General features: G+C 33.3%; 23 protein-coding genes across 23 annotated transcripts; 13 read left to right on the top strand and 10 right to left on the bottom strand.

The window, feature by feature from the left end:
- Positions 1-2,809: 2,809 nt before the first annotated feature.
- On the top strand, positions 2,810-3,519 carry EAF01_012078 (uncharacterized protein; the record flags this gene model as incomplete). The annotated part of the gene is made up of 3 exons (XM_038920336.1): positions 2,810-3,016; positions 3,087-3,230; positions 3,319-3,519. 3 exons carry the CDS (start codon positions 2,810-2,812, stop codon positions 3,517-3,519), a joined length of 552 nt encoding a protein of 183 aa, XP_038764201.1.
- A 1,451-nt stretch (positions 3,520-4,970) lies between these two features.
- On the top strand, positions 4,971-6,682 carry EAF01_012077 (uncharacterized protein; the record flags this gene model as incomplete). Its single annotated transcript, XM_038920335.1, has 4 exons — positions 4,971-5,575; positions 5,628-5,791; positions 5,854-6,228; positions 6,285-6,682. The coding sequence occupies 4 exons, from the start codon at positions 4,971-4,973 to the stop codon at positions 6,680-6,682; spliced, it is 1,542 nt and encodes a 513-aa protein (XP_038764200.1).
- A 1,136-nt stretch (positions 6,683-7,818) lies between these two features.
- Positions 7,819-8,760, top strand: EAF01_012076 (uncharacterized protein; the record flags this gene model as incomplete). The annotated part of the gene is made up of 2 exons (XM_038920334.1): positions 7,819-8,255; positions 8,319-8,760. The coding sequence occupies 2 exons, from the start codon at positions 7,819-7,821 to the stop codon at positions 8,758-8,760; spliced, it is 879 nt and encodes a 292-aa protein (XP_038764199.1).
- Positions 8,761-38,641: 29,881 nt separating this feature from the next.
- On the bottom strand, positions 38,642-40,414 carry EAF01_012075 (uncharacterized protein; the record flags this gene model as incomplete). The annotated part of the gene is made up of 3 exons (XM_038920333.1): positions 38,642-39,841; positions 39,897-40,063; positions 40,117-40,414. The coding sequence occupies 3 exons, from the start codon at positions 40,412-40,414 to the stop codon at positions 38,642-38,644; spliced, it is 1,665 nt and encodes a 554-aa protein (XP_038764198.1).
- A 4,578-nt stretch (positions 40,415-44,992) lies between these two features.
- Positions 44,993-48,722, top strand: EAF01_012074 (uncharacterized protein). The gene is made up of 3 exons (XM_038920332.1): positions 44,993-45,722; positions 45,826-47,423; positions 47,481-48,722. The coding sequence occupies exons 2-3, from the start codon at positions 45,900-45,902 to the stop codon at positions 47,886-47,888; spliced, it is 1,932 nt and encodes a 643-aa protein (XP_038764197.1). The 5' UTR covers positions 44,993-45,722; positions 45,826-45,899; the 3' UTR covers positions 47,889-48,722.
- A 1,110-nt stretch (positions 48,723-49,832) lies between these two features.
- Positions 49,833-50,252, top strand: EAF01_012073 (uncharacterized protein; the record flags this gene model as incomplete). Its single annotated transcript, XM_038920331.1, has 3 exons — positions 49,833-49,901; positions 50,002-50,055; positions 50,127-50,252. 3 exons carry the CDS (start codon positions 49,833-49,835, stop codon positions 50,250-50,252), a joined length of 249 nt encoding a protein of 82 aa, XP_038764196.1.
- An 829-nt stretch (positions 50,253-51,081) lies between these two features.
- On the bottom strand, positions 51,082-52,499 carry EAF01_012072 (uncharacterized protein; the record flags this gene model as incomplete). Its single annotated transcript, XM_038920330.1, has 2 exons — positions 51,082-52,444; positions 52,495-52,499. The coding sequence occupies 2 exons, from the start codon at positions 52,497-52,499 to the stop codon at positions 51,082-51,084; spliced, it is 1,368 nt and encodes a 455-aa protein (XP_038764195.1).
- Positions 52,500-52,793: 294 nt separating this feature from the next.
- EAF01_012071 (uncharacterized protein) lies at positions 52,794-53,273 on the top strand (the record flags this gene model as incomplete). Its single annotated transcript, XM_038920329.1, has 3 exons — positions 52,794-52,796; positions 52,926-53,132; positions 53,229-53,273. The coding sequence occupies 3 exons, from the start codon at positions 52,794-52,796 to the stop codon at positions 53,271-53,273; spliced, it is 255 nt and encodes an 84-aa protein (XP_038764194.1).
- A 723-nt stretch (positions 53,274-53,996) lies between these two features.
- On the bottom strand, positions 53,997-55,147 carry EAF01_012070 (uncharacterized protein; the record flags this gene model as incomplete). Its single annotated transcript, XM_038920328.1, has 3 exons — positions 53,997-54,610; positions 54,668-55,043; positions 55,112-55,147. The coding sequence occupies 3 exons, from the start codon at positions 55,145-55,147 to the stop codon at positions 53,997-53,999; spliced, it is 1,026 nt and encodes a 341-aa protein (XP_038764193.1).
- Positions 55,148-55,404: 257 nt separating this feature from the next.
- On the top strand, positions 55,405-58,324 carry EAF01_012069 (uncharacterized protein; the record flags this gene model as incomplete). Its single annotated transcript, XM_038920327.1, has 3 exons — positions 55,405-56,422; positions 56,482-56,783; positions 56,834-58,324. 3 exons carry the CDS (start codon positions 55,405-55,407, stop codon positions 58,322-58,324), a joined length of 2,811 nt encoding a protein of 936 aa, XP_038764192.1.
- Positions 58,325-59,197: 873 nt separating this feature from the next.
- On the bottom strand, positions 59,198-60,043 carry EAF01_012068 (uncharacterized protein; the record flags this gene model as incomplete). Its single annotated transcript, XM_038920326.1, has 1 exon — positions 59,198-60,043. One exon carries the CDS (start codon positions 60,041-60,043, stop codon positions 59,198-59,200), a length of 846 nt encoding a protein of 281 aa, XP_038764191.1.
- Positions 60,044-61,034: 991 nt separating this feature from the next.
- Positions 61,035-62,282, bottom strand: EAF01_012067 (uncharacterized protein; the record flags this gene model as incomplete). Its single annotated transcript, XM_038920325.1, has 3 exons — positions 61,035-61,112; positions 61,193-61,543; positions 61,680-62,282. The coding sequence occupies 3 exons, from the start codon at positions 62,280-62,282 to the stop codon at positions 61,035-61,037; spliced, it is 1,032 nt and encodes a 343-aa protein (XP_038764190.1).
- A 1,826-nt stretch (positions 62,283-64,108) lies between these two features.
- Positions 64,109-66,728, top strand: EAF01_012066 (uncharacterized protein; the record flags this gene model as incomplete). Its single annotated transcript, XM_038920324.1, has 9 exons — positions 64,109-64,250; positions 64,322-64,564; positions 64,599-64,784; positions 64,815-65,034; positions 65,137-65,449; positions 65,483-65,654; positions 65,719-65,814; positions 65,862-65,960; positions 66,019-66,728. The coding sequence occupies 9 exons, from the start codon at positions 64,109-64,111 to the stop codon at positions 66,249-66,251; spliced, it is 1,704 nt and encodes a 567-aa protein (XP_038764189.1). The 3' UTR covers positions 66,252-66,728.
- A 1,818-nt stretch (positions 66,729-68,546) lies between these two features.
- EAF01_012065 (uncharacterized protein) lies at positions 68,547-70,169 on the top strand (the record flags this gene model as incomplete). The annotated part of the gene is made up of 5 exons (XM_038920323.1): positions 68,547-68,601; positions 68,696-68,766; positions 68,818-68,853; positions 68,916-69,287; positions 69,342-70,169. 5 exons carry the CDS (start codon positions 68,547-68,549, stop codon positions 70,167-70,169), a joined length of 1,362 nt encoding a protein of 453 aa, XP_038764188.1.
- Positions 70,170-71,409: 1,240 nt separating this feature from the next.
- Positions 71,410-73,269, top strand: EAF01_012064 (uncharacterized protein; the record flags this gene model as incomplete). Its single annotated transcript, XM_038920322.1, has 3 exons — positions 71,410-71,604; positions 71,665-72,736; positions 72,797-73,269. 3 exons carry the CDS (start codon positions 71,410-71,412, stop codon positions 73,267-73,269), a joined length of 1,740 nt encoding a protein of 579 aa, XP_038764187.1.
- Positions 73,270-74,107: 838 nt separating this feature from the next.
- EAF01_012063 (uncharacterized protein) lies at positions 74,108-76,945 on the bottom strand. The gene is made up of 3 exons (XM_038920321.1): positions 76,360-76,945; positions 75,122-76,251; positions 74,108-75,017 (listed from the first exon to the last, which is right to left on the bottom strand). The coding sequence occupies exons 1-3, from the start codon at positions 76,589-76,591 to the stop codon at positions 74,805-74,807; spliced, it is 1,575 nt and encodes a 524-aa protein (XP_038764186.1). The 5' UTR covers positions 76,592-76,945; the 3' UTR covers positions 74,108-74,804.
- Positions 76,946-78,765: 1,820 nt separating this feature from the next.
- EAF01_012062 (uncharacterized protein) lies at positions 78,766-79,368 on the top strand (the record flags this gene model as incomplete). The annotated part of the gene is made up of 2 exons (XM_038920320.1): positions 78,766-79,079; positions 79,143-79,368. The coding sequence occupies 2 exons, from the start codon at positions 78,766-78,768 to the stop codon at positions 79,366-79,368; spliced, it is 540 nt and encodes a 179-aa protein (XP_038764185.1).
- Positions 79,369-79,604: 236 nt separating this feature from the next.
- Positions 79,605-80,546, bottom strand: EAF01_012061 (uncharacterized protein; the record flags this gene model as incomplete). Its single annotated transcript, XM_038920319.1, has 1 exon — positions 79,605-80,546. One exon carries the CDS (start codon positions 80,544-80,546, stop codon positions 79,605-79,607), a length of 942 nt encoding a protein of 313 aa, XP_038764184.1.
- Positions 80,547-81,939: 1,393 nt separating this feature from the next.
- Positions 81,940-82,472, bottom strand: EAF01_012060 (uncharacterized protein; the record flags this gene model as incomplete). The annotated part of the gene is made up of 3 exons (XM_038920318.1): positions 81,940-82,067; positions 82,122-82,193; positions 82,250-82,472. The coding sequence occupies 3 exons, from the start codon at positions 82,470-82,472 to the stop codon at positions 81,940-81,942; spliced, it is 423 nt and encodes a 140-aa protein (XP_038764183.1).
- An 830-nt stretch (positions 82,473-83,302) lies between these two features.
- EAF01_012059 (uncharacterized protein) lies at positions 83,303-86,851 on the top strand (the record flags this gene model as incomplete). Its single annotated transcript, XM_038920317.1, has 1 exon — positions 83,303-86,851. The coding sequence occupies one exon, from the start codon at positions 83,303-83,305 to the stop codon at positions 86,849-86,851; it is 3,549 nt and encodes a 1,182-aa protein (XP_038764182.1).
- Positions 86,852-87,276: 425 nt separating this feature from the next.
- EAF01_012058 (uncharacterized protein) lies at positions 87,277-88,874 on the top strand (the record flags this gene model as incomplete). Its single annotated transcript, XM_038920316.1, has 4 exons — positions 87,277-87,387; positions 87,447-87,936; positions 87,982-88,070; positions 88,112-88,874. Exons 2-4 carry the CDS (start codon positions 87,727-87,729, stop codon positions 88,872-88,874), a joined length of 1,062 nt encoding a protein of 353 aa, XP_038764181.1. The 5' UTR covers positions 87,277-87,387; positions 87,447-87,726.
- A 9,457-nt stretch (positions 88,875-98,331) lies between these two features.
- On the bottom strand, positions 98,332-99,815 carry EAF01_012057 (uncharacterized protein; the record flags this gene model as incomplete). Its single annotated transcript, XM_038920315.1, has 3 exons — positions 98,332-99,123; positions 99,194-99,258; positions 99,296-99,815. 3 exons carry the CDS (start codon positions 99,813-99,815, stop codon positions 98,332-98,334), a joined length of 1,377 nt encoding a protein of 458 aa, XP_038764180.1.
- Positions 99,816-121,226: 21,411 nt separating this feature from the next.
- On the bottom strand, positions 121,227-122,540 carry EAF01_012056 (uncharacterized protein; the record flags this gene model as incomplete). The annotated part of the gene is made up of 1 exon (XM_038920314.1): positions 121,227-122,540. One exon carries the CDS (start codon positions 122,538-122,540, stop codon positions 121,227-121,229), a length of 1,314 nt encoding a protein of 437 aa, XP_038764179.1.
- Positions 122,541-123,810: the final 1,270 nt, after the last annotated feature.

The following is a 123,810-nucleotide window of genomic DNA, read 5'->3' as shown; positions in this document are numbered from 1 at the left end:
TTTTTGACGTTGTTTCTCTATTGGGCAAATTCTCAGCCTGAGCCTCGTTCTCTCTGGATTCCCTTTTGCTTGCTTTTCGGGAAGTTCTCTTCGCCTTCTCTGAGTGAAGCCATTCTGCAACTTGAGAAAGAAGTTTATCGCGGTGATGATGATGCTTTGATTCATCATTGGATTTTGAGACTTCTGGGGAAGGAACATCTCGACTTGGTTCTTCTAGGCTGTTCTGACTTCGGAGAGATAGTTTGGAGGAACTGGCAGAAGGCATGTTTGGTCGGCCTGTCATTCTTTTTGCAACACCGGCACTGAAATGTTTTATTCTTGAAGATTCGTCGGTAGGAGGAAGTTCGAATTCTTGTATGTCTTCTGGTTCTGGCTCCGCAATTGAGACGACTGAGAAGTTAAAAAGATAAGAGGTTAGCGAAAGGCTAGGGTCAATGAAAGTATTGAATAATTGTGAGAAATAATTGCAATTGCTAACCTTTAGTTGGTCCACTCTTGGGGCTATGAATGTCATCTGTATCTGCTCTCAATGCTGGTCTGCGAGGCACCGTCGGACTATTGACATCTGGGGGTGAATTCATCTTGCTGGATGATGATGCTGATACGAGTAATTATGAAATCAATGGAATATTCGATTTGTGTAAGGGAGGATTATTTGAAGTTTGGCGCTTTGAATCGCTCGTCGATCATATCTCCAAATCCCAAGCTCTCGCTTTTCTCTCACATGTATTGTGGGATAAAGCACTACCCCACCTTCGAGGAGCTGAATGCCACTTTTATTAGCTATTGTGGATGTGGATCGCAGAAGATTCTTGATTGTCTCCTAGCCGTATTAGTCTTCTCTTGCTTCTTCTTTACGAACCTTGGAAGTAGATGTGATGTGGGTTGGTGGATGCAAAGAAATAGATAGAAGTAAGTGAATTGTGCGAATTATTAGAGGATCGGGTCTGAGTGCTAGGAAATTCAATCTACGAAGTGTCGAGGGAGTATAAGCACCACTCGCAGTTAGTAACATAAAAATAGGTCAACAATGGAAAGGATCAAATCCGTCACTCAAAACAGGTATCCAGGGAATTGGCAGATACATACGATGTTTGTTTTCAAGGGTCCTATCCCCCGCCACCACATGTGATACTCAATTAACCAATGAAATATCAAGCGCAACAAAATAAACTGGGTATGCACGTGCACGTGCGTTCGATCTCTCTTTCATGCGTCATTCTTACATGCATTTGCATCTGTTTCGTCCCCTTTTATATCACAATCAAAAAACATACAACATATACAGCATGTTGGAATGGAGCAGATAGATAAACCTCCCGATGCATCAATCCTTGTGGTATTGTTGAAATATGACGGGAAAATGCGCTCCTAATACTTGCCAACGTGAGCGTTTATCGTAGATGGAAAACCCATCTAAAGAAAATGCCATGTGGCTCAGAAATGTTCATCAGAAAGATAATCCTACCGAGTACTCGGCAACCTTGCCATGGTCTGGGATGGCGTATCACCAACCTTTTGGCTGGAAATAGTCGCTATTTGGTGTTTCAATAATCATCTGCTCCCCGAAAGCATTTGGTATTCGCAGGGTTTCACACCAAGCAAGTCATCCGTCGTCTCTACAGAACACTACAATACATCCCACGTTTCAAAATCGTCCTCCCAGCTCTCTCCAGGTCTATTCATGATATGAGCATTATACGCAAACGACCAAGAACGGATTTAAAGTTGCAGGCAGAATACCAAGTACAACAGAACAATCAGCGATAATGGTGAAAAGTCAACCGTGACACCAAAGAATGTACGTGCTGCTGTTCGAAGAGACGAGTATCCCACAGGCGCAAGACTGGCTCTTATTCTCGACTCGCTATGCTTGGCAATCTTCTTGATGTTGTTGGCGATAGAATGCAAAGCCAGGCACTGAATTTCACGTCAAGTATCGAAGTTGTTGGTTGAAATGCCTTGATCTATTACGATAGAATTCCTTTGCGCTCTAGATATTACACTGGGTATATTAACATTCCTATATTCGCGGAACGCCACATCACAAGCTATAGGTACCCAACATGATAATTTTCATGGCACCTGGGTCGTCGGATAGTATTGAAGTGGCTTTCTCCTCGCCTTGTCCAACTTTCAGTCCGCCTGGGGCGAGGCGTACAAATGTTTTCTGTTGAAATGAACATACCTTGGTATCAATTGTTATTTTTAAGTGCGGCAGTTTCATTTGCGGTATGCTCCCTCTCCGTACACTTTATGACATCCAGGTCCTTAACGACCAGATTTGACAAATGGAGCGTTAAGTATCGTGTTTAGGTGTTCCTCGAGACACTACCATATTTATCGCTCGTCATCCACGGGCTGGTCTAGCAGTTGGCGATTTTATTCCCGGCTCATTCACCGTAATTGTATCTATTGCAATTCCTGAGAGAGGAGCTGCATATACTGGACTTGCTGGTTCTGCGTGGGGTGTTGCTAGTGTGATTGGCCTTTTGGTAGAAGGCCAACACATATCACATGTATTGTGACGATGGTGTATGTTAGATATTTCTGAATTTCAAAAGCCAAGGATAACCGATCTTGTCTAGGCTTAGTTATAAATCTTTCTTTTGGTGGAGCCTCGGTGGTAATAAATGCACTTGTCTTTATTGCTCCCGATACAGCAAAAGCAGTGAAAAGCAAACATTTCGCGAAAAGACCCCCAATACGAATATGATCGAATTTATCGCGATCATCTGTTCCGTCATATAATATCTACTTACTCTTCAGAAAACCAAAATTACATACCCCTGGTAGTCACCCGTGGTAAATGGACTTCTCGTGGCTCGATCCTTCTCTTCATTATCTTCATGATTGGTCCGGATCTGCTGGGGGGACTGCGACTGTTAGGCAATGGTTTGTTGAAAGACAGGACGGTTTGCGGTGGCATTGCTTTCATGCTCTTAGTAGTGCTCTGAGCCCTATCACCGCCGCCGCTCTCTTTACAACCCAAGGCATCGGTACCCACAGCTCGAAAGTAGATCTAATATCAAACCTCTTGCGGGCGTAGCATATGGCTTTGGGTATTCAAGTGTCCACAATTGCAGTGCAGGGCATTGACGTCTTCAAATGAAATATTATCCGGCAATAGCAATGATTCTTTTCTCATGGACCCCAGGAAGACCTTGCCGCTGAACCTGCTTTTGCTGAGAATTCCTGATCAAAAGCGTCACAGTCATATGATTCAATGGGTGTCACCAATGAAGGGTTGTCTCCACTGGTGCCAGGGGAATGGAGAAATGTTGTTCACTGCTGAACAATTACCAGCCCATTTTCAAGTCTTACATGGACGGTTCGAAGAAGGCCTGTATTATTGCGAGTGCAATGGTAGGTATGATTTTCCTTGTGGTATTTGGTGATAAACGCCACTACTTGAAGAAATGCAACGCCTCTAAGGCTGCAAAAGATAAAGAAAGAAGTGTGAATCGGCATGAAGATTTGGGGACACAAATGAGATATAGAAGTGACTGGTATCATTAGCAGTATTGCGCTGCTTTAAATGCACACACCGATAACATTCTTTGTTCAAGTTCAAAATTGATCCCCGACTTTTGAACGTAGGGTAGGTTAGGACTTCGTTGAAGCTCGGCATTTCCGTTATACCGAAGTTGATCCATATTTGTCCACTTTAAGCAAACGAAGATTAGTATCTTTGGACTTCAACGAACTGAACAATTTTCGGGTTATAACTGCCGGCGTGTTTTATTTGCTCGTTTTTTTTTTTCGTGATACTTGATTTGAAAGCCCTCGCATGCTGGGCTTCATTCCTCCAAGAATCTGCCGAGAACTAGCGACTGCTGGGCTGAAGTTCTTATCATTTTCCTTGGAGCTCTCAAACCAAAATTGAGATAGTCACGTTGTAGGCATCTACAAGGCATTTCTCGGGACAAAATCCTCATTAAGCAAAGTTGCCAAGATCACACGGAAAAATAATTTCTACATTCATGGTACGAAGGTACCACCCACTACTCACATAATCCACTCCTTATACGCATAAGCAAGGAATAATTAATTATTGAAGGATTTCTTGATTGTAAGATCCTTCTGTGTTGATGCGGGGAACCTTGTACTTGTATTTGGCCTCGGTTGATGACCGTTTTGGTAAACAATTGCTTGGCGATTTCCTGTATTACACGACCTGAATGAGATCAAAGGCCATTAAATTTATTTTGGTCCTCAGACATGTGAAATATACAATGTAGGGTCTCGCATAAGTTCGTACTTACGCTCTATTCGGACTTTGCTGGATGGGATTTGAGTTATTAGAACGGTATGTTCAATTTAGCCTCACCCCCGCATCCCCACACTTCCATACCTTTCAATCACACTTGCTCCCAGTAATGGGAATATATTCGGTCGTACACGCATATAGGTACCAGGGGTTCATTTTCATAACAGGAAATGATCTCTCACACGACCTCAGGACCCGACTAATCCAGAGACCACTATTTAAACTTTCCCCATCCACTCTAAAGTTCAATTTTAGAACATTGACCAATCTATTCGGATTTGGCCAGCTTATCTCTTTGGCGCCGGCAAATGCAAAAAGGTTGTGTGCCATCAAGTAAGGCACCATTCTTATGGGCCATTCGGCGATGGATTCGAGTATGTCAAGCTATGAAGAGATCAAGTTAAAAGAAAAGAAAGTGGTCAGGTGGGATGATCCTGTAGTCACTGACCGAGGAAGCACATGTTGAAGAGATAAAAAATTTACTAGATTTCCTTCTGAAAATGAGAAATAATGGAACTCTGATGTTTTGTTATAATTCGAGGGAGGATCGCAGTGGTGGCCTTCATTCTCGGTTGTTCTTCACTCATTATCCTATTTTCTTTCCGGTAGAGCCATATTCCAATTCATCAATCATCATGAAGCTCTCGCTGGTATCAATTTATGTCTCTTATGTCAACCGCATTTGCTCTTCCAGTCGAAAATGTCGAGCGGGATGTACCAATTGGAAGAAAGAGCTGCAGCTCCAACAGTAACAATTGCATCACCAGCAGCTACAATCATTGGAGGTGCTGGCGTAACTGTCGAAACCTTTGCTGGTATTCCATTTGCCAAACCTCCCATTGGTGCACTTCGACTTAAACCACCTCAACCCATCACCTCTGCGTTGGGCACAGTCAAAGCAACAGCCCAAGCAGCTTCTTGTCCTCAATTCTTCTTTAGTACTACTATTAACGATGCAATTCCTACATCAGCACTAGGCCTTCTCCTTAATACACCAGTCTTCCAAGAAGTTCTCAATGCTGGAGAAGATTGTCTGTATCTGAATATTCAAAGAACCAGTTGGTACAACCGCTTCATCTCAATTACCAGTCTTGTTTTGGATTTTTGGAGGAGGATTCGAATTGGGAGGAACAGGGATGTACGATGGATCTTCATGGGTAGCCGAAGTATTGCGGAGGGCAAACCGATTATTTTCGTCCAAGTGGCATATAGGGTCGGTGGATTTGGATTTTTGCCTGGAGCGGAGATTTTGGCGGATGGTAGTGCGAATTTGGGATTGTTGGATCAGAGATTGGGATTGCAATGGTATGTTGTTCTGTTGAAGAGTCTTAGATTCATACTAACGAAGACTCTAAAGGGTGGCTGATAATATTGCTTCATTCGGTGGTGATCCATCTAAGGTAACTATCTGGGGAGAATCAGCTGGTGCAATCTCAGTCTTTGATCAAATGGCTTTATATGGAGGTGACAACACATACAAGGGCAAATCATTATTCCGCGGAGCAATTATGAATTCAGGAAGTATCGTCCCAGCAGACCCAGTCGATTGTCCAAAGGGACAAATCATCTACGATATGTCGTAGCCTCAGCAGGATGTTCAGCTGCAGCCGATACTCTAACTTGCTTACGAGGCGTGCCCTATTCCACACTTCTCAATGCTACAAACTCTGTTCCTGGCCTCCTTAGTTACTCGTCTATCGCACTATCATATCTTCCTCGTCCAGACGGTACCGCTCTCACCAAATCCCCCGACCTTCTCCTCGCGTCAGGAAACTGGGCAAAGGTCCCTTTTATAATTGGCGACCAAGAGGATGAAGGAACAATCTTTGCTCTTTTCCAGAGTAACATCTCCACAACCGCTCAACTTACAACCTATTTCTCCGATTTCTTTTTCCATAACGCACCTACCTCCGTTATCACCGGGCTTCTCAACACATACCCCAATGACTTGATTTCTGGTTCCCCTTTCGAACCTTCCTGTTGAACAATTGGTATCCCCAATTCAAACGTCTAGCCGCCATCCTCGGAGATCTCACGTTCACTCTCACTCGTCGTGTATTTCTTCAAACCGCACTGAAAGTCGCACCAACTGTTCCCTCCTGGTCTTATCTCTCATCCTATGATTACGGAACCCCTGTTCTCGGCACCTTCCACGGCTCAGATATTTTACAGGTCTACAACGGTATCAACCCAAATTATGCGGCTAGTGCTAGTAAAGCATATTATTTGAGTTTTGTAAATACTTTGAACCCAAACAATGGGACGAGTAGTGCATATGCGAATTGGCCGCAATATAGCAATGGAGCAAAGTTGCTAAATTTGTATGCGACTTTCGGGGGATTCATAAGTGATAATTTCAGGAGTACGAGCTTTGATTATATAGTGGCTAATTTGCCGAGCTTTTATATTTGAGCGGGTGATGAATGGATTGATGAGGAGGAATTAGTAAAGGATTTTTGGGCGAGGTTGGAGTTTGAGGGGAAGAAATGAGAGAGATATGAGTGACGAATAAGAAAAGCAGAGTTCGATTTTGTTTAATAATATTAAACCATCTAACTCCATATAATGTTAGAATGTTTTTTCGGGGTCGTGGAATCTTATAGAAAGTGAACTATTCGTTGCAAAACCACTCACCGAATATGCAAGGAGAAATGCTCTAAGGGAATACAAGTGAAGCTTAAGAATAATAAGGCACCAATGAGTTACGTTGTCAGCTAGAAAGTAGTTGTTCTTGATTTCACCAATCATTAAGCTCAGTCACTTATACTTTGTATCGTGCGAAATGAGAAGCTCTAGATCTTATATATAATCACGGATTAACCTTTAAATAAACCGAAATTCCTACATGTGAGATCACGTACATCGTCTGTTAAGGATCAGAGCTAAGGGGCGTTGGTACTACCATGACGTAACTCGCTTGTGAAAAACAGAGAAAGCTTTGCCCTTGAATTTCGTCTTGGATTTTGTAGCATGAGTTTGAAAGATTGAAGTGACTTTTGGCACAGCAAAATGGGACGATTACGTTTGAATATTAGGGTTCGTAGCAGAAATGCAGTATTCTCGTCCCGAAAATGATCACCACATACATTTCACGTGATAGCTAAGCGTATAGCATATACTCATTTATTGATCAAGTTTGCCTTGCGACACTCTTACAATTTCCTTCTCAAAAAAAAGTTCGAACTTTGTCAGATCCCATCATGACTATCGTAACACTCCTCACTCATCCTCTTCCCCTCTTCTTTGCTAACATTCTTCTCGCCAACCTGACCGCAGTCCATACCACAACTCGCAGTGAACGCCTTCTAGCTTTCGCGCTGAGCGTATTCCTCTCTTACATCGCACTGTCAAACTGGAATGAACATGTCAATACAACAGGCTGGGCCGGTCGCTTTCTAGCCAGTGGTTCTTTTAATATGCCCAATGTTATATTCGATCGGTTTATTATTCGAAACTGGCAATATGGAAAAGACGACTTGAGACGCAAGAGCATCGGAGGAGAAAATGAAAGGGAAGAGAAGAAACAAACAAAATCGAAATGGGGATAAATGGTAGTCGGAAATACTAGATATATCGGCACTTCGCTGGAGGTTTCCAATGTCCCGTTTTTCAATGCAAAGGATACTATTCTTGGCCCGACTAGATGGAGATTTTGTTTACATCATACTACTGTAATCGTCGCCCTGTATTTTTTGAATACGGCTGCTATTGATGGACAACTAAATGTAAATCAGAAATGGATGAGCGATGAAAATATTCCATGGTTTGGAAAAATGTTTGGTGACGGTATCCACAATCTTCGAGACCAGATTATCACCAGAGTCACCATCAGTATTCTTTACTGGGTGTGCCAGTTTTGTTATCTTCAGTTTTTCTTCTCGGTCGCTGCGTTATTGGATGTTGGACTTGGTGGTGGAGAGGTAAGGCAGTGGAGACCTTTCTTTGGGGAAGCCAGACATGCTTACACGATTAGAGGATTCTGGGCGTAAGTTTTCTGATTTGTTTGATGAAGTTCCAATACTGAGAAAACAAACTAACATTCATGCAGCAAATCCTGGCACCAAAATATCCAACTCACCATCAAAGGTCCCGCCGAGTTTATCACTCACACCATCCTCCATATTCCTCGATCAACCCTCATCGCTCGCTACCTCAAGATATTCCTTACATTTGCAGTCTCAGGCGCAACACATGTAGCCGCAGATTATGGAAGTGGTATCTGCCCAGCACAATCCGGTGCAATGTCATTTTTCTGTGCACAGTCCCTAGGTATCATGATTGAAGATGAGGTTCAGGAAATTTGGAGACTTATGGGCGGAAAGAAGAATACTTTGTTGGGGAAGATAATTGGTTTTATTTGGGTATTGGTGTTCATTTGTTGGTCTAGTCCCGTTTGGGTTTTTCAATTTGCAAGAACTATGCGGAGGGAAGATATGTTGCTGACGTTTGGAGCCTTGAAGCCGTTGTTGGTGGGTCTTAAATTCTGGTGATGGGTTAAAGTATTAGGTGGTAGATACACCTAAGTTAGAATTAAGAATGGCATCTATAGTGGCCAGTGAGGCATATAATTCGTGGATTGCCATTGAGAAGATCATAAATTGATCGTCAAGAACAATTAGAGAGATGTTTAGAACTTCACCTCAAGAAATAACAAAAATGGGCAGGATACTGTCAATTTACGTATCGCAGTTTTGGGCTCATGACACGCCACGATTGGATGGAATGATTATCAAGGATAAGATCAGATGTTTTATAATAACATGATATAATAGAATGATATTTCCGAACTTTCTATGCCTCTTTCACTGTCATTGGCGTACTCATTGTCTATACTTCATTTCTACTTGTTGATCTCGTCTACCGATTCTGTCAACAACGGTCACTAAGGTTTTCAAGCTTTGTTATTATACTATAAATATTAAATATATTAATAAATAGGAATTCAGTTTGTTTTTAATCTATACATAAATAAATTCAAATAAGAATTCGAATTCAAATTTAATAAAGGATTTAAGATAGAAATATAATAAAAAGATTAGTTAGTAATTTTTAATAGATTCTAATTAAAGAACTTAACTTAGTTCATTAGTATATAGACTATATTACTATATGAGTCATTTTATTTTATATATAGAATTCGTCTATGTATAACCATACACTTTCTTTATTAGTTAATATAATTCTTCAAAAACTTTTTATATAATATCACAATATAAGAGATAGGTACTAGATAAAATATATAATATTCTATAAAGAGTAAAGAAAAAGATAAAGAGATGCCGATTATATAAAGAATAAATATCTTAGATATTTATATAATTATATATTAATTCTATAATAGTACCTTCTTTTAAGGACTTATTTATTCTAAGCAAATTAAATCATTATATAGTTTACTATTATATATAAATTAAATAAATAATTAAATTTGTTAAATTAATAGCTTAAATATTTTATATTAATTTAACTTTTCTTTTATAAATTGATCTTTAAGCTTTCTATACCTTCTCTAAGTATTTTAATATAGATAATAAAATTACCTTAATTTTAGAATTATTCAATATTTATTTTAATAAATCAGACTTTTTAGGGTATATATAATAATATTTTACTAATAATTTTTATTTTCTTTCAAATTTACTATTAATTATTAAATAAAAGTATAATAATTTTATTTGATTAAATAATAATGATCATTTTTATTATAATTATCTATAACTTCTTTAAAGATCTATTTTTATACTAATTTATTTTCGTTATTATTTTTTTTTAAATTTTTTTTTTTAATAATAATTGATTTTAATTTATTGATTATAATTTATATTAAAAAATATATTTTGTTAATTATAAAAATAAATAATGAATAATGAAAAGCAAGAAATATTTAAATATTGTTTAATAATTGAATAAGATAAAAATGAGGATAAACTTTTATAATCTTATATGGTTTTATTTATTAATTATTTAATTTCTTTGCTTTTCAAAAGGTTTTTATATTCTTAATATTTATAAACATTTTTTGGTTTATATAATAATATGATGAGTTAATATAATGCTGATTTACATTTTCTTTATATATTATAATTATTTGCCTAGCAAAAGCTTATAGTTATAATAGAATTCTTTTTATTCTATTCATTATTTTATTATCCTTAAAAAACTCTCATTTTTATATTATAGTTATATTTGATGAGTAAGATTTATTAGGTTTTATACTAATATATGAATTAAATTTATAATTAATAAAGAATAACAAATAGTTAATAATCTTCAAAATTATATTATTCAATGTGAATTTAATAAAAGATAACCACTATATTTAATTATTCTAATAAAAATTTAAAAATACTTATAAATATTACTTAAAAACAAAATTTATTTATTCGATTTATCTATCTATTTATAAATAAAATATTAAAAAGTGTTAAAAAGTTATAATTAATTGTTTAATTAATTAAAACCAAAAATCAAATATAAACTATATATTATAATTAAAAATAATATTATCTAATAGATTATATAAAATATAAATATAATTAATAAAAATATCAATAAGTTTTTTTATTATAAACACTCTAATTTTTATAAAGTGTTTTATTTTAGTTAATTGATAAAAAATAATTAAAATATACTTATATATAAAATTATAATAAATATAATCTAAAAGTAATATAATATAATTTATTAATATATTACATTAGGTTTGAAAGAGAATTAATAATAAATATAGGAATTTAATTGGAATTAATTTTAATAATTTTATATATATATAAAATCATATATTTATATATATAAAATAATCTTCTAATATATTTATAATTATTAATATATATGAAAAATAAAATCGATTGTTTTAATTCAACCTAAATGCCCAGCTGAATTAAATAAATATATTCTATAAATGATTTGTATTTTTAATTTATTATTTAATAAAATCCATAATCTCTCTCAATAATATATTTTATTATTTATTACATAACAATCTTACATAATAATTCAAAGTATTTTCCTAAATTCTACTAATTATTTACATATATACTAATCCTCAATTACTATAATAAATTAATGAATTATATTTAATCTTTTATAAACATTATTAATTAATTCATTAATTAATTTATTCTCTATAAATATTATAAGGTCTATTAAAATTAAGTAAATATTAGCTTTTAATTTATTATAAAGATTAATATTGAATTTGTTTACTAATAAAATTATATATTTTTTATTTTTTAAATATTTATTATCTTTAATTATAAAGTTTGATTTATTCTTATTTTTTCAACTTAAAATATCTAATTGAATAATTTTAAACCCTGATTAATAAACTATATAAAAATTATAATAAAAGAGGAATTTAAATTAATAGATTTATTGTTAATTTAAACTTTTTATTATAATAAAATACTTTAGGTTTTTATAATTAATAAGAATCTTAAATTTCTATTACAAACTTTAAAGTTTTAATTATTATTTCTCCATAAACTTAATAATTATAAAAAGCTTTTTATTATAAATCCTATAATTATATTCTATTATAAAATATTTTATTAAGAAATAAGTTATTAATTATAAAAAACTATTAGAATTATATTAAAAAAGTATTTCCCCCAATACTTAATTTAAAGTATTTATTTTCAAGATCGTTTGCTTATTATAATTAAAATATATAAAAATTAATACTATTATGAATACATTCTTAAATATAATGAAAGTATTTTTATACAATATATTTCAAGATTAACTAATATTCTTTTATAATAAATTATAAAAAGGCTGATAAATCTTTAAAAAGTCCTTTATAAATTATTAATAGAAATTAACAAATCTTAAAAAGTATTATAGATTTTTCATTAAAAATAATTATTCCTAGAATATAATTACAATAACTTTTTCAGAATCTATTTATATACCTTTAATTATAATTATTAATTCTAAATAATAAATAAAAACAATTTTAAGTTTGTACTTGTTTATATCAATTTATAATTTAATATCTATTAATTTTTATATTCCAATTTATCTATTAAATATATAAAAATATTATTTAAATATACTATGTAATATTTATTCAATTTATTAAATAGAGTATAATTGTAGCACGCTACCCGGTAGCGTCGCTTACCTAAGCAAGTGTGTATATAATAGCGTAGCCTTGATAAGAAGAATAGAACAGCTTTACCATAATCATTAAGATGCCCGCCACAATAATTAATATAATGTTAAAAGAATATTAATATATTATAAAGATTAAAGAGTATAACAAATAACTCTAAAAGACTAAAATGAATAATAAAAATTATTTTTTATTCATTACTTTTTATAATATAAAGTTTATTAAAAGTAATAATAATATTTAATTTTATATATATTATAGTATTATAAAGAATATTTAGAATTTCGTGAATAATATAAAGTAAATAATGATTTTTTATTATAATATTATTTAATTCTTAATAATCTTAATATATACGTATACCGCCCTTTAACTTAATAGCTAAAAGTAAGAGTATAGTATTATATATGTTATGAGAGCTGCCTCTAGAGTTATGTGGAAGTGTCTAGAGTTCTCTCTAGATAATTTAATCTAAACTTCAAATAGGAATTCAATAAGATTATAATTAATTATAATTCTTGTAACTATAGTAATAAAACTAATAATTATTCTTAAGTATAAAGCTTTATATATAAAGAAACCCTATTCCTTATATAGACCTTCATTCTCTACAAAACCATAAGACTTTATTCTACTTGAATCCTTTAGATCTTATAGATCTAAACATTTATTCTTCGATCCCCTAGATCCTCTAGGTCCATCACGTGACCGTTTGGCCATGTGACGCGGTATGTTGAATACCGTCGTAACAATATAATCTTGATTCCTAAATGAAATCTTTATTAAGATTATTATTAATTTATTTATATATAACTTTAAGCTTTAATAATAATAACGGGTGGTTTTTAAAGTATAATGACTTCTTTTTAGGTATCAGCTTAATCTTATGATTTTATATTTAATATAATAGTAAAGTATTTATATAATATGAAAAGAATGTAAGTAACTTATTTTATAATTAGAGAGAAAGTTTTTATTGAATCTCCATATTATTAAGTTCAGATTTTTTAATTAAAAACTTAGAGATATTTATTTTTAAGATCTTATATAAATAAATTAGCTTATAACAATTATAAACAAAATTTTATAAGTATAATAATAATTAAAATAGAGTTTTAATTAGATTTTTTTTATTGAATAGAATATTTTTATATTTTTCTTTATTAAAATGAATTGTTTATAATAAAATAATTATATTAAGAAATTTCCTATTATTTATGATTTAATATTCTACTATCTAATTAAGTTTATTCTAAGTAATTCTTATTATACAAATATTATTCTATTAATAAAAAGAAATAAAATTTAAGGTTTATAATTAATAAATATTCTTTATGTTTAAGCTTAATAAAGATAATTACATTTTAAATTAATTTGTTATTTATATTAATTGGTCATTTTTTTTATTAAAACTATATATATATTTAAAAGGTTGTTTATTATCTAAGCTTATATATAAAAACTTTTGTTATAACTTTTTATATAATAATAATTTATATTCGATATAAATATTACTTTAATATCTAATTTGTTTTTATTAGTAAAAAACTTATATTCTTTATCCTTTTTAAACTAATCTTTTATATATAATAATTAATAAGCTTTCTCAAGAAATTCCTTGATTGATAGTAATATGTTTAAAACTTTTTTATTTAAATCTATTCTTAAATTATTAATAAATTTAACGTGTTTTATCAGTGAGTGGGTTATATCAATAAATAAATCACTTTCATCTCAATTCATTCTCTTTTCTTTCAACATACGTTTTATCAACAACTTATAATAAATTCGAATACTCAAAAAGCCTATATACTCCTTATTATTGAAGCTATTCAAAAAGACAAAAAAATAAGTATTCGAAAAGCTACAAAGATGTATAATATCCTGAATATAATACTACAGTATAAAATCAATAATTCTATTCCTCATTTCAAATATCGATCTAAATCTAATAATCTTTTAGAATTAGAAAAGAATATCATTTCTGAATATATAATCAATATAGATATAAAAGGATTTTCATTTTCATTTAAATTAAAAAATATAAAAGATATAGCAAATCATATTCTCGAATCGAAAAGTGCAAAGCATATTGGAAAGCTCTAAGCACATCGATTTGTAAAGTATCGAATCAAATTAAAAACATGTTTTAATCGTATTTATAACTTTCAAAAAGCTCTCTACAAATGTTACGGGAGCTGCCTCTAGGGTCACGTGGAAGTGTCTAGAGTTCTCTCGAGGTGGTTTAGACTAAACTTCAAGTAGGAATTCAATAAGGTTGGTAACTGGTTGCAATTCTCGTAACTATAGTAATGAAACTAATGATTGTTCTTGAGCACGAAGCTCTACATTGTAATGAAATCCCATTCCCTTATATAGACCTTCGTACTGTACTGGAGCGTTCAGGACCTAGAGAGGTCCTGGACCTTTGGTCTGTATGGACCTACATTCCGTTATGCCTGTCATGCAGGGTCCATCACGTGCTAAGAGTCATGTGACGCGGTACCGAGGATGGACCGGCGTAACACTATCCCCTTCCTATCCTAGCGCTTGCCCCCAAGCGTTATATAGTACTAATTTACCCCACTTGGGATTATAGCCTCCTATATGGCTTTTGTTCCTTTTCCTTCTCATTATGCCACCTATTCGATCCCGAAAGTATAAAGAACGTGTTGAATTAGCTTTACTGATTGAAGCTTGTGGCATCACTATGCCTTCGTGTACTTATTGCGACAAACATTCTCGTCGTTGTATAATTTCCAAGGAAAATTCTATTCGCTGTAGCGAATGTATTCGTCGTGGGCAGAAGTGCGACATAGCTGGTCCCTCTGCTGGCGATATGATGAGTATTATTCGTGAGCAAGAACGATTAGATCAAGAGCGCGAGGCTACTTTATCTAAACTCCTTCGTTTGGACAAACAACAGCGCTTCCTTCGCAATCGCGCCTCTGAAATAATTCGCCGAGGTCTGAAAACAATGGATGAGTTGGAAGAAGTAGAGGGAAGAGAAAAGTTGGAGAATGAGCGTGTGGAAAAAGAAAAGGAAATGGCGTCTGCCTCTGTCGCTGGTCTCAGTGATAATTCCTTCGTTTTCGACCCTTCTTCTTTGGATCCTTCGATCCTTGCTTCAATGGATTCTCCCTCCTTCTGGGCAGACCCGGGTATTGCTGGTGGAACGCCTCCAACTTCTCAGGGCAGTTGAGGTTTGTTCTTGGTTCCCATGAATTTTCGGTGTGTGGATAATCTAACCATTTGATTAAATATTTGATTGTGCCTCTGACGTATTTACAATCTAGTATTGTTTCGACATCGTATATGGCGTTCGGGTTAACTGGTTCGATTTCCGTTAATGGCGCATTCGGCGCTCCTGGTGGTGCTGGTTCGAGCAAGGATATATGGAATACTGGGTGAATATTCATTGTGTCTGGTAATTTCAATCGATAGTTAACCGTTCCTATTACTTTATCAATCTTGAATGGTCCTAGTTTCCTGTGGTCGAGTTTATTGCTTGGTCTTTTGGTTTCAATGTTTCGTCGTAGCAAGTAAACTTTATCCCCCTCTTTAAGCGTAGGTTCCATACTACGTTTCGTATTGTAGTACGCTGCTGTTCTGGATGATATGAATCTTAGATCAAGAGCAAGCTGTTCTTGTAAATCTTTTAACTGTTCGACTTGTATTATTGCTGATTCGGCATTGACTTCTTGTGGTATCGGTGTTTGATATGCTTTAGGATTAAACCCAAAGTTAGCGCGTGCTGGTGTTATCTTTGTGGTTTCCGTTTCCGATGTGTTATATGCGAACTGTGCCATAGGTAATAGTTCTACCCAATTGTCTTGTCGATAATTTACATAGCATCTAAGATATGCTTCCATTGTCTGATTGGTCCTTTCTGTTTGACCGTCTGTCTGTGGGTGGAAAGCTGTCGACAGCTTTCTTTTAATACCCATAAGTGCTAATAAGGTAGTCCAGAATTTCGAGGTAAAGAGCTTGTCTCTATCCGAGATTATCTCATCTGGTACTCCATGTATGCTTACTATGACCCTGAAGAATACATATGCTAGTTGTTCAGCAGTCCATGTTTCTTTGAATGGTATCATATATGCAAATTTGGTTAGCCTGTCTACTACATTGAGTATCGCGTCGTATTCGACTCCTGTAGTAGGATCTTTCGAGAGTGGTAGTTTGACCACAAAGTCCCATGTAATGGACTTCCATGGCTGAGAAGGCATGTCTGGGGTCTGGAGCTGACCATACGGAGCGTGTCTAGAGGACTTATTCCGTATGCAGGTATCGCAATTTCCAACAACTTCTTCAACTATCGTTCTCATTCGCGGGAAATAACTGATTTCCCGGATTCTTGCAAACGTCCTTGCAATTCCTTGATGTCCATGTGCCGGCAACCCATGTTGTTCCGTCACAAATTCCTTGGTCATTTGACTCGGAATGTATACTTTCCCATGAAAGTATATGGTTTCGTTTTCTATTGTGAATCCTGGTTCTATTGCCTTGCGTATGCGTATAGCTGTAGCATCCTTGTCGTAATGTGATTGGATTTGGTTTCTGAGATGGTTGTCTTCCAATATATGAGTAGCTGCAAGCTGTGGTGCATTGTAAACCAGTGATTCGCCTTCTTTCTTGAATATTGCGTATGATTCGTACGACTTATTTTCTTGGTATTCTGGTTTTCGGCTAAGAGCGTCGGCTCTAGCGTTTTCTGATCCTTTAACATATGAAATCTTGAAATTGTAATTGGCCATGGTCTCCGACCATCTGACCTGTCGTCTGTTTAACTGCTTCGTTGTGGTGAAGTAAACCAAGTTCTTGTGATCCGTATATACCTGTACTGTGTATTTTGATCCTTCCAAATAAACCCGCCATTCTCTAAATGCATCGACTATCGCCAGTAATTCTTTGTCATATATTTCGTAGTTCAATTCGGCTGGTGATAGCGTTCGAGAGTAGAATGCGATTGGTTGCTATTTCTCATTTTGACCTGGTTGGCTCAGAACTGCCCCTATAACGAAATCTGAGGAATCCGTTTCCACTATGATTTGCTTTTCTGGATCAAATGTTAACAGTATTAGCTCTCCGGCTACTGCCTGTTTGAGTGCTTCGAAGGACTCCTGCGCCTTGGCGGTCCATTCGAACGTTCCTTGCTCTTTTCTGGTTAAATTGGTTAAGGGCACTATAATCCCTGAATAACCTTTAATAAATCTTCAATAGAAGTTAAAGAATCCTAAAAAAGACTATACTTCTTTAATCGTGGTAGGCTGCCTCCATTCAAGCACTACCTTGACCTTATCCTTGCTCATCTTGAGCCCTTGGCTTGATACGATGAATCCTAGGAACTTTGTTTCCGTAACATGGAATTCACATTTGCTTGGTTTACATAGCAAATCGACTTTGGCTAAACTTTCAAGAATGTTGCTGACATCTTTGATGTGTTGGACCTTGTTATTTGAATATACTAGGATGTCGTTCAAGTAGCATATACAACAGGTGTTTAGATATTGCGACAGCATATTGTTCATAAGTCTCATGAAAGTAGCTGGTGCGTTCGTTAGCCCGAATGGCATAACTTGATATTCGTATAGCCCGTATCTTGTCTTAAAAGCGGTTTTCTATTCCTCGCCTTCTTTCATTCTAATCAAGTGGTACCCGTTTCGTAGGTCCATCTTGGTAATATTGTTGCTCCGCCTAATCGATCTCTTAATTCCGTAGCTAATGGAAGTGGATATCGATCTTTCTTTGTAAGCGTGTTGAGCTTTCTGTAGTCCACAACTAGTCTCTTAGTACCATCTTTCTTGGGTACCCACATAGTTGGACTTGCCACTTGGGATGTGGATTCTCTGATCCATCCCTTGGCCAAGTTGTCGTCGATATATTCCTTGAGCGTCTTTAGCTCATCGGCTGACATTGAATAAATTGGGGTGTGCACCGGCATCTTGCCTTCCTCCAATATTATTTCATGATCCCATGGCTTGTGTTCTGGTAAAGCCTTATGAATCCCTGATTCTTTGAAAACATATTTGTATTTCTTGTACTGTTCTGGTATCATAGGCTCCTTTGCCTTGATTGCGATTTCGTGCCGTGTCGTTGGCTTCTGCATTTGTAGAGGAGGTGTACTGTCCTTCGCTCTTAATGGAGGACCCTGGACTGGGTGTCCTACGTCGCCGGTGTTGTTCGCGTTCAACTCTCCTTGGCGCGTGTTACGTCTCGCGGACGCCTTGAACGTGTCATCGTGACCGTTCTTGCACTGATCAAATGTCACTGTTTCTTGTGACCAATCTATTCTTGGGTTGTGTGCCTTCAACCATGGCATCCCTAAGATGATCTGTTGTTGGCCCAATGGCACAACGTCAAGCTGTATAACCTCCGAATGTTGGGTTATGCTCATTCGTACTGGTCGTGTCTCTTGTGAAACGTTCCCGTCAGATCCTGCTAGCTGTCCGTCAACTAACTGCAATTGGTAGGGGTTTTGTTTCTTCTGGAGTGGGACTCCCAAGTACTTTGCAGCCTCTGGTGCAATAAAATTTCCTGTAGCCCCTGAATCTATCATGGCTTGTTGTATTTGTCCGTTTATCTTGACTCTGCAGTATATTTGTCCTGCTTGTCCTGTAGCATTCAGCTGTGGTGTAATTTGCTTATTCTCGCTATTCTGGATGATCTCATCGGCAAATGTTACACGTCGAGGTTCTTCCTCTTCTAGATAGGCAGCGCTTGTCCCTGATCTAGCTCTGTCATCAAGTAAATCCCTCCATAGGGTGTACCGGTAGTTCCCTTGAGTGACTTTCATTATCGTACCCACAACTGGTGGTGGTAATATGGCTTGAGCCTGGACCCGGTGTTCTTTTCCTACTCTTCTGCATAAAAATAGAACCTGATTCTCATTTCTTTCAGATGTGTGGTGATAAAACACTTCCCATAGCTCTCCTCTGTCTGGCCACTGGAGGTGATCGGTACTGATCCTTTCTATGAATGATGTGTTCGTAGTGATTCCAAACCATAGAATTCGATGCTGATCGACGTACCGAACCTCATACGATTCGCCCTCTTCAGCGTCTGTTACGCTGAGGTCCTCGTTCATAGTTCCTTCGTCTGTATCTCCAAATTTCCAGATACGACGGTTCCATTGGTCAATTTCCCGAATAGACCATGATTCTCCTAACTGCGGGTCTTTGTTTACCCATGAGAGGCCTTCGACCTCTTCTTCTTCTTCGTAAGCTGGTGGTGGCGTGGCTAGCCCTGTCATGCTAACAGCACACAATTGTGGCGTGAAGGTGGCATTAAGTTGGCCCTTGCCGAACTTATTCTTAAAGTTGCCCTTCTTGCCCCCTGTTCTCTTGCTTCGACATTCTGCTGCCCGATGCCCTGCTTTCCCACATTCAAAGCATAAGTTATTTTCTCGTCTTCGTTTCTTTTCCGGATCATCATTCCCACCTTTGTGGTGCGTAGCGTCGAGTTCCATAGGGTCTCCATATCTCTGTGGATTGTAACGTGGTCTTCCCTCATTCTTGCGGTAACGCTCTTGCTTTTGATTTCCCTGGGGTTTGTATGATCTTTGACTTTGTCGATATCGGTAAAGACGATCATCTGATTCGATGGAGTCCTGGATTAGGTCGTTCAAGTCTACACTCTCGGCAGATCTTTCTAACTCCAGTCTGACTTCTGGTTTGAGTCCTTTACGATAGTGACTCATAATGGCGGTTTCGTCCCACTTGGTTGTTCCAGCATATCTTCGAAATTCCGTAGCATACTTCAATGCTGATCCTGTCTGCTTGAGGTTGAAGATCTTATCTTCCGCTACCTCTAGCTCATTGGAGTTCCCGAAGATTCTACGAATCTCTGTCTTAAATCCTTCAAAACTGTTGAAGATTGTTCGAGTGGGTTGCATGCGATCCTGGTCGTCATGCTCGAAATAGTCTCGTAAATATGGTTGAATCCACTTGCTTGCTTCTCCTCTGAGATATGATACAGCCCATACACTCTTGGATTCCTTTTCGGTGAACTTGTCTTCGTTAAATCTGAAGTAGATTTCAAGTTGTAAGAGGAAGGTGTCGAGTTCCTGTCGACTTCCTTGGTATTTGTCTGGTAAGGCAATCTTGAGTGTTTCGTTGATGGTAATTTCCTTGGGAGCGTCGGTCATCTCGACATCGTCGGTGTCGGGTGCTTGTGCCTGACTGCTCGCGGATGCACTGGTGGGTGCCATATCGTCGGTTGGTATTGAATTGGTACTTGAAGCAGAAATGGTGCTCAAAGTGTTACGGGAGCTGCCTCTAGGGTCACGTGGAAGTGTCTAGAGTTCTCTCGAGGTGGTTTAGACTAAACTTCAAGTAGGAATTCAATAAGGTTGGTAACTGGTTGCAATTCTCGTAACTATAGTAATGAAACTAATGATTGTTCTTGAGCACGAAGCTCTACATTGTAATGAAATCCCATTCCCTTATATAGACCTTCGTACTGTACTGGAGCGTTCAGGACCTAGAGAGGTCCTGGACCTTTGGTCTGTATGGACCTACATTCCGTTATGCCTGTCATGCAGGGTCCATCACGTGCTAAGAGTCATGTGACGCGGTACCGAGGATGGACCGGCGTAACAACAAAGAACCTAAGCTTATTGAAGAATGGTTTCAATTGGTTGCAAATATACAAGCAAAATACAACATTTTGAATAGCGATTTCTACAATTTCAATGAAACAGGCTTTATAATGAGTATAATATACCCCAGAATAGTAATAACTAATACTGAACGAAATAGCAGAAGCAAGACAATACAACCAGGCAATAGAGAATGAGCTACAACAATCATATATAGCAATAAAGAGGGTAAAACTATATCTTTATTTCTAGTGATTCAAGGATAGGTTTATCTTTCCAATTGATATACCGAAACCAATTTTCTTGTGGATTGAATTATTAAACCTACATCTAATAGATAAACAAATAATAAAACAGGTTTAAAATAGTTAAAATACTTCAACAAGTATACTAAGAATCGAAGAAAGAATAGGTATCGAATATTAATATTAAACAAATATAAAAGCTATAAATCAAAAGTTTTTCAAGTATATTGTAAAGAAAACGATATTATATATTTAAATTTACTATTACATTCAAATTATTTAATTTAATTATTTAATGTAAACTGTTTTAACAATCTGAAACATTCATATAGTAATCAAATTAATAGATTTATTAAAGTATATATCAATCATATTTCAAAGGTTGAATTCTTTATAGCTTTTAAAGTTGCATATAAAGAATCAATTATCTCTCAGAATATGAAATCAGAGTTTCAAGGAACAGGTTTAATTCCATTTAATTCTACAACTATATTCTCGAAATTAAATATTCGAATTTGTACACCTACCCCCCCCCTCCTCTTTCGATTTAAATCAATAAATCTCTCAAACCCCTTACAATCTAATTAAAACTTTTTCTCAATCAATATTAATTAAATCTCAAATAACTTGTTATCATTTAAGTTCCCCTACACCTATATTTGAAACTATACTAGCTTTAATTAAAGATACAGAAAAATTAGCTTATAAGAATACACTTTTAAATGTAAAGATTTGTACACTTCGAATAGCAAATAAAACATTAAGCAAATGTTAATGTACAAAAAAACCCCAATTAAATCAAGGAGGAATACTCATTAAACAAAAAGCTCTTAATATATTATCTCAATAAAAGATTGATATTCAAATTCAACACAACAAGTATTAAAAAGAAAGGAATCCTAATAGAAAATCATTTTTTAATTGATACTATAGTAAATATGAAAAGATAGGTTATAATACAAGAACTTATCAAAATGATATAATAAATCTTAGATTATTAGAATCTTTATAGTTTCAATCAATTGATTTTGTTATTATTGAATAATATAGTTTTGAATAACGTGATTCATCACCGAGTAGATCACTTTCACCTCAAATATTCATGTTTCAATTCAATACACGTTTTATCAATTAATTATTATATAATTAAATAATAATGAAGCTTGAATACTCTTAGCTATTAAGACTATTCGAAAAGACAAAAAACTTAGTATTCAACAATCTGCTAAATTATATAATATATTATATATAATATTATATTATAGAATGAATAGTTTTACTTTTTGTACCGAATCTCTATCAAATAATAATAATCTTTTGAAATTAAAAGAGGAGATTATTATTCAATATATAATTGATATGAATATAAAAGGTTTTATATTTAAATATAAGGAGGTGAAAGATATAACGAATTATATTCTTAAATCAAAAGGAATAAAGAGAGTTGGAAAGTAATGAGTGTATTAATTTGTAAAATGTAATAAAGAGTTAAGAACATATTTTACTTGTATTTATAACTTTCAAAAAGCTTTTTATGAAGATTCTAAGCTTATTAGAGATTGGTTTCGACTTATATCGAATATATAAGACAAATTTGATATTCTTGATTATAATTTATAGAATTTCGATGAAACAGGTTTTATAATGGGAATTATAAATGCTGGTATGGTTATTACTAACTTTAAAAGATTCGGTAGGAGTAAAGCTATATAGCTAGGTAATCGAGAATGGGCGATAGCGATTATATATGGCAATAGTGAGGGGGACATTATATCTTCATTTCTGATAATTCAAGGACAAATGCATTTTTCCAATTGATATATGGAAATCGATTTTCCTGTAGATTAGGCTATTAAACCTATTTCTAATAGATGGATGAATAATGAGATAGGGTTAAAATAATTGAAATACTTCAATAAACATATAAGAAATCGAACTAAGAGTAAATATAGAATGTTAATATTGGATAGGTATAAGAGTTACAAATCAATATTATTTCAGAATTATTGTAAAGAGAATGATATTAAATGTATATGTTTATTATTGTATTTAAGTTATTTAATTTAGCCTTTTGATATTGAATGTTTTAGTACTTTAAAACGAGAATATGATACTCAAATTGAAGGGTTTATAAGAGTACATATCAATCATATCTCAAAGGTCGAATTCTTTATAGCTTTCAAAACTATATATTAATGATCAATCATAAATCAGAATATGAAAGCTGGGTTTCGAAGAGTAGGATTAGTTTCATTTGATTCTGAAATAGTGCTTTCCAAATTAGATATTCGAATCTATATGCCTACTCCCCCCCCTTTCAATTTAGATCTCTGAGTCTCTCAAACTCCTTATAATCCTATAAAAGTTCTTTCTCAATCAATATTAATTAAATCTCGAATAACTTGTTATTAATCAAGCTCTTCTATATCTTTATTTGAAACTATACTAGCTTTAGTTAAAGGTATAGAGAAACTAACACATAAGAATACACTTTTAAGTATAGAAAACCATATACTTTGAAAAGCTAATGAAACATTAAGCCAACATCGACATACAAAAAAGATACAAATACATCAAGAAGAAGTACTTACTAAACAAAAGACTATAAATATATTATCTCAACAAAAAGTTGATATTCAGATTCGATATAATAAGCATTAAAATAAGGGGAATTCTAATAAGGAAATATTTTCTAATCGATATTGTAGTAATTGTAAAAAGACAGATTATAATATAAGAACTTGCCAAATTGATATAATAGATCCTAGATTATTAAATTCTTAATAGCTTTAATCAATTGAATCAATGATTGTTGAATAATATGAATTTGAATATATCAATTGAGATGAAAGTAATCCACTCGGTGATATGATCCACTCGGTGATGAATCACGTTAAATGAATTGAGGTAAAAGTAATCCACTCACTGATATAACCCACTCACTAATAAAACACGTTATAGTTAGTTGTAATAAATGAATTATTAATATCTAAATAGTATAACATAAAGGAAAAAGTTATATTTGATTAGTTTATATATAAGTTATAATATTGAAGTTATAGTAAATTAAAGATAATTAGTATATCAAGAGATAATTTGGTAATAAAAAATAGCTAGATTTTATAATATAGTTTTATAATTATATTTATAATAAAATATTTAATAATAATATTTATAATTTTATTATCTATTAAATAAAATTCTCTTTAATAAAATAGAGTTTGAATATATATTTTATAATTAATAACAAAAGATTAATCTACAAATATTTTTCCAGAATATTTATTATTAATTAAATTAGTTATATTAAAAGAAGATTTATATGCTAGAAATATAATAATTTTAATAAATAAAGATTTGTTATTTATAATATTAAATTATAAAGACTTCTTATTAACTATAACTTATCTTATTCATTTAATATTCCTTAACAATCTTTATAAGCGATTTAATATGAAGATTAAACTTTTCCTATATAATTATTAATTAGAGATATTAATATATTATAGAATGAAGTATTAGATATACTTTTTGAAGATATTAAAAATTTAATTTCAATAAATTTCTAAAATATATTTAATTATTGTTTAGAATAGAATATAATATGGGTATTATTATTATTATTATAACTATTTTGAGAATTATATTTCTAGAAATCATTTTAATTATAAGATTCATTTCAATATTAATTAAAATATTAATTACTTTAATTGGCGGGAATATCTTAATATAACCCACAGTTATTAAAACCTCCTTAAGAATCTACGAATCCTAAGTCTTTTTTAACTATTCGTTATATATCTATTTGTTTTTTAGTATTATAATTTTATATTAAATAATTAGATTTCTTATAATAATAATAAAGATTAAGTTGATATTCATTTTCTTACTATTAATCTTATATTTTAAAAATATTAAGATTTATAGAATTAAATAATATTAATATAGTGAATAATATATTAATTAGGGATATATAATATTATATAAAACTTGAGTTCATTTTTAATCTCAAAAAATGTTTATTTTTATATAGATTTTAATTTCAAATTTCAAACTTTTATTTTTAATTATTAATGTTAATAAGAAAATAAGAATTAAAATTTTATATAAATAATTATTGAAGATTATAAAAGATTTTCGTTTTTATTATTATAACTATTTTATATGATTACTTATAGTATACTATATTAAAGTGTTTTAATTAAATATAAAAAGTCGAAAAAGATATTTTATTAATTATTTTGAATTTATTAAATCGAATTAAGGCTTTATATATTATATTAACTAAAATATAAAGCCCATCAAATTTACTAAAAAAGGAATTATTAATAATATAAATTAAAATTCTATTAATAATATTATTTATATTAATTAATCTCTTTTAATATATATAATCATTAATAAAAAAGGTTAGATATAAAAGCTTCTTTTTATCTATATCGAAAATAATTGGATTAATTATTTAGTAGATTTGTAAGTCTTATTTCTAAATAATATATTTCTTTTATTAAAATATTAATTTTGTTTTCTTCTTTCAAAAAAGCTTAGGGTTTTTTAAAGTTTGTTATTAGTTAATTTTATTTTAAGTAGAAATATTTGATATATTTTATATAATTTAAGATTATATTGGAATACGTGACCAACAACGTGACATTACATGTCACGCTTTACCCCACATATGCATGAAGTGTATAAGTGGGGGGAGTACATATATATAAATATAGTAATTCCCTTTTTATATAAAAAGGATAAATAGAAATAAACAACCCTTTTAATTATATATATTATATATACATATCTTACTAAGTTTGTTTAATATTAATTAGTGATTGATTAGATTTAATTATAAAATGATAAGATTAAATTTAATAAGAAAAATTATCTTTTGAAAAATTAAACAAAATTATATTAGATTAAGTTTATATATAATTTGTATAAAAGAATTAGAATATTATATTCTTTATATTATTTTTTCGAATTATATATTAAAAAGAAATCTTTAATTATAATTATAATTTTTTTAAAATAGTTTGATTTATATTGATTTTATTTGTATTCATTATGTTTTTATATATATTATATAAAACATATTTAATATAATATAATATTGAATATTATTATTCAATATGGTTTTTTCAATTTCTGAAATATTTTTATATAAAGTAGATCTTACATTTTAGAGAAAACAATTAAACCTGAGTAATTTCAATCTTATAAAATCCTAAATAAATGTTAATATTATTATGTAGATTATTAATTTATAATTTAGATAATATAAAGAGTAATAATTATAAAACGAATTTTAAAAATAATATAAAGATTAAATTAAAGTTATTTTTAAAGTTATATATTATAAAATACTTAAACTTTTATAAATTAAATTTTTTATTTACAATTTTTAAATTTAATAATTAAAGGGTAATTTAAATTATATTAAAGTTCTTATTGAATTTATCTTGAAAGAAATATCAAATGAATGTATAAAAAAGATTAAAAAAGAGATAAAGGATTTAAAATTAAATTATCTAAATATATACAAAATAATTAGGCTGAAAAGATCAATATATATATTAATACTTATTTCAAATTTATTTAATCAAACACTTGTATTATGTTTACAAGATTAAAATCAATCTTATTTCAAATCTTATATAATATTAGATTATATAATATTAAGAGAAGATATACTATATATATATAATCTTCTTTTAAATTTAATAAAAATATATATTAATAAAGATTATAAATATAATAATAAAGAATATAATTTTTTTGATTAAAAGTTTTAAATATTTTATAAATTCTATAGGAATATTGATATCAGATTAAATCAATATAATAATGCTTTTTCGATAATACTTAAGGATAATATTTTAATATTTTATTTTAATAAGATTATTAGTAGAAACCTTAATTTTGAGAATATATTAATATTAATATAAATACATTTTGAAATTAAAAAAAGATAATAGAAATATCTTATTAAATAATGTAATATAATATTTCTATAAATTATATAAAACAATCCTGAAAAAATATTTCCTTAATAACTAGAAATCCTGTTTGAGAATCTTTAGAATTTATAGTATAATTTAATTGATTTATATTAATTAAAATTAATACTTTGAGATCAAATTATAAATATTTAATATAATATTTCTGAGTATAACCCTATATTATTACAACTAGTTTTAATATATAATTTTTTTTATATCAATTTATGAAACATTATTGAATAAATTAATTATATAAAAATAATAAGTTCCTTTATATCAATCTTTATTATTAATAATTTATTCGGCATGGAAATATACTGGATTGGTTATATATATAAAAATTAAGGATTATATCAAAAACAAGATTAATCCTAAGGAATTTGAAATAAAGGGAAGTTTTCATTTCTTTCTTAAGATAATTCTTCTTATTTATAATTTATATAATCTCAAAATAATCTTTATATATTATTATTAAAATATTATATATATAAGAAACTAGGTTGTTGATTTATAAATCACTTTGTATAAGAATAAAAACCTTAATATAATTAATTTATAATAAAATATAATATAGACAAAAATCAATTCCATTAATTTCTTTTTATATACAAGGGTGATTCAAATGATATAGAAATTGAATTCAATGAAATTACAGATAAACAAGATATTATTGAATACCAATAAAATAATTTATTAAATAATCAATTGGTAAAATATAAAATATATTTTACTGAAATAGTATCCATTAATAAAATATATATAATTGAACTTCTTAATAGACAATCTCTTATATACGCTTTTTTATAATAAAATCAATTCGAATAATTATATAAAAAGATAATTAATAGAAATGAGATTTTTCAGTTCGAAGATTGATATTTGGTTAATGTTTTTCAAGATATTATTTCTGATATTAGTATATTAAAAGTATTAATAGTAAAAGAACTTCAAATATAAGTATTAGAAAAAGAAAAGAATATAAAATATATAAAAAATACTTAATATAATATCAAATTTGGAAAAGGCTTTATACAATCATAAAATAATATTTTGATTAAAATATTTCTTAATAATATTATCTTTTCAATTATATTAATAAACACTCCATTTCTTATATATATATAAAATATAAATTATCTATATATATTATTTAATAACCTTACGAATATTTTAAGATAAGATAATAAGATAATTCCTATTATACAAAAATAGAAACACTCTTTTATACTTTTGAATTAAAAAGAGGAATCGATTATATACAACTACTTAATAAAGGTAGAATTTAAGTAAATTTATTAAAGATTTGATTATTTATCTATATAAAAACTTACAACCCTCTTAAATCAAGCAGAATATAATATTGATACTTATACAATCAAGAAACTCAATAAATTCTACAAATATTATCAATTTTATATAAAATCCTCTGGATAATTTAAGTTTATAATTAAAAATGATATTGAATTCAATTATTTTATTATTCTTAATAATTTTTATATTAATAGAAATCTAGTTTTATATATTATTGATAAAGTAATTACATATAATATTGTAGTATTTGTATAAGATATATCTATCAAAACAATATAGAATACTATTCGAAAATGTTAAATCGATATATATCTAGGATTATTGAATTATATATCATATGATATAAATATAAATTTTGTATTCAAAAAATTCAAATAAAATATAAAATCCCTTTAAATTGATATTCGAGAAATCTCTATTGAAGTTTATAATTTAATTAAAAAAGTTGAAAGATATCATTCTCTTATATAATATATATATAATATATTTAAAACTGAATTAAAAGATGATAATCTCGATAAAAAATTAATATTATAAATAGTAATAAAGGTAATAAACGATATTGCTAGTTTAAATAAACTTGTATTAATATTATTTATATATGGAGTTTACCCTTAAATAACATTATACGATTTATTATCTTTATCAATTTTAAAACAAACAAATATATATTGTTTTGTAATAAAAAAAATGCATAAAATTTATACGAAACGAGTGATTCAAGATACACTTACTATTCGAAATGATTTAATTATATATAAAACATTCAACTTACCCCTTAATTTATTAATATGAGTATGGAGAGAAAGAAAAGGTTGGATAGGATTATATAGATTATTTATAATTATTAATCAAAACTATACAATCAATCTCTTTCATGATCCAATTGTTACGACGACATCCAACATACCGAGTCACCTGATCAGAAAGTCACGGGATTAGAGATTCCCACTGGATCCCACTGCTCCCACCTGGTGGGACACGATGGGATCAATGGGACAACAAGGAACGAAGGTCTATATAAGGGAATGGGTTTCATTACAATGTAGAGCTTCGTGCTCAAGAACAATCATTAGTTTCATTACTATAGTTACGAGAATTGCAACCAGTTACAACCTTATTGAATTCCTACTTGAAGTCTAGTCTAAACCACCTCGAGAGATCTCTAGACACTTCCACGTGACCCTAGAGGCAGCTCCCGTAACACCAATAGAATTTCGTACAATAATAGTAAAATCGTTTTATAAAGAAAAAGCACTCGAAGAAAACTAATCACCACTTATTTCGAAAATATTTTTAATAATACTTTCAAATATCGAAAATTCAATATTTCAAATTTACAAATTATAAAGTTCTATATAAATAATTAGATAAGTATTTATATAAGCTTTCATTCAATATTCAATTTCTAAAATAAAAATTCTTAGAATTTCACCATCTTATATAATCAATATTAATAACAAATACAATCAACTTTTTATAGTCATACAAGATAATTAAGATCTAATAAAGGTATTCATTATAAAGAAAGAGTCAAAGGTTTTAAATCTTATAATAAAGCTTTGTATAAAAGGGATTATTATTATAAAAGACTTATCATTTGAAGCTTTATAAATATAAGAAATTAATAATTTAATTGTAAAAGATATATTTGGATTCATTAAATATAATCTCTTTATATATATTAAAAGATTGTTCAATTTATATCTTATAAATAAAATAAAAGGATATATAATAGATTTCGTATATAAGAAGTGTTACGACGAGTAACATTGGATCACGTGATAAGTGTCATGTGATAGGACGTTGAAGCCTTTAAAGTTTAGAATCCAAGGAGCCAGAAGCTTTTGGAGCTTAGGATTCAAGGGATTCAAATAGGATAGAATTATAGGTTCTATAGAACAGAAAGATTTATATAAAGAAAACAGATCTTATTATAATACAAAGCTTTATATTTAAAAACAATTATTAGTTTTATTATTATAGTTATGAGAATTGTAATTAATTATAATCTTATTGAATTTCTATTTGAAGTTTAGTTTAAATTATCTCGAGAGATCTCTAGACACTTTCACATGATCCTAGAGGCAGCTCCCGTAACAAGAAGTTATATTTGGTTATATAAATGTATAATGATTTAGATAAAAAATCAATTCTAATTTAAGTATTTATAATATAAAGATTAAATCAAAGAATTATTATAACTTTAGCTTTTATATTAATAAGAATGAATATCAAATTAATGGTACAAGATGTTATATAAATATATATATAATTGAAAATACTATTGAATTGAATTGTATTAGTAAAACTCTTAAAAGAACTTCAGGATAAATACTTAGATGGTACAATTATAATAACTAAAAAACTATTATATAATATTATGGAAATAGAGATTTATTAATAAATAATATATTAGAAATATTATTAAGAAAAACTTAATATAATAATATCTTTATATAATTCTTATTTGCTTATTATTAATATAAAAGATGTATAATTTAAAATTGTAAAAATGTAAATAGATAATATACTTATTTTAATAAATCAAGAATTTATAAATTTTAAAGATTTAGAATTTAAGAATGTAAATATTAAAATAAAACCAGATAAATATTTAATATACAATTTATTTCTAATCTTTAATGATTATATTATATAATAGAATAAAAACCATTTAATTTTTATACAAAAAGGTTAGGGAAAGAAACTTACAAAAGTTATTAATTCCGAATAATATTATAAATAAAAAGCTCGAAATATATATATTGTAATAATTTGTTAATTAGAAATATTATACAATCTATCTATCATTATATAATATTAAAATCTATTAAATAATAATATTAAAGTATTCAATAAAAGACTTAAATAACAAATAAAAAATCTTAATTAAGGACTTTTATTTATTCCTTTTATATAAAATTATATAAAACTATTTATTTTTATTAATAAATCTTTTATAAATAATAAAGATTTAAGTAGTCAAATAGGTTTTATTATTATATTAGTAAATAAGAATATATCAAATGAGAATATATTTAAATTAACTAAGAATATTATATATTATAATAATACGAAAAGCAAAAGAGTTATATGTAGTATATTAGTTTCTGAAATATATAATATAATAGAAAATATAAATATTAGTCTTATAATAAGATCAATCCTACAAATCATTACCTTTCAATTGAATTTACCTAATGTTCTAGTTATTGTTTATATAAATTCGTATTCATTATATAAATATCTTATTAAATTAAATATAGCAAAAGAGAAGAGATTTATAATTGATATAATAATATTATAACAATTATATGAAAGAAGAGAGCTTACTAAAGTTCGATGGATTAATAAACTTGATAATATTGCCGATATAATAACAAAAGAAAATCCTAATAAAACGTTGGAAAGATTTATTAATATAAATATTTTTGTTATATATATTAAAGAATAAATGAAATAAGAGATATGTATAAAGATTAATTAAATCTTTATATAAATACAAATTATAATTGGAAATAGAATTAATAATATTTAGTTTTTTGATTTTATTTTATAATTTTTTTTTTCTTTTTTAAAAAGTTTTTAATAAATAATTTAATTTCAAATTAGAAAAATATAAAGAAAATCTAAGGATTGTATAACAACAAAAGGAATGTACAAATTAATTAATAATAAATAGTTTTTTAGTGAAATTAAAATTAAGTAAAAAAGAGTATTTATAAACATTAAGGGTTTTTGAATTAGTTAATGGAGGAGGAGTAGGACTTTAGTTAAAAGAAGTGTAAGAAGAAAATGGAGATTGGTATTGTCCATTAGTAATACAAGGATATAAACAATCGAATTGTATACATCGAATTCTATGATTTTTTTATTTATAATTCCTACAATTATTATCAAAATGTTCCTATATATAACGATAATCTAGAAAAAGTGTAAAACCATAATAAAAATATTTCCTATAAAAACTTTCAATAAGAATTTCATAATTCTATATTAACAAGCTATTTATATATAATATCTATATTGTATGAATTTGTGTAGACATAATTCAATTGTATATGTACGAAATAGGATTACCTAGTATTACTAAAAGAATGAGTTGAAGATTATTGTAATAATATAGTGCAAGAACTTGCCCGCTAATGGGGAGAATAGGATTTTGATTTAGACTTATCGTTACATTTACTACATTATACAATTGAAGAGTCTTATTTATATGAAAATATTAATATATTATATACAACATAAAACTAATAGTAAATGGGAAATAATTGATAATATAAATTACTTATATCTCAGTAGAAATTAACATACATTTCAAACGATTAATTAAATTCGAATTTTCTACAGTTTCAAAAGGATTAGTACAATACTGAATCTAGATATATTGTTTAATACAGCCGGAGAATATGTATACAATAGGATGATTTAGATTTTAATAATTTTAATGATTTTCTAATACAACATTTGATTGATTTAAAACGAAATCTATTACATTTGTTTAATTTATTATGGGAAATAGGGATTAGATTAAATAATAAAGTGATTGCCTGTCACGAGTTTCAAACACTAATCTAATTTGTACAAATTCTATTCATACGAAAAAGAAAGTTAAGTCTATATTAGAATATATGATCAATAATATGATATTATATGTTATGCTTTACTCTATATATATATAAAGTGTGTAAATAGGAGTAGTATATATATATAAATATAGTAATTCCCTTTTCATACAAAGAGAGTAGATAGAAATAAACAACCCTTTTAACTATACATATTGTATATATATACCTTACCAAGTCTACCCAATAGATTATAATAATTAAGTTAATTGAAATTAAATACTTAATTGATTATTTATAATAATCCTAAAAAGATATTTTATAATTAAATCTTGTTTGAGTATTTATTAAATAATAAATAATAAATTAAGTATATAATTAATAATATTATATAAATAATTAAGATAATTTTATTAATCTTATATTAATATTAATAAAGAAAGAGGATTGTAAAGTTTATAATTTTGGAGGTTAAATAGCTCTCCTATAATTTATTATTATTAATTAAAAATGTTATTGATTTCAATTTTAAATGTTTTAGGTAAAATAGGTGATAATGAATTAATACTTAAAATATTTAGTGTATTAGTTATAATAAGAAAAGAGAATAAGATAAAGATATAGATAAAAATACAAATAAAAATGAAAATAAAGATGAAAATAAAAAGGCATAAAAGATATAAAAGATTGTGAAAACTATAAAAGAATCTATTTTAAACAAATAAAAATAAAAACAAAGAATTTCTTTTCAAAATTGAATTGTTTTTGTTACAATGAGATTTTTTTATAAGTAGAATATATTATTATGATATAAGAAATAGATATTAGGTAAAATATATAATATTTTATAAAAAATGAAGAAAGCGGTGGAAAAGTGCTGATTATATAGAGGGTGGATACCTTAGGCATCCATATAACTATGTATTGAACCCGTGACATATAAGACCTAATTTTTCAACTATTTTAAAAATCTAATTCTTTGTTACAAAATTTAAATCATTATTAAAGTTATTAAAGGAAAAGAGTTTTTATAATACACAATGTAATAATTTCGAGTTAGAATGAATTATTTAAGAAAAAACCTAAATACTATAAATATTTCATTTTCATTATGATTTTTCAAAAAAATTCTTTTGAAAATAACAATTAATTATTAAAATATAAACATCAATAAAACCTTGATTGTAGTATATTTTCGAAGTGATCTACATACTGATATGGTCTATATGCTAACGAATCACGTTAAAAGATTTTTTCCATTTTTTTTTTTTTAAGAAATCTAATAGAAAATCAACTTAAAAGAAAAAAAAAGAAAAGGAGGCTGAAAAACAAATAAAATCTAGAAACTTTTTATTTATCGAATAATTATTATCTCAAATCAAAGTTTTTATTAAACTTTTAGAAGCTAAGAAATTCCTTAAAATCTTATTGATTAGAATAAGCTTTGTTATATATAATAAAACGCTTAATCAAATTAATAAAATGGAAACAATTTATTCAATATAACATTAAAGTATTGAATATTCTCTTGTAGTGATAAAGTGAATGCTTCGTTAATGACGGATGCTGCCACTACAGGGTGAGCCTCGCAATCTACCTCACTCTTCTAGTGATACACTTACTGCTGTTACTCAGGTACAGTCCTTCTCATCTCAAATTTAACTGCTAGAGGCTCCGTTCTTCCTGGAAGACTCGAAAGAATTCCCACTCATCATAACAATAGCCCAAGTCTCAAAGTCTGGCCGATGGCGCTGTTTCGTCCATTGGCATCTTTTACTTTCTTTGGTTGACTCTACGTCCGACCGCTGAATTGGTGCCCATGACGTCTACAACAGTCTTTTTATACCGACAAGCAAAGTGATGTGGAAAATGGCCGGAATCGCTGTAAATATAGTAAGAAAGGATAATCCAGCCTGGCATATCCTATACAACCAACGATATTCAACATTACACAAGAGGTTATGAGATTTGAAACATCAAATCTCTATAAGAAGCATCCCATCTCTTGGCAGGAACCTGTATACCTTGGGAGCAAATCTGCTATATGTCGTCATGTCTTCAATACTTGCTGGTCGTAGGCTGGCGCAATTCTGTTCTAGAGAAGCACAAATTTTGATAACTTGACTCGTCTAAATCCGCTCGGTAGAGAAGAACTATCAAATTCGGCGTCAGCATGTGTCATTCTGCTGTCGCTCTTCGTGAGCTTGTGTCGCAAGTCCTGTTGATATGTTGTCGATCATCATCACCATCAATTGACGATCCCATCTGAATTTCCCATCTAAAATCTATAATCCTCAACCCTTATTGGTAAATTTGGGGGTTTCTCAACAAAGACTTCTATGCAATATTGTTCGTTCAAATATTGCCATTTTGCTTGTAGATTGGTTCGTTGAACGAAATTAAGGATATAATGATTGTTCAGTTTGGATTTTATACTCCGTCTCGATATCCGGAAATTCCCGTAGATAACCTTATCTGGTTATATAATATGATATTCATTCTTCTCAATTTATCCTTGACTGTGGAAGCAATCAAAGAGCAAAGTCGAAGTTAATCCATCTTAAGTTATAAATTACTCGGCCTTATATAAAAAGTCACCGGTTTAAATTGATGTAAGAACAATTGTGAAGAAAGAGGCCATCATCCACATCGATGGGATTGAAATCGGAAGTGAACCTCAAGAGCTTGGGAATACTCTAATGCTGTGTGACAACGACAAAATACTGGGTAGATTATGATACATAGTTACCATTTGATCATATTGAATAACAACGGCAATGATAATGACAAGATGTCAATCGCAATTAGTCACTATGAGATGTTAGATAGCGCCATGAATAAATTGTATCGATGGTATGATTTGTGGTAGTGTGAGATAAGCTTTAGATCCTAACTCTGAAATAGGATCAACAGCATACCGGTTTGTTGCTCTTGTTCTTTGACTTTGTCAGATTCCAAGTTTCTCGGTTTTCGTAGGCTAAGATTTGTATACCTCTCTTTTCGATATCTAATTAAGCGCATAACTATCCCCAAGTCACTTTTTCGTGTGTAATGGTTGAATTTACACATCGGGAAATATAAAATATGGCCCAACTAACCTACCTCCTTCTCAGCCCCAATTCCTGTTCATTATCCCCGTTACCCTATCAATAAACACCCATTCACTCACTCTTTCAAAAACTCAACCACTATCTATATAACTCAGAAGCAAGATGAAAGTTAAGGGAGCATTCTCCGTAAATTAATAGATAAAAAGGGCATAAAGAGATCTTTTCTTCCACCCTCGGTGTGAACGAAATTTTGTGCACATATCAAATATCAATAGCGTTTTTGAAATTCATCTATTATTTATTTGATCAATATTATCTTTTAAAAATAAGATCAAAATATTTGAATTATACTAATTTCTACACAACTCAATTTTTATTATATTCAAACAAGAGTTTGTTAGTATTGGGAGAAAGTATTTTCAAAGAATTTTTTTGGTGTGCACATAATTTCGTCCACACCAAGCCACCATACTTTCAAGACAACACAACTAACTCAATCACTCCTTACTCACAAGTCAATGAACCTGTCTTCTACCGCACACCGAAAAACATCGAGGATTCCATAGCTCCACTTGTGATGTTTCAGTTAATGCAAAAGCCCCTCCAGTAATCCCCATATCTTCGCCATTAAAATGAGATATCATACGAATTTTCTTAATATTTCGACAGTTAAAAAATACTTGCGGCTTAGCGAGCGATGATTAAAGGGGCGTTTTTCGGCAATATAAACAGCGTCCAAATATCCTACCGACATAACTGTGATCGCGTTGCCCCGTAGGACTCGATCTCATATCTGCTACAACTTCTCTTCCCAGACCACAATCAGAATTGAAATCTACTTACGTACAAATCATATTTCATCAATGTGATGACTTTTGCTTCGGCATGGATATTTTAGATTTGGAAATTGTATATATCGGAAGACGAAGAGATTTTATACTACGACTTCTCGATAACTCCTGATGGAACTTAATACACACAACCTTCAAGGAAAATGCTTCACCACTTTCAATCTAAATTCCCAATTCCGAGATTTGTTAACCACCTTCTATTTTAGTACGTGTGATTATCAGAAGACAACCTCAGGGAATTATATAAATACCCCCTTTCGTCCAGCCAAACGATGTAAGCAAAAAAGACATCCTCGACGGTTTGATATCAGGATCGAGATACAGTTTTCAATCAGAATAAAAACATTCTCATCAACTTCCTGGCGAGATTGGATATCGAATCATGGGATATTGAAAAGCGAAAAGCTCAGGTTCTTCACTTGCTGGTGATACGTGAATAATAGTGTTTCGTTATTTCGAATAGTGAGAGTAAAGATTCAAACGACAACAAGCGGAACTAGTAACAGCGACCTGATACAATAAACATCATACTCCTATCAACCTTCCCCTCCCTCCCTCCACCTTCTCCCATTCCCACATAAAAACGATATCTCAATCTCCCAAATCTCGAGAAAAATAGCAACCAACAAATCAAAATCCACAAAGACCTTTAGGGGCTTTAGGGGGTTTTCAGCAGAATGAAATCACTGAACCACACACAGATTGCAGTATCGATATTAATACCCCCTTATGCTCCCCCCTAACCCCCTCGCCCCTTTCACTCATCACCTCAACGCAAACCCCAAGCTCCAAGCTCAATCTCGGAATACCAATCATGATAAATCACATTGATTGACAATCAGAAAGGGAATGTAGGTACCATCACCCCCTCCCTTCTTCCTTCTCCTTCCGTCCCTCTTTCACTCTTCTAGACTCCGCTCTTCTCCTCTTTGCCCCGAATCTCTTTTCTCTACCCAACCCCAAAATTCAAACTCAACATCCACCAAGCTTCTCGTCATACTTCCACCAGTCTCGATTTATCGCTGGGATGGAGAAACAATTACAATTTCAGACTCACCCTCTTTGTCTACATGGTCAGAGAGAATGCATATGTATACATCTCATCCTCATTTCAGGTCTTCACTTTGGAACATTCAATGTCACAAAGAACCGATATGCATATTTGTATGAATGTTGAAATTTATGAATGAATGATACATGGATGAATGCAAGGTATCTACGATTAACTCCTTCTCAAACGTATTTTATGGTATCATGTTCAACTTCCTCCTCTCCTCTCCCCTTGCCCCTAACTATTCCACTTCAAAATCCACAACTCACACGTGCGCATTAAAAAGTACATCATTTCCATACCCTGCATTGATCGAATTAAAATAAATGATATCCCAAAAACGCCGAGCCACACTGATGCAACCTTTCATCCACCTAATCAATATACAATTCCGTATGTTTTCCCGGCGCAAGCCTTATCCATGTATTCCTACCGTGTACAGTTTATTAATTTTCGTTTCGGATCTCCATTCACTGGACTCGTAAATGGATTCCACTTCCGTCTCCTCATCATTCAATTTTCAGTCGAAAGCCCTCTTCCCGGACACACAACTCAAAGCACTCCTCTCAACGACACTCAATTTAAGCAGCCCACTCCACAACCTCCAACGCACACATAACCAAAATCAATGTACTCGGCAAAATCCAAATAACATAACTTTGGAAAAGTAATTTACTCATCACTCCCTCATAAACCCCATTGATTTGACAAATCTGCGCCAATTGCAAAGCACTAGGTGCACCCGTCAGCAAGAAGCAGACGATAACGAAAATAGGATCATCCAATATGCTAACTGGAACATATTTTGCTGTTAAAGCTAAAAGTGGTGCCATGATCAATGTTGGAAGCAACATCCTGGAAATCAAGGAAGCGATGAGAAGTTTGGTGCCAATTTGATTCTCTTCTGAATTTTCATCGAGAACATGTTGAGGAAGTGTATTTCTAGCAAGGTTTGCACCGAGGACGACTAAGATGAGGGGAACAGCCACACCTCCTGATTGAGAGACGGCTCGTGTAACGGAGTTGGCGATGAAAGATCCCTCAGCGAAGAAAAGGTGTTGAAGTTTTGGAATAGATGCGACAATAACAGCGAGAAGCATAGCCCAGAGAGGTGGATTCATAAATTCCCAAAGACCAGTTAAAAACTTGTTGGTAGAATTTGAGACCCTTGTAACGAGTCCTTGAGCAGGAGTTGGTAAAGCATGATAGGTATTGTGAGATGCTTTAGCGACGGTTCGTTTCGTATGGAATTTTGCCTTGGGGATCCAACCTCGAATTCCATCAGGGATTTCTGATTCCGCTTCAGATGGTGGTGTTCGAATACTTGGGAATGAAGTAATATCATCATTATTACTCGGTAAGTGATTTCCATTCGTAGGCGTGGCCATGATACCAGGTAATTTTGCAGGTTCTTCTTCATCTGAATTGTCATGTAAAGCGTGGGTAACTGGTGTTCTACCACCAAAATTGGAAGAGTTTGAGGATGATTCACCATTGTCGTCATTGTCTTCACCATCTAATCCAGGGATTAGAACAGGTTCATCTCTGTATCGTCCTTCTTCCTCATCCTTATAGGTTTCAGGTGGTGCAAGTAAAACGTGATAGCCCCAACTCCAACGAACTAGTTGACCTAATTGTTGAAAGATGAGAAGGTATAGGATACCTCTTGCGCCAACCTCATCGTCGTTATCTCCAGGTATCTTATCCCAATGTAAACCTTTTAATGTTTGCGACAACGAAATTACGAGGGAAATGGGCAGAGAGTTTGAATTTCCGAATACCTATCAAGACTATTAGCATTTCCATCAATCGACAGTCGGAGTAACAATAACATACACCCATAGCAGTAACAAAGTTGGCAGGTCTTTTTCCAAATCCAAATGCTTTACCAACTCCTACCGAAACCAGATATGATACCAGTGTTTGCACGATGAAGATGACTGGGATGACCGCGAGTTCAACCAATTTATCTGCCGTCAATTGAGATGCCAATTTGGTAAAGACTGTTCGATTCATTAGCTTTTATCCATACTTCTCCGTGTCCCAAGGTACCTACTCAAACAAGGTGTGAAGAGAGCAACATTTAAATTTGCAAGAAACTTCTGTTTGTCTGCATCGAACATTCCTTGTCGTGCCACGATATAACCCGGTAAACTAACGCATACGACTTCCATGACAGCTTCGAAGACTAACAGAATAAGATGGCCAAGGGCAGGATGTGAAGAATGATCATTTGCCATAGTGCCGAACGCGACATCCGTTAGGGATCGTGTTGAGATGGAAGATGCGCCGACATCGTTATTGGTAGCTAGATTGGCCAGTCGAAAGGAAGTAGGTGATGTAAAGAATCCCATGATGATTTGGATGGGATCGAATGATCAAACCAACGTCTGCGACGGAAATTGCGTGAAGTATGTGCGGTTGTTGATATTCGAGGTACTTTCGTCCTCTTTGACGATTGAGGTCTCCAACAATCTTCCAAGATGTTTGATAATGTTTTGGTATGTTTGAATGAAGGTTGTGAGATTGTTTTGGTTTATGTGGGAGTCAATCAGATAGGTTGATGGAGTAAAGTGCAATTATCTTCGCTATTTTACTCCTTTCTCCTTCTCTTTTCTTTTTCTCCCTCGAGCTATCGAACGATAAATATTGAGCGACGGCGGCTGTGTAACGACTGGGCAAAACTGACGTGGTTTTAGCTTTTCTTGGGACGGACCTGAATTTGCAAATGCGATAAGGCCAAGGATGGTATCATTGGTATGGTGCTAAGAAGTAGCTAGACTGCGTCCTGTGCCGTACCTTGGTAGATGATTACTTAGGGAAGATGTGGATGTTGATCCGTTCTCGGCCATTCAAGTCTTTACCAAGTCGGAGCAAGTCGCCGCGTGGACAAATGAAGTGCTTGCTTATGCTCGTGCTTGTGCGTATATTGTGTTTATGATGGGACTGAGTGGTTAGGTAGGTATGGGATGATCTGACGGTTTGATATTGGGAGTTGGAGAGGATTTCTTGAGTTACATGGAGTTGATGATTTTGATATTGATATTGATATTGAGGAGGAGGTAGGTATGGTACCTATAATATGGTCTGACAACAACAAATGAGGCAGTAAACAACTTGGATGTAAGAGTCATCAGTGTGAATATCAGAGCACGAGGGTCAAACAAAGAAGTTAATTGGAATTCAAGATTATCAAAAAGTTAATTGAGGCGTCAGATATTCTTGGAATGAAAGCAAGTGATGATTGGTTGAAATATGATGTTGTGGTAGGTATGATAAAGAGATTGGTAGTAATAGTCAATTGAGTTGATATGAATTGATAAAGTGTATTGGATTGAAGATGATGGATGGATGGATGGATGGATGGATGGATGGTATATTCACATAAGTTACTCATAATTGTCGAGTCCTTCCCGACTCTACATATATACTTCACGTTCCCTCCTCACTCACGGATCACGGTACACAGTAACAAGGCTTCATGCAGACGCAGTAAGTACATTGGTCACAATAATACTCTAATAACCTCTCCTTCTCGGTCTTCGGGCCAAGACGATAATGCTACCTCAATATTGTATCTAAAGGATATATGATTATCGTCCCTCAGTATCTATTATATAAAGAAAAGCTACTCGGCATTTTCTTGTGCTTCTTATTGACATGTCCTTTGGTACATTGACCATTGAGATGTCAATGACTAGAAATACAGGTAACAAATAGTACTCAGCTATGTGATGTATAACAAAAGATGAGAAATACTTCACATCATACTTCGTGGTGTGTAACTTTGTGGTGCTTGTGATGCTTGGGTGATGCTGGAGATGATGAAATTGTTGGCTGGAATGATATCAAATCTATGGAGAAGAGAGGAGAGGAGAGGCGAGGACAGGAGAGAGGAGAGGAGAGGGGATCCTTTTTTCATTCGAACCCAATTACCATTCAAATCAAGTCAATTCAGCCCAGCTTACAGTCTCCTCACCTCTTTTCGCTCTTCTCCGTATAAGACTGCAATGAGATACCCTCTCTATCACATCCACTGTTTGTTGTTCACTGTTCATTGTTCGTTGTCCGTTGTCCATTGTCCATATCACCATCAAAATCAATCCAACTTGTCCTCCTTGTGTATGGTCGGTCGGTCGCTCATTGATAACAAGCGATACCCAGCCACTACTCACACACAGCCACCACGCAAATCACTTGGGTATGCCACAGTGCCTTAGTGCCTCAGTGCCTCAGTGCCACAACAATGACGATGGAACTTTTCCCAAGTTTCAAACCTCACCTGCACTCTCAATCTCACTCACTCCCCCAAAAACTCCACAAATTCTTGGCCCTTCCTTGTTTATAAATTAATCACTGACGTTAACTTGCATGAAGAACGGAAAGGAAATGTCAATGCAATCAATTCCATCATATCCAGTCTCGCCAGTGTTACCCACTTGAGCCACTCACTCGATAAGTTGGCATAATTCCAATCATGAAGAAGAGATCTAAACAGTGAACAAGATAAGATGCTTCAAGGGAAAGATGTTGGTAAAAGCCGCCATGCCTACCTAGTTTCCAGGGAAATAACAACGAGAAGGGAAGTGCAACAAACCGTGTGGGAATATCAATGCGGTCCTGTTTTGATGAAATCCGGATTGAATACCGATTGGCACAGTGATCTATCGAATCATCTGTCAAATCATCTATCAACATTTAACGTCGAAGTTAGAGGGAAGAGTATAAATTTTGACCACTTGTACCTACCGGACCCTTCATTTCGGCTGTACCATCTTCATGTAATGAAAGGTTAAATATAGTAGGCCGGCGCATGTTGATCGATACATTAGTACTAATAATAATAATGGAGCGTCTCCCTCAGCCCCATTCTCCTTATATTGAGACTGAGTTGAGAACTTGGGAAATGATATCAATAGTATCAAGATCCTAGTTGATATAACCTTCATATTCTTCTTCTCATTCGTACGATGTCTTATCGAGAGGAATTATGACGGGATGGGGGTTCTTTCTTTTCTTCAAACACGTCATCCAGGGTCTCAATCACCCAACGTAGCAAGGATATGGTAAGGATATGGTAAATATATGGTAAATATATGCAAAATACATGGTAAATATATCGATCCAGGAAGGGTCCAAAAGTGGTCAAGAAGAGTATGTAGATGTATATCACTTCAGTGATCGCAACGTCAAAGATTTGGTAAGTTTACGTAGATAGTCCAACGTGTCGTAAGTTGATCTACATGCACTTCATGATTCGAATCATACCAATTCTTCTCCAGACTCCACAATCTGTGCAAATGGTACAAATTTGATCCATCTCCAAAGCAATTGATCCACATTCCAAAAAGTTTGGACAATTTCTTTCGTATGTGGCGTGAACTCAAGATTGATAGTGCGTGAGTGGGTGAGTGTAGAGCTGGCTCCGGTTTGTTACAATGGAGATTGGAAGGTTGGATGGAGATTGGGGATTGGAGTTTGAAGTTTGGAGATTGGAGAAATTTGAAAAAAAAAAAGAAAAAAAAAAAATTTGAGAAAATCGAGAAAATGTCATTGATTTCCAATCCAGTGAAATACCCATCTCCTCGCTCATTTGAACCAATCAATTTGAATCTTTTCATGCAATACTACATTGGTACAAATGCCACGGTGCTAGGTATTTTTTCTACGAATTATCACTCTTCATCTCCTTCTTTAACCTTCACTCCAGCCAGATACATATCAACGATTCACTCTTGTGATTATCCCCACCCCTCATCAATGCCCCTCCACAAGATCGATTTTCCTTCCTTCGCTCTCTGATTCAACGTCATCGTGCTTCAGATGTTTCCCCTTCTATCGTTTCTATCATTTATTATCTTTTATTCGATAGATCAATTGAACAAATGAATTCCATCTATTCTATATATGATATAGGATTTACTTTTTACATTTTACAATAATATAATAAATGCCTATGAATATAGACTGACATAAATCGATATAAATATAAATATATATAAAGTATAAAGTATCAATATAAAGATAGATTAAATTTAATAACATCTAGATTTACAAAAGAATTATCGATATATCGAGTTAAAACAAACAAGATAATATAGATTATTATATGAGATCGAAGTTTAAAACTCTATTTTACTGAAATTAATTTAAAGATTAGTATCTAGATAATAATAATTAACTATCTTTTCTTTTATTCATATATTCTTATTCTTATTTTATAATACTAATATCGTCTAAACTCGATAAACCGAGATTCTACTTAATCGTATATAATCTAGTATGTTATCGATCTCCTCAGTCGAACTTATTAAAATCTAATAATTCTTTTACTTTTTTAAACGATTCACGTACTATAAGTACGAGAAGCTCTTGATATAGATTTTATATAATTAAAATTAAAAGATCTTATTAGCTTAGATATATTTCTCGTACTGAATTATGTTTGAAGTCTAATTTTTAGAGCAAAATATCAATTGTTAAATTCAATAATTATTTGTTGAAAAATATCAGAATTATCTCTTTTACTTTAGTTTGTGGGGCGAGGCTTATATGCTTGGCTAAATGCGGTTAAGAAGAATCTCAGTTTGTCAAGTTTATACGATACTACTGTATATCAATAATTGTAAGGGTGTGTGGTTACGGATCACCTACCACTTACGTTCTCTCATTGCTAACATCAAGATATTTTTGAATGCTTTTTTTGGTGGGAGAGGATAAGAGAGGATAACCAGAATCTCTTTCACCAACTTCCCACCTACTGTGATTCCGACCTACTATCCCATACCATACAATAACACCTTTACCATGTATTCCATAATCTCATCAAGAACCTAAGAAATAAATATCTTGGAATTCCATGAAAACTTCTCAATTCAATCTCTATCACTACTACCTACCATTCTGATACTCTCACTACTCTTACTACTCTTACTACTCTCACTACCCTCACTACCCTCACTACCCTCACTACTCCCACCACTCCCACCACCACTTCTACTTGTCCTAATTATCATTTCCCCTCATTATTAATCAAAGCTTCGTCCCGTCCCAAATAAAGAAACCTAGACCTCAGTCTCCAATCCATCTTTTTGCCAACTATTATAAACCACTCATTCGGCTCGACATATCGGGAGTGAAAGATTCGAAGAGAAAGGCAGAGAAAGGTAGAAAAAGGAGAAGACCAAGAAGAGAAAAAAAAGGCCAGGAAAAAAGGAAGAAAAAAAAACAAGTAGAAACGGCGTCCCCGGCATCTTAAGCTTCGACCAGCCACGACCAAAGTGCAAATCAGTCGACAGCTTCATTTCTTCGTCTCGAATTGCCCCAAATATTCTCCTCGCCAAAAATTGAGACTCGGATTCGTTCGCAGTCCAATATACCAACTTGTAGCTCAACAACTCGACTATTTCCTTAGGGATAGCATAAACTCCCAGAGACCCAAACAAAGTTCACACGAGTGGAAATCAGAAGAACTACTAGTAAATATTTGGTCTAGGTATATCTAGTATATGCTCTAGACCAGCCTTCCCTCTTCTCGATCGGAATATTTGCTGTCCAACAAAGTACCGATCATTCTGAATCTCCGTACGGCAATTGTGAAGCCTAAATCCATTTCACCAGTGTCCATTCTTGAGTCTTTGACCAGTTTGATTCTTTCAAAAGGTGAGTCCTTCAATCTCTGTTCTGCTATCCGAATTATACTTTCGCCAAGAGAGATATCAATCACTCACTCCATTTACTAACTAATTCTTTTCACACCAGAAAGATCGACAATAACATTGAATTCTTACCCACAACTCATACTTTCTCTCGAATGCGAACAACCCTCTTGTCAGAATCATGGCAGATATTCCTCAACTAGATACGATGGTTCCTCCGGGCGATTCAATCGATTTTGCTTTTAAAGATACCTCTCCTCAAGAAAAGCCTACAGATGATCAAACAAACGAAGCTCCCACATCACCTGGTTCTTCGAAACCTCCTACCATACCGTCTCTTCGACCTGCCTCAGATTCCGAGGGAATAGCCACCATGACTGCATCTTCTACACCTCTTGGTATGTTGCAGAATGCCAGAAGACCAAGACCTGGTCCATCGATACCAGGAGGAGGTAGATCCTCGCAAGCAGGCAGACAACCTGGTGGTGGTTTACCTACTTCCATGGCAGAAAAGATGAAAGCGTTTCACGCATCAAGACAAGGCGTACCTTCTCCACGACCACAGTTACCCGCGACAATTTCATCACCGGGGGTCCCAGCTTCACCTGTCGTAGATGGATTACCTGGAGGATTACAATTACCACCCAACATGCGACCACCACCACAAAACTTTATTTCCGCTCCGGTCATTCCGAAAATGAAAATGGGTGGTGGTGGATTAAGCGCAAGAAGAGGCTTGAAATTACCTGGTGGTCTACCTCCAGCTCCAGCCGCTGCGCCAGGGTCCGAATCAAACGGTGCACCGAACACTGCAAATGGAGGTTCTATGTTTAATCAATTTGCAAAGTATGTTGACACGGAGAAAGGGACATTGAAATTTGCAGGAAAAGCTGTTATTCATGGAGGTGGTATCGATTTTGCAAATGGTACAAATTTCAATATCTCTTTGGATGAGGTTGATACATTAGAAGAATTGGGTAAAGGAAATTATGGTACCGTTTACAAAGTTCGACATGCAAGACCAAGAATGCGCAAACCTGGATTGGGTCTCGCAGGTAATAAATCATCTACAACGGACACCGATGATAACGAAGTGAAACCTGGAGGAGATACAACTGGTGTGGTAATGGCAATGAAAGAACTTCGACTGGAACTTGACGAAGCTAAATTCGCGGCCATCATCATGGAATTGGACATCCTTCATAGATGTCTGAGTCCTTACATTATCGACTTTTACGGTGCATTCTTTCAAGAGGGAGCTGTTTACATCTGTATAGAGTTCATGGATGGAGGGTCGATTGACAAAATTTACGGAGATGGTATTCCCGAAAATGTCTTGAGGAAAATCACCTATGCAACAACTCAAGGTTTAAAAACTCTGAAAGACGAACACAACATCATTCATCGAGATGTCAAGCCAACGAATATTCTCGTCAACACCAAAGGGCAGGTCAAAATCTGTGATTTTGGTGTTTCTGGAAACTTGGTCGCTAGTATCGCAAAAACGAATATTGGATGTCAATCATATATGGCACCAGAAAGAATTTCAGGTGGTGGAATTTCACAAGCTGGTGCAAATCCTGGAGGTGGAACCTATAGTGTACAAAGTGATATTTGGTCCTTGGGATTAAGTGTTATTGAGTGTGCAATGGGTAGATATCCATATCCACCAGAGACATATAATAATATCTTTTCACAATTAAGTGTAAGTTTTTTGTGTTCTATTTCGTGTATCTTGAGGTTTGAATCTAATATAATGTAGGCGATTGTCGATGGTGAACCACCCGATCTTCCTGCAGAGGGTTTCTCCCCAACCGCCCGCAATTTCGTCCGAGGATGCCTTAACAAAATTCCAAATATGCGTCCTACATACAGCGATCTACTTCAACATCCGTGGTTGGCTGAGCTTTCGAAACCAAACACAATTTCGGAAGAAGATGAAGAGGAAGATGAAGACCAGGTCGATGTGGGCAGTTTAAGTCTGGAAGATGGTGTAAAACAAGATGCATCAAATGGTATCCTGACAGGAACCGAAGATTCGGAGGTTGCAGAATGGGTCAAAAATGCTATTGAGAGGAAGAAATTAGGTCTCATGGGTACACATGAACAACCCGCCCTACATAAGGCGCCTTTGGATACGGTTAGTCCGTTGCCGAGTCCGAGGGAGTAAGGCATTGAGGGATTGGTGCAAGGTAAATGAATGAGCTCATAAATGCGAAAGAGAAAGATGATTTTACATGGCATGGAATGGAGTTTCGGGTGGGCGCCATTACAATTTTTGAACGATTGACAAGCTGGCAGTATGCAGACTCTACTTTGAGATCCTAGAAGTGCATAATCTGAAAGGGCACACGATTTGTACATTTGACACTCTTACCTTTTCTTTTTCTTTGTTCTTCTCTTTCTGTCCTAGGAAACGAAAACGTATCAAATTCTTTTCTTCTTTTTTGATGATGCATAGCATGTATGATGGGTAATTAGGCAATAAATGAAACGGACTATCGTATTCTTTGAATGAAGAATGATTTGGGGTATGGGGAAATGATAGGAAATGAAATGAAATAAACGGGGGGTTGGGAGAGGAGGAGGGATAGGAGAAAGATAGATACCTTTGAGATTAATGAAATGACATGAATGGATTGAAATGACATCAAAAATTTCATGGAATGATTGAGCAGTGGTGAATTCTAAGACGTCTGGAGAAAATAAGTGGTAGGTAGGGTCAGTGATGGGTTTGGTATCGGCTTGGTATTGGATTGGATTATCGGTGAATCTATCTGAATTGGAGTCGCTTACTTGGGATTTCATATTTTGGCTTTGAGATGGATGGGTGGTTTGGTTTGGTTTGGTTTGGTTTGATACAGGATTTTCGTATTTCTGCAAGGGATTGAAACAAGAAGTAAAGAGAGATCAGAATTTGTACTTTGAGCAGGTTTTTTTGTTCTTCTGTACGGCAGCTCTCTGTGGTAATGTATCTTCATAGAATTTGCAGTGATACTAACGTTTATAGAAACAGCTTGAGAGGCGTCCAGAATATCATCAGAATTTAATATCATTCCTTGCTGTATACGATGCAAGTATGAGAACTCATTGACTCAAAGAGTCTTCACTTCTAGTTGCCGATAAATATTGGCCGGACATCTGGAGAGGTAAAGTCTGGTGGAACATGTGATGTTCTAAATCATGCATTATATATCGGGTAAAATGATACTAAAAGCATCATATTCTTTCAATAATGACCAGGTCTTCTTTCACTGCTAAGTGATTGTTTAGTTAGAGTTTGTCCCATTTATCTTCAACGAAAGCCATCTCCCATAGTTGAGGAGATCTGTGAAGGTTAACAAAATGATTTTATCTACTGGAAGTGAGAAGTCACTGCTCAGTAGTGAGCACTCTTGCTTCCAGGCTCGCTTTGAGGACCTTGAGTTGGGTATGACCAGATACATCTCCGGGGCTAGAAATCAAGTCATCGTAGCGTGGTCTTTGCTTGTATACACTGTTTTCTCGAAATACCTAACATGGAGTATTCAACACACTCTTTTATACCCGAGTTTATCTCCCTGTGGAATAACAGATTTCATGTTGTAGTTGCTACACCACTCAGTGCTAGCACGGGATGTATATTAAAAGAGGGGTAACACCCGAAATTTATAACCAAACAGTATCTTCATAACTCCAGATTATACAAACCCGGACATCCCTCTCCCTTACCGCGGAGTTCAAAGTCATGCCCTCATGCTTTAGCGTGGCATTCACGATCATATAGTCACACGACTCGTGGAGTATTTTCGTCTGATGTCTCATTTGGTGATACAAGACACGAAGATTGAGGTCGAGCCAGATTACTTGACATTGGCCCTCCCGATGTCAAATCGGCTGTATGGTTCATGAGGAATGAATGGAAGCAACGTTTCTTTTCTTGAGTACCAAGAATCGTACTAAATATCTTGAAGCTATGTTATAGAAAGACACTCCCCCAAGATTCCCGCCTTTTCTTGATCTTTGATAGTTTCTTCTTTGAACTTTTTACTGCGCATAAGAAACTTTCTCGTCGACATATATCTAAAACTCACATTCAAAAATTCGCACCAACGATCTACATCCACACTTTACAATGTACCCACTATCCATCTTCATCCTCTGGCTGCCAGCTCTTCGGGCTGCCTTTGGAACACCCATTTTAGTAAGAAATCTCGCCTCTCATTTTTCCCCCTAATGATCTAAAATTCACTCCTAACCATTCTCATAATACTCGCGCAAATTTCGTAACTAACTCCTCCAAGAGACTTCCCACATCCAGCGGAAATATCACAGCATACAGTAACAATGCCCATATTGTAAGTATACATGAAGCGCGACTCATTCCATCAAGTCCCAATGAAATCACTAACAGCTGTCACCTGGCCAGGAGTCCCATCTATCGAAAAGATCTTTAGATTCCAATAAAATTGTTGAGTGTCCCGAGGGTTTTACGCCAAGGGGGGGGAGTAGAATAGTTACGTGTGTTGCTGTTCATCTCAAATCGGAGAGGTAAAACCGAGAGGTTCATGAGCATGTTGTTTGAACATCAAAGCAAACAACAAGGGAGGAGTTTCTGTGGGTGTTCAGAATCCACTGGAAGGAAGGAATTTTCTACTATTTGGAGATTCCCGAAAACGCCAGTGTGATGGGATTTGGATACAAAAGCTTGCATAGACTGACTTGCGTGCAATATGATCTTAAAGTGTGATGTGAAAATAATGGGGTCTGTGAATTCAGGGAAAGAATTTGGGCAAAACCTTTGCGGATCTAAACATGTACAGATGTTATTTCTTGGAATGTATATCTCGTGGGCTGGAAGCCTTGACGCTCCATATTTAGTTTGACGGGGATTTAGGGAATGATTGATTTGGAAAATGGATATAATGTCACAGAGCAAGCTACATATTTGTGTTAGGAAACAAGCTCAATACAAAAACAATCCAGCACGCTCTCCCCGGGAGTGAGAGGAATATACTATTTCGGTGAACGGAGCAGAGTCACGGAAATATAGTGAAACGTATTGAATGATATTCGTGAGAGATTCCCTTCACTCTCTACCTGTGACCTTTGCTTGGTTATAATGCATCTCCCTTTATAGCACTTGCACGAGATTCGTAGAAGTGTAACGCACCTCCATGTCTTCTCATCCCTAAACAATTTCTGAATGTTAGTCGCATGCGCTGCTAATCCTCTCCGATGTCAGGATACGGTAGCCTGAAAAAGTTCTGACAATGTCTACTAAATGTTCAGAAGGCTTCAAGATTAAATGTTGTTTGGCTTTAATTGTTTGACTTCAACAACCCAATAATATATAATACACCAAAGCTGGTACGGCTCCCACTCTAAACACCATGCATCTCCGTGTCCACTATCTCACCACTCTCTATTCCCGGGTCATCAACAACATCCTCAACTATAAAATCGTCCGGGATTCTAAATATTTCCAAAGACCTTTGTGCGTTCTCGTCCGAGTGCCACTCTGTGGCATGTTGATTATAATTCTTTTCATAACATTCCTCAGAGCAGAAAAGAGCCTTATGCCCACTAACCATGCAAACTTTGCACAAACACATCCCGTCATGTGATACCTCCTCGTCTGCACTAAGTTCCGAAAGACAACAATCTTTCCAATGGGCACTCAGGCAGTAGTGATCGGATTTATCGTGATCTTCATGGTCCAGAAGCGCATGACTAGGAGAACAATAATAAGTCCTTGAATGATCTCTATCTTCTGGAACTTTGGACGCAATCCAGTCACATAAGATGCATTGTATTGCACCTTCTGGTACGGATAGATCCACATCTTCATCACAGCCATCGTACGAGCAAAGCGCTCTACTCTCCTTTTCCACTTGCTGATGATGTAGATGTTTGAGTGAATCTTTCTCCGCTTTCTTTGCCTTTGCTTTGAGATGCGCAGATTGTGCAAGGTTAAGTTCATTCAGGCGGTGCTGTAACTGTGCTATCTCGGTATCCTTCGTGCGAGCACTTTCTTTCTTCATGGCGGCAACAACCTCATCGTAGGGAATTTCATTCTCAAACATTCGGGCATATTTACTTTTATAATTTCGCACGCTGATAGAGTCCGATTCCAGAGGGCTGCAGTAATATGAGATGTAAATTGGAATTCGTTGTTTACGAGTGGTAGTGTCGTGTAAGTGAAGGATAAAGTCTATTTGGTCTGGGTTTGGACATGTCTTGATGTACTCCGTTAGGTAAGCATTCAAAACTTTTGAGATATTTCTCCCTTGATCTAATTCCATTGCGATGCGGTCCTTGAATTCAATGATATCCTCAGAATCATCCGGTCTATGTGCACAAAGATCTTTCTTTAAATGTGCCCGAAATTCGTGATCTACTCTTGTGTGAATCTCGTCGAGTCTGTGGACTTTAGGTTGTTCGAACATCGACTGTAACTCTGCTTTGTAGTCAAATAGTTTAGAGTACCAACGATCTGGATCTTCTGAGAGATACCAATCCTGATAAGCTTTGCGAGTCTGACGATCCTCTCCGATACAACTTTCGCAATCCTTATGGTCAATGGTATGTGGTGTTGCAAAGGGGCTCTCGTAAAACTTTTTGATACTTTCAAGAGTCTTTCTGAGAGCTTCATGATCAATGCGATAGTTATCTGCATGTTCAAGACGCTCGCCCAATGTCAGAGGATAAGTTTGACCTTGCGGCCTCAATTCAAACGAAGTATCTCTGTGATCTAGGTCAGGAAAACGCGCTGTCACGTGAGTGTCCCGACTTACTCCATGACCATTTAAACATGCACCTCATTGAAATTGAAGTCAACTAAGGGTCCGAATTCATCAAATCCGGTAAGATCAATAGTTCCAAGTGATTTGTCGATGGCTAACAAGTTTGTCAATTATGAAGAATTCAATCTTGTTAGTTGCTCAGATGTAATTGTATATAACGGCTTAGGGAATAATGCTCTTTAGAGCTAGCGGCCGCTGGATGAAAGACGGACCGGGTAAGGTTAAGGTTAACCTTGAACGTTCAATACACTTAGGTATTCTTTCTAGCACAACCTGTCAATCAACACAGAATGGTAAGTTTCTCTACAATTCAATCCTATCTTCGTGATCGCGTTGCATTCGCGACTCGTGTTTCTCATATATTTCCAATAATATTGCCAAGATAAACAACAAAATCATTACTGATACTTCCTTGGGTATAGGCAGACAAACTTCGCGCGCAGCAACAGCTCGAACAACTCCAGCAGCGTTATGTTGGAACGGGCCATGCTGATACAACAAGATTCGAATGGACGAGTAATATTCAAAGAGATTCGTATGCCTCGTATGTGGGCCACCCGCCTTTGTTGAGTTACATGGCAATTGGAATGGGAAGTCCCAGGGAGATTGTCAGGAAAAATATGATTGAGGTGTGTAATTTTGTACACCCCAAGTCTTTTTATTTAGACTTAGACATTGTTGGATATATAAAAGTAGGATTCAAGATGGAGACTAACATTCAACAGAAAATGATACAACCAGTTGGAAAGCCCCCCGAGGTGCAAGATTAGCGATCTTTTTTTTGGCGTGGTCACTTCCTGTGTAAAATGCAGATGTACGTTCGAGAACCTGCTAGTAATGTTTATAGATGTGATTTTAACCATGTTTATAGGACATCCTTTCAATTGAAAATAAGACGCCGCATATCGATAACACTTATGGACATGTCAAAATGGTATCGGAGTGCGGAGCTAGTGGAGGATTGATCGAATTGATATCGGAGAGGAGTCATACTATGGCGTTAATGGCGCAAACATATAATGGGAGTCAGATTGATATCGTGTAACGAAGCTTTGTAAGGAGAAGAACAATTCCACAACTTCTCACTCGCAATTGAAGAAATATTACACCGGACGGCGTATTTGCAATAGCCCAATCTCTCACATACCCCCTTCGGAATTTGATGTTTCCAATGATGATGAATTGACCATAATTCTGTATGGCGTAAGTAGAAACCACTGAATAATTTCTTCGTCTGGATTAGTTGTGAACATGGTTTAAACTCAATTTACTACGGTACTCACACACCTTACATTTCTAGATGTCTTATGAATTAAAGTTTTTCCCATCACTCAATTTAAGAGTGTTTCATAATTCGAAAAATGTCCCAAACTACTTTGCTCGAGCATCCAAAACTCCGTGACCCTGGTATGTGCACTACGTTTAGTAGCCGAATAATCAGATCTTCCCAAAATAACGCCCGCAGTTACCATTCCGTTCAATGCATCGATTGTTTATTCATCATCGTCATTATCTTCTTCTTCCGCCGTTACTCGTCGCGGCCTTCCCCTCGCGGAAACTCTCCTAGAGCTTGGTGCTCCGTTTTGTTCGAGCACTTCCGTTCCTTCTCCATTCTCTCCATGAATTGCCTTCCTCTTCCCTAGTCCCAAGCTACGCTCCAATCGCTTATCGAGGTCTTCTGGAGCATGCTCGCCATAAACCTCTTTCACAAGTCCTTGCACACCTTTCGAACCGATCTCCATCCTTCCTCGAGGCCCTACCCTCCATTCGATCAGTTCCTCTCCATCACTCCTTTCGATAGTTCGGATTATGTAGTTTTGTTGCATCATCTTCTTCAAGATAAGAGTCGTCTTATCCAGTGGCAGGTTTGTTTCCGCATTCAACTTTCTTAGAACTGACATGAGCTTGCTCTCTGTCATCGTTGAGTCAGGGCTCAGCATTATGACAGAAACCACCGTTGTATAAAATCCTATGTATGTAGCTTCATCCCACTGGCTGATAACTTTGGAAGGCTGAATTATCGAGGATGATCGGTATTCGATGGTTAGAACACTTGTGAGAATGTATGAGGAAGTTGTCGTGGATTTCGATTTTCTGCTAGCCTCCTCTGAAGGGAGGCAAATCAGTTGAGAACTTAACAAGGGTAAGGTTCAAAGTTACTCACTCAATCGTCCTTTAACAGTGACATTTTCTTTCGCAGGGAGTTCGACCATTTCCATGCCAAATATGATTCTCAGCGATTCTTGTGCCGGCTCAAATATAGATTTAAAGGATCTCGATTGTGCTCCGAGAACCTTCTCCTTGATACCAGTTCTTGTAATTGGTAAACGCTGGAATTCACATGCCAAGGCATATCTGACCAGCTTCTTCACAACTTGATCCAAGGACTCCTCCCTGTCCAAGCCCATGCCTTCACCTGTTGCATCGTGTTCATCGTCGTCGCCATCCTCTTCTTCTTCTTCTGACTCTGGATCTGGGCGGTGGCGTTGCTGAGTATGTCGAGGTGTTTCTTCTCCTGACTCTTCATCCTCTCTAATTTGCTGGGATAAGTTAGCTGTCAAGCGCGGGGTCATTGAAAATTAGAAAGAGTAAAATGGGTATAACTTACAACATGTCGCTCACCTCTGCGGGAACTGGCTGGCATATTGAGTTTTCTAGGTGTGATCGTTCGTAAAATTAATATTGTAAATTTGTTTCCATGGTAATGGCTCTTATAACTCTTTCCTAAGGAGCGGGAAAACTTCACATAATTTGGGGAGACGCGACCGACCGCGTTTGATCGGAAAAACTAATGCGGAGAAAAATCGGCCGCCTTCCCCGTTTCTCAAAAAATATGAAGATTTCCATGAATGGAAGGAAGACAATTATAACTTTCCATCGACAAATTTCCAATCCGCATACATGATTCGCCGACATATATCTGCGGCGCACATATGCTTGAGATGCCAAATCCGATTAGATCGAAGGCCTTTACCATTCTTAGCCCGAAGAGCGTATTCTACCGAATTAAATACAGATCATGAAGGCAATGGGCTACAGGCGTCAAATGTTCGATCGCAGGAGGGTCAATTGGATAGCAATGGAGACACGGAGTCACATAACAAGGAAAATGATATAGACACAGCGAGACCCAGAGATTGGCCAACAGAACAGCACAACAATATTGTTATAAGAAGACATTATGTTGCGATGAAGGCTCGAAGACCAAGTCGCGGCGTTAAACAGACCAAATCAATAAAACATACCAAACCAGTGAAAGAAATCAAAGAATCTAATCCCAAGATCTATGGACATACTGGAACAAAACAGGTTGGAAGCAGTGTGACATTATCAGGTGTGGATGCATTGGGGAAGAACGCTGAAGTTCTGGTCTTGCGAGAGTCGAAGGTGAAATTTTATAAGGCGAACAATAAGAGACCTCTTGGTGCAAATCCAACACCCGAACATATTGATATTCTAGCTAGACTGCAAAGCGAAAGAGGAATAGTCTCTGCGGAAGATATCGAAGCACATATCAATGAATGCAAACCTGCCGAGGGAACTATACAAACATGGGACGACTTCAATGGTCTCGTGCAATTATTGCAGAGAAGTTTCACAAATCCTCAAATGAAGAAGTATATCCAGTCATATCCTGAGGAAGAAAGAATGAGAAAGGTGCCATCTCTCGGTGTTGGAATTTTATATGACGAAAACGCAATTTCCCGAGCCACTCCGTGGGTACCAGAAATCTCCCCTATAAACCAGCCAGTCGATGACAATCCCTTGCGGGGATACTCCCCAGCATCCTATAATTCCAAACAAAATATGGCGGTAAGGATCTTAAGGGAATGCTGGCAAATAGAAGTTCCGGAACTTGTTGATGGGATAGGTGAAGTCGAGGTTCAAGTTCAGATACAGGATCTAGACTTTCTAAATAGTGCGTAAAAGCAGACTTTGTTTCTCTCCACAACTCAGCTGATTTAGTGTGATATCTAGGCCAAGGATACATGGAATCTTTGATCAAACGATATTATCTGAACGACCCCGAAAAGATCGAAATATATCGACCTCGTCAAGTTCTTCGCATCACCTCGACTCGAGAAAAGGCTGCCCTCATTATTGCTGAGATCCAGGATGGAATTCGAAGTATCAGTAGAGAGAAATTTCAGTTGAAAGATTTATGCTTTTCTCATTACATCAGAGGGTGGGAGAATAGGACTCTCACTCCAGAAGTATTGGCCAAACTTGGTGAATTGACTAAAACTGATATCAGAAGATTACCACATCAAGAGCCGATTGTTAGTGTTCTTAGATTTCATTCCACGTTATATGCACTAACTATCTACAGCTTCTGATTTCATCAATGGTTACCGATCAAAAGACAGATTTGTCAAAACGGGCTGACGTAGTGAGACGTCTGTTACTAGATCTAGCCCGCTTCGATGGGTCTAATCACAATTCGAGGAAAGTTGGGTTGCGAGACTTTAACGAGTCTTCTCCCACAGTGGACTTGCCTGGAGGTTTTGTTAGATATCCAGGATCGCGCGAGCTTTCTTGGCATGAAAGGCTTCGTACGTGGAGTCGATGGACTACAGCGACCCCTAAGTCCGTAGCCATCGATAGTCCAACTGAAACGACTGAATACACCTTTCCTTTCAACAATGTGGACGTAAAACTAGCTGGAAAACCTCAAAAGAACCCCGACCCTGTAGGAGCCGAATTTTTATGGTCTCATGAGTATTCACCCTCTACCACAATTAAAGCCGGAACTATTTTACACAATATAAGTGGCCATCGGATTGGAAAATATATCGATAACGACATGGAGTATTCAAGGGGGCCAGCCGCGATATCCCCCGACAAGACATTGAATATGATCAACTTGAAGACTGAGATGGATAATGGATCAATCCGAATATTTTCCTCGCAAGCGCCGAATCTGTCAGGACTCTTTCAATCAGATCATATCAAAAATGGACAGTTCAATAGTGCAAACCAGGAACTTGTTATGCAATTCAAACCTAATCCATCGGCGCTGTGTCCAAATGGCGACCCAATTGGGCCTTCCGCTTTCAATGATTTTCCTCCAATAGAGATCTCTTTCATCATCAATCGAGAATCTTTTGAAGTAGAGTTTCGGGAGCTTCATGCTATTGTCTCCACCGAGACAGCGGATTTGATGCTCCCTGAACTCAAAGCAGATCTTCAATTTCAAAGAAGGATTCGCTCAAGAATGTTATTTGATGAATCTAAATCAAATAGTGGGTTGGATGTTCTGAAATCCGCCGCCATTTCTGTGAAGAATTTCATTCAAAACTCTCAACTAGATTTAGCCAGTGAGCGACAATTGGAAACACCACCGAAATTAGTCATTCCCCTCGCTAAACATCTTTGTGCTAATGATGGCTGGAAACGCATGAATGGCCGGCCAAGATTAGGTGTCGATGTTGAGTATTTGTTTGCCAAGCTTGAATACAGAAAGAAGACAACTTACAATTTCGACAATCATGAAATATGCTGCACGAGTATCGAAGCAGGAAAAGCCGGTGGTTCACGTTTGGAATTGAGTCTTACATCTCGATCCATGCCGAATCGAGATGAATTTAACGAGACTATGAAAACAGCGTTGAAGATGGTACAGTTGATGGATATCAAGAATTTCACAAGTGTCTATGGACAGGTGAGAGAAACGTTTCCAGAACGAAAAGAACCAGTCTTGGGCCCTGATGATTTCAAATACATACCCAAGAGGCCGAGTGATTTCTTGGACGTGAAAAGGCTTTACGAAGAAGATGGTGAAAAAAGATCCAGGTTCGACAGTGAACCGGCTAAGGAGTAGGTCGATGAATCGCATATGTCGTCGAATAAAGGCCAGGAATCTCAAGATCTTGAAAGTGGAAGATGGCAACTGTTCATTGGATTTTAAGTTACATGGTTATAAACATTGTAAAATGTTGTAATATATGACAATATGAAATAGAAAGGGATCTGGAGTCAAAAAGGAGAACATAGCGGGCATTGCTGTCGGTCCTCTATACACCCATCAGAGCTCCTTTGTTAGATACTAGATGTTACTTGTAAACACTCTAACAAAATACTATACAATCAACTCAAACACCAGACATCTGACTTCCGACTTCATCAGAAGTTGACAACGTACCTTCGTCTAGCTCTATACCACTGATGTATTGCCTTACATGTGAAACTTTCATCATATTGCGATCAATCACGGGCCATGCGCAGCTCATTATCTATCGAATCAATTAAAAATCAGAAGGCGTGGACAGCGTACAAGTCTCTCCTCGATCGAAAACTACGTTTGAGAAAAATATTCACCCATTACTCCCTATCCTTGAACATGTAGAGTGACTTCTGCCGTGCATCAATCCTCCAACTTGTGTTCCGAAGTAAAAAATAAGAATAAAAATGCGTAGTCCCTGTCATCAAAGACATCTCGCTCACACACACCATCGGGGGACGCTCTCTGACACTGTGGATTCATGAGCATGCGAAAATAGGCATTGTCTTTCAAGCCTTGGTACTTGGTATATGATGGAAAGCCTGGCAAGAAGATCGCTATCCACATCATTGCGACATATGGCATCCACTATATTTTGGTCCGAATGAGGAAATAAAAGTCGGATGGAAGGAACCGGTACTGTGCTTTGAGCGAGTGCAACCCGTAACTGTGCATATCCATTGCGATTAGAAGTTACAACATGACAGGAGATTCGCGCTGGACTTCAGTAACTCTTCCACAACAAACAACATCTTCTCCAAGCGGGATCCACTTCACTCCTCTCAACCGAAATGTCTCCTTTCCTGGATTTTCCCTTTCTGGAAGGACAGTAACTCCCCCCTTCCCTAGCCATACTGGTGCTATAGTTACTATGACTCTATCAATAAATCCTTGACCTTCAGCTAGCATGTCGTTAATAATTCCAGCACCTCCTTCGATCATTAGGCTCTCGATACCTTCTTTCCAGAGCGCTTCTAGAATATCTTGCCAGGAGAATCTTCCTTCTTGGTCCGGTGATAAATATATGAGCTTCCCGCCCGCTGCTCTTAGCAATTCTCTTCCCTCAAATTCTATCTCATCTTCTTGCTTAGCAGTAATTATCCAAGGAGCTTTGCCTCTACCATCTTTCACCAATCCGAAAATCTTACTGTCCTCTCCAAATTCCCATCGGCCTTTAGGGTCAATTATAACCGGTCTTGGTTGTCCCTTCAAATTTTTTCCTCCTCCATAACCTCCAACCCCTTCTATCCTGCAATTCAGATTTGGATTATCTGCAATTGCTGTATTGACACCAATCAATATAGCATCATGTTTCGATCTCAGGTAATGCGTCATTGCTTTTGAAGCCGGGCCAGATAAGGGTGAACCAATGCCTGGACTCATAGTGATCTGAGAGTCCATAGAGGTAGCAAACGTAAGTGTTGTATACGGAATTGACTTTGAGTGAGCAGCTGCAATAGAACTCTTAGATGGTAGGTAATCATCTATTTGAGCGCGATCACTTTCTGGGAAGCGGAGAACGTCCCTGGTAGAAGACATTTTACTTTGGTGACCCGATGATCCGATTATGAAGCGTTTAAATTGTCAATTTCGTTCTGGGTGTGTTACAGATAGTACGTTGGAAAGAGTAATGTCAATACGATCATGTTCTCGGGGTTTGTGTTAAAGTTTGTGCACGTAGACAGACTAGATCGAGCTAATCTTACATTATCATGATCATGTGACCAAAATAGGTTACTGAGCTCAATGTGACTTCCACGACATATCTTTCTTCAACCCCGATTAATCCGAAACTATTTTCTGAGTTTTTCCTTGTTGTTTTTGATGTATCTTAGCTACCTTTTCCGCACTCCAGTGATGATACAGAAAATGAAGTACAGATAGAGTGATGACACAGTTCAATTGACAGTGTCGCTCTCGAGTCTCGGCTGCTCTGTTGGTCTGACGATGTATCAATATTGTGAGATATTATAATACTCTGCTGACGAACATATATTCCAATATCGTGTTCTCTAAACCAATCGCACTGATACTCTCAATACGTTTTCAGTCATCTATCATTTCTTAGTATAATCGTGAAGTCCGGCTATGGCTAGATGCGAATAACATTCTTTTGATGGAAGTACCTATACACAGGGAATTTTGATGCGGTACCTGATGTATGTAGCTCAGCGCAATTTTTTTTAATTATCAGCTGCAATTTAATTTAATAATCTAATTTCGATGTTCTGAAAATACTGTTATTGATCTCATAAATTCCTTACTTCAACAAATGTAACAATATTTCAATATATCAAGCAATTTCAATGTTCAGAAGGAACTGGATATCTTCAGATTTTCGATTGTTAGATTGCAGTCCAGACTTTGAACACTCCGACAGCGCTTGTTTTGTCACTTCATAGTCGCTTCTGATGTATCTCCCTTGTATTTCCGTAATATCGAAACCATTCCCCTGTCTTGCTGGTCTCATTCGCTTTGTGTCCTGCCTAGGCGATTTATATCCAGTGACTAGAAACGTTTTGAGCCCTACTTACTGTTCAAAAACAGCAGTCCAGTCTTCCTTCTTCATCCACTCTTCCAAAGTAGTCATGGGGCATTTCACTCCAGCCTATGAATTCAAATTAGTCACCAAGTTTCTTACTACTCGCGAATTTCATTTTCTTCCCCGGCATAGTGCGTTTAACATACCTTCTCAATATCCTCCTTCATCCACAATGTCTTATCACCTCCATCATATCCCGGGTCGCTAGAATAAGCAAACATCGCATTCAATTCCTCTCCGAAAGCTTTATCCTGTTCTCGTCCCACAAACTCATCTTCTGTGCATTGCCTATATGTCGCAACCTTTCCAGTTGTTTCGCTCCATAAAAGAATATACTCGCTCCAGGAACAGTCACTGCCGCATGCCATGTAGCTCTTACCAGGTGGAAGTTGAGAAACGGCATAAACAAAAGAACCAAGATCACTGTTTATGGCAATATGAGGAACTGCTTTATTCGGGGTTGTTGGGAAACTCATTTGGAAAGTTCCGTCGGGTTGCTATTCAGTATCAGGTTAGCTGGTGGGCTCCGCTCATATCATCATATCCAGTTATAGAGGCATCAGTAATGAAATGGCCATCCTAGGACTTTGTGTGATATATAGACGATCGAACGAAAAAAACAAATGAACAAACCTTTCCCAAATAACTTTTCACAGCCAATTTATAACTACTAGTAAAGTACCCCGTCATAACACAACTCATTTTCCCCGCCAATTCTCCTTCGCCTCCATATTTCTCCTTCACATAATAAGGAAAGACATCAGCCTTTGCATCATGATGATACACTTCTGTAAACTTCCCTTTACTAGATTTTCTAGCATGACTCAACGTACTCGTAATGAATCCATTTGCATCGAGTCCCGAAATGACACTCGAGTGAGCAGCAGCATCAGCAATATTCTTTCCTTGTCGATACTCAACATCATAGGCATATTTCCGGCATGAGATTCCAAGCTCCTGGGCATGTTGACGGCAATCGGAACGGAAGAAAGGTTCCCAGTAGTTTGTGACGCTAAAGATAAGTTGCGCACCCTGAAAAGCAGAGATCAAAGAGTTTACATCATCCAATTCCGCTTCCACGATCTCAACGCCCTGCGCGGAGAGTGATTGAGCTGTGGCGGATGAGGCATTTCGTGTTATACCACGGACTTTGTAGTTGGAGTCCTGAAGGAATCTCTGGGCCACGGAATTCCCTTGATTCCCAGTCACACCGATGATTACGATTAATTTGGTCATATTGATTGGAGTGGGGTTGGGAATGTGGATGGCTTTGTTTGAGTAACGAGATTATTTTGAATAAATTGTTTTTAGGGATGGGACCGAAAAATATAATATGTCAAAGTGAAGTGGGGCTTCACAATCTACTCGTACTGTACTCACCCCACAATCATTCAGTTTTTTTCATTCGATGTTGACGAAGTAAGCAACGTTTTGTTTACGGGCTGCTGAATAATGCAAGAAGAACCTAGGAACCCAGCTTCATATCATCTTCCTCGACTCGTTCATGTTGACATAAACTGAAACTGAATTCATTAATCTAGACACTATCAAATCTTGAGAAATTTCTAGGTCAAATAAAAATGAACAAGCAGATAGGAGAGTATCCGAGAAAATTCCATCGAATATAAGCAAGCAGACAAGACAAAGAAGAAGCTTCCAACGTGTATCTGTGGATGATTTCGATTTCTTAAACCCACTTGATCAAGGACCACATTCGTGATATCTTTTTACCACGACTGCAACTTCAAAGTCTGTAAACCGCAGTCATTTGGAAGCATGGAATCAATTCCCTCCAGTCAAATAACAAACAATCTACCAAAGACTTTGCGACAAGTATGCAGACTTGAAGATAAATGCCCTCCGGAGAATAACATCGAAGTGGCTTGGTTGTACAAACTCATTTTAGATATCATCTCCAACAAGAACAAATCATCATGGAATGTGATGGTCTCAGAAAACTTAGACCAATTTTCTAGAAAATCTATTCATACATGATTTCGTTCATGTACGTTTGATGTGAAACAACTAAATACAAGAACCTCTTTGATGTGCTTTAAATGAAGTATGCCAGCTCACGCATCATGACGATCGAGCGCGCATACACATACATTTGCCCAACCTTACATGATATAAATGCCAAGCTCATGCTAACAGGCTAAAAGCACAGCATGGAAGCAATAGAAAGGTAGATTTAATCTCCAGTAGCCTGGTTGCCGGCATGTACCCGCTGATCGAAATCGCTTCGCTTCGGTAAATACAACCAAACACGCCGAGGATAGGAGAGAGCTCTGTATACAGATCGTGATTTTCACACTGATGGAAACCAGATATGTGAACATTAATAAACTTGCTGAAATTCTTGAGCAAAAATATCGTTCACGAGGTGGACGGTAATTGAAAGTAACCCCTTGAAATACACTAAATAAACCTTGCTAGTTTCATTAAATACTAAAAGTTGAAAATAGTATTTCATGTGACTAATGGGGAATTTTAGTCTCTCTAGCTGGACTGGGAAACGGGCACGTCAAACTCGACAAATCGAAACTAGTTTCTGGTAGTGTCTGTTTTTCCGTCCAGCTGTGGAGAGTTAAATTACCGGAGATTTCAAGTGTGGGGTTATGGGATTGTGGGATTGTGGGATAGGGGGACGGGGGACGGGGATGAGATCGACATTTCTTTCACCGTATATTGTCAAAGTTCAAAGCTTTACCCCATCTTCGATCTTGAAAGTTTTGAAGAGACTACAGCTTCAATTAATCGACTTTGCTACCCGTTTCCAGAAGCTTGATGTTAAAGGTTGGTGAATTTTTCGACGACACTGTGCTGTTGTACCTGTTCGATTCCATCCAGTCACTTAAGATCTTGAGGACATTGGCTCTGGGACATTCTGGTGGACGGAATGGATAGGTTGACAAGAAGAGTGGACGTGATGAATGTCCACGTGAGTTGGAAAATTCAAATGGCATCGAGATTGCTTCACCGATTTCCAGATTCTAAGTGTTCAATAGCTAGGAGATCCCGCGTCAATCTCTGGACTCGCACTCGTATACCAGTTTCAAACAATGGAGTCCCTCAATCCAAAGAGTTTGCTTGGGGCAGCTTTCCTTTTCACTGCATTATGTGGTTCGAGTATCACAAACGCGCAGGATGTTATCACCGATGATACATATTCCTATGGACAATCTCCACCTGTGTATCCATCTCGTGAATTCCCATCTTCACACCTTCCATGAAATCCTATCTCCCTATGGACAAATGACTTATGCATGCCGCAGCCGAAATGCCAAGAAACGGATCATGGGCATCTGCCTATTCCAAAACTGTCGGTCTGGTTTCCCAGATGACCATGGCTGAAAGAGCCAACCTCACGGTTGGGAAATCAGAAGGCTTAAACAGTTGTAGTGGCCTAACAGGCTCTGTACCGCGACTCAATTTCAAAAGTATCTGTATGAACGATGCCGGAAATGGTCTTCGTGATACGGAACTGGTAAATTCCTGGCCCAGTGGTGTCCATATAGGTGCAAATTAGAATAGAAATTTAACTTACCACAGAGGATACAATATGGCAGGGGGAATTTAAGACAAAAGGCATCAACGTTGCTCTTGGTCTTGTTGTCGGTCCCTTTGAAAGAGTTCCAATTGGTGGGAGGAATTGGGAGGGAATGGGCAAGATCGTAGGTTTTCTTTCTTTCTATCACTTGATTCCCCAGACTCATCCTCTTTTTGGCAATGCCTTGAGTCAATCTCAATATCGCTAACAATTAACAGCATATCTTTCGGGAAAGCTCGCCGCTCAAACTGTTTTGGGAACCCAAGATGCTGGTATAATAGCATCAGTGAAACATTTCATTGGGAATGAACAAGAATATAAGCAAAATCCATTGGGCAACGTTTCCGCCATCTCATCTAAAATTGATGGTAAAACAATGCACGAATTATATCTTTGGCCATTTGCCGATACTGTTCACGCAGGAGCTGCTTGTGTCATGTATTCGTACAATCGACTCAACAATTCATATGTCTGCTAAAACAGCAAAGCTCAAAACTGACTCTTAAAAATCGAATTGGGCTTTGAATGATTCGTTGTGAGTGACTGGGGAGCGTTGCACGCTGGCTATGCAGCAGTAGAGGCAGGATTGGATGTTGTCATGCCAAGCTCAGACCTCTGGGGAGTGAGTGGTGAAAATTTGACAGCATCTGTTGCCAATGGGTCTCTTGCGGAGTCAAGATTGACCGACATGGCTACTAGAATTGTGGCCAGTTGGTATCAAATGGGTCAAGATGAAGATTTCCCAGAACTCAGTTTGGCATCTTCATATTTGACACCACATACCAAATTCAATGCCCGAGATCCTACATCAAAGCCAATTCTTTTGAGCGGGGCAATGGAGGGTCATGTTTTGGTTAAGAATATCAACAATGCTCTTCCCCTTTAGAAACTAGAATTGCTTTCTATTTTTGGGTATGATGCGCCCGTATCAAGTCAGAGTAATATTGGAAATACTCGATATCTGTTTAGGATGGAAGCTATCTTGGATCTCAATGTAACTGACACCCCCATCGATACCTCGTTACAAATCGCAAGCAACGGAACTCTCATAGCTGGAGGTAAGACAACTTCGATATTCTCAACAAGACAGCACAAGGCAGGACATATTAACAACATGTATAGGAGGAAGCGGCTCAAACGCCCCGCCACATATCTCTGCTCCTTTTGATGCGCTACAGGAACAAGCTTATAATGATGACACAAGTCTTTTCTGGGATTGTAAGTTCATGTCAATTTATTTTTTAAGTCTTACTGATAGATCATAGTCGTCTCCGTTGATCCAGACGTTAATGCCGGCTCAGATGCTTGCCTTGTCTTCTTGAACGCATATTCTATCGAGAATAGTGATAGACCTGGTCTTTATGGTAAGCTTAACATTCTTTATCATATCATACCTGAGAAAAATAATACTAACAGGTGTAGATGGATTTTCAGATACTTTGGTAAATAATGTTGCGTCAAAATGTAATAATACCACTGTGACCATTCATAATGTTGGAATACGTCTGGTTGACCAATGGATCGAGCATCCAAACGTTACCGCTGTGATTTTTGGTCATCTGCCCGGTCAAGATAATGGACGAGCACTTGTTAAGTTGTTGTACGGTGTTGAATCTTTCTCTGGTAAATTGTCATGTACGACAGCAAAGAACTAGTCAGATTACAGTGTGTATAATCACTCAGAGGGTGTCTATCTCGATTATCGCGATTTTGATGCTAAAAATACAACTCCAAGATTTGAATTTGGGTTCGGATTAACCTACACTACTTTTGAATATGCCGACCTCTCGAGTTCAGTTGTTTCGAATGCAAGCACAGCTTACTTACCGCCAATAACTACCATCATTCAGGGTGGAGCCCAGTCTCTCTGGGACGTTGTCGCAAAGCTTCAAGCAACTGTATCAAACAACGGTACAATGACCGCCATGGAGGTAGCATAATTATATGTCGGTATTCCGAACGGGCCAGCTAGACAATTGAGAGGTTTCGAGAAGGTCAACACACCAGTTGGAGAAAGTGCAGTTGTGGAATTTGAGTTGACGAGAAAGGATTTGAGTGAGTGGAGTGTGGAGGAACAAAATTGGGTTTTGCAACAGGGACGTTATGGATGGGATCTGGGTTGGATCGAGTAGTAGGAGTTTGCCATTGAGTGGAAATTGGATCATTCGAGGTTCGTGAGATTGGAAGAGATGATAAATGAATCGTCTAGGGTCATGAATGGTAATGATAATGATACACTTGTCAGAACCAGCGTTTTGATTCTTCATGACAACAAGAGACTGCTTGTGTTGTGCGCTTTTCATAGTGTGAGACTGACTGAAGGAATGTCTTGCACTTTGTTATCTCACGATGCTCCTTACCCAAATCCCCTGGTGCCATGTATCCCTTGTGAGTAGGAATCAATATAAAGCTTCCTTCACCGAGGAACGTCTGTTTTCGTTTATCCATAAGCTTTGCGTGTATGCTTGGTGTGAAGTGTGGGAATGAATATACAGGACGTCCCGTCATCTACTCGGGGACTTCGGAATCACATCACGATCAATCTCTCGGTAATTTTATAATCATTGAAGTGGCGACAATTGATGCAATCCGTGACATGATTTGTGTAGAATCTAGAAGGTATTCCATTCGCCAGCTAAAGCTTTGCTAGTGTATGGCTTTTTCTCCAAATGAACTGAATTCGTGGTAAACTGTCAAAGTACGTGTTCTACAAGCTCCACGTGTTCTTGACGTGTTACTAGCTTCAACCCTAGATTGGCGTCTGTTGGTGTTGGTGTTGGTGTTGGTGTTGGTGTATCAGATCTGGTCATCTCGTCGGTAAGCTTGCTAACCAGCTCCCAGCCCAGCTCAAGGATAAGCTCTCTCCACTTGGAGTTTTCTGGGTCTCTTGAGGGTGTTGAAGAATACTCGGTACTTACAAATACTTACATAGTGCCTAACAGCCTAACAGCCTAACAATACTAAAATATAGCCGCCAGCCACCATCAAATCAATCCGGCAATCCGGGGCATAAAACTTGAACACTGACTCACTCGAGAGTGATAGGATGAAGACGTTTTGGTTTCATCGATACACACATATCCTCGATTCTAAAATTCCATTCCACAGAGGATACCGGTAGTTATACATTGACCCTGAGAATAGATAGGTATACATTGATCTTGAAGGGAAGGCTGTGTTGCTTGGCGACAGCGATGATTTGTGAGTTGACTCTTGAGTGTTACGACGAGGTGACGAACTCAAACTGTATACTCATTGCCACATGATGACTGTGAGAACAAGAAGCTGGTGGGTAGGTACTCCATAAGTTATTGTTCTTGGTCCCAGTATATGTATGTATCGTACCTAGGGATGTATCAAAGTCGTTTCAGACATAATACCTACTGTTGTCAACGACAATATCCATTCACCCCACGATACTTCAAAAGTACATTCAAAGGACCATTCTCCGTCTCCGTCTCCGTCTCCGTCTCCTTCCCCTTCCCCCTCTCCCTCTCCTTCTTACCTGCCAATTGAAAAAATATATCGAATCTTTAAACCGGATTGGGGTTTCATAAAAACTACGCCGCATCGCTGCATTTTCCCAAATTGCTATCAATTTTTATCAATTGCTATCATATCAGCCTTCTTCACGGTTACCTACCGCCCTTCCCCCGAATAACCGCCCATCAAATCAAAATCATTTTTCTTTCCCCGAAAGAATTTATACAGAAAAATATATCGAAGAATACCAAAGAGACCGAAACAAACTGTGTATCGAAAATATCAGTTGAAACTTCATGCAGAACATCGACCGTCCACAGCCTATGGTGATATAATCCAAGCAACGGCTTTCGTTATCTCAGTACATAACATCTCACTATCGCATTCCGCACAAGACATCGGCATCGATTTACCAGAAGAATAGAGCGTGTCGCAGGTTATCAAAGGCAATTTTCGCAGTCACAGCCATGAAAGCCATGAAGAATATGGGCATGAATCGCATGTTGGGTTCACTGAAGCGATGTAGGTAGATCTTGGAGGAAGTTCCACTACTTATGCACCATAAAGCAAGGGCGTTGATTTGTACTTGACTGACCATGGAAATTCTTTCCTACAGCCAAAGATTCTAATGAAGAAACTGGAGATCCTCAACACGATACACCTGAAGCAAATGCAGCCAGGAATGTTGTATGTTAATCTCGGACATGAACGAAAGTTATGGTATTGATCGTAATACAGCGTTTGTTCTGCGAATCTGGTGGTCCAAATGGCTCGGTATGTACACTCACTTCACTTGGGATATCCATTCACAAAGTATTACATCTAACATCCTACAGGGTGAGGAAGTGGGTTATCTGCCTGCGATAGTTGAAGCCGCAGAATCATCCCCGGGAGCTGCGAAAGAATGCGCCCACCATATTCGAAAGTGCCTCTCCAAAGACAACCACACCAAAGCCTACGTACAATACAATGCGATAATGTTAATTCGGATTTTGGCCGATAACCCTGGAATGACCTTTACGAGGAATATCGATGCGAAATTTGTACAAACGGTCAAGGAGCTTCTGAGAACTGGAAGAGATCCAAGTGTCAAGCAGATATTGATGGAAACTTTGGTTACATTTACGAGAGACAAGGCAGACGATGAAACATTGGCTCCTCTAATTGAGATGTGGAAGAAAGAGCAAGAGAAAATGACAAAATTAGCAGCAAGTTTCCCCAAGCATTATGGTCGACGAATTTTCTCTCCTAATACATCACAGGGTCCCGCAGGTCCGCGAACCCTCGTCGCTCCACCCTTTGATCCTAATGCGCAGAATTACTTTGGACGAAATCACCATACTCATCGCCTCCCCCCGCCACATGAACTCTCGTCCCGTATCGAAGAGGCACGCACTTCTGCAAAACTCCTCTCCCAAGTCGTACAATCTACACCTCCTTCCGAACTCCTTACTAATGAACTTATCCGCGAATTCGCTGATCGTTGTCAATCTGCAAGCAGAAGTGTACAAGCGTACATGGTTTCGGAAAATCCAGCACCAGACAATGATACTATGGAAACCTTAATTGAGACCAATGAACAGTTAAGTAAAGCTATGAATCAACATCAAAGAGCAGTGCTACATGCGCGGAAACTTATGGGGCTTGGGAATGGAGATAGCACCCCTCCGGCTGGAACAAACTCGGGATTTACACCACCACCTGGTCCGCCACCCAACCATGTTTCCAAACCTGCCCCAAGTAATGGCAAGAGATCAATGCCACCAATCCCTCCACCAGGAGACATCGCGCCGATGAATGACGAGGACGATGAACGAAATCCATTCAGTGACCCAGAGCCAAACTCATCAAGGAGGCCACCGTTCCCGTCTGATGCACCACCGAGAACGACCAGCCAATTCAATGATACTCTTGGTGTCGAACCATATCACCCTGGATTCAAAGAAACCAAGAGCTATGTCGGAAGGCAAGATAGTAGTATAGGCAATGTTACAATGCATGCTGCAGTCAACGAGCAGGTATCAGATAATGAGGACGCCGAACCAAGATACACGGTAGTTCAGGGTAAACAGCCTGTCTATCGATACTAGAACAGTCGGAAGAATATATAACAAAAGGGTAGAGAGATTTCAAAGCTTGGGGTGGATATTGAAGAATTGATGCATTTACGATTTGACGGATGTATATTGGAGCAATTTTCTCGGATTGAGAGCGAGGCGGCATTTTGATACCTTGGGGTTCTAAGATTATTAAGTGAAGTTTTTAATGGGTGGTAGTAGCTGACAATTTAAGATCGAGATTATAATCTTTCGATACTTTCTTCTTTCGCATCTTGAATTAAGGGACTGGTCAAGAAATTAGACGAAATCGATCAAAAGATTAGACCAGTCGGACTCCGATGATCTTTCAGTGTATGTCAGCCCATCACACACTGCGAAAATCATCATTTGCAAGCTGATAGATTGGGATTGCATTCAACGCTCAAGGTGAGATGTCAGAAAGTCTCCATACGCCTCTGACGTTAATCCCCGCATGGTTTCGGGCTAAGACGTCCGAAGTGTAAATTGTAGATTGAAAGGGCTGGAAGTCACCGGCAACTCTGGGATTGTATCGTCAATGCTTCATCCCATTTATGAGCATTCCCGGTCCCGAATTCGAGATTATCACTATGCAGGTACATATTCAAGTACTTGCCATGGGAAAGCTATGACAAGATTCTCATATCAAAGATTGGGCGAACTTATTATCAACTGCCTATCATTCTTATAAAAGCGCCTATCAACACGCCCCACTAATATGCAGCTGATGTATGGATCTAGCTTGAGCCGAATAAACACCACCCGAGCTTCGAGCTTCCTTATTAGGAAAACCCCTGAACTTCTCCTCCGCCATCTCGGAAATGCCCAGTCAATTAGATCTTCAAGCAAGTACCTCGTACGAGACTCATTCAAGGTTTTCGTCAATCATTAGATGGGGAACCTACGCGGCTCAGCCATGATTCCTTTCACTATGTTGCGGTGTCAAGTATTCCTGCAAGTTCCTGCATTATCAATAACTCTAGATAATGACAAGCCGATCTCGGTGTCCATGATTTGAAATGATCTGTAATAAGTGTTCAGCGTTTGTTGAAAATCAACGCTTCAATACTACCCTACCCCTCTTGTCAAGAACAGTAAAGGCGATGCCAACTGTTTTTATATATCACTAGGGAAACGCAGGAATAGCTTCTAATTCAACTTTACCATTGACGTATTTCCTCGTTCTTGTAGCTTTCATTCTTTGCTCCATTGCCTTCACCTTTTCGTATCATCTCCGGCTTAAAGTATCAAGATGTTGTTCCCTCGTCGTCTTCCTCACGTTCTCAGTGTCGCCTTGGCAGCCTTACCTTCCATAAAAGCTACATCAATACCACTAAACTCGACCTCGCATGACGATGGAAAGAATGGAGCAGTTGCTAGTGAAAGTTCTATTTGCACAGACATTGGTATCGATATTTTGAAAGTTGGAGGAAATGCAGCTGATGCTGTAAGTTCAATCATCTCAAAATTAATGTTCATATTTTAGTTATTCTAACACGCCTGCTAGATCGTGGCCGTACAACTCTGTGTCGGGGTAGTTGGAATGTATCATTCCGGTATTGGAGGTGGTGGTTTTGCAACTGTACGATCAGCCAATGGAAGTTACGAGTTTATTGATTTCCGTGAAATGGCTCCCGCCGCCGCTTTCGAAACAATGTATTCACCTCCTCTGTCAAACTCCGACGCCTCCCTCTATGGTGGTTTGGCAAGTGGTGTGCCAGGAGAACTCCGTGGTCTCGAGTACATTCATACAAAATACGGAGTATTGCCATGGAAACAAGTAGTACTACCTGCAGTTAAGGTTGCTCGCTATGGTTTCAATGTCACCGCTGATTTAGTCCGCTACATGGCCTCTTCTACATCTTCTTACGATTTCTTGACGTACGACGAAACCTGGGCAATTGACTTTGCACCAAATGGTACCAGAGTCAAGTTGGGTGACCTATTTACAAGAAAAAGATATGCGAATACACTTGAATCCATTGCCGAATATGGTCCAGATGCATTTTACACAGGCGCCATCGCAAATGCTACAATTGTTGCACTTCAAAAATCGAATGGAACGATGGAACTTTCGGATTTGAAAAATTATACTATCGAATCTAGAATCCCTTCGAATATTACCTATCGAGGATTCAAAATTCATAGCGGAACTGCTCCATCGAGCGGTGCTGTAGTTTGCAGTGTCTTGAACATTGTTGAGGGATATGATATGTCAAGCCCAAGCCAGCTGAACTTCTCGACTCACTACCTAGATGAGGCAATGCGATTTGCTTATGGTCAAAGAACCTTGTTGGGAGACCCAAGTTTCTTACCAAACTTGACAAGTTATCAGCAGGAGATGTTATCAGAAGATACAGCTGTTGAAATCCGATCGCAAATCGAGAAATATTCTACTTTGAACGTGTCCGCTTATAATCCTGAGAATTATGGTATTCTTTCTGACGATGGAACATCTGCTTCCGTTGCTGCTGATAAGAGCGGTCTTACGATTGCCATGACATCTACCATTAACACTTTATTCGGAAGTAGGCTCATGGTTCCAGAAACAGGTGTCATAATGAACAATGAAATGAATGGTAAGATCTTTAGTCCAAAGTATAATTTTGTATTTCCGCAACATATTAACAATTCTCCAGATTTCTCCATCCCAAATACCACCAACGCTTTCGGTTATGCTCCCGCCCCAGCCAACTTCATTCAACCCTTCAAGCGACCCCTCTCATCTATCTCCCCAACCATTGTTGAATACCCCAATGGCACTGTCTACATTGCCCATGCCTCTGCAGGTGGCTCCCGTATCATCACAGAAGTAATCCAACATCTCTGGCACGTCCTCGACCAAAACATGACTTCAGCCGAAAGTCTTCGTCAACCAAGATTACACGATCAATTATCTCCTAATAACGTTTACTTTGAGTATGGATCCGAAACCTTCGGTATCGAAGGATACAGTAATGAAACCACTGCATTCTTTGAGAAAATCGGAGCAACGATTTCGTTTGTAGCGGTGGGAAGTACGACTGCGCAGGCATTGAGAAGATTAGGAAACGGAACGTTTGAGGCGGCAGGTGAACCCAGACAACTTAATAGTGCGGGTTATACGATTTAGATCTTGGGAGTGGCATTAAGGATACGCTGTATATGTGACATGATTATGAAAAGTTATTATTCCCCCTATTACTCCCTATTACTGGGATATGTACTTGGGAATTTTTGACAATAATAGGTATTTTAGTTAACGACTTCATAAAAATCAATCTGGAAATTCTTTCAAGCCTCGATTCCTGGCAACATTCATTCAATTCAAAGGGAGAATCGAGAATTTACACGCTATTGTTATTGCATTTTATTGCGTTTTCTGATCACTTTCGAGTTCTAGATTTTGCCTCATGCCCTACCTGATACTCACGGATTCTACCATTTCACTCCATTACCATGGGAGAAATCAATTCCATCCTCCGGAGGTATAACTTCAAGATGGATGCCCCAACCGGACTCGGTATCGGGAAAGAGACTCCATCGTAAAGCGGATTGCTGAAGATTGTCACAAAATTGGAAGTCAAGGAAACTATCCTCAGAGAGTCGAATCAAATCATTAGCCGAAAATGTTAAAGTCAAACGAAGGGGTAATATCTCTGGATATTGAAAAGATTGAATAACTTTATAATTAAAGTATCATACCATATAACAAAATGCGTCTATATATATCAAGATGGCACGGGAAATCACACAACTCACAATTTCAACTCTAATTTATTTATGCCGCAGGAATTTCTTGTAACAAATAGAAATATGAAATCAAGTATTTCTTACACAAAAGTACCGGAATCTGATTCGAATACAAATATCTTTGAATTTCGCTAGGGTTCATGGAATTGATATATAAAAATGAATAGATTAATTGAACCGCGAGTATCAATAGCAACTACAAAACCGTCAATTATCCCTAAATCAAAAGGATAAGCCTCTCAGGCTGGGAGATGCGAAAGCTGGCATATAAACTATCAACAGACTGCATAACGTGAAAAGTATGACTTGGAGACGGAAGAATTCAGATGTGCCAAAAATGGGCAAAATCATCAACAATGTAGCAACCAAGTAGATAAATAGCGAGCAGATGTTATTTGACTAAACAATAGGTGATAGATATGAGCCAATACCACACAAGAATATAAAACAATCATTAAATAATAAAATTGATCCTTTTCAGAAAGGATCCAGAGAAAGACACTAGTGTTGACCAAGGAGACGAAAACTGGTATACCAAACACACCACCATTGAACCTCGAATCATCCATAAGAACCAACCGGGCGCTTTTCTTTATGATATCTCATCGCAAATAGATCTTGAGAAACGCACCATTTTTCCATCCTGACAATGTACCTCCAATGACCTCCAATAACCAGCTGAGAACTCCCTACAAACCGCCCCGGAACGTCATAACAAGAGAATAATTATCCATATATTGCTTCCAAGAATCAGGAACACATTAATGGCGTTGGCGGACCTAACTCTAAAAGATATCCAAGATGAAGGTAGATGCTAATATGAGATGATGGTTCAATCGGTCATCCAATTCTTGCTGATGATCTGATGTGTACATATTTTAGTTCATATCATGCTATTCCCGTGATAAACTTCTGTTATTGAGTAGTAGCCGCAGCCGCAGCCGAAGCCATCTGTGCCAATAATGTATGTTCAGCAGAGACTCTTCTTTCTTGCTCTGGCTTTGATTGTGGTGATCTGACTGGAACAGTGGCGGCGATGCTAGGGACATGGTTATTGATTTTTGTGGCGTTTTGAGGACGTAATTCAGCTTCCAGACCAGAAAGCATTGACATGTGTTGTGTGTGGGCCTATAACATTAGGGATTTAGTAGGTGATTGACTTGTGAAATGAAGGGCAAAAGGAAAAGCGAGCACTCATTAAGAGTTGAATAACAATAGATGTGACAACTCACTGGAATTTGCCTACTCGATCCACTTGCTCCACCTGCTGCAATAGTAGTAACACCACCACTAGTTGCCAAGGTAGATCGTTCTGGTGTATGCTTTTTATCAACAATTAACAACCCATCTTCTGATGAACCGCAAGAATCTCGCTGTGCAGATGCAGATGCAGATGCTGTTGCTTCGAGTTCACCATCCTTGACATCCTTCCAAGAACATTTAGCATGCTTCTTTGTGCACGCAGCACAAGCAGTCATATGCTTGGTGCACGTAAATCGTAAACGTCGACATCGATCGCACGGTGGTGTAATTGGATCTCCTTTGTGAAGTTTCTCAATCCTGGCAGCCATCAAAACACGATATTGCCCTTCAATCCCATCATCAGAATTAGATGGTGGCTGTGATGCTCGTTGGTGATCAGAATTTGGAGCTGCACCATTGAAAGAATGGAAGTTGGAGTGCTCAGAATTTGAAGGGCGGGGTTGCTTTGATCTTGGCTGAGATGGTAACGATTGACGACGACTTGGGCTATGGAATTGTTCCAACAAATCTTGTTGCAACTTGGCAGTCTCACCAGTCAAGTGAGCAGGTGATCTGCTTCGATTGACGGCAGAAAACGGTTGGGATGCGAATGGAAGGGGGGATTCAGTAGGTTGTTCGGGAGATTTCTTTGCCCTGATAGCATTCTTTCTACCTTTCATATGGTAATTGAGCTGTCTTGCTTTACTAGCCACTGCATCGGCCTTTTTGATTAACATTGTAAGTCGATTCTCAAGAATTAAAAGGGTTCCAAGTTCAGAGTCCTCATCTTCTGGTAGAGGCTGACTTGGAATCATCCTTTCCGGAGCACCTGACATGATCAGTCGATAATCGTCTTCAGATATTTCGACTTGACCTCCATTGATCCAGAACCGACAAACTTTCATGCTATGTAATGCATCGCTAAGAATGAAGTCTGCTGGGTTACTACGCGCGAAAGAAACAACTTCCAACCAGGTAATTGGCGTTTGTTCGAGAGCATAGGAGCTTTGAGTGACTTTGATTGGACCGTCAAAAAGCTTTTCAAATGATTTCAATAGTAAAGGACCGACAAGTTTCGCACCAAGATTGGATGCCAGACTTTCGCGTCGTTGAAGAACACCTAGTAACGTTATTAATGTATCCCTTCAATGGTCACCACGCGCAAGTAGGACTTCCTCCCTTGCTCCCCCACCGAGCGGGAATCAACACACGTGATATATATACACACCTTCATATTCGTCCAACATGCTCAAAACATCTCCGAACGTTTCGGAATCTCCTTCGACCAGTTTAAGTTTATCACTTCTAGCTTTGACTAAATAGTTGATTTGCGCAGCAGCTGTTGGAGTTGCGCTTTCGCCCAATCGAGGAGCTTGTGTTATGCGTCCATGGCCCTGACTTCCTGAACTCTCCGGGCTACGTTTGCGTTTTTCACCTACGGACTCCGTTGTAGGCTCCATGGTTATCGCTTCAATTCAATTTATTGGAATGGCGGAGTGCAATCTATATGTAGATAATACGTAGGTGAAGAAAGATGATGAGGACGAGCGGAGGGGGAAGGTGGAGAAGTAGGAGAGGCGGAGAGTTGATAGTGAGGTAAGAATAAAGAATGGGAGGAGCAGAGGGCAATGTTAATGTTTCAGGTCGATAGTGACATTGAAGTTCGAAGTGCAGATTGATAGGAGTAAGACAATACGAGTTGTTGTTACAGGTAAACAAAGTTCTGATGGAGGATTGTGAAGGAACTGTTTTGTACAAAGCGGAAGATGGACCTCCGCCGGTCGCGCTTTCCTCGGTTGAAACTTAGGTAAACCTTAAAGAAACATACACGTGATAATACCTAGTTGTTTACTCAGTCTGCCCGTCTTGAGCCTAGGTAGATAGGTTTCCACTCGGGGAGATAAGGTTTAAATGTACCGATCTCATTCAACAACTAATAGTCAATAGAGGCAAGGAGATTATTATTTCATTATTTAGAGTCGGAATGATTAATTCATAAATATAAAATGAATAAAAACAACAAATTAACTCTAATGCTATATTTAAATAAGTCTTAAAGATCATCTTTAGAATAATTCTAAAAGAAGTATCTTAAGTCTCTCTTCGTTCTCTTCTTATTTATATAGTCTTAATATATAAGATATATATATATATATACGATGCTTAGAGAGATAAGTAATATAAAACGCATCTAAATGTATTCTTACTTTAAGTCTTTAAACGAATTAAATCATATTACTAGTTGAAAATTTATATAATAAACTTTAAATAATAAAAATATTATAAAAATTATATTTAATTTACATTTCATTCGAAATCCCTAATTTTTAATTATATTCTAGTTGGAAATCCTATTTAGAGTCTATTTAGAATCTATAAAAAGCTTCGAATACTTTAAACATGTTATAATTACATACTAGAGGATATCAGTAAAGATTAAATAATTAGAATAAGAAAGCTAAAGAAAGAAGAGATCTCTAAGAAATCTCTATATCTCTTATATAGTAATAATCGCGTAGTTCAAGCTAGCCTTAAATTAAGAGATACGTATTGAGTATTTACAATGTCATATATTATTTGTTATAAAATACTATAAAATTATTAAAGTTAGTAAATAGTAAATAAAAGCTTTAAATATCGAATCTTGAGGAGAATAGTTTATGATTTCTTTAATTCGCTTAAAACAGTTATAAATTATAAAAAAAACAGTAAGACTTTAATAAAAGTAGGGTTTATATTACTCACTCATATAATCTTTATGATTATTTCTTATTCATTCGAGTCGTTCTATTTTAGATGAGAAAAACCTCCGACATTCCGCTCCCTCCCTCTCCACTGAAAGAGGGAGGAGCACTGTTCAAGTTGAGATATAAGTATATATATGCATTACCATTCCTCTCCGACATAACATGATTAGATATTCGTCTATCTTAGGGGTTTCCAGGAAGTCTTGCATATTTATCTATTGAAATATTGTTGATAAGATATATTCGGTACATGTTTGGGTGAGATGTATTGATCTCCCCTAACTTGCCATGAGTTGGATGGACTATTAAAGAACAATACAAAGTACAGGATAGGTATTGAAATTCCCATCGATTCATCACTCATAAATTTGAGTCAATCTCAGTAATCATCCCAGTCTAAATGTACTATGTCATATCTATGTTCTCAAATTTGCAATCATGCCCAGGTAGGTAGGTACAAATTGAAACTACAATCTTTCTATGATGAATAACCTTCGACGAGGCTGATGCTTCTTCAAGCCCCGCCATTGGGAACTACGATCAATATTTACATACATTACCCTTCAGCTGCATACAAAACAGCCAGAATACTTCTCTTCCAACCAATTTCCCACACTCGTTTTTACCATCGTTCCAGTAATTTACATACCGTGAGCTTCCTCAAATAGAAAAACAATTTTTTCTTTTCCGCACTGCACTGCCACTCACTAACAATTACGAGGTAGGTAGTCTTGCAGATCTCATTCATTGGTATAAAAGGGGCAGCCGCGCGCTTTATTCTTCTTCTCGATAATACACTTCAGACCCTTGATCGACTTCACATAACTACCTGAACTATTCCAAATTCCGTTCGCACACTCTCCCTCAGAACTATACTCAAATACACAATGGTTTCAACCAACGGAGTTACAGACACCAATGGAGTCACTACAGGACTTTTCGGGCCTGAGCTCGTCTCCCCCGAAGTTGCCAAATCCCTCCCTGAATCATATACTCTCCGCGCCCTTCAAAAGTCAGATTATGCGCGCGGATTTCTAGATGTATTACGGGTTCTGACCGTTGTTGGGGATATCACCGAAGAGCAATGGAATGAGAGGTATGATTGGTACAACATTCAAGGAAAAGGTGGCTATTACCTCCTAGTCATTGAGGATCAGGGAAAGGTTGTTGCTACTGGCGCTTTAATTGTGGAAAGAAAATTGTGAGTGAATTTAGTTTATAGAGGCCAGTTTCGAGAAGTAATGAATACTGACTCAATGAAAAGCATCCACAATCTTGGTCTCGTAGGTCACATCGAAGACATTGCCGTAGCGAAAGACCAACAAGGAAAGAAACTCGGATTGAAGATGATTCAAGCATTGGATTTCATCGCGGAAAAAATTGGTTGTTATAAGAGCATATTAGACTGCAGTGAGGCTAATGAGGGATTTTATGTAAAGTGTGGGTTCAAGAGGGCGGGTTTGGAAATGGCTCATTATTATGATCATTGAAACAAGCGTCAGGATAACAAGTTTGGATCTCCAGACATAGCGAATTGGTTGGATTTTGATTTGAAATTAAGCATAGAGCGAGCGTCATAGATGGAAGACAAAAAGGATACCATGTACAAATTTGTTTTGATTGGGAATGGATTAATTACTGCCGGAAACTTTGGAGCAATGCATATTAGATTTTTTGTGGTTTTGTTTCCTCGTTCTTTTTGATACACTCGCGACCTTCTGATGCTTCACACCCATTGAGGTTTTTTGACTGTTTTTTTCCTTCTGGTATATCCAAGACCAGTCCTCAATCCAATAGGACTAGATTTCACAACGATTCGAGGTTCCTTCTTGATTGGCTTCCTTGTAACGCCAGCAGGACTCATAAGACCCAACGCCGAGTCTCTAAATTTCGTCTCTGAATCAATCTTCCTCGAAGGAAGTGAGATGACGGTCGGTTTGATCACGTCTTTCCTGTAGATCTTGATGGGCATAGAAACTCCGGATCCAAGAACCACCCCTGAAAGTTCATCGGACCCATAGCTGTCAGAATTTACGGACATTCCCCTCACTCTCCATCCTAAAACATCCTCCTCAACTTCGTCCAATAACCCACCCAAGCTCATACGTCCCTTGAAAGCATCATCCAGTCCTATCCTAATGCTCTCATTCCCATCCCCCAAGGATAAACTACCATGGTTCCCTCCCCATACATTTACTGCGTTATTCTCAGATTCCCAGCATTCCTTTCTTACTTTGTTCCCGCCATTAATTTTCAAAGGCGGTAGATCAGCAACCCACCCATCTAGCTCTGCCATCTCTAATTCTTCCACATATTCTTCCACAATATCAGCCAACTCAATCATTCCCTCGACTTCCTCTTCCATGATCAATACCATTTCTGTCAAACCGCCAAGTACATCCCCTTCCAAACCATCCAATTCCTCACCACACATCATTTTCTCCCCAGTAATTGTGTCCATTACAGAAGCGACTTCTTGAAGTAAAGATGCGAGTTTATGAGCGGTATTTTGATGACTGGGTGTAGGAGTCGTCGGCATTCGCGGGTATAGCTGTGGTAGTGGAAAAATTTCGGATTGGTATGTAGACTCTATCGGAGCTTGCGTTATGACATTTGGATGTCCCTTCGTTACCACCCCTTCATTACGCTGAACTGTATACTTTGGCATCGATGTTGGCGCTATTTCACCGGCTGAAAGGTGATGAGGATTGGAGACTTCTAATTGCTGTTGCGAAACGACTTGAGATCTCTTTAAAGTAAAGATATATCGATGAACAAAACAGGACTTAAATTTCCAAGAAGAGTTTTATTGCTTTGATCCTGGATTGTTCGGCAGGCCGTCATAAGTATTTGAATGCTGCGTTAAATATTTACCACATTCCAATACGGGGCAAAGTAAATCATAAAAATGCTGTTGGCTTGGAAATCTTAAAGCCATCCGAAATGTTTTACTGCATCCCACATCATCGGCCATGAATTGCATGAAGATGTTGAAATATTTAAAATATGCCACTTATGCTGGGAATCATTTTCATCTAATTGTGGATAATTATCATGGGAATTAACAGATGTTGATCAGGGATCGTAGGAAAAAAGGGGAACAAGTATAGCGAATCATAACCGATTCTCGTACCAGTGATTTATGCGAGATGTAAACGCATTGATGAACCCTCAAGTTGAAAGAGAACTGAGGAATGTTTACCTAGATATTATTTCGAATACCGAAATATTAGGTAACTCCATAACTCATTGCAAGTAAGGGATGAATTGAAATCCATGAGGGAAATTAGGATATCACTATGGGCCAGGCAAAGTAGATAACAGATCTTTATGGTAAATTACTGTGTTGAAGACAATGAAAAAAATTACACGAAGTAATACTTAAAAAGCTCTAAGACACAGCTTCAGAACCGCATTCGTGTAGTCGAAACCCCCCAATTGCCGGTTTGGCTGATTTATGACGTGATATTTAACGCCCTGGCATGGACTGGAATTTGCAGTGGCCAAAATTTGTTCCAACCGAATGAAATATTTAAATCTAGCAAGACATTGGAGTTTGATGATATGCTTAAGCTCAACGAAATCTTTGGCAAACATTCAAGCGATGATGAATGTCCAACGCAGAGCGCACTTGACATCACTTCAAATATCTTTGAGATAACATATGACAAGAGCATGATCATCGGAGCAGCCGCTAGGCCCCACTGCACTTGCATTGGGTACCTAAGACGACCAGAGGATCGTTGGTTGCTTGAAAGCCTACCGCGAGATCTTTTGACTCACTGCCACCCAGCCTACTTGGTAGCATCATATCACATCGTCTGATTCATAAAAGCCCAGGTGTTTAACGTCATGTTTCATTCGTTATAGTCGTATTATTCCCAAGATATCTTTCCCCTCAACGACCTTTGGATGTCATATCTGCATCCATTTAGGTGGCGCTTGTAAACAATCGGGTCTGATGTGGGTGTATCTGGTTTTCCCTTTAAGCGCATGGAGATGTTCTTGTGGATTCCATTCCCTTTCACCAGAAATTTTCTTCTACCCTCATATTTTTTCTCTCATTCTTCCGGTTGTATGAAAGGATTCGCGATTTCTTCGCTGCCATCAACTGGACTTATTCCTATGAGCAGGGTTCCTCTTGCAACCACTAAACCTAATGATCTCCAAGCTTCGGTTCCTTCATCATCTGCGAAAGGACCAAGTCAGTAAAGGAGTTTGGCAGAGTATGAATGTACTTTACCAGTCAGTTTCTCCTCCACATCATCCAATACCAAATTCATCAAAGCATCATAACCCTTCAATGTGCCTTTCACTGAGGAGGATTTATGTCAGAAACTTTCGAGTTTACCGATGCAACCGATAACGTACCATGTCTGCCACCATTGAACTTGACTGTGACCTGCTTATCCATGTACTTTCCCAAGTCCAAGATATTCTCCTTCTTTGGTTTCTCGAAATTTCCCCCGCCATGTCCACCCCTCTCCCCACCATGACCTCCTCTACCACCGCCCCTACCGCCTCTGTGTTCACCTTGTCCTCTACCACCTCCACGTCCGCCACCTCTGTGCTGACCTTGACCCCTTTCAGACATCCTGTCGCATGTAGGAGAAAATGCGGTCTGTTATCTGTTGGGTAAATTAAGTGAGGGATATTGACGTTATCAAGAAATTCTAGAACTTTTGTGATGGAAAGCTACAGCAATTGAGGCAAGTAGCCGCTAGGATAGAGCGACATAAGTGGCTTACTTGGAAGGCTGTGAAGACGAGGCTGAGATCAGAAACTGTGGCTGGGCATAAATGCCGAAGGACGGTCTCAATCCAACGGAATCAATTACCATTCCAATTTTACATGAAGGCTCACTTCGAGTGTCGGGAATACTTTTACTTCACTAATACAATTCTCACATAGTATCTTCGAAAGCACGGCAATTTTGTCCTTCTCAAAATTGACAGGAAATTGAAAGTCCTGCGCCCGGTCATCCCTAGGAATCATGTGGCAGTCGAGTGTCTAGTTCTAGGGAGGTTTCTTGAAAGTAACTTTTCAATCAAACCAGTAACTTACTGACAACTGTCTCTATTCTACGAGGCTTTGAGTGCATATCCTTAGGTAGGTACGATTTCTTAATGTCTTTGCATTCTTCAATATCATGTATGGTTGCTATCACCAACCTCATTCCCAAGCTCATTACGCATTATCACATGTCAAATGATCTTGAAGTTCCACTGTCAACACCCCGCCACGATTCAATGATCTTCATCCTACATCATGGGAAATAATATGTACCGCAAATATTCAGTCCTGTCAGGTACGACGACCTCAATTTCATTCACTTCGATCATGCATTTCTAGGACCGATGCCGAGGAAGTCTTAATTCCCGGGACTTAATTGCAACCCCCAATTTGCCACGCACAGCATAATCGATGAGTTTGAAAGAATTAGAGCCTCAAGCTCTAGGGGCTCTGGATGAAGAATTACAATATGAGGTAGAGGAGATAGGGAGCACAGAGGATAATGCAGTGATGAACCATGATCGTCTGCCGCAGGTAACTCGAGAGTCGACGCTTCTTCCATCGCCTATTGCCACTGCTGTTAGCCTGGTAACGAGATCATCCTCTCTTTATATTCGACTTGGCACATTCATAGGGGGCCTTGCTATAGATGGTGCACGAGTAACAACACTCACCGGGTTAGAAGTCAGTAGAGCTATTATCGAGGGAATACTACATCGTGCTGGAAAAGACGTTGCAAATCGAAGTACTGGAGAATTAGGAAAGTTGGAAGCAGAAGGGTTACTGGAACGAAGTATTGCGAATTTACACGCCACTATTACAGGAATATCATTTGCTGCTTCTACTACTTTTCATTTCTCTTCTGTAGCTTTGTCTTCAGCTACAGACATTTCACAACAGCTACTGGGTACACTGGATTCGATTCTTGGTTCGACAGATTCTTCGAGAGCAATAGCCAGCATCATTACATTAATTCGCCGAGAGTTTCAAAACCCCGCCACAGGAGCTGAAGGAGAAAAGGTTGGTGTCGGCGATCTCTTGTTGGGTATTTGTGGGTTGGCATTATTACAAAAATGGTGTCGCAAATTGACCGATCTAGAATGTCGAGAAAAAGAACACGAGGAGGTTCTTTGGGATGTGGTTGTGCTTGATGATGGCCGGCGAGCGGATGTCGTTGGTATGATATCAGGAGATTCCCCCAGTATTCAAGGAGATCCCACCAAATTGTCTTTCATGAATACAAGAGGTGGTGAAATGCTAGAGACGATTAAAAGAGAGGAGCCAAGTCAAGCTGACGATGGGGAGGACAAGGTGGAGAGTGTATTGAGACAGAGGCTAATCAAGTCTCTACCTTCCGATGCATCTGTTTCCATCACGACATCTACCATCACAACAACCATAAAAAAAATCACCGTGGAAGTTTCAGGATTCGAGCCTCCTGTTTTTTTGCCACCTCCCGGTGTGGAGATACTGGAAGAACATGCTATTCGTCTTGGAAATGAGGATCTAATTGAAGGGGGAAAACAACCAGAAATTACACCAGTACCGAGATACAGAGTGGTGTATGGAATAGTAGGGAACAGATTACGAAATATGAGTGTCGCAGAAAAAGAATTGCTTCAAGCTATTGAGAAAAACGTGGAAAGTGATAATACTTCGGGCGATGACCAGGACCGCGACGCTTCCAGCAGTGTCGCCTATTCAGATATACCCAAAGCGACTTATATCGACGATGGTTGGCCTATTAAAGACGAATACTCGCCCGTCAATCCTCGCCGAAGAGCTACTGGTAGCAAATCAAAAATACCCAGGCTTTCACTTCCTGGAGTTTTGGACGAGAAATGTATTGTAAGTGCGGAAATTTCTTCTTTGGTTCCAGACAACTTGGCAAATCAAAAGAGATCAAGAAAGCCTATCAGCCCAGCATCATTAGATAGTAGTTCTAAACTCAAGCCGATTTCGAACAATCAAGTATCTAAAAAATCGAAGACCGATGAAACAACGGTGGAAGGACAAGATAGGAAGACTTCTTTTCGCCAGGCCTTTAAGGGAAGATCTAGTACCAAGTTATCCAATCTTTTCAACAAAGATGGAAGTAAAGAAGACAGCAAACCCAAACTTCCACCTCGGCCTCGTCCAACATGGGGAGACCCCACTCATGCATCAACAGTTAGATCTACCTCAGCCCATCTATCAATTCTACAGAAGCGGCCAAGAAATACTGCAGGCTCCTCAACACCGTTACGTGAAAATCAGACCCCATTGACATCGGAAAATCTTGACAAAATTCAGCCTGATCTGCCACGCACTCCTTCCAGAACCGGTTATTACACGGTTCACGAACAACGAAAAGATTCAATGGTTTCTCAAACTGACACTTATTCAATCCACTCTTTTGACCAAGGCCGTCCTCATTCCCCAGTAACACCGAGGAATCGTTACGTGGGCCAGAATAATGCTATGAGATTACGATCCGAGAGGGGTATGACCCTTGAAAATTCACTCTCGACACCCAAAAGCCATCGACGCACACATTCAAATGAAGAAAGTATATTTACGTTGAATACAAACAACTCGGAGATTTGTCTCATCCCAAATTTTGGAAGAGAGAAGGGTATATTTGAAAGTGGGGAAGCATTAGATTCCCTGATGCGGACTGGTAACATTGATGGCACTTTTCCAAAGCGCCATATCATACAGAACATTACCCGTTTCGTCAAATTCGCATCCGCTTCTTACGGCTCCAACTTCCTTCGAGTGATGGGGATCTCGGATCCTAGTACAAGACAAGAGCTTGATGCTATACATCATCTTGAACATCAATCATTTTCGTCTCATACACAACTGCCTGCCGACACTATTCTTCTTTCTTCGTTTGTTGATCCTCAAGGTGGGACTGATTCTAGTGGACTCACAAATACTGGTGTTCCAATGGTTCATTATGTATCACTAGATCATCAATCACAAGCTATAGTCCTCACATGTCGTGGTACTCTAGGATTTGAAGATGTTCTCGCCGATATGACTTGTGATTATGACGAACTGGTTTGGCGTGGTAAAGCTTACAAAGTCCATAAGGGGATTCATGCATCTGCCCGAAGACTTCTTCATGGTGGTGGAGGCCGTGTTATGGCCACAATAAAGGCAGCGCTTGAGGAATTTCCGGATTATGGTTTGGTTATGTGTGGGCATTCATTAGGTGGCGGTGTAAGTACTTTATTAGCTATAATGGTTTCCGAACCTGCTGGCTACGGCACTTCATTTGTTACTTGTCACCCAGGAAATTTACCCACATCCCTTGACGCTACTGAAAATTCTTCTCAAATACTACACCTCCCACCGGGTCGACCAATCCATGTTTATGCTTATGGTCCCCCTGCTACGGTTTCTCCATCTTTAAGATCTGCAACTAGAGGTCTCATTACAACAGTCGTCAATGGTAATGATCTCGTGCCTCATCTTTCTCTCGGTTTGCTTCACGACCTTCAAGCAGTAGCTCTTGCATTCAAGAACGACAACTCGGGTGCGAAGGGTGAGGTGAAGAGAAGAGTATGGACGGGAATGAGAAATTCATTTACTGAAAGATGGTATGGTCGATCTGGACATGGAACTGATGAAGAAGAGGAAGATAAGTGGGCATATGCTGCACTCAAAGCACTCCGAGCTTGTATGTTGAGCAATAAGCTGGTACCACCTGGAGAAGTTTTTGTGGTTGAGAGCATGGCTGTCTTAAAACGAAACGCTTTCATAAGGAAAGGAGATATGAGCGATGAACAAAATGATAGAGGGGAAGATGGGTTAGGTAAACCAGCAACTAGAAGTGTATTAAAGTACGTGAGGGATGTAGAAAAGAGGTTTGGTGAAGTCAGATTCGGGGGAAGTATGCTGCTGGACCATAGTCCAGGAAGATATGAAAGTAGTTTGAGGGCATTGGGAAAGGGCGTCTTGGGTGATTCATGACTCGTTTACCACAAGGTATCATTATGTTCTAATATACAAAGTTACGATTGACAATTGCAGCCTTACAGAGGCAGCACAAACATCATAGCAATTCATCAGGAACTTTTGACAGCGAGACAAGCTCTTCAGAGGATGCATAAGTACATCATGCATAGTCGCCATCGATGTTTGCATTCATCTCAATAATTTCATTCGTATCAATATGCTAAGAATTACGGGCGAAATTTATCCATAGGAATGCTATAAAGTTCCAGCCTTCCATGCCACATAGCATTCCCGATCTACGTTGTATTCAACCACATTGTATGCTTTCATTCCAACACGTTTCAACGTCACTGTTGTTCTAAGATTATTGCTTCCCTTCAATTCACTCTGTGCTTTTGACTGAGTCACTTCTACCAAATTCATAAAACCTTCTAGCTAAGATGGCTATGTTTATCATTATCCTTGCCATCTCGGCATCTTTCGCTGCTGCAACACGAAAGTCATTACCAGTAGTTGATCTGGGACATTCTATCAATCAAGCTACTATTGAAGTATGTTGCTGAGTTCTTAATCATATCCTTCTCAAAGCTAACATTTCCACGACAACTAGCCATGGAAGCTACTATAACTTTTCAAATATTCGGTATGGAGAAGCTCCTGTTGGCCCACTGCGTTTTTCCAGACCAATCCCACCGCGAACGGCCAATCGAACTACAAATACCGGTCAAGAAGCAAGATCATGCTACCGAGCACATCCTTATTGGTTAAAGACAGCACGACAGTACATTAATAAGGTCCCGCTAGATGAGATAAAGCAAGAATGGTTCGATATCAACAATCCACCTTTACATGATGCTAGTCAATCCGAAGACTGTTTATTTTTGGATGTGATGGTACCTACTACGATTTTTGATAAAACTTCAAAGATTGAGACATGCGATGATGAACCTAGTGCCCCTGTTCTAGTTTGGATTGACGGTGGTGGTTTTACTGGTGGATACAAACATGAAACTAATCCTGCAGGATTAATCGAGAATTCCATGGTATTAAAGGAAGAATTCGTCTATGTTTCTATAAATTACAGACTGGTCTTTACATTGGTATAATCACGATTATTCTTAAAGTGAACATGCTAATTTTATTAGGGCTTCTTAGGTGGACCACTTTTGAAAGCCGATGGAGATGCAAATGCCGGTTTGCTTGATCAACGATTAGCTTTAGAATGGGTGCAGGAGTTCGTTTATTTATTTGGAGGTGACAAGAGCCGAGTGACAGTCATGGTGAATCGGCCGGAGGTGGATCTATACTACATCAAATAACTGCATATGGTGGAATGAGAGGTCCCCCGCCATTTCAACAAGCTATCCTACAAAGTCCGGGTTTTCAGCCAAATCCGGGGAGTTATCAACAAGAAAGAATCTCAAATCATGTCTTGAACGACGCAAGTAGCTTTTCAAATAGGTCGATCACGACTATAGATGGTTTACGAACTGTCGACACTCGGACATTGGCTAAAGTCAATGATTTCATCGTTGCGAATTCTCCTTATGGCCTTTATACCTTTGGTCCAACTGTCGATGGAACTTTTGTACCCGCACTCCCTGGTCAAATTCTAGCGAATAAGAATTTTCACACTTCTCTGACATTGATGATTGGAGGAAATGACCAAGAAGGTGTTCTATTCACTTCACCGTATATTTTGAACCAAGCAGATTATGTTGCCAATCTCAAATGGTTGTTTCCAAGGGCCCCCGAGCCGTTAGTGCATGACATTTTCGCCCTTTATCCCGACCAACTCGATGGGAAATATGGTTATACGGGTGAAATGCTGCGGGCAGCTGTTACTAGTGCAGAGTCCTGTTTTGCATGCAATACGAGATACCTGAATGCTAAAGTTGGAAACAAGTCATACGTTTATTCATTCGACGTACCTCTAGCATTACACGCAGATGATGTTGCTTATACATTTTATAATGGTCCAGGCAGTGTTACATGGGATGGAAGACCTGTATTTGGAGGTGCGGCACTCTCTCTTTAAGATTACATTGTGAACTTTGTAACTACTGGTACACCGAATGGAAGAAGGGTTCCAGATTTTCCTCAATCTGATGGCAAATCCAATATTTTGAGTATTAACTCATCGTTTTTGGGAACTATCTATGTTGATCCTTTAGTAAGGGGGCAATGTGAATGGTGGCAAAAAGCCCTTTATTATTGATTACATTTGTCATTTTCCTTCATGTATGACGCGCAACAGGAATCCTGAATCTCGAGACTTTCAGATTGAAAGTAGTTCATGGCTTGATGGGGATGATGTGGTCTAAGTTGAAAGCTTAAATTATGTCGAAAGACTATTAAGTTATACATTAGTAGGTTTAAAATTTGACGTCTTAATCATTTCACTTTGTAATTCTTTGAGGTCATTTTAATTCTTTATAATACTAAAATACAGCTGTTTACTAAACATTAAAATTACATGAAAACTCATATAAATCATTTGTATTTTATTAAATAAATATAATATATATATTAATCAATTTCATATTAATTTATTCAATTTCATTTGAAATTTAAGAAAAAAAAATATCATTTATTTTTAAGATTTTTATTTATTATAAAATCTGTATAGAAAGTTAATAGAAATTGAAAATATTGAAATTTACTAATGAAATAAGCAAAAATTAAGAACTTTTCTTTTGATATTAATTCAATCTTATAAATATCAATATATATTTATTTTAAAATAATAGAAATCTAAATAATAAATTCTTTATTATATAATAAAATCATATTCAAAATTTTAATCAAATTTAATGATTTTGAATAATTCTTTTTTATAATTAGAAATAGAACAAAATGCTTGTTTTTAATATGATTTTTGAAACCGACGAACAGTTGTACATGATTACTATAGTACTACATCTTTTCATTTTTTATCATCTATAGCACTCAATCGTTATATAACTCATAAACTTAAATTCCATGAGAACTCATACTTCAATTATACTAATATGAGATATATATCTATGTATATGAAACATTAAGCATTATTCCTTACGTACATACAACAAAGTATTGATTATTAAAAGACCTAAGGCCACTAGTAGGTGCGTGAATTGACGGGACACTTCCAAACTCGAAATTTTCAACAAATTTACTATTCATTTGTTTCATATTAGAATTCTCATTCGGATTGTTTTGATTCTAATAAGCAATTGTAACAACTTTTAAAATATATTCTTGAAGGTTAGTTCTAGAATAATAATAATAATATTAATATTCTAATAGTAGTAGAAGACTTAGTTATCTTTAAGCTTAAGATTAAATCGAATATATAATATAATGATAAGTTAAATTTAAATTATAAGAATAAGCTGAATCAAGCTGAATTTACTTTCTATTTCTAAGGTTTCTTTAAATAATATTTTAAATTTATATAGTTTATAATGAAATTCTAGTAGTTTTCATACTTGTAAATAAGATTAATCTAAATCGAATCTTATGAAATCATTTATATTATAAAAAGATAGTATAACTAATAAATTTAGTTCGTTTTATTAATAATCTATTAGAGGTAATCTACTTTATTACTACGTTATGTAGAAGTATAATTATTCTAGATTAAATCTAGAATAGTAGAACTACTATATAAAGTCTATCAACTCTAGATTACTACGTCCTAATATAATCTTGTATATAATTTTATTTTATTCTATTATATATTAATTTAATAAGAGATATAATAATATAATTTTATAGTATAAATTTATATTATATATATAGTAGTTATTAATATATCTTATAATTAGAAAGATATTAATAAGTAATTTAGTATATTTATTATAGAGTCTTACATCTATAACTCGATGTAATGAGAGATATTTATAAGTTAATATCTATTATATTTCGTTAGTTCATATACTTACTAGTGGCCTAGTAGTAAAGACCTAGGATTTTCTTTGAAGAAAACCTAGAAAAAGTAAGTCAATTCAGATCTGTTTAAGCTTTTTCTTATAATTTGACTTCAATTCAACTTTTATACTATAATTCGATTTATTTCTTAAGCTAAAGTAACTAAGTCTTTTACTAATACTAGAATACTAGTATTTTTATTATTGTTCTAGAGCTAACCTTTAAGAATTTTAAATATTACTAATCTCTAAAGATCGAATGAATATATGAAATTAAGAAATCAAAAGAATACTATCTATTTATCGATATATTAATGACTCTAATAGATTAGATCGATAATACTTCGAAGAGAAGATCTTTATTTAATAGATAAATAGTCTATCTAACTATAGTTAATTAAAGGTTTATCTCTTTAATAATCTTACTGTCCGCGAGGACTATAGTATTATATATGTATAAAATGTTGATTCGCTTAGCCTGAGATTCGATTCAAGCGATCTAATTGATTATATAAACTCCTTAGTATTATAACATAGCGTAATAACCTCTTTTAAGGAAATCATTTAAATCATCTAATTAGAGTTAATTAAAATTAAACAAAAGAAAAGAAAAGTAGTAATCATATAGAATAAACTAAAGACATTCAATTGATTTAATTTCTATAATATTAGCTTTAATATTAAGGTTTATATATAAGATTAAAGTTTTATTTTGAAAGTAGTAGAATAGCTTATATAATCAATCTAGTAAGGAATATATTATATATAGTAGAATTATAGTTAATAAATTTATTCTGATATTAAAGCTTTTATAGTTTAATAATATAATTATTAATTTGAAATATAAAAAATTGAAATGAGTTTAATTATATTATATAATATACGGTAATAACCTCATATAGTATTATTTCATGTATTGATACCTCAAATGTCAGGAATATAATCAAAATAATCTTAACTAGTATTTTTGACATTTCAATTTCAACTTTTTTTGATAATATTGTTATCCTAGTTTTAATTTGATTTAAATAAAAAATTGATATTTTGGTTTCAAATTAATTTAATATTCTGATTTCATATTGATTTAATATTCTAATCTTAAATTAATTTGATATTCTAATTTTAAAAATTATATATTATTTTAGTTTCAAAAACTATATATTATTCTGATTTTAAAAGTTATATTCTAATTGTAATATAATATAAAGTATATTGAACAATTATAGATTATAAATCTATAAATTTAAAATCTTTTTTTAATCTTTTAGATCTATAAATATCTTTCTTTTTCTTTTTCTCTTTATATTTTCCTTCTATACTTTTCTTACTTTTCATAATCTTTTTTTTTTTTTTTTTTTTCTTATCCTTGTTTATACTTTTGATTAAAATCGACATTATTTGTTATAAAACAGTTACAATAATTTCATCGATTTTCTCTAAGTTTGAATTGCTTTTAGAATTCTCATTATTAAAACTAGAATTTTTACTAAAGTTGTTTATATTACTAATTTCATTCTTTCGATTATACTTTTTAGAAGATTTTTTGATTATTATTCTTTTACAACAAATAGAACCATTTACTCTATCATTTCCTATAAATATTTAATTATAATCTTTTTATTTGAAAGTATCAATTACTTTTAAAATTGTATCGTAATTCTTTATAATTAATCAAACAATTAATATATACATTTTTATTATAATCTAATATTATAATACATTTAATTCAAGGTTCTTCTGATTTATTAACAAATGAATAAATATTATACAATATAAATGTAAGAATATTATACTTTTATATAAAAATAGCATTTATATTAGCGTTTAATTACTTTCTATCTTTATCAAATTATTTAATTTTTCGAATAGAATTTCGATATTCTAAGTTATATATTAAAGAGAGTTTGTATATTACTATTATTAATAATAAGGGGTTAGCTGGAAGCTAAACTGGGGATATTATTTGTTAATAAAAACCTAATAAATAATTACAATCTAAATTAAGATTGAATTAAATAAGATTAATATTTTTAAAACTGGATTTTAATTTCGAATTATTGAAATCATACATTTCCGACTCTTCTTCTTAATAAATAGTATTGATTAATATTTCAGAAACCTTAAATAGAATATAATTATCATTAAAATTAGAATTAAAACTATTATCATTATTGCTAAATGTAATTTATATATTATTGGGATTATATAATGAAGCTTGATCTAAATCCAGGGATATTTGACAACCTTGTAAAGCTAACAAAATTATTTTGAGTATAAATTAATCATTTTCTATTATTATTAGTAAATCCATATTTAATGAATATAATTTAGTATTTTATATATTAATAATTAAAGCTGCTTTTTCATTTTCTTATTTTTTATAAAAATATCTTCAAACTTTCTATATTAATTATTCAGGTTTTTGTATTTTAATATTCATAATTAGGAAAATAAATGAAATTGATATAATAAAGTTATTATATAAAGAACTAAAGATTTGTTGAACTTAGAAGATATATAATATAAAAGATTCACTATTATATTGAATTATATAATAAAAAGGATAATCGCTCTAAATATTGGTTTGAATTAATATATAATTTTTAATTTAAAGATAAATTGTATAGACTATATTAAGCATTTTTTTTATAATAATTTGTTATACTTATTATCCTATTTATTATAATTGATTTAGTATTATAATAAAAGTAATTACCCTTACAAACTTACCAATAGTGTTATACAATAGCCTTTTATTAACCATTTTATTGAATTTAAATTTACTATTTCTTGAAATAAAAGTTATTTTTAATATATTATTAATAATTTCGTAATTTAAATTCAATGGAATTGAAAATCATATAATATATCTATAAGAAAGGTTAAATATAGAACTGAAATTTATTTCGTTTGATTTATATTAAAAAAAAGTAATGTTATTAATAAATATAAATAATATTTATGGATTTTGAGTATTAAATTATAATTGATTAAAGTGAATATAGAATTTTTATTTGAAAAATAATGAATATAATTCCATTATAATACTAGCTATCATATATCGCTTAATTGGAATTTTTTCGAAATTAATTCGAAAACTACTATATAACAAATCTATATTAAAATTTGATTTGGATTCTCATTTTCAATCCAGATTTTATTATAATTACAACTATAATGACAGCAAATAATACAATCTTATAGAATAAACTAATAAATAAAACATAAATAGATAAAGATATTATATATATAAAGATTAAGTTTTAATATATAAATTAAAGATTATCTTTTCATATCAAATAAAATTTAAACAAATATTATATTTTAATATATTGTTCAATAAAGTAATATAAATATAAGTTTTATTATCATATATTAAAAAACAATAAGAAAAATATATATATTATTAATAAAGCTTTTACAAAACCTTATATCTATTCATTAATAACTCATCAATAATAAAAATAATAACAAAACTTTAAATAAATTTAATATTAATATAATCTCTTAATTCTTTTTAATTCATCAATCTCTAACAAATAATTATAGAATAATATACTAATCTTTTTCAATCAAAAGATTAATATTTGTCAAGCAAACTAAGCTAAAAAGCATACACAACTCTAACAATATAATAATAATAAAACTAATTTTTAAAAGTTATTAGCATATATATAAACAATTCAAAACATTAACCTCGAAAACTATTATAATATCAAAATAAATGAATATAATTGATTCCAAGTAATATTTATAGTATTTATACTTCTTTATAAAACTTTTAAATATTTCTAAAAGTTCTTTATTAATAATAGTATATATATTCGAACAACTTATAAATCAATATTGACTATTATGATTTGTATTAATATTAATAAGTATATTCGCCCTATTTGTTGGGTTATTATTCTAAAAGAAAATAAGTTTTGATAAGAATAATATTGTTTTCAAATGAAAAAGGCCTTTTCAATATTCAATCAATTAAATTAAAAAAATAAGTACATATATATTTTTGATAGATAAAAGGATTTAATTAATGATTTAACTTAGCTCTTATAAGTTATATATTTATATCATACTCAGTATATTATCGATAATATTTATGTTCAAGCTAAAAGTAAAGGTAAGGAATGTAAGTATATTTGATGGATTATTATTATAACAAATATTAAAAAAAGATTTGATATTACTATATTTATTATAAAAGAATATTATCTTTTAATATAGGAATATATTAAAGAGATTCCTTTTATTATTTACTAATATTTCTTTTATATAAATGCTGATATTATTTGTTATGAATATTATACTTTTGATGTTAATGAATTTGTTAATAATAAATAGAGTTCATTTTGAAACCTTTTAATCTTATTAATATTAAATATTATTCAGAACTATTTTATATAGGAATTCGAAAAATATCAAAACTTTAAGATATTTAATTCAGAACTTATTAATATATTCTAAAAAAAATGTAAGAAAATGAAATGTTAAATTATAAAAATAAAAGTTATTTTGATTAAAGGAAATGGTTATTAAATTAAATATATATTAAATAAAAAACAATCTTTGATTAATCTTAAGAGTATTATTTATATATATTTGGAGTTTTAGGATATTAAAGTATTCTGTATATATATATATATTGTACTTTGTTATATATAAGGGGAGTTAATATTATAGTATTATAATATATTTATTATAAAAATATAGTGTTATACTTATTTATAAGTATTCGATTTGATTCTATAATATAATGAATTAGTTGAAGATTTTATAATTCTTCTTTTTTTATAATTCTATATGATAGATTGTTTAAAAAAGAAATAAATTTGAAGAAATAAAAGAAGAGATTTTGTTTATATAAATAATATATATGGTTTTTATGGTATTAAGTTAGATTATAATAGTTAGACTTATCCTTTTGAGCTTATTATTAATGGTAAAGCTTAATATATTAAAAATTATCAAATTCGAAATTATTAAGATGAAAATAATACTTTATTAGATCCTTAATTAAGTTCTAAATTAGATTCTCAATTAGATTTTCGATTAGATTTGATTAATTCTCGATCAAATTTGAATGATTTTTAATTAGATTTAAATAATGTTGGTAGTGGTAAGATTGAATTTGACTTTAATTATGATTTTAATAAAAAATCGAATGATAATAATAATAATAATCGAATCCTATTTGATTAAATTAAAGATCTTAATAAATCAATTTTTACTAATTTAAATACTCATAATTAATATATTATTATTTATAAGTAATATTAATAAATATAGAAAGAACTAAATAACTCTTCTTATAACTAATAAGAAAGAAAAGAATTGAAAATGTATTATAAATAAACAATAAATATATTAAAATTATTTAAAACAATAATTATAAAGAGAAAGGAAATATAAATATAAATAGTGTAGATATAGATAATATAAATACAAATGTTGTAGATATAAATGTTGTAGATATAAATGTTGTAGATATAAATATTACAAAGAGAAAGTATATAGATATAGATATAAAAATGGTAAAAGTTAAAACAAATGATGAAATAGAATTAGTTTAAATAACTTTAGAAAAGGAATAATAAATAAAAAAGGAAAGATTATTAAGAAAATAAGAGCCTAAGAAAATAATTAAAGAAATCGTAAAGGAGGAAGCGGAATAAGTTTTAGATAATATATTTGATGAATAAAAAGAGTAATGTTAAAAGGTAACTTTATAATAATTAATACTATTTGCCTGGCTTTTATATAATGAAGAAGACAACATTATTTAATTAAAGGAGCTTTCATTTTTAAGCCAAGCGAATATTAAATAATAAAAGCTTAGATTCGGAATAATTAATAGGGTTCTGTATAATATAAATGCTAAAGTAATCTTATCTAGATTATCTTAATTTATATTAGATTACATTATAAAAGAAAATATACCTAAATCTAATTATAAAATTAAGAAAACATAAATAATAATTATTATTTCGAAACTAAATTTAAATAAACAATATTATTTAATCTTTAAAAAGAGAATTCAGAATATTATAAAGAAGATTATAAAATTTAAAAGAAAAAATAAATTTAAAATAGTAAAATTTAAAATTTTACAACTTGTTTTATTAATATTTATAAAAGATTTGAAATTAACTTAAAATATTTCTTTTTTATTTATTTAAGTATTAAATACTAATTATTATTAATAATAAAATCTTCAATATTTTTTACACCTTTTAAACCTTCTAATTAATTTATTTATTCCTCAAGTTCTTTAAACTTTTCACTTCAAAGCCTTATACTTTAAAAGCTTTTAAATACTTATATATCAAATCCTATAATTACTTATCTTTTTTGAAGCTTTTCAATCAATCTTTTTTCTCTTTTTTAAAATAAATCTTTATTAAAATTATTAATTATATATTAAAGTTAAAAAAAATGAAGAATATTTAAAAGATATATTAATAAAAATGAAGAATATAAAGTAAAGCAAAGTTCGTTTAAGAAATATAAGTTTTAAGGTTTAATTTGAGATTAGAATTTAATTTCCTAGTTTGATTGGTTATAGTTTGAGTAGAAAATTCAAATTTTGTATTATATTTAGATTAATATTACTTTTGAATTTGAGATCAGAATATTAATATCTTTGTGAATTTCGATTAGATTAACACTTTGTAAATTAAGATTAGAATATCAATATCTTTATAAATTTAAATCAAATTAATACTTTTAATTAAAATCAGAATATTAATATCCCTATAAATTTAAATCAGACTAACACTTCTGATTGAGATCAAAATATTAATATCCTTATAAATTTGAATCAAATTAATACTTTTCAAATTAAGACTAAAATAGCAATATTTTGAAAATCAAAACGACCTGAAATAGCATATACTAGACCCTAATTAGCACTTTTAATATTTGAGGTATCAATACATGGAAGGATGCTATATGAGGTTATTATCGTATAATATAATATAATCTCTAAACGTGAAAAATGTATAAGTTAAATTATAAAAATCAAGTTAGAGAAATTAGGAACATTATGAAAAAAATGAAAAAGTAAACCGGCTTCGCCTACGAGCTTTTAATAAATTTGTTTTTAAATTTTTATAATAATAATAATTATTATATTCTACTTTCTTAAAAAGTAAGGGACTTAGAGGCTCGTAGGCCTCTGGTTATTATGAAGATACTCTGGACAATTGAATCTGACTTAGCCAACGCTATCGTTGTCATTCATTTTTATATGAGAGTCTAATTACCTAGTAACTATTGGAAACTTATAGTCAATTGCGAGGCGCGAGGCAACATTCGGAGTATTATCAATAGATGAGGAGAGGGTATAGCAAAAGTCATAATAAGTATTGATTATCTAGATCTTATGAGACTACGACCTGCGTGAAATCCGAAAGTGCCAGCTTCAGATGAATGAATGCAATTTCGCTCAAAATAACTTTCCTAAAAGACCATACCCAGTATGAGGATGTCTGCGATATGAAAATTACTCAGTACCAAGGCCATACGAGATTCCTTGATTACCAAGCGGTAGCAAAGTTGAAACGATAGAGCCATCTCTCGTGCTCAATTATCTTGAGTTACTCTGCATTCTTCTTGTTTTTTCTTGCGTGAGATTTCTCGTTTCTCTTCTCGTTCTTTCTTCAACTTCGTTTCCTCAGTCTCCTTAACTTTGGCCCAGTTTTGGAAAGCATCCTTGTTCTGAGTACAACATATCACAACTTCTCGTGTGGCTAGAACATCCTCCAAGCAGTCATGAATGGCACCTTTGTTCTTTCTAATCTCTAATTTGAGAATTTCGGAGCACATTGTTGACAACCCCCAATTTCGATTGAAGCCAACTTCTTTTTTTGCAAGAATCGCAGAGTCCACAATACGGGGGTGTATTATTCTCAGTGCATCCAAGTCATTTTCCAAAGCATGGCCGATGAGGATTGTGTTAGCATCAATAAGTTCCCACAACTTGGATCGGGCCTCTTCCCAACCATCCAGTGCCTGACCTCGGGAGGCAGCTTCATTGAGAGTGTTTATACTTATGCCATGGATGGAGGATCTCATATCGTTAATGCGCTCTTTCGGATATATGAGATGATTAAGAATCACTGCACCTGACACGAAGTCAACTGCGCAGAGCAAGATCGGCTCACCACCATTATCACTGGCTACTCCCGCCATTTCACAATCGATGACCACGGCCAGATATTTGGGTTCATTAGAAGCAGCTGGGGTTTGCTGAAAGTCCTGGTGTCTGAATGATCTCAAGGGAAATTGAAAATCATGTATTGGCAAAGTCTGGCACCCGTGGGCGTCTGGTTCGCTTCCGTTGATCCAGCAGCATTTGTAAGGCTTTTTGACATTCTGCAGAGTTTAAACTATTAGTATATTCCTGGCATAAATTTCCGTTAAAAGCCAAAGAATAAACACGTACCCACTTCTTACGCTTGTACGGATGAAAGGTGCATGGCTTTTCGTAATCAACTCTTAGTTCTCGAACTATAACCAAGTCAGCTTAAATCTTCCGAAACAGAACCAAGCATGGAAAACTTGCCGTTGCAACGCTTGCATTTTCGAGAATCGACATAATCCGACTTATTATATGGTTGTGTGATGTAATTGTTAGACTGGAGATCTTCCCGCGAATGACAATATGAAGATAATGTGGCTAGAACCAACTGAGACTCAGATTCATGAAACGTTGACCAGAGTGACTTTACGACTGGTACTATCATCGCGACAGTAAAACTGGGAACTTGGGTTGAAGTGTAAGTGGAGATAATTGGAGTCAGAAGCTGATGATCCGCGCCGGGAACCGTATGATTCAAATATGAAGAAGCGCCATTATGTTGACCGTAACTCATTTGGATGGATTGAGAAGGTTTTGCTTGTTGATATGGCGTTTGTCCAAAATTTGTGTGGTTGGATCCCACTGAATGGGAAACATTGGATTTGCCTTGAATAGAATTTCTGTGAACCGATGAATTGTTGACATGTTGGTCTAAACTTTTGTGATCTTTAAAAGACCTTTGACAGAGGCTGCAGTAGGCCGACATGGTGGAATGTTGGAGTTGATCAGTTCAAGTGTCCTTTTTGATTGATTGATTGATTTGAGGTCGTTGCTGGAGAGCAAGATAGCTCCAAGACAATTACCCCGCTTCCTTTCTACCTGAGTAGGCAACACAAAATTATGAGGTAGTACTGAGGTAGGAATCTTGAAACGATATAACATTCAAGTTTGATTGGTAGAATTGTTGTTACACCGCGTCTTTATATTATCCACCAAACAGAAACAAGTCATCAACAAAATCGTTGACATTAGGTATCTAGCCTGTGACAGCAGCATCCCAACTTTTGAACACACCTCCAACTTGGGAGAGTTGCGAAATCAAGCAGAGAAACTTAAGAAGCATGAAAAAGAGTACTACTTGCTTCCGCCGTGTCGATTAGCGATTAGCTCGAGTGACTACTACACTAGTACTTATAACAACTATCATAATTTTCGTTTGATCGAAGTTATTGAATTGAAATTCTTGAACGCTTTATCTAGTATGTATATTCTTCATTAAGAGCTCTTCGGGAATCATAAACGCGATCGAAATGCTTCTTCGAACTTGAGTTGATGCGCCCCGAGTTCTCCAACGACTATCGAGAAGCGCCCGTTATAACTCTACAGTAGTCAATCGAGGTGTAAATTCTCGTATATCTATATCGAAAATTTATCAAAGTCTACTTTTTATTCTAATTTGATTAAATTATGATTTAATTATTAGTGTTCTTGTAGTAAAGAGTGAATTATTAAATCTAGTTCTTAGTAATGTAGTTTAACACTGAATGGGCTATATTATTGAGTGGGCCACTTTCATCTCAATTTACATTCTTCATATTTAATATACATTTTATCAACTATTTATTATAGAATCTATAAATAAAAAAGCATATTTACTTTTAACTATTAAAGCTTTTCAAAAAAACAAAAAACTAAATATTCAACAGGTTATTCGATTATATAATATATTTTATATAATAATCAATTATAGAATAAATGTTTTACTTTTATATATAGAGACTTAAGCGAATTATTATAAGATTATAAAATTTAAAAAAAATGATTATTTAATATATTCTTAATATAGATTTAAAAGATTTTTCATTTAAATTTAAGAATATAAAAGATATGGTAAATTATATTTTTAAATCAAAAGGTATAAAATATATTAGAAAGCTTTAAATGTATTGATTTGTAAAGTGTTAAATCGAATTAAAAATATGTTTTAATTATATTTATAAGTTTCAAAAAGCTTTTTATAAGGATTCTAAACTTTTTGAAAAATAGCTTTGATTAATTATAAATATATAAATGAAATATAATATATTAAATAAAGATTTCTATAATTTTAATGAAATAGACTTTATAATGAAGATTATATGTGTAGCAATAATAGTAATTAATATTAAATAAAATGGTAAAAGTAAGGTAGTATAATCAGACAATCAAGAATGAGCTATAATAATAATATATAGAAATGAAAAGGGTGAAACTATTCCTTTATTTTTAGTAATTCAAGAATAGATTTATCTTTTCAATTAGTATATCGAAATCGATTTTTCTATGGATTAGACTATTAAATCTATATCTAATAGATGAACAAATAATAAAACAAGTCTAGAATAATTGAAACATTTTAATAAATATACTAAAAATTAAAGAAAAAGTAAATATCGAATATTAATATTAAATAAATATGAAAGCTACAAATTAATAGCTTTTTAAGTATACTATAAAAAGAATAATATTATATATTTACGTTTATTATTATAGTCAAATTATTTAACTTAATTATTTAATATTAACTGTTTTAATAATTTAAAACGTTTATATAATAATCAAATTGATGAATTTATTAAAACATATATTAATTATATTTTAAAGATTAAATTCTTTATAACTTTTAAAATTGTATACAAGAAATCAATCATTTTTCAAAATATAAAATCAAAATTCTAAGGAATAAGTTTAATCCTATTTAATCCTAAAGCTATACTCTTGAAATTAGATATTTGAATTTGTATACCTACCCCCCCCTCTTTTGATTTAGATTAATAAATCTCTTAAACCCTTTATAATTCAATTAAAGCTTTTTCTTAATCAATATTAATTAAATCTTAAATAACTTATTATTAATCAAATTCTTTTATATTTATATTCGAAACTATATTAGTTTTAATTAACAATATAAAAAGATTAGCTTATAAAAATATTTTTTTAAATATAAAGAATTATATATTTCAAATAGTAAATAAAATATTAAATAAATATTAACATATAAAAAAAACCTAATTATATTAAGGAGGAATACTTATTAAATAAAAGGTTTTTGATATATTATCTCAATAAAAGATTGATATTCAGATTTAATATAATAAATATCAAAAAGAAGGAAATTTTAATAGGGAAGTATTTTTTAATTGATATTATAATAAATACAAAAAGACAGGTTATAATACAAGAATCTATTAAAATAATATAATAGATTTTAGATTATTAGATTTTTAATAATTTAAATTAATTGATTTTATAATTATTGAATAATTTATATTTGAAGATATAAATTGAAATGAAAATGATTTATTTGGTGATATAATCTACTCAGTGTTAAACTATATTATTAATTTATTAATATTAATGTGATTTATAAGTATATAAGCTATATTATTATATAATCATTTTAAAAATATATTAAAATCAAGGTTCTTTGATAATCACATTTTCAAAACTCATTAATTATTATTTTCGAAGAAAAAAAATCATTAAATAATAATAAAATAAAAGTATTTTAAAAATATATTTTAGAATTTAATATCAGGGCGTAAATTCGAGATTTATTTTAATAGGACTTATATAGTAGATCTACTATCCTAGATCTAATCTAGAACACTCACGCTTTTATATAACGTAGTAATAAAGTAGATTACCCCTGAAATTTAATATTCTTATTATGTTTTTAAAAAAGTGAATTTTATTACGATTTTTATTATAGTTATTTCTTTAATAATTATTATAATAAATCGAATTTCAAAAATAATCGAATTTTTATAATATTATTTTAATTAGAACTCATATATCAAATTTTCTTTAAATTCTATTAGTAAATAAAGAAAGTATATAATTATATATAATATAATTTATTAGTATATAAGTTATATCATCATATAGACTACTTTCACCTTCATTTACACTTTCATAACTATATTATTCAATAATTATTAAGTTACTTAATTGAAATTATTAAGATTATAATAATTTAAAATTTATTATATTGTTTTGATATATTTTTATATTATATTCTATCAATTTACATTTACTATAATATCAACTAAAAATCTTTTCCTCATTTGAATTTCTTTTATTTTAATATTCATTAAATTAATTCTAAATTTCAATTTCTTTTTAATTATGATATTTGTAATCTCCTATTTAATAAAAAGGTCTCCCTAACATATTTAAGCTTTTTTATATATATTAATATCAATATTAATTCAAAACTTCATTTACTTTTCAAAATAATAGTTTTTTATATCTAAAGGTAAATTCTTATATACTAACCTCTTAATACCTGTTGGGACAGGGATCATGTGACTACGCTAGCGTTGACGCTAGCATCTTTCGACATTATAGTAAATACGTTTCATAGCCCTAACTTTTAGAACCTTAAGTAATATAACAATAGTGTGAATTATAGTACTGTATTGACCTCATTATTTTTATAATGATACTAATATTAATTAATAATATTATAAATTAAAAGTCTAACATTTTAATTTTAACTATAACATATAATTTGAATTAAGATTAATATTTCTTTAAAAAGACGTAAACTTTTATATCATTTTAATATGATTTAATATCTACCTTTATATAAATAAAAACAACCGACAATGTTGTTACGACGGTATCCAACATACCGCGTCACATGGCCAAACGGTCACGTGATGGACCTAGAGGATCTAGGGGATCGAAGAATAAATGTCTAGATCTATAAGATCTAAAGGATCCAAGTAGAATAGAGCCTCATGGTTCTGCAGAGAACAAAGGTCTATATAAGTAATAGGGTTTCTTTATATATAAAGCTTCGTGCTCAAGAACAATCATTAGTTTCATTAACGTAGTTTATCATCGAGTGATCCATATCATCGAGTAACCCACTTTCACCTCAATTTACACTTTCAAACCTATATTATTCAACAATAATTGAATCAATTGATTAAAACTATTAAGAATCTAATAATCTAGGATCTATTACATTATTTTGACAGGTTCTTATATTATATCCTGTCTTTCTACATTTACTACAACATTGATTAAAAGATATTTCCCTATTAGAATTCCTCTTTTTTTAATATTCATTATATTAAATCTGAATATCAATCTTTTACTGAAATAATATATCAAGAATCTTTTATCCAATAAGTACTTCTCCTTGATATAATTAAGTTTTTTTTATGTATCAATACTTACTTAATACTTTATTTACTATTCAAAGTATACAATTCTCTATATTTAAAAATATATTCTTATAAGCTAATCTCTCTATACTCTCAACTAGAACTAGTACAATTTCGAATATAAGTATAGGAGAGCTTAATTGATAACGAGTTATTCGAGATTTAATTAATATTGATTGAGAAAGAGCTTTTGTTGAATTGTAAGGGGTTTGAGAGATTCATTAATCTAGATCGAAAGAGGAAGAAGTAGGTATACGGATTTGAATATCTAATTTCGAGAATACAACTTTAGGATTAAATGGGATTAAACCTGTTCCTTGAAATCCTGATTTCATATTCTAAGAAGTAATTGATTTCTTATATATAGTTTTAAAAGCTATAAAGAATTCAACCTTTAAAATATAATTGATATATACCTTAATAAATCCATCAATTTGATCATTATATGAACGTTTTAGATTGCTAAAACAACCAACATTAAATGATTGAGTTAAATAACTTGAATATAATAGTAAACGTAAACATATAATATTGTTCTCTTTATAGTATATTTGAAAAGCTATTAATTTATAACTTTCATATCTATTCAATACCAATATTCAATATTTACTCTTTCTTCAATTCTTAATATACTTATCAAAATGTTTCAATCATTCTAAACCTGTCTTATTATTCATCCACTTATTAAATATAGGTTTAATAACCTATTCCATAGGAAGATTCGTTTCGATATACCAATTAAAGAAATGAACTTGTCCTTAAACTATTAGAAATAAGGGAATAGTTTCACCCTCTCCATTTCCGTATATTATTACTATAGCCCATTCTTGATTACCTAATTATACTATCTTGCTTCTATTATTTCATTCAATATTAGTTACTACTATTACTACATATATAATTCTTATCATAAAGCCTGTTTCATTAAAATTTATAGAAATCTCCGTTTAAAATATTGTATTTCGCTTGCATATTCACAACTAATCGAAACCATTCTTTAAGAAGCTTAAGATCCTTATAGAAAGCTCTTTGAAAGTTATAAACATAACTAAAATACATCTTTAATTCGATTCAATATTTTACAAATCAATATACCTAAAGCTTCCCAATATATTTTATATTCTTTGATTCGAGAATATCATTCGTTATATCTTTCATATTCTTTAATTTAAATAAAAATCCTTTTAAATCTATATCGAGTATATATTGAACAATTACCTTTTCTTTTAATTCTATAATTTTATAACAATTCGCTTAAGTTTCTGTACAAAGAGGTAAACCTTTTATTCTATATTGAAAAGTTGTACAAGGAATATTATAGAGCATAGTAATCTTTCGAATACTTAATTTTTTATTTTTATAAATAGCTTCAATAGTAAGGAGTATATGAGCTTCTTAATTATTCGAATTCATTATAGATTGTTAATAAAACGTATATTGAAAGAGATAGGTGTAAATTGAAGTGAAAGTGGGCCACTCGATGATATAGGCCACTCGATGATAAACCACGTTACTATAGTTACGAGAATTGCAACCAGTTACAACCTTATTGAATTCCTACTTGAAGTCTAGTCTAAACCACCTCGAGAGATCTCTAGACACTTCCACGTGACCCTAGAGGCAGCTCCCGTAACAAATGTGGTGGTAACTTTTATATTAATTTTAATTTATATTTTATTCTTTATTACAATATACATTAAAGAATAAAAATTAGTAATATTTAGCTCAAACTTAGTATTATATTCTTTGAATTCAAACTTTGTTATATCTTGACAGAATTAATATTCTATTATCTACTTATCATTTATTAAATATAACAGAATCATTTGTAGATTCTCCCGTATTTCGGGAATATTACATCGAAAATGTTAAGTATTTAGTTCTAGAATAATTTAATAATATCAAATTTATTAAATCTATTATCAAATCTTTAATTTTATTAAAGATTGTATTTAATAATTATAAATTAATAATGAATAGATAAAAAGATTATTCTTTCAATATTAACTATATAAATGAAAAGGAAATATAAGATTTCTACAAATATAAATTGTATGAATATAAATTTAGTAATTTTTGTGATAAGAAGTTATAATTAGATTATATTATAAGTTTTAAGGACTTTAAACTAGAGTATTTTCTATTCATTGAAATACAATTATTATACAAATTATAATACAAATTCTATATATATAAACTATTTATTATAAAATATATTATTTATTTAAAACAAACAATTAATAAGATATTAGTTAATGTACAATTTATAATATTTTAACAATAATTGAATCCTAAAATTACAAATATTTTTAAAAAGAAAGGGTTTTAGTTTTAATTATTAAGTATATTTGAAAGAATTATAAAAAGATTAAAAGTACTATTAGTTATCTTTGAAATGATTAAGATAAAAGATTTAATTAGATTAGTTATTTATAATTAAGATAAACTCCTACAACTTTCAAGTGCTATATCTAGACTATTAGGCATTAATTTATATTAATATAATAATAAAAATAAAAGTATTAAGAAGTATAAATTATATATTCCTTTTTTATTAAAACCATTATTATGATAGTAAACATTAATAATTCGAGACCATATCATTAATCTTTTTCAATAAGTAATTACAATCGATTTATTATTTATAAAAAAGTATTATAATCTAATAAAACTAATATTTATTCAATCTATTTAACGATTTAATATTGAGGTTATTCTAATATTATTATAATTACATTTCTAATTTAATCTTCGAAATCTTAGTTAAGAATAATCAAGACTAACTTTAATAAAGATATAAACATTCTATCAATTCGGTAATAATATAGTTCTGTAATAACAAGTCAAATAATCAATCGATGATTTATTTAATGATGATATAAGTAAGAAAGAAGGAAATGATGGAGGTAAAAGAAACAATATTTCAAATTGAGGTTGATATTATGGAAATGAAGAAGAAAACGATCCAGAAGGTATTAATATTATTTAAAACATTTTATTTTCTTAGAAACCTATAAATATTAATTAGTTTTTGGATAATCTTATGAAACTTTATAATAAAACTAACAAATATAATAATCAAAATAATAATTTTGTTTATAAATTCTTAATCTTTCTTTATAATTATAAATATATCAATATATCTATATTATTATTAAAGAAGGCATTTTCTATTATACTTATTAATATTATATTGGATTTTTATTATATAAATCTAAACAATTTACCCAATACAATGACTAGGATTTATAATTTAATAATATCTACATTTAAAGGCTTAAAATATAAACACAATTTTATATAACAATAGGAAATTATTATATTTAAGAATATAATGGTAGAATTAAATAATAAAAGGAAAATAATATTTTAATATCTATAATTTATAATTACAAAACTTTATTATATATATAAAGGATTTAGCTTTATAATAAAAATAAAAGAATTATTTTATTAAAAGATTATTATTATATATACTTTAATATAGATATACTTTCTAGTTTGTTTTCGCTTTGTTAAAGATATTCTAAATCTTTTAAAGGAGTTATATTTAGTTATTATAATATAAAAACAAACTCATTCTAATAAAGTCATAACATTCTATATCAATTGTAAATATTATTATAATCAAGATGAATATAATTAGAATAAAGATTTTGAATAAGATAATTAATATTTATTTAAATTATATATAAAAAAAGTATTTTGTTTATAAGAAAAAAAATTATTAATTAATTCGATATAATAAAGAGGAATATGAGGAATTTTAATATAAATATAAGAAACAATTTAAGAGTAATAATTTCAATAAAAGTTTTGAATAATTTCTTATCGAATATAAAGAATCTATTGAAAATTCTAATCTTAATATAGATAGTGAAGTTGTAGTTTATTTTGTATAATTCGAACTTCAAAATTCATTTATATAAAAATTATATTCAAGCTTTATTATTTAGAGTAAACTTATAAATAAATAAAAGATTGTTAAGAATTTACTTAATAAATTCTTTATATATATTTTAATATATTAGTAAATATAATCTAAGGGAATTTCAAGGAATTATTGTTAATATAGCTATAATATAATAATTAATAATAGGTTATAAGTAATATATAGTATATAAGATAATAATTAAAAATGTTATTTTAAATATAAAAATAATAGGAGTTATGAGTGTAGTATTTAGAATTAATAAAGTTGAATCGATTGATTTAATATAATTAAATTTATTATCAAAAACCATTGAATTTTATATTATAAATATAAGAACATTATTCTTATTATTCTTTAAGGATATAGACAGGTTTGGTATATATTATAATAACATTCTTGATATAATTGTTATAAGTAATATAAAAGAACAATTCCTATATATTTATTATAATGAATACACAATATTTTTATAATATATAAATATATAATAATTTATATAACAAATTAATAATAGTAATATATATTATCTTATTAATATAGAATTATAATGTTTACATTATTACTTCAATTATTTATTAGTATATAGACTTTTACAAATGCTTTAACAAGCTAGTTATAATAATATTATATAAACTGAAATTAGCAAATTTATTAAGTTCTATCAACACTATTAAAAATATAAAAAAATTATTAGGTTGATTTAAATTCAATTTATAAAACAATATTGATTTTAATTATTTAATTATAATAAATATAATATATATTAATATTAACTTTATTCTATATATTATTAATAAAGACATACAATTTTAAATAATATAATAATTAAACAACATTATTGCGAGATATATTTTTAATATATTTCAAAAGTGCTGGATAAATATTTACATTAGCTTTTTAAATTATATTATATATAATACTAAAAAAACTTTATTAATAAAAAATTCATATAATATATAGCAACTATATTAATTAGAATGAAAATTATATTAATTAAAGCTTATTAATTAGTCGAAATTATTGAACGTTATTATATAGTTATTAAAGAAGCGTACAATATCATTGTTAATAAATTAGAGAGTTTTATAATAAAAAAATAATATTATAAATGACTATTAAGGTAGTGAATGATATTATAGGATTAAATAGACTAATTCTAATACTCTTAGTATTTGAAGCATATTTATAAATAACTAATCTCGATTCATTAGTATTTATAGTCTTGTAATGAGAAACTATAATTAGGAAGGTAATAAACAAAATTAACAAGTTATAAGTAATAAGATAGATATTAGATATATTTAATTAATATAACGGATTATTTATAATGGCGTTATACAACCTACTCATTAATTCAAAGATTTGAATATAAAGAGAATATAAAGGTTGAATAAATCCATATTATTTATTAGAAATAAAAGATAAGATGTGTATTATATAATTAACAAATGATTTAATAAAGTTTTATATTATTCAAATTAAATTATATATAGAAAAAGAAAATTAACCTTAGGATCAATTTTATAAAGAATTCAATAAACTGGTATAAATAATAGAATTAATATAACCTAAATAATCTATTGAGGTTATATAAAAGGTATGATTAGTGTAAGTAATGTAAAATGTATTATAAAAAAAAGAATAATTGTATTAAAAGTTAATAAAGTTAAATTAATCACTTTATTAACTATTATACAAAATAGAAATGAAAAGGAGATTCTTTTAGATTTATTAAAAAACCCTCAGTTTTTATAATTGTTAATTCTTTAATTTATAATTCCTATATTAACAATCTTTTTTATTATCACGAAATTCACTGTATAGTGTAACCCTATAGGACTAATCCTAGCACTCCTTCGGAGTACTCAATCATTTGTATGCCTTATATATCTAATTAGGCGATTCTATTGTCTAATCAGGGTATATAAAGTAAATATGATTCTTATGATTATATGGAACAAATGAATTTAATTTATTATTATTTTATATACCTATCTTTTAATCAAAATAATCATTAGATTTAACTATTATTTTTATAATAGTTATGAGTCTGATTGGTATTCATATTACACTCTTATTATTTATATATATCTTTTGATTATTTTGATTTATATATATTCTCCCCTATTCATTTTTACAAAACTTATTATATTTAAATTTAATTCCTTAAAAGTTATCTAACTTGTTATCCATAAATATTAATTAAAATGGTTTTTAAATCTATAATATTTTTATATATTGAAAAGTATTTGAAAGAATATTAAATTAAAAAATTTCAAAATTATTCTAATTATTTCAAATATTTCTAAAAAATCCTTAAAAAATAAAAAAACTTTTTATTAATTAATTTTTATTTATAAGAAAGATTGATTTATTAAGAATCTACCTAAAATCATTACAATTATTAATCTTATAAGAAAATATAATTTAAATAATAATATAAAGTACCTTATTAATCTTAATGTTTATAAACAATCTTAGTAGAAGGATTTAAAAGGAAATACTAAAATGATTCCATTATCATTTTCTAAAAAGCTAATACTTAAGCTTATAAGACCTAAAATAAACACTTTTCAAAATATTTCAGTAAAACACTTCATACTTTAAAAAGAATATTACTATTAAAAAGATAAGTATAATATTATATATAAATTATATTAGAATGTTTATAAATAAATTATTAAAATGGTAGAATCATTTCATCTTATAGAACTCACTTTTGAAAATAATAATATAAAAGCTCTACCATTTAAAACAATTATTTAAAAGTTATAAAATAAGTTTGTATCTATTATTATAATTATAAAATCTATTATTACTTAAGAATATCGAAATATTTTTTAATAAGTAATTATAAATCGAACTAATTTAATTAAATAATATAATAAATAAACTAAAGTTTATATAACGTAGTTTATTAATGAATCGGTTATATCAGTGAATCGGTCACTTTTATCTCGAATTATTATTTTATATTCAATATGTGTTTTCTTTATAATTAATTATAAAAATTCATTCTAAAGAAACATACATAATCTTAATTATTCAAGCTATTAAATCAAATAAAAAATTATTAATTCGAAAAGTAGCTTAATTTTATTATATATTTTGAATTAACGTAGTTTATCAGTGCGTGCATAATATCAGTACGTGCACCACTTCAAAATTATACTAAAATCAGGGTTTTTTTAATATTTGTATTTTAATAATTAATCATTATTTTTTGAAAAAATAAAATGTATAATAAAAATTATAATTTAAATATTTAAAAAATATAATTTTTATATAAATATTTTCATTATATTTTAAAAAAGATTGAAATTGTCACGATTTTCGTTACAAAAAAACTTTCTTTAAAATAACTATTATATTAAATCATATTTCTAATAATTGATTAGAAATTCTTATTATTTATATAAATAACTATAAAGTTTTTTAGGAAAAATCAAATTATATTAATAAATAAAGAAAGTGCACAGTTACGCACAGACGAATTTTGTATGTAAAATGAATAGTGTATATACTGATATAATACACGCACTAATAAACTACATTATATTAAATAATAGAATTCAAAATAAACCTAATATAACTAAGAATTAATCAAAAAGTTATAATTTAACTAAATTAGAAAAGAAGATATTTATTCAATATATTCTTGATATAAATTTGAAAGGTTTTTTATTTAAACTTAAGAATATGGAAGATATAACGAATTATATTCTCAAATCAAAAAATGTAAAATATATCGATTTATAAAACATTAAATTGAATTAAAGATATGTTTTAATTATATTTATAACTTTCAAAGAGCTTTTTTATAAGGATCCTAAACTTATTGAAAAATGATTTCGATTAATTATAAATATACAAGCGAAATATAACATTTTGGATGGAGATTTCTATAATTTCGATGAAACAAGCTTTATAATAAGAATTATATATATAATAATGATTATTATTAATATTAAATGAAATGGTAGAAGTAAGATAGTACAACTAGGTAATTGAGAATGGGCTATAATAATAATATATGGAAATGGAGAGGGTGAAATTATTCTTTTATTTTTAATAGTTTAAGGATAGGTTTATCTCTTTAATCAATGTACTAAAACTAATCTTTTTACGAATTAGACTATTAAATCTACATCTAATAAATAAACAAATAATAAAATGAGTTTAAAATAATTAAAACATTTCAATAAATATATTAAGAATTAAAAAAAGGATAAATATTGAATATTGATATTGAACAAGTATGAAAACTATAAATCAATAGTTTTTCAAGTATATTATAAAGAGAATGATATTATATATTTATATTTATTATTATATTCAAGTTATTTAACTCAATTGTTTAATATTGACTATTTTAGCAATCTAAAACATTCATATAGTAATTAAATTAATGAATTTATTAAGACATATATTAATTATATTTTAAAGGTTAAATTCTTTATAGCTTTTAAAGTTATATATAAGAAATCAATTACTTTTCAAAATATGAAATTAGAATTTCAAGGAATAAATCTAATTCTATTTAATTCTAAAACTATATTCTCAAAATTAAATATTCGAATTTATACACCTACCCCCCCCTCTTCTGACCTAAATTAATAAATCTCTCAAACCCCTTACAACTCAATTAAAGCTTTTTCTTAATCAATATTAATTAAATCTTAAATAACTTATTATCAATCAAGCTTTTCTATATTTATATTTAAAATTATACTAGTTTTAATTAAAAATACAGAAAGATTAGCTTATAAAAATATTTTTTTAAATATAGAGAATTATACATTTTGGATAGCAAATAAAGTATTAAATAAACGTTGACACATGAAAAAAACCTAATTATATCAAAAAGAAATGCTCACTAAATAAAAGGCTTTTAATATATTATTTCAATAAAAGATTAATATTCAAATTCAATATGATAAATATTAAAAAAGGGGAAATTCTAATAAAAAAGCATTTTCTAATTGATATTATAATAAATACAAAAAGACAGATTATAATATAAGAACCTATCAAAACAATATAATAAATTCTAAATTATTAAATTCTTAATAATTTAAATCAATTGATTTAATAATTATTGAATAATTTATATTTGAAGGTATAAATTGAGATGAAAATGACCTACTTGGTAATATAGCCCACTCGGTGTTAAACTACGTTATATTATTGTTTTAATAAACAAATACAATAAAGCTAACATCATTCATTAATTATTTATTAAGTACAAGAAAATCATTAAAAATATATTAATATTAAAACTCTACACTATAATTTTAGATTTTAATATTAGTATAACAATTAAAAGCATAATCAATAAAATCTTTCCGAACCATAAAATCCTACTAATCATATACATCAACTCTAAATTACCTAACAACTATCTTACAAAACTCAAAACTATTAACAAAAAAAGATTAATAATTAATATAATAGTCAATCAAAAGATATATAAGAAATAAAAGATTATAAAAATCAAATAAATTAATAAAGATTCTAACCCCATAAATACAATAACTAAATCCAAGCCATATCAAACCCTAAAAGACCTGATTAATAACAATACCATAAAAATTAAGATTATAAAATAAATTGAAAAAGATTAAAAAAACAAATAATTACACAAGCAAAAGAGATCTTAACTAGAAGAATATAATCCAGTGATTTTAAAAAATTGTCAATATTAAAATAAGGATCATATAACTACACTAACATTAATACTAACGTCTCCCAATATTACAGTAAATACATTTCATAACCCTAGCTTTTAAAACCTTAAACAATATAACAACAGTATGAACCATAATACTATATTGACTTTATTATCCCCATGGTGATACCAACAATACCCTTAACTAAATTTAAAATACTATTAAACATAAATATAAATAAAGTTAAATAATAACAAAATATTCAAAATGTAATTAATATTAATTGAAATAAGATTTCTATAAGATTATAAGAAGTTTAGAAAATTTAAAGATTTATATTAAAAAAATTATATAATTAAAATATTTAATTCAAAAACATTACTTTAAAATCAAATAAAATTAATTCTACTCCTTGAAAGACGGATTTTATATTCTAAAACATAATTGATCATTAATATATAACTTTAAAAATTATAAAGAATTCAATTTTCGAAATGTAATTAATATACATTCTTATAAACCCTTTAACTTGTATATTATATTCTCATTTTGAAATACAAAATCAATTAATACTAAATAACTAAATTCAATAATTTAAATACAATAATAAATATATACATATATTTTTTTCACAATATAATCAAGATAATACAAATTTATAACTTTCATACTCATTTAATACTAAAATTTATTATTCTCTTTTTCTTTAATTAAACATTTATTTATTAAATTATTTTAATTATTTTAAATCTATCTCATTATTTCATTATTTATTACTTAGAAATTTAACTAGGGGCCTGCGAGCTTTTAGACCTCTTGCTTTTCGAGAAAGTATTATTTAATAGTTTTTTAAATATAATTTTGAATAGTAGTTGTATTGAGAGCTTATAGACGATTTCGATTTATCTTCTTTTAATTACTTTAATAATAATAATAATAATAATAATAATAATAATAACAAATTCCTAATTTAATTAATTTATTGATATTAAGGTATAAATGTATATGTATATATATTGTGGGCGAAAAATGAGCATATATTACGTGACTCCTATTATAGCTAGTATTTATAGGACTTCTTTATATAGTTTGAAAAGACAATTAATTTCAATCTATTAAACTCTACCCCCTATATATACATGAATACTTTCTAAAGCCTTTTTTCTCTCTTTTTCTTTAAAGATACTATAATATAGTAACATTTCTATAATATTTATAAAGACTTATTCTATGACCTTACTATCTTCTACTCTTTTATACTATTAGAGATTATAAGTCGACCACCCTACTTTCGGGCCACCCCTGTTTTAGACCACCCTTTTACACCAAAAATCGCTTTTTAGCCTATTAATATCTCTATCAATATATAATCTAATTTGATAAAAATTTGAGAATATATACTTTAAGCTATTTTAAGCTTATTTTGAAAATTTGAAAATTTTAGGAATTTTCTGTATTGAGATCTAGAGCTTTAAAATATCGATTTTTAAATTTGTATGGGAATTACATATAAATTTGAAACTTTAAAAAATCTTTAATAACTTTTTAATAACAATTATTAAAAGAAAACTATATATCTTTTTGAAAGTTGCGAACTTAAATCTATATAGAAAATAAATAAAAAAAATAAAAAAAATTAATAGATATAGAGATATAATATATAGTGAGTTTAGAATAGTATAAATAATCCCTGTAATTTTAAGGGTATTCTTTTAAATATCTATTTATAGGAAATTTTCTTTTTTTTCTGAATCCTTCAAAATAAATATGTTATAAATTTTTAATAAATTTTTATAGTTTATTTTTAATAATTTTTATTAAAAAGTTATTAAAGATTTTATAAAAGTTTTAAATTTGTATATGATTCCTATATAAATTTAAAAATCGATATTTTAAAGCTCTAGATCTCAATACAGAAAATTCCTAAAAATCTGAAATTCTCAATGTAAGCTAAAAATGATCTAAATTATATATATATAAATTTTCAGTTAATTCTATCCATAAATAAGAAAGTTAAAAATTCCATTTTTGATGTAAAAAGTGATTCAAAAGGGGGGTGGCCCGAAAGTAGAGTACTCGACTTACTCATTAGTATTAATATTATTATAAGAATAATAAAGTTAATATAGTATAATAATTCATACTACTGTAAAATTACTTAAGGTTCTAAAAGCTAAGACTATGAAATGTATAACACTTTGTCGTAAAAGAACTGCGAGAGCAGGGTACAATTTATCCTTAGAATCTACAACTATAGAATCGAGAGCAAAGCGCTTATAGAGCGCACGTGAGCGATCATAGTTGCGATTGAGGCCGATCCGTAACAAAACGTATTACTATAGTATTAAAAGGCGCTAGCGCTAACGCTAGTGCAGTCACATGATCCTCATTCCGACACTACTAGATATGAATAAACGAAGGACGAAACATATTGAAAATGACTTTAGAGTTTCAACAGATATAATTATAGTCGTATACAAGAAGTACTAATATTGAACGGGTATAAGAGTATTACAAGGCAAACAACATAAACCCCTTTGAAGTCAGAAGGAAACATTAGAAAACTAAAACGGATTAGTAGAAAGAATTAGGAGAAGGGGTTTAAAGAAATATTAGAAGAAAATATTACGAAAACCTCATTATAGTTAAGTTCAGTACCCCACTTTTCGGCCACCCCTCTTTTCAGCCACCTCATAAATCTCACCGCTCTAACCAACCATCTCTCTTCAATCTTTAATAATTCAATAATCACTAAATCAATTAATTCAAAAATTTGATATATTATCAATTATATTATGGGTAATGATTATATTAAAGATGATATTGCTATGGCACTTAATGCTATAACAGGAGATATAATTATCAAAAAAGCTGGTTTGAATTATAGGATACTTTGCATTTTTTTTTAATGCCATATAAAAGGTCACCTTTCCCATTAAAAAGGTACTCAAAATATACAAAAGATAGTTCCGATATAGGAGAAAGTATTAGTTGAATAAATATTAATTCAAAAGGCTTTAAACACTAATCCTATATATTGGTAGATATGAGAAATTGGTAAAACCCTCCTTAAAATGAAAAGGAATAAGCCTATACTTAAAAAACGATGGATATACAACTTTCTATTTAAAAACCCTGAAATTCAAACCAAAAGATAAATTAGAATTGATAATCAATGTATTTCAGATGCTATTATCGAAATTATTAGTAAGTTTTTAGAAAAGTTGAATTTGCCGACTATTATTTATATTAAGCTGGAAAACAAATGGAATATGGATGAAGTTGGTATTATGGAAGGTTAGGGCTTGAATGGTATGGTACTTGAAAATACTGAGAGATGTTTTATTCAAAAGAAGCAGCTTGGCACAAGAAGTTGAACCTCTTTTATTGAGTATATCTCTACTACAGGAAAAGCATTACTACCCCTCATTATATATAAGGGTAAAAGTATTCAACAACAATGGTTCTCTACTGAGCTTAATATATATAAGGATTAAAAATTCCATACTATAGAAAATAGGTAAACTACCAATAAAACAGATCTAGCATAGCTAAAAGAGGTCTTTATTCCTTAAATCACCCCTTTTGACTCAAAAGAGGCTAGATTGCTTGTTTTGGATAGGTATAGAAGCTACAAAACCACTTAATTTATACTTAAATACTTCAAAAACAATATACACCTCTTATTCCTTTCTCCATATATATCATATGTACTACAACCTTTTGATTTATCAATATTCTCTTCTTTAAAACGTAAATATTAACATGAACTCAATAAATTAAATCCACTATCTGATTCTACATTTATAGGTAAGAGGAATTTTCTTGTATGCTATCAGAAAGTAAGATTAAAAAGTTTAACTCTAAATAATATCACTTTAGAATAGAGAGCTTCAAGTTTATGACCTTAAAACTACGTTAAGCCTCTTTTGTCCAGATTATTACTTGAAAATAGTAATAAAGAAGTTTAAAGCCTGAATTCAATTTCAAATAATAATTTCATACTTCAATGGAATATAAATTCATCTTTGATTTGATGGGAAATGTTACAAAAAGTAAATGATCTATAAAAATATATATTAATATTAAAATCTGAAAAAGAAACAGATTTATACACTCATCGATTACTCTTTTGAAAGATTCAAAAAGTATTTGATATTAAGGACTATAAAATTATAAAGTTTAAATGTTGAATAAAGGAATTAGAATACAAATTAGAATATATTATACCTAAAAAAAAAAGAGGAAGATTAACACTAGCCCAAATTCGAAGTTTTTTAGGATTAAAGCTATATACCAGGTTCAAATCGAAGCTGGTGATTATGAAATTGATAGGGTGGACTTTAATAGTATATATAAAATTAATACTACAGAAGATTGTATTATAGTTGGATAATTATTAAATTATTGAAGTTTAAAAATTATATATATATATTTTATAAGGTGGCCGAAAAGAGGGGTGGCCGAAAAATAGGGTACTGAACTTATAACGTAGTTTATTAGTGAGCGAGTTATATTAATAAATAGATTACTTTATTTTATATATAAAATTTGTTTGTATATAATCGTACACTTTCTTTATATAATAATATAATTTAAAGAAATCTGAAAATTTTGAAATTTAATTATATAAATATTATAAAAATCAAATTATTTATTAAAAAATCAAATTATTATAATAGTTATTATAAAAATAACTTTTTTGTAACGAGAATCGTAATAATTTCTACTTTTTTTTTAGAATATAATAGAAATATTTATAAAAAAACTAGATTTATAAAAAGCTAATTTTTTATTGTTAACGTAACGTATGGGGAACTCGGACATATGGGGAACTCGGACACTTTTAGCCCATCACCAACTTGAAACCGCAATAACTTTTATTATGCATACCCAATCACCTTCTACATCTGCTCAAATTGAAGAGAAGCTTCAAAAGGCTATAATTTCACTTCAATTGAAAGAATTTAAATCAATTAGAAAGGCTGCAGAGCATTTTGAAGTCCCTAAGTCTACCCTAGCTGATAGGCTGGCTGGGAAGAAAACACGTTCCCAAACCCACGAAATGGCTCAAATTCTTTCAAACGCAGAAGAAAATACTCTTGTACGATGGATTTCACGACTTACCATCACTGGATTCCCTGCTACACCTATGTTGGTGAAGGAAATGGCCGACGAAATTCGTCTTCGACGCGTTCGGGTCGCGTCATCTCGAAATCCTACCTCGACAGAAATTCCACCTATAGGCCACGAATGGATCTATAGATTCCAAAAACGACATCCAGAACTTAAAACATGCTATTCACGTCAATTAGAGTCTAATCGGGCTAAAGAAGCAACTCCGGAGAATATTCAGGCTTGGTTTGACGCGTTTCGCACGCGTCTCATTGAGCGAAAGTATGAATTAGATGATATGTATAATATGGATGAAACCGGATTTGGAGTTGGAAGTACTCAAAGTACGCGCATTATAGTCGATTCTACTCAGAAATCGAATTGGAAAGTTACAGCTGGCAAGCAAGAATGGATAACTGCATTTGAATGTGTCAATGCAGCTGGAAATGCTCTATCACCTATGGTCATTTTCAAGGCTCAGAATACGAATTCTGCATGGATTCCAAAGGACACACCTCAAAGCTGGCAGTTCTCTACTAGTACAAATGGATGGACCTCAAATAGCCATGGATTAGAATGGTTAAAAAGGGTTTTCGAACCAGAATCCAAGAAAGTGTCAGGTGACCGACCTCGACTTTTGATCATGGATGGCCATTCAAGCCATATTACAGGTAGCTTTATTGCTTTCTGTATAGATAATGATATTGATTTACTTATATTACCTCCTCATTGCTCTCACTTGCTTCAGCCACTTGCTATTGCGGTGTATGGGCCAATGAAACGATATCATGCTTTAGAGGTCGATCGATATTCTCGAGCTGGTGTAAAGCGAATCCAAAGAGCTGAATGGGTAGAACTCTTTCAAAATATTAGAAAAAAAGCATTGAATTCTTCTAATATTAAAGCTGGCTGGAGAGGAGCTGGTTTAGTACCTTTTGCCCCACGAAAAGTACTCGATTCATTACCATTTAACTCCTCCCAGCAACCTTCTACTCCACAAATGAGAACCCCCAATCAAGACCTAGACTTGTCTATACTCAGGAGTTCTCCTCCAGATGGAACAGAACTAAGGCAAGCAAATCAGATCTTTAATACAGCTCTAGCAAGCAGTGGTTCTCCTGCATCGCCAACTCGTCGATATGCCAAGAGAATGACTAGGCTTGTAGAATCTCAAAATGCTGAGATAGCCCTACTTCGGAAACAGCTCTCTGATGCTCAGGAGGTAATTGAGACTCGAAAGAAAAGAACTAAAGGCAAAAGAGTCAAATTACAAGGTCAATTTGTCTTTAGTACTAAGGAAGTATTGAAAATGGTACGTGAGGCGGAGGAAAAACCGAAGGAGAAAAAGCCACGAGGACGGCCACGCAAACGCCTAATTGAAGAATCAGAAGAAGATATTGAAGAAGAAGAGCTAGAGAATAGTTCAAGTGATTCGGAATTGGAATTGGAGGATTGTGTGGCTCGTAGAACAAGATCGCGTGTAGAATAATTGAAAAAGTGTCCGAGTTCCCCATACGTTACGTTATTGATAATTCTTTTCTTTTTTCAAAATAATGATTAATTATTAAAATAAGAATATTGAAAAAGGCCTAATTTTGATGTATTTTCAAATGACTCATTCACTGATATGACTCACTCACTGATAAACCACGTTATATATAGTTGAAGTTAACCCTTAAACACCAGGCCCGTAGTATTCTCTCTAAAATACCGAACGATGAGTCATTCTGCCCCCCGTCAAAATGAAAGCAGGACTCTAAAATACCAACGTTAAAATACCACTTGTTTGAGAAGCTCATCCAGCCTCTTAAAAGAAAGCAAAAAAATGATAGAAGTACAATAACAAAGCAGAAAATGAGTAATGAAGTAGTGAGAGTAAAGATTTATATAAATAAGAATGTGTTTCCTTTGTATATAAAGCTTCGTATTCAACTCAAATAGCAATTCAATTAATTAGTTACTATTTAGTATGAACCCAATTGTCCAATATCCTGCTTAACTGCTTCAATATATAACCCCGATGTCCTTTTACCACTTCCACGTGAGTAGAAGACCGCCGATGTAACAATTAGTCTCTTTCAGTTCTCAAGATTGGTTATTCCTCTATAAATTCAGTGCTCGATGGTATATACCAATTTGCTTCTATATACAGTGACCATTCGTCTAACCTGGACTTGATCCTTTCAATAGTACTAAGAACAAGTCTACCTCGGAGAAAATGGGACCGGAAGATTGGGAATGGTTCAGTACCAAGGATGTGCAGGAAAGGTCAGAGTGGCCTGTAGTGGCGCCTCGCTAATGTTCTGCATCACCGTTTCTTCTAGCTCTGCTATCTCTTCTTTGACCTTCCTGTCTAATGACTCCTCGAAATCAGCTGACTGTTCGTCCATCTCTCTACGGAGTGTGTCCATTATTCGTGACTCGGCCTGCCCAACGAGTTCCACTATCTCCTTCTTATGGGCGGCAAGTGCATCATCGAAACGCCGTTCAAGGGCCGACAGGCGCGATTGTAGAAGATCCTCTATGTCGATTGGGCGTTGTGATTTCTGCTCTTGATCTATCTCGGGACTGCTGCCTTGACGAAGACGCTTTTTGCCTTTGCCGGGGTCAAGGTAGACAGGGGCAGAGCCTGACGCTTCGTATTTTGGAGGATGATCGTGCACTTTACAGCCAATATCATCGTCGTCGCCCGCAGTCCTAGATTCCAGGCTGTCTCCCTCAATTATCTTGCCCCCTTGACCCTGGTACAATGTAGCCGCACTCGCAAACGCAACGATGCTACCAGCTAATGGCTCGGAGACAGCTGCGCAGAACTGCCGTATCCGTGCAGCAGACAGAGTCCGTGGCGGTACGGCAGCGTACACGGTCCACGACATCTGTCTAGCCAAATGAAAAAAGGAGGCGAGGATAGTCCCTGACGCTTTGTTCCTGGGTTCGAGTGGCGTAGGTGGCAGCACCAGGGCCGGCGGTCTAGACAGCGTAAATACCAGTGCTATAGTATCATTTCCCAATATCTTGTCTACGGGCTCTGCTTCAAAAGACAGCTGCTGAATGCGTTCAGGGTAGATATGGATGAAGATGTTGGTCCTGCCGTCGCGACGGGGACCAGGTGCTTGCTTGAGCTGAACAGAGGCGCGCAATTTGAAGAAGGCTTTGTTGGAAGACAGCACCCAGTGAAAGTCGAAGAGCAAGCCTGACAAGCGCTGCCCTCTCCCCCACGACGCAAGAGCAGAGATCTTGGTCACGTCGATTTTCTTAGGCCATGTTGGTTCGATGTGTCCCAGAGAAGGCGCGCCAGAGCTGCTACTTTTGGGCGACAGAGACTGGGAAGCACGAGTACTAGGAGACGCAGTCTCGATGTTTTCGTTTCGCGATGGGGATCGATCGAGGCGTGCTTGGTCAGGGCTTTGCGCGGTCTGGTAAGCCTGTTCGATGTCGAGCTTTGGGTTGAGTTTAGGCGTGTTCGGATTCATCGCGGTGCCAAACGTAATCGATCGAGAGGAGGGTGAGGACGTGGGATCGGTGGTAGAGGAGCATTCTGCAGTACTGGCGGTCATAGTGACTGGTTTCTTATACTATCAACTGTCAGTTCAAACGACTACTTACAGCAAGCCTGGGCGTGGTAAGCCCGTCAAGACGGTCCCGCTAGGCCAGCCCCGTCTCGCGCTAGAGCTGTGCTAAGTGATGGGAGTCGGTTTTGTTTGTAGATTAACCAAACGGTCATGGGATCGATGCTTCGGTCGTTTTCATTCCTGTACGCCAAGCCTAGCCACAATACACTCTATATGACGAGCTCCAGTGTTGCAAGATGCACCAGCACCCAGGGTCTTCCGTCGTCCGTAGAGCGACGGGTAGAAGCCTGTCAAAAGTCGGTGCTGGCCGCGAGACACTAGTCGTCGGGAGTATTGTGGGCTGTAGGCAGGCGGTACACATTTACCTGCTGTCGCGGTAGATACCTCGGAACTACCTTTGGGTCGGCTGGGATAGAATAAAAAGTGATGCTGATGGAGTGTGGTCTGCAACGGTGGTGATAATGATAGAGATGTGGAGTGCACAAGACAAAGTACACCCGTCCTTTAGGCAGCATGATTAGCTAATCGATGGGCAAGGACTAACCGGCTAGGGAGGTGGTCTGTGCATAGTGGAATGACTTGAAGTAAAAGTTATTACGGATATTGATGTGGGGTCGGCGTCGAGCCGGTCATTATTCCGATATTAAAGGGCTTTATAGTATATAGTATTACGAGGATATAGTTACTAAGCCGAGTATAACCTAGACTAATAAAAGAGAACTATTAATATAGTTTATTAGTACATATATTATATTAATATGTATACAACTTTTATCTTAATTTATACCTTCAAACCTTCATTATTTAATAATAATTAAATCGATTAATTAATACTATTCAAAATCTAATAATTTCAAATCTATTATATTATAATCTATCTTTCTATATTTATTATAATATTAAATAAACAATGTTTTATTAGAATTCGTTCCTTTTCAATACTTATTATATTGAATCTAAATATTAATCTTCTATTAAAATAATATATTAAAAGCCTTTTATTTAATAAATACTCTTTTTTAATATTATTAAGTTTCTTATATAACGTAGTTTATTAGTACGTACATTATATTAATATATATTTAATAACAATTGAATTAATTAATTAAAACTATTCAGAATCTAATATTTTAGAATCTATTATATTATTTTAATAGATTCTTACATTATAATTGTTGTTTTTAATAAATATTAATTAAATCACTTAATATTATTATAATATTAAGGGAACTAATTATAATAATAAAATAATAAA

The sequence above is a fragment of the Botrytis porri genome, assembly GCF_014898465.1.
Source record: "Botrytis porri strain MUCL 3234 chromosome Unknown BPOR_031, whole genome shotgun sequence".
Taxonomy (NCBI): domain Eukaryota; kingdom Fungi; phylum Ascomycota; class Leotiomycetes; order Helotiales; family Sclerotiniaceae; genus Botrytis; species Botrytis porri.
The sequence above is the reverse complement of the archived record's forward strand: the minus strand, read 5'-3'. Positions and strand labels throughout refer to the sequence as shown.

What these genes read in the sequence shown, in the direction of transcription:
- EAF01_012063 (XM_038920321.1), bottom strand. Translation starts at nt 76,591, where the DNA reads ATGGAGCCTACAACGGAGTCCGTAGGTGAAAAACGCAAACGTAGCCCG. An exon ending in CATGTTGGACGAATATGAAG is followed by an intron (nt 76,252 to 76,359) that starts GTGTGTATATAT and finishes TAACGTTACTAG; the next exon opens with GTGTTCTTCAACGACGCGAA. An exon ending in GATCGAGTAGGCAAATTCCA is followed by an intron (nt 75,018 to 75,121) that starts GTGAGTTGTCAC and finishes CTAATGTTATAG; the next exon opens with GCCCACACACAACACATGTC.
- EAF01_012074 (XM_038920332.1), top strand. Translation starts at nt 45,900, where the DNA reads ATGGCAGATATTCCTCAACTAGATACGATGGTTCCTCCGGGCGATTCA. An exon ending in ATATCTTTTCACAATTAAGT is followed by an intron (nt 47,424 to 47,480) that starts GTAAGTTTTTTG and finishes AATATAATGTAG; the next exon opens with GCGATTGTCGATGGTGAACC.